Raw genomic sequence first — 144,179 nt, 5'->3', positions numbered from 1 at the left:
GACTCTCCGGGAAAACCTGCCGGGCATGCTGGAACCACCTCTCAGACGTGCCTGAACCACGTGGCGGACACTCCGCAAACGCATGTCGGGCCGGCCGGAACCACCTCTCAGACGTGCCAGAACCTCATGCCGGACACCCCAGAACCACCTGCTGGACAGACCGGAAACACCTGCCGGACACGCCGGAACCACATGTTCGACTCGCTGGAACCACATTCTGGACATGGCAAAATCACCTGCCGCCTATGCCAGAACCGCTTGGCGAACACTCCGGAATCACCTGTCAGGCATGCCGGAACCACCTCTCAGACCTGCCAGAACCACATGCCAATGACACCGGAAGCACCTGCCGAGCATGCCGGAAGCACCTGCTCGACTCGCCAGAACCACCTGTCGGACACGCCAAAATCACCTGCCGGCTACGCCACAGCCAGTTGGTGAACACTCCGGAAACACCTGCCGGGCTGGCTGGAACCACCTGCCAGCTACGCCAGAACCACTTGGCGGAGACTCCAGAAACACCTGTTGGGCCAGCCGGAACCACCTCTCAGACGTGCCAGAACCATGTGCCTGAGATGCTGGAACCACACCCCGAACAGACCGAAACCACCTGCCAGACCCAACTGAACCACCTGCCGAGCACGCAGGAACAACCTGCTCGCCTCGCCGGAACCACCTGCCGGGCCCAGCGGAAGCACCTGCCGAGCGCGCCGGAGCCACCTGCTCGCCTCGCCGGAACCACGTGCCGGGCCCTAACCCTAACCCTAACCCTAACCCTATCCCCAAACCCTAACCCTAACCCTAACCCCTAACCCTAAGCCTAACCCTAAACCCTAACCCAACCGTAACCCTAACCCTAACCCTACCCCTAACCCTAACCCCTAACCCCAAACCCTAAACCCTAACCCTAACCGTAACCCTAACCCTATCCCTAACCCTAACCTGACGGACAGGCTGGAACCAGCTGCTCAACTCGCCGGAACCACCTGCCAGACTTGCCAGAACCACCTGCCTGACAGGCCAAAATCAACAGCTGGCTATGAGAGAACCACCTGGCAGACAATCCGCAATAACCTGCCAGGCATGCAGGAACCACCTCTCAGACGTAAGAGAACCACGTGCCGGACACGCTGGAACCACGTCCTGGACAGACTGGAACCACCTGCCGGACATGCCTGGACCACCTGCCGAGCACGCCGGAACCACCTGCTCGACTCGCAGGACCCATGTGCCAGACACGCCAAAATGAACTGCCGGCTACACCAGAACCACTTACCGGACACTCCGGAATAACCTGCCCGGCATGCCAGAACCACCTCTCAGAAGTGCCAGAAGCACGTGCTGGACATGCCGGAACAACCTATCGGACAGAACGGAACAACCTGCCGGACACACCAAAATCACCTGCGGGCTACGCCAGAACCACTTGGAGGACTCTCCGGGAAAACCTGCCGGGCATGCTGGAACCACCTCTCAGACGTGCCTGAACCACGTGGCGGACACTCCGGAAACGCATGTCGGGCCGGCCGGAACCACCTCTCAGACGTGCCAGAACCTCATGCCGGACACCCCAGAACCACCTGCTGGACAGACCGGAAACACCTGCCGGACACGCCGGAACCACATGTTCGACTCGCTGGAACCACATTCTGGACATGGCAAAATCACCTGCCGCCTATGCCAGAACCGCTTGGCGAACACTCCGGAATCACCTGTCAGGCATGCCGGAACCACCTCTCAGACCTGCCAGAACCACATGCCAATGACACCGGAAGCACCTGCCGAGCATGCCGGAAGCACCTGCTCGACTCGCCAGAACCACCTGTCGGACACGCCAAAATCACCTGCCGGCTACGCCACAGCCAGTTGGTGAACACTCCGGAAACACCTGCCGGGCTGGCTGGAACCACCTGCCAGTCACGCCAACATCACCTGCCAGCTACGCCAGAACCACTTGGCGGAGACTCCAGAAACACCTGTTGGGCCAGCCGGAACCACCTCTCAGACGTGCCAGAACCATGTGCCTGAGATGCTGGAACCACACCCCGAACAGACCGAAACCACCTGCCAGACCCAACTGAACAACCTGCCAAGCACGCAGGAACAACCTGCTCGCCTCGCCGGAACCACCTGCCGGGCGCAGCGGAAGCACCTGCCGAGCGCGCCGGAGCCACCTGCTCGCCTCGCCGGAAACACCAGCCGGGCCCAGCGGAAGCACCTGCCGAGCGCGCCGGAGCCACCTGCTCGCCTCGCCGGAACCACCTGCCCGGCGCGCCGGAGCCACCTGCTCGCCTCGCCGGAACCACCTGCCGGGCGCAGCGGAAGCACCTGCCGGGCGCGCCGGAGCCACCTGCTCGGCTCGCCGGAACCACCTGCCGGGCCCTAACCCTAACCCTAACCCTAACCCTATCCCCAAACCCTAACCCTAACCCTAACCCCTAACCCTAAGCCTAACCCTAAACCCTAACCCAACCGTAACCCTAACCCTAACCCTACCCCTAACCCTAACCCCTAACCCCAAACCCTAAACCCTAACCCTAACCGTAACCCTAACCCTATCCCTAACACTAACCTGACGGACAGGCTGGAACCAGCTGCTCAACTCGCCGGAACCACCTGCCAGACATGCCAGAACCACCTGCCGAGCACGCCGGAGCCACCTGCTGGACTCACCAGAACCACCCGCCTGACAGGCCAAAATCAACAGCTGGCTATGAGAGAACCACCTGGCAGACAATCCGCAATAACCTGCCAGGCATGCAGGAACCACCTCTCAGACGTAAGAGAACCACGTGCCGGACACGCTGGAACCACGTCCTGGACAGACTGGAACCACCTGCCGGACATGCCTGGACCACCTGCCGAGCACGCCGGAACCACCTGCTCGACTCGCAGGACCCATGTGCCAGACACGCCAAAATGAACTGCCGGCTACACCAGAACCACTTACCGGACACTCCGGAATAACCTGCCCGGCATGCCAGAACCACCTCTCAGAAGTGCCAGAAGCACGTGCTGGACATGCCGGAACAACCTATCGGACAGAACGGAACAACCTGCCGGACACACCAAAATCACCTGCGGGCTATGCCAGAACCACTTGGAGGACTCTCCGGGAAAACCTGCCGGGCATGCTGGAACCACCTCTCAGACGTGCCTGAACCACGTGGCGGACACTCCGCAAACGCATGTCGGGCCGGCCGGAACCACCTCTCAGACGTGCCAGAACCTCATGCCGGACACCCCAGAACCACCTGCTGGACAGACCGGAAACACCTGCCGGACACGCCGGAACCACATGTTCGACTCGCTGGAACCACATTCTGGACATGGCAAAATCACCTGCCGCCTATGCCAGAACCGCTTGGCGAACACTCCGGAATCACCTGTCAGGCATGCCGGAACCACCTCTCAGACCTGCCAGAACCACATGCCAATGACACCGGAAGCACCTGCCGAGCATGCCGGAAGCACCTGCTCGACTCGCCAGAACCACCTGTCGGACACGCCAAAATCACCTGCCGGCTACGCCACAGCCAGTTGGTGAACACTCCGGAAACACCTGCCGGGCTGGCTGGAACCACCTGCCAGCTACGCCAGAACCACTTGGCGGAGACTCCAGAAACACCTGTTGGGCCAGCCGGAACCACCTCTCAGACGTGCCAGAACCATGTGCCTGAGATGCTGGAACCACACCCCGAACAGACCGAAACCACCTGCCAGACCCAACTGAACCACCTGCCGAGCACGCAGGAACAACCTGCTCGCCTCGCCGGAACCACCTGCCGGGCCCAGCGGAAGCACCTGCCGAGCGCGCCGGAGCCACCTGCTCGCCTCGCCGGAACCACGTGCCGGGCCCTAACCCTAACCCTAACCCTAACCCTATCCCCAAACCCTAACCCTAACCCTAACCCCTAACCCTAAGCCTAACCCTAAACCCTAACCCAACCGTAACCCTAACCCTAACCCTACCCCTAACCCTAACCCCTAACCCCAAACCCTAAACCCTAACCCTAACCGTAACCCTAACCCTATCCCTAACCCTAACCTGACGGACAGGCTGGAACCAGCTGCTCAACTCGCCGGAACCACCTGCCAGACTTGCCAGAACCACCTGCCTGACAGGCCAAAATCAACAGCTGGCTATGAGAGAACCACCTGGCAGACAATCCGCAATAACCTGCCAGGCATGCAGGAACCACCTCTCAGACGTAAGAGAACCACGTGCCGGACACGCTGGAACCACGTCCTGGACAGACTGGAACCACCTGCCGGACATGCCTGGACCACCTGCCGAGCACGCCGGAACCACCTGCTCGACTCGCAGGACCCATGTGCCAGACACGCCAAAATGAACTGCCGGCTACACCAGAACCACTTACCGGACACTCCGGAATAACCTGCCCGGCATGCCAGAACCACCTCTCAGAAGTGCCAGAAGCACGTGCTGGACATGCCGGAACAACCTATCGGACAGAACGGAACAACCTGCCGGACACACCAAAATCACCTGCGGGCTACGCCAGAACCACTTGGAGGACTCTCCGGGAAAACCTGCCGGGCATGCTGGAACCACCTCTCAGACGTGCCTGAACCACGTGGCGGACACTCCGGAAACGCATGTCGGGCCGGCCGGAACCACCTCTCAGACGTGCCAGAACCTCATGCCGGACACCCCAGAACCACCTGCTGGACAGACCGGAAACACCTGCCGGACACGCCGGAACCACATGTTCGACTCGCTGGAACCACATTCTGGACATGGCAAAATCACCTGCCGCCTATGCCAGAACCGCTTGGCGAACACTCCGGAATCACCTGTCAGGCATGCCGGAACCACCTCTCAGACCTGCCAGAACCACATGCCAATGACACCGGAAGCACCTGCCGAGCATGCCGGAAGCACCTGCTCGACTCGCCAGAACCACCTGTCGGACACGCCAAAATCACCTGCCGGCTACGCCACAGCCAGTTGGTGAACACTCCGGAAACACCTGCCGGGCTGGCTGGAACCACCTGCCAGTCACGCCAACATCACCTGCCAGCTACGCCAGAACCACTTGGCGGAGACTCCAGAAACACCTGTTGGGCCAGCCGGAACCACCTCTCAGACGTGCCAGAACCATGTGCCTGAGATGCTGGAACCACACCCCGAACAGACCGAAACCACCTGCCAGACCCAACTGAACAACCTGCCAAGCACGCAGGAACAACCTGCTCGCCTCGCCGGAACCACCTGCCGGGCGCAGCGGAAGCACCTGCCGAGCGCGCCGGAGCCACCTGCTCGCCTCGCCGGAAACACCAGCCGGGCCCAGCGGAAGCACCTGCCGAGCGCGCCGGAGCCACCTGCTCGCCTCGCCGGAACCACCTGCCCGGCGCGCCTGAGCCACCTGCTCGCCTCGCCGGAACCACCTGGCGGGCGCAGCGGAAGCACCTGCCGGGCGCGCCGGAGCCACCTGCTCGGCTCGCCGGAACCACCTGCCGGGCCCTAACCCTAACCCTAACCCTAACCCTATCCCCAAACCCTAACCCTAACCCTAACCCCTAACCCTAAGCCTAACCCTAAACCCTAACCCAACCGTAACCCTAACCCTAACCCTACCCCTAACCCTAACCCCTAACCCCAAACCCTAAACCCTAACCCTAACCGTAACCCTAACCCTATCCCTAACACTAACCTGACGGACAGGCTGGAACCAGCTGCTCAACTCGCCGGAACCACCTGCCAGACATGCCAGAACCACCTGCCGAGCACGCCGGAGCCACCTGCTGGACTCACCAGAACCACCCGCCTGACAGGCCAAAATCAACAGCTGGCTATGAGAGAACCACCTGGCAGACAATCCGCAATAACCTGCCAGGCATGCAGGAACCACCTCTCAGACGTAAGAGAACCACGTGCCGGACACGCTGGAACCACGTCCTGGACAGACTGGAACCACCTGCCGGACATGCCTGGACCACCTGCCGAGCACGCCGGAACCACCTGCTCGACTCGCAGGACCCATGTGCCAGACACGCCAAAATGAACTGCCGGCTACACCAGAACCACTTACCGGACACTCCGGAATAACCTGCCCGGCATGCCAGAACCACCTCTCAGAAGTGCCAGAAGCACGTGCTGGACATGCCGGAACAACCTATCGGACAGAACGGAACAACCTGCCGGACACACCAAAATCACCTGCGGGCTATGCCAGAACCACTTGGAGGACTCTCCGGGAAAACCTGCCGGGCATGCTGGAACCACCTCTCAGACGTGCCTGAACCACGTGGCGGACACTCCGCAAACGCATGTCGGGCCGGCCGGAACCACCTCTCAGACGTGCCAGAACCTCATGCCGGACACCCCAGAACCACCTGCTGGACAGACCGGAAACACCTGCCGGACACGCCGGAACCACATGTTCGACTCGCTGGAACCACATTCTGGACATGGCAAAATCACCTGCCGCCTATGCCAGAACCGCTTGGCGAACACTCCGGAATCACCTGTCAGGCATGCCGGAACCACCTCTCAGACCTGCCAGAACCACATGCCAATGACACCGGAAGCACCTGCCGAGCATGCCGGAAGCACCTGCTCGACTCGCCAGAACCACCTGTCGGACACGCCAAAATCACCTGCCGGCTACGCCACAGCCAGTTGGTGAACACTCCGGAAACACCTGCCGGGCTGGCTGGAACCACCTGCCAGCTACGCCAGAACCACTTGGCGGAGACTCCAGAAACACCTGTTGGGCCAGCCGGAACCACCTCTCAGACGTGCCAGAACCATGTGCCTGAGATGCTGGAACCACACCCCGAACAGACCGAAACCACCTGCCAGACCCAACTGAACCACGTGCCGAGCACGCAGGAACAACCTGCTCGCCTCGCCGGAACCACCTGCCGGGCGCAGCGGAAGCACCTGCCGAGCGCGCCGGAGCCACCTGCTCGCCTCGCCGGAACCACCTGCCGGGCCCAGCGGAAGCACGTGCTGAGCGCGCCGGAGCCACCTGCTCGCCTCGCCGGAACCACCTGCCGGGCCCAGCGGAAGCACCTGCCGAGCGCGCCGGAGCCACCTGCTCGCCTCGCCGGAACCACGTGCCGGGCCCTAACCCTAACCCTAACCCTAACCCTATCCCCAAACCCTAACCCTAACCCTAACCCCTAACCCTAAGCCTAACCCTAAACCCTAACCCAAGCGTAACCCTAACCCTAACCCTACCCCTAACCCTAACCCCTAACCCCAATCCCTAAACCCTAACCCTAACCGTAACCCTAACCCTATCCCTAACCCTAACCTGACGGACAGGCTGGAACCAGCTGCTCAACTCGCCGGAACCACCTGCCAGACATGCCAGAACCACCTGCCGAGCACGCCGGAGCCACCTGCTGGACTCACCAGAACCACCCGCCTGACAGGAAAAAATCAACAGCTGGCTATGAGAGAACCACCTGGCAGATAATCCGCAATAACCTGCCAGGCATGCAGGAACCACCTCTCAGACGTAAGAGAACCACGTGCCGGACACGCTGGAACCACGTCCTGGACAGACTGGAACCACCTGCCGGACATGCCTGGACCACCTGCCGAGCACGCCGGAACCACCTGCTCGACTCGCAGGACCCATGTGCCAGACATGCCAAAATGAACTGCCGGCTACACCAGAACCACTTACCGGACACTCCGGAATAACCTGCCCGGCATGCCAGAACCACCTCTCAGAAGTGCCAGAAGCACGTGCTGGACATGCCGGAACAACCTATCGGACAGAAAGGAACAACCTGCCGGACACACCAAAATCACCTGCGGGCTACGCCAGAACCACTTGGAGGACTCTCCGGGAAAACCTGCCGGGCATGCTGGAACCACCTCTCAGACGTGCCTGAACCACGTGGCGGACACTCCGCAAACGCATGTCGGGCCGGCCGGAACCACCTCTCAGACGTGCCAGAACCTCATGCCGGACACCCCAGAACCACCTGCTGGACAGACCGGAAACACCTGCCGGACACGCCGGAACCACATGTTCGACTCGCTGGAACCACATTCTGGACATGGCAAAATCACCTGCCGCCTATGCCAGAACCGCTTGGCGAACACTCCGGAATCACCTGTCAGGCATGCCGGAACCACCTCTCAGACCTGCCAGAACCACATGCCAATGACACCAGAAGCACCTGCCGAGCATGCCGGAAGCACCTGCTCGACTCGCCAGAACCACCTGTCGGACACGCCAAAATCACCTGCCGGCTACGCCACAGCCAGTTGGTGAACACTCCGGAAACACCTGCCGGGCTGGCTGGAACCACCTGCCAGCTACGCCAGAACCACTTGGCGGAGACTCCAGAAACACCTGTTGGGCCAGCCGGAACCACCTCTCAGACGTGCCAGAACCATGTGCCTGAGATGCTGGAACCACACCCCGAACAGACCGAAACCACCTGCCAGACCCAACTGAACCACCTGCCGAGCACGCAGGAACAACCTGCTCGCCTCGCCGGAACCACCTGCCGGGCGCAGCGGAAGAACCTGCCGAGCGCGCCGGAGCCACCTGCTCGCCTCGCCGGAACCACCTGCCGGGCCCAGCGGAAGCACGTGCCGAGCGCGCCGGAGCCACCTGCTCGCCTCGCCGGAACCACCTGCCGGGCCCAGCGGAAGCACCTGCCGAGCGCGCCGGAGCCACCTGCTCGCCTCGCCGGAACCACGTGCCGGGCCCTAACCCTAACCCTAACCCTAACCCTATCCCCAAACCCTAACCCTAACCCTAACCCCTAACCCTAAGCCTAACCCTAAACCCTAACCCAACCGTAACCCTAACCCTAACCCTACCCCTAACCCTAACCCCTAACCCCAAACCCTAAACCCTAACCCTAACCGTACCCCTAACCCTATCCCTAACCCTAACCTGACGGACAGGCTGGAACCAGCTGCTCAACTCGCCGGAACCACCTGCCAAACATGCCAGAACCACCTGCCGAGCACGCCGGAGCCACCTGCTGGACTCACCGGAACCACCCGCCTGACAGGCCAAAATCAACAGCTGGCTATGAGAGAACCACCTGGCAGACAATCCGCAATAACCTGCCAGGCATGCAGGAACCACCTCTCAGACGTAAGAGAACCACGTGCCGGACATGCTGGAACCACGTCCTGGACAGACTGGAACCACCTGCCGGACATGCCTGGACCACCTGCCGAGCACGCCGGAACCACCTGCTCGACTCGCAGGACCCATGTGCCAGACACGCCAAAATGAACTGCCGGCTACACCAGAACCACTTACCGGACACTCCGGAATAACCTGCCCGGCATGCCAGAACCACCTCTCAGAAGTGCCAGAAGCACGTGCTGGACATGCCGGAACAACCTATCGGACAGAACGGAACAACCTGCCGGACACACCAAAATCACCTGCGGGCTACGCCAGAACCACTTGGAGGACTCTCCGGGAAAACCTGCCGGGCATGCTGGAACCACCTCTCAGACGTGCCTGAACCACGTGGCGGACACTCCGCAAACGCATGTCGGGCCGGCCGGAACCACCTCTCAGACGTGCCAGAACCTCATGCCGGACACCCCAGAACCACCTGCTGGACAGACCGGAAACACCTGCCGGACACGCCGGAACCACATGTTCGACTCGCTGGAACCACATTCTGGACATGGCAAAATCACCTGCCGCCTATGCCAGAACCGCTTGGCGAACACTCCGGAATCACCTGTCAGGCATGCCGGAACCACCTCTCAGACCTGCCAGAACCACATGCCAATGACACCGGAAGCACCTGCCGAGCATGCCGGAAGCACCTGCTCGACTCGCCAGAACCACCTGTCGGACACGCCAAAATCACCTGCCGGCTACGCCACAGCCAGTTGGTGAACACTCCGGAAACACCTGCCGGGCTGGCTGGAACCACCTGCCAGCTACGCCAGAACCACTTGGCGGAGACTCCAGAAACACCTGTTGGGCCAGCCGGAACCACCTCTCAGACGTGCCAGAACCATGTGCCTGAGATGCTGGAACCACACCCCGAACAGACCGAAACCACCTGCCAGACCCAACTGAACCACGTGCCGAGCACGCAGGAACAACCTGCTCGCCTCGCCGGAACCACCTGCCGGGCGCAGCGGAAGCACCTGCCGAGCGCGCCGGAGCCACCTGCTCGCCTCGCCGGAACCACCTGCCGGGCCCAGCGGAAGCACGTGCTGAGCGCGCCGGAGCCACCTGCTCGCCTCGCCGGAACCACCTGCCGGGCCCAGCGGAAGCACCTGCCGAGCGCGCCGGAGCCACCTGCTCGCCTCGCCGGAACCACGTGCCGGGCCCTAACCCTAACCCTAACCCTAACCCTATCCCCAAACCCTAACCCTAACCCTAACCCCTAACCCTAAGCCTAACCCTAAACCCTAACCCAACCGTAACCCTAACCCTAACCCTACCCCTAACCCTAACCCCTAACCCCAAACCCTAAACCCTAACCCTAACCGTAACCCTAACCCTATCCCTAACCCTAACCTGACGGACAGGCTGGAACCAGCTGCTCAACTCGCCGGAACCACCTGCCAGACATGCCAGAACCACCTGCCGAGCACGCCGGAGCCACCTGCTGGACTCACCAGAACCACCCGCCTGACAGGCCAAAATCAACAGCTGGCTATGAGAGAACCACCTGGCAGACAATCCGCAATAACCTGCCAGGCATGCAGGAACCACCTCTCAGACGTAAGAGAACCACGTGCCGGACACGCTGGAACCACGTCCTGGACAGACTGGAACCACCTGCCGGACATGCCTGGACCACCTGCCGAGCACGCCGGAACCACCTGCTCGACTCGCAGGACCCATGTGCCAGACACGCCAAAATGAACTGCCGGCTACACCAGAACCACTTACCGGACACTCCGGAATAACCTGCCCGGCATGCCAGAACCACCTCTCAGAAGTGCCAGAAGCACGTGCTGGACATGCCGGAACAACCTATCGGACAGAACGGAACAACCTGCCGGACACACCAAAATCACCTGCGGGCTACGCCAGAACCACTTGGAGGACTCTCCGGGAAAACCTGCCGGGCATGCTGGAACCACCTCTCAGACGTGCCTGAACCACGTGGCGGACACTCCGCAAACGCATGTCGGGCCGGCCGGAACCACCTCTCAGACGTGCCAGAACCTCATGCCGGACACCCCAGAACCACCTGCTGGACAGACCGGAAACACCTGCCGGACACGCCGGAACCACATGTTCGACTCGCTGGAACCACATTCTGGACATGGCAAAATCACCTGCCGCCTATGCCAGAACCGCTTGGCGAACACTCCGGAATCACCTGTCAGGCATGCCGGAACCACCTCTCAGACCTGCCAGAACCACATGCCAATGACACCGGAAGCACCTGCCGAGCATGCCGGAAGCACCTGCTCGACTCGCCAGAACCACCTGTCGGACACGCCAAAATCACCTGCCGGCTACGCCACAGCCAGTTGGTGAACACTCCGGAAACACCTGCCAGGCTGGCTGGAACCACCTGCCAGCTACGCCAGAACCACTTGGCGGAGACTCCAGAAACACCTGTTGGGCCAGCCGGAACCACCTCTCAGACGTGCCAGAACCATGTGCCTGAGATGCTGGAACCACACCCCGAACAGACCGAAACCACCTGCCAGACCCAACTGAACCACCTGCCGAGCACGCAGGAACAACCTGCTCGCCTCGCCGGAACCACCTGCCGGGCGCAGCGGAAGCACCTGCCGAGCGCGCCGGAGCCACCTGCTCGCCTCGCCGGAACCACCTGCCGGGCCCAGCGGAAGCACGTGCTGAGCGCGCCGGAGCCACCTGCTCGCCTCGCCGGAACCACCTGCCGGGCCCAGCGGAAGCACCTGCCGAGCGCGCCGGAGCCACCTGCTCGCCTCGCCGGAACCACGTGCCGGGCCCTAACCCTAACCCTAACCCTAACCCTATCCCCAAACCCTAACCCTAACCCTAACCCCTAACCCTAAGCCTAACCCTAAACCCTAACCCAACCGTAACCCTAACCCTAACCCTACCCCTAACCCTAACCCCTAACCCCAAACCCTAAACCCTAACCCTAACCGTAACCCTAACCCTATCCCTAACCCTAACCTGACGGACAGGCTGGAACCAGCTGCTCAACTCGCCGGAACCACCTGCCAGACATGCCAGAACCACCTGCCGAGCACGCCGGAGCCACCTGCTGGACTCACCAGAACCACCCGCCTGACAGGCCAAAATCAACAGCTGGCTATGAGAGAACCACCTGGCAGACAATCCGCAATAACCTGCCAGGCATGCAGGAACCACCTCTCAGACGTAAGAGAACCACGTGCCGGACATGCTGGAACCACGTCCTGGACAGACTGGAACCACCTGCCGGACATGCCTGGACCACCTGCCGAGCACGCCGGAACCACCTGCTCGACTCGCAGGACCCATGTGCCAGACACGCCAAAATGAACTGCCGGCTACACCAGAACCACTTACCGGACACTCCGGAATAACCTGCCCGGCATGCCAGAACCACCTCTCAGAAGTGCCAGAAGCACGTGCTGGACATGCCGGAACAACCTATCGGACAGAACGGAACAACCTGCCGGACACACCAAAATCACCTGCGGGCTACGCCAGAACCACTTGGAGGACTCTCCGGGAAAACCTGCCGGGCATGCTGGAACCACCTCTCAGACGTGCCTGAACCACGTGGCGGACACTCCGCAAACGCATGTCGGGCCGGCCGGAACCACCTCTCAGACGTGCCAGAACCTCATGCAGGACACCCCAGAACCACCTGCTGGACAGACCGGAAACACCTGCCGGACACGCCGGAACCACATGTTCGACTCGCTGGAACCACATTCTGGACATGGCAAAATCACCTGCCGCCTATGCCAGAACCGCTTGGCGAACACTCCGGAATCACCTGTCAGGCATGCCGGAACCACCTCTCAGACCTGCCAGAACCACATGCCAATGACACCGGAAGCACCTGCCGAGCATGCCGGAAGCACCTGCTCGACTCGCCAGAACCACCTGTCGGACACGCCAAAATCACCTGCCGGCTACGCCACAGCCAGTTGGTGAACACTCCGGAAACACCTGCCGGGCTGGCTGGAACCACCTGCCAGCTACGCCAGAACCACTTGGCGGAGACTCCAGAAACACCTGTTGGGCCAGCTGGAACCACCTCTCAGACGTGCCAGAACCATGTGCCTGAGATGCTGGAACCACACCCCGAACAGACCGAAACCACCTGCCAGACCCAACTGAACCACGTGCCGAGCACGCAGGAACAACCTGCTCGCCTCGCCGGAACCACCTGCCGGGCGCAGCGGAAGCACCTGCCGAGCGCGCCGGAGCCACCTGCTCGCCTCGCCGGAACCACCTGCCGGGCGCAGCGGAAGCACCTGCCGAGCGCGCCGGAGCCACCTGCTCGCCTCGCCGGAACCACCTGCCGGGCGCAGCGGAAGCACCTGCCGAGCGCGCCGGAGCCACCTGCTCGCCTCGCCGGAACCACCTGCCGGGCTCAGCGGAAGCACGTGCCGAGCGCGCCGGAGCCACCTGCTCGCCTCGCCGGAACCACCTGCAGGGCCCAGCGGAAGCACCTGCCGAGCGCGCCGGAGCCACCTGCTCGCCTCGCCGGAACCACGTGCCGGGCCCTATCCCTAACCCTAACCCTAACCCTATCCCCAAACCCTAACCTAACCCTAACCCCTAACCCTAAGCCTAACCCTAAACCCTAACCCAACCGTAACCCTAACCCTAACCCTACCCCTAACCCTAACCCCTAACCCCAAACCCTAAACCCTAACCCTAACCGTAACCCTAACCCTATCCCTAACCCTAACCTGACGGACAGGCTGGAACCAGCTGCTCAACTCGCCGGAACCACCTGCCAGACATGCCAGAACCACCTGCCGAGCACGCCGGAGCCACCTGCTGGACTCACCAGAACCACCCGCCTGACAGGCCAAAATCAACAGCTGGCTATGAGAGAACCACCTGGCAGACAATCCGCAATAACCTGCCAGGCATGCAGGAACCACCTCTCAGACGTAAGAGAACCACGTGCCGGACACGCTGGAACCACGTCCTGGACAGACTGGAACCACCTGCCGGACATGCCTGGACCACCTGCCGAGCACGCCGGAACCACCTGCTCGACTCGCAGGACCCATGTGCCAGACACGCCAAAATGAACTGCCGGCTACACCAGAACCACTTACCGGACACTCCGGAATAACCTGCCAGGCATGCCAGAACCACCTCTCAGAAGTGCCAGAAGCACGTGCTGGACATGCCGGAACAACCTATCGGACAGAACGGAACAACCTGCCGGACACACCAAAATCACCTGTGGGCTACGCCAGAACCACTTGGAGGACTCTCCGGGAAAACCTGCCGGGCATGCTGGAACCACCTCTCAGACGTGCCTGAACCACGTGGCGGACACTCCGCAAACGCATGTCGGGCCGGCCGGAACCACCTCTCAGACGTGCCAGAACCTCATGCCGGACACCCCAGAACCACCTGCTGGACAGACCGGAAACACCTGCCGGACACGCCGGAACCACATGTTCGACTCGCTGGAACCACATTCTGGACATGGCAAAATCACCTGCCGCCTATGCCAGAACCGCTTGGCGAACACTCCGGAATCACCTGTCAGGCATGCCGGAACCACCTCTCAGACCTGCCAGAACCACATGCCAATGACACCGGAAGCACCTGCCGAGCATGCCGGAAGCACCTGCTCGACTCGCCAGAACCACCTGTCGGACACGCCAAAATCACCTGCCGGCTACGCCACAGCCAGTTGGTGAACACTCCGGAAACACCTGCCGGGCTGGCTGGAACCACCTGCCAGCTACGCCAGAACCACTTGGCGGAGACTCCAGAAACACCTGTTGGGCCAGCCGGAACCACCTCTCAGACGTGCCAGAACCATGTGCCTGAGATGCTGGAACCACACCCCGAACAGACCGAAACCACCTGCCAGACCCAACTGAACCACGTGCCGAGCACGCAGGAACAACCTGCTCGCCTCGCCGGAACCACCTGCCGGGCGCAGCGGAAGCACCTGCCGAGCGCGCCGGAGCCACCTGCTCGCCTCGCCGGAACCACCTGCCGGGCCCAGCGGAAGCACGTGCTGAGCGCGCCGGAGCCACCTGCTCGCCTCGCCAGAACCACCTGCCGGGCCCAGCGGAAGCACCTGCTGAGCGCGCCGGAGCCACCTGCTCGCCTCGCCGGAACCACGTGCCGGGCCCTAACCCTAACCCTAACCCTAACCCTATCCCCAAACCCTAACCCTAACCCTAACCCCTAACCCTAAGCCTAACCCTAAACCCTAACCCAACCGTAACCCTAACCCTAACCCTACCCCTAACCCTAAGCCCTAACCCCAAACCCTAAACCCTAACCCTAACCGTAACCCTAACCCTATCCCTAACCCTAACCTGACGGACAGGCTGGAACCAGCTGCTCAACTCGCCGGAACCACCTGCCAGACATGCCAGAACCACCTGCCGAGCACGCCGGAGCCACCTGCTGGACTCACCAGAACCACCCGCCTGACAGGCCAAAATCAACAGCTGGCTATGAGAGAACCACCTGGCAGACAATCCGCAATAACCTGCCAGGCATGCAGGAACCACCTCTCAGACGTAAGAGAACCACGTGCCGGACACGCTGGAACCACGTCCTGGACAGACTGGAACCACCTGCCGGACATGCCTGGACCACCTGCCGAGCACGCCGGAACCACCTGCTCGACTCGCAGGACCCATGTGCCAGACACGCCAAAATGAACTGCCGGCTACACCAGAACCACTTACCGGACACTCCGGAATAACCTGCCCGGCATGCCAGAACCACCTCTCAGAAGTGCCAGAAGCACGTGCTGGACATGCCGGAACAACCTATCGGACAGAACGGAACAACCTGCCGGACACACCAAAATCACCTGCGGGCTACGCCAGAACCACTTGGAGGACTCTCCGGGAAAACCTGCAGGGCATGCTGGAACCACCTCTCAGACGTGCCTGAACCACGTGGCGGACACTCCGGAAACGCATGTCGGGCCGGCCGGAACCACCTCTCAGACGTGCCAGAACCTCATGCCGGACACCCCAGAACCACCTGCTGGACAGACCGGAAACACCTGCCGGACACGCCGGAACCACATGTTCGACTCGCTGGAACCACATTCTGGACATGGCAAAATCACCTGCCGCCTATGCCAGAACCGCTTGGCGAACACTCCGGAATCACCTGTCAGGCATGCCGGAACCACCTCTCAGACCTGCCAGAACCACATGCCAATGACACCGGAAGCACCTGCCGAGCATGCCGGAAGCACCTGCTCGACTCGCCAGAACCACCTGTCGGACACGCCAAAATCACCTGCCGGCTACGCCACAGCCAGTTGGTGAACACTCCGGAAACACCTGCCGGGCTGGCTGGAACCACCTGCCAGCTACGCCAGAACCACTTGGCGGAGACTCCAGAAACACCTGTTGGGCCAGCCGGAACCACCTCTCAGACGTGCCAGAACCATGTGCCTGAGATGCTGGAACCACACCCCGAACAGACCGAAACCACCTGCCAGACCCAACTGAACCACGTGCCGAGCACGCAGGAACAACCTGCTCGCCTCGCCGGAACCACCTGCCGGGCGCAGCGGAAGCACCTGCCGAGCGCGCCGGAGCCACCTGCTCGCCTCGCCGGAACCACCTGCCGGGCGCAGCGGAAGCACCTGCCGAGCGCGCCGGAGCCACCTGCTCGCCTCGCCGGAACCACCTGCCGGGCCCAGCGGAAGCACGTGCCGAGCACGCCGGAGCCACCTGCTCGCCTCGCCGGAACCACCTGCAGGGCCCAGCGGAAGCACCTGCCGAGCGCGCCGGAGCCACCTGCTCGCCTCGCCGGAACCACGTGCCGGGCCCTATCCCTAACCCTAACCCTAACCCTATCCCCAAACCCTAACCTAACCCTAACCCCTAACCCTAAGCCTAACCCTAAACCCTAACCCAACCGTAACCCTAACCCTAACCCTACCCCTAACCCTAACCCCTAACCCCAAACCCTAAACCCTAACCCTAACCGTAACCCTAACCCTATCCCTAACCCTAACCTGACGGACAGGCTGGAACCAGCTGCTCAACTCGCCGGAACCACCTGCCAGACATGCCAGAACCACCTGCCGAGCACGCCGGAGCCACCTGCTGGACTCACCAGAACCACCCGCCTGACAGGCCAAAATCAACAGCTGGCTATGAGAGAACCACCTGGCAGACAATCCGCAATAACCTGCCAGGCATGCAGGAACCACCTCTCAGACGTAAGAGAACCACGTGCCGGACACGCTGGAACCACGTCCTGGACAGACTGGAACCACCTGCCGGACATGCCTGGACCACCTGCCGAGCACGCCGGAACCACCTGCTCGACTCGCAGGACCCATGTGCCAGACACGCCAAAATGAACTGCCGGCTACACCAGAACCACTTACCGGACACTCCGGAATAACCTGCCCGGCATGCCAGAACCACCTCTCAGAAGTGCCAGAAGCACGTGCTGGACATGCCGGAACAACCTATCGGACAGAACGGAACAACCTGCCGGACACACCAAAATCACCTGCGGGCTACGCCAGAACCACTTGGAGGACTCTCCGGGAAAACCTGCCGGGCATGCTGGAACCACCTCTCAGACGTGCCTGAACCACGTGGCGGACACTCCGCAAACGCATGTCGGGCCGGCCGGAACCACCTCTCAGACGTGCCAGAACCTCATGCCGGACACCCCAGAACCACCTGCTGGACAGACCGGAAACACCTGCCGGACACGCCGGAACCACATGTTCGACTCGCTGGAACCACATTCTGGACATGGCAAAATCACCTGCCGCCTATGCCAGAACCGCTTGGCGAACACTCCGGAATCACCTGTCAGGCATGCCGGAACCACCTCTCAGACCTGCCAGAACCACATGCCAATGACACCGGAAGCACCTGCCGAGCATGCCGGAAGCACCTGCTCGACTCGCCAGAACCACCTGTCGGACACGCCAAAATCACCTGCCGGCTACGCCACAGCCAGTTGGTGAACACTCCGGAAACACCTGCCGGGCTGGCTGGAACCACCTGCCAGCTACGCCAGAACCACTTGGCGGAGACTCCAGAAACACCTGTTGGGCCAGCCGGAACCACCTCTCAGACGTGCCAGAACCATGTGCCTGAGATGCTGGAACCACACCCCGAACAGACCGAAACCACCTGCCAGACCCAACTGAACCACGTGCCGAGCACGCAGGAACAACCTGCTCGCCTCGCCGGAACCACCTGCCGGGCGCAGCGGAAGCACCTGCCGAGCGCGCCGGAGCCACCTGCTCGCCTCGCCGGAACCACCTGCCGGGCCCAGCGGAAGCACGTGCCGAGCGCGCCGGAGCCACCTGCTCGCCTCGCCGGAACCACCTGCAGGGCCCAGCGGAAGCACCTGCCGAGCGCGCCGGAGCCACCTGCTCGCCTCGCCGGAACCACGTGCCGGGCCCTATCCCTAACCCTAACCCTAACCCTATCCCCAAACCCTAACCTAACCCTAACCCCTAACCCTAAGCCTAACCCTAAACCCTAACCCAACCGTAACCCTAACCCTAACCCTACCCCTAACCCTAAGCCCTAACCCCAAACCCTAAACCCTAACCCTAACCGTAACCCTAACCCTATCCCTAACCCTAACCTGACGGACAGGCTGGAACCAGCTGCTCAACTCGCCGGAACCACCTGCCAGACATGCCAGAACCACCTGCCGAGCACGCCGGAGCCACCTGCTGGACTCACCAGAACCACCCGCCTGACAGGCCAAAATCAACAGCTGGCTATGAGAGAACCACCTGGCAGACAATCCGCAATAACCTGCCAGGCATGCAGGAACCACCTCTCAGACGTAAGAGAACCACGTGCCGGACACGCTGGAACCACGTCCTGGACAGACTGGAACCACCTGCCGGACATGCCTGGACCACCTGCCGAGCACGCCGGAACCACCTGCTCGACTCGCAGGACCCATGTGCCAGACACGCCAAAATGAACTGCCGGCTACACCAGAACCACTTACCGGACACTCCGGAATAACCTGCCAGGCATGCCAGAACCACCTCTCAGAAGTGCCAGAAGCACGTGCTGGACATGCCGGAACAACCTATCGGACAGAACGGAACAACCTGCCGGACACACCAAAATCACCTGTGGGCTACGCCAGAACCACTTGGAGGACTCTCCGGGAAAACCTGCCGGGCATGCTGGAACCACCTCTCAGACGTGCCTGAACCACGTGGCGGACACTCCGCAAACGCATGTCGGGCCGGCCGGAACCACCTCTCAGACGTGCCAGAACCTCATGCCGGACACCCCAGAACCACCTGCTGGACAGACCGGAAACACCTGCCGGACACGCCGGAACCACATGTTCGACTCGCTGGAACCACATTCTGGACATGGCAAAATCACCTGCCGCCTATGCCAGAACCGCTTGGCGAACACTCCGGAATCACCTGTCAGGCATGCCGGAACCACCTCTCAGACCTGCCAGAACCACATGCCAATGACACCGGAAGCACCTGCCGAGCATGCCGGAAGCACCTGCTCGACTCGCCAGAACCACCTGTCGGACACGCCAAAATCACCTGCCGGCTACGCCACAGCCAGTTGGTGAACACTCCGGAAACACCTGCCGGGCTGGCTGGAACCACCTGCCAGCTACGCCAGAACCACTTGGCGGAGACTCCAGAAACACCTGTTGGGCCAGCCGGAACCACCTCTCAGACGTGCCAGAACCATGTGCCTGAGATGCTGGAACCACACCCCGAACAGACCGAAACCACCTGCCAGACCCAACTGAACCACGTGCCGAGCACGCAGGAACAACCTGCTCGCCTCGCCGGAACCACCTGCCGGGCGCAGCGGAAGCACCTGCCGAGCGCGCCGGAGCCACCTGCTCGCCTCGCCGGAACCACCTGCCGGGCCCAGCGGAAGCACGTGCTGAGCGCGCCGGAGCCACCTGCTCGCCTCGCCAGAACCACCTGCCGGGCCCAGCGGAAGCACCTGCTGAGCGCGCCGGAGCCACCTGCTCGCCTCGCCGGAACCACGTGCCGGGCCCTAACCCTAACCCTAACCCTAACCCTATCCCCAAACCCTAACCCTAACCCTAACCCCTAACCCTAAGCCTAACCCTAAACCCTAACCCAACCGTAACCCTAACCCTAACCCTACCCCTAACCCTAAGCCCTAACCCCAAACCCTAAACCCTAACCCTAACCGTAACCCTAACCCTATCCCTAACCCTAACCTGACGGACAGGCTGGAACCAGCTGCTCAACTCGCCGGAACCACCTGCCAGACATGCCAGAACCACCTGCCGAGCACGCCGGAGCCACCTGCTGGACTCACCAGAACCACCCGCCTGACAGGCCAAAATCAACAGCTGGCTATGAGAGAACCACCTGGCAGACAATCCGCAATAACCTGCCAGGCATGCAGGAACCACCTCTCAGACGTAAGAGAACCACGTGCCGGACACGCTGGAACCACGTCCTGGACAGACTGGAACCACCTGCCGGACATGCCTGGACCACCTGCCGAGCACGCCGGAACCACCTGCTCGACTCGCAGGACCCATGTGCCAGACACGCCAAAATGAACTGCCGGCTACACCAGAACCACTTACCGGACACTCCGGAATAACCTGCCCGGCATGCCAGAACCACCTCTCAGAAGTGCCAGAAGCACGTGCTGGACATGCCGGAACAACCTATCGGACAGAACGGAACAACCTGCCGGACACACCAAAATCACCTGCGGGCTACGCCAGAACCACTTGGAGGACTCTCCGGGAAAACCTGCAGGGCATGCTGGAACCACCTCTCAGACGTGCCTGAACCACGTGGCGGACACTCCGGAAACGCATGTCGGGCCGGCCGGAACCACCTCTCAGACGTGCCAGAACCTCATGCCGGACACCCCAGAACCACCTGCTGGACAGACCGGAAACACCTGCCGGACACGCCGGAACCACATGTTCGACTCGCTGGAACCACATTCTGGACATGGCAAAATCACCTGCCGCCTATGCCAGAACCGCTTGGCGAACACTCCGGAATCACCTGTCAGGCATGCCGGAACCACCTCTCAGACCTGCCAGAACCACATGCCAATGACACCGGAAGCACCTGCCGAGCATGCCGGAAGCACCTGCTCGACTCGCCAGAACCACCTGTCGGACACGCCAAAATCACCTGCCGGCTACGCCACAGCCAGTTGGTGAACACTCCGGAAACACCAGCCGGGCTGGCTGGAACCACCTGCCAGCTACGCCAGAACCACTTGGCGGAGACTCCAGAAACACCTGTTGGGCCAGCCGGAACCACCTCTCAGACGTGCCAGAACCATGTGCCTGAGATGCTGGAACCACACCCCGAACAGACCGAAACCACCTGCCAGACCCAACTGAACCACGTGCCGAGCACGCAGGAACAACCTGCTCGCCTCGCCGGAACCACCTGCCGGGCGCAGCGGAAGCACCTGCCGAGCGCGCCGGAGCCACCTGCTCGCCTCGCCGGAACCACCTGCCGGGCGCAGCGGAAGCACCTGCCGAGCGCGCCGGAGCCACCTGCTCGCCTCGCCGGAACCACCTGCCGGGCCCAGCGGAAGCACGTGCCGAGCACGCCGGAGCCACCTGCTCGCCTCGCCGGAACCACCTGCAGGGCCCAGCGGAAGCACCTGCCGAGCGCGCCGGAGCCACCTGCTCGCCTCGCCGGAACCACGTGCCGGGCCCTATCCCTAACCCTAACCCTAACCCTATCCCCAAACCCTAACCTAACCCTAACCCCTAACCCTAAGCCTAACCCTAAACCCTAACCCAACCGTAACCCTAACCCTAACCCTACCCCTAACCCTAACCCCTAACCCCAAACCCTAAACCCTAACCCTAACCGTAACCCTAACCCTATCCCTAACCCTAACCTGACGGACAGGCTGGAACCAGCTGCTCAACTCGCCGGAACCACCTGCCAGACATGCCAGAACCACCTGCCGAGCACGCCGGAGCCACCTGCTGGACTCACCAGAACCACCCGCCTGACAGGCCAAAATCAACAGCTGGCTATGAGAGAACCACCTGGCAGACAATCCGCAATAACCTGCCAGGCATGCAGGAACCACCTCTCAGACGTAAGAGAACCACGTGCCGGACACGCTGGAACCACCTCCTGGACAGACTGGAACCACCTGCCGGACATGCCTGGACCACCTGCCGAGCACGCCGGAACCACCTGCTCGACTCGCAGGACCCATGTGCCAGACACGCCAAAATGAACTGCCGGCTACACCAGAACCACTTACCGGACACTCCGGAATAACCTGCCCGGCATGCCAGAACCACCTCTCAGAAGTGCCAGAAGCACGTGCTGGACATGCCGGAACAACCTATCGGACAGAACGGAACAACCTGCCGGACACACCAAAATCACCTGCGGGCTACGCCAGAACCACTTGGAGGACTCTCCGGGAAAACCTGCCGGGCATGCTGGAACCACCTCTCAGACGTGCCTGAACCACGTGGCGGACACTCCGCAAACGCATGTCGGGCCGGCCGGAACCACCTCTCAGACGTGCCAGAACCTCATGCCGGACACCCCAGAACCACCTGCTGGACAGACCGGAAACACCTGCCGGACACGCCGGAACCACATGTTCGACTCGCTGGAACCACATTCTGGACATGGCAAAATCACCTGCCGCCTATGCCAGAACCGCTTGGCGAACACTCCGGAATCACCTGTCAGGCATGCCGGAACCACCTCTCAGACCTGCCAGAACCACATGCCAATGACACCGGAAGCACCTGCCGAGCATGCCGGAAGCACCTGCTCGACTCGCCAGAACCACCTGTCGGACACGCCAAAATCACCTGCCGGCTACGCCACAGCCAGTTGGTGAACACTCCGGAAACACCTGCCGGGCTGGCTGGAACCACCTGCCAGCTACGCCAGAACCACTTGGCGGAGACTCCAGAAACACCTGTTGGGCCAGCCGGAACCACCTCTCAGACGTGCCAGAACCATGTGCCTGAGATGCTGGAACCACACCCCGAACAGACCGAAACCACCTGCCAGACCCAACTGAACCACGTGCCGAGCACGCAGGAACAACCTGCTCGCCTCGCCGGAACCACCTGCCGGGCGCAGCGGAAGCACCTGCCGAGCGCGCCGGAGCCACCTGCTCGCCTCGCCGGAACCACCTGCCGGGCCCAGCGGAAGCACGTGCCGAGCGCGCCGGAGCCACCTGCTCGCCTCGCCGGAACCACCTGCAGGGCCCAGCGGAAGCACCTGCCGAGCGCGCCGGAGCCACCTGCTCGCCTCGCCGGAACCACGTGCCGGGCCCTAACCCTAACCCTAACCCTAACCCTATCCCCAAACCCTAACCCTAACCCTAACCCCTAACCCTAAGCCTAACCCTAAACCCTAACCCAACCGTAACCCTAACCCTAACCCTACCCCTAACCCTAAGCCCTAACCCCAAACCCTAAACCCTAACCCTAACCGTAACCCTAACCCTATCCCTAACCCTAACCTGACGGACAGGCTGGAACCAGCTGCTCAACTCGCCGGAACCACCTGCCAGACATGCCAGAACCACCTGCCGAGCACGCCGGAGCCACCTGCTGGACTCACCAGAACCACCCGCCTGACAGGCCAAAATCAACAGCTGGCTATGAGAGAACCACCTGGCAGACAATCCGCAATAACCTGCCAGGCATGCAGGAACCACCTCTCAGACGTAAGAGAACCACGTGCCGGACACGCTGGAACCACGTCCTGGACAGACTGGAACCACCTGCCGGACATGCCTGGACCACCTGCCGAGCACGCCGGAACCACCTGCTCGACTCGCAGGACCCATGTGCCAGACACGCCAAAATGAACTGCCGGCTACACCAGAACCACTTACCGGACACTCCGGAATAACCTGCCCGGCATGCCAGAACCACCTCTCAGAAGTGCCAGAAGCACGTGCTGGACATGCCGGAACAACCTATCGGACAGAACGGAACAACCTGCCGGACACACCAAAATCACCTGTGGGCTACGCCAGAACCACTTGGAGGACTCTCCGGGAAAACCTGCCGGGCATGCTGGAACCACCTCTCAGACGTGCCTGAACCACGTGGCGGACACTCGGCAAACGCATGTCGGGCCGGCCGGAACCACCTCTCAGACGTGCCAGAACCTCATGCCGGACACCCCAGAACCACCTGCTGGACAGACCGGAAACACCTGCCGGACACGCCGGAACCACATGTTCGACTCGCTGGAACCACATTCTGGACATGGCAAAATCACCTGCCGCCTATGCCAGAACCGCTTGGCGAACACTCCGGAATCACCTGTCAGGCATGCCGGAACCACCTCTCAGACCTGCCAGAACCACATGCCAATGACACCGGAAGCACCTGCCGAGCATGCCGGAAGCACCTGCTCGACTCGCCAGAACCACCTGTCGGACACGCCAAAATCACCTGCCGGCTACGCCACAGCCAGTTGGTGAACACTCCGGAAACACCTGCCGGGCTGGCTGGAACCACCTGCCAGCTACGCCAGAACCACTTGGCGGAGACTCCAGAAACACCTGTTGGGCCAGCCGGAACCACCTCTCAGACGTGCCAGAACCATGTGCCTGAGATGCTGGAACCACACCCCGAACAGACCGAAACCACCTGCCAGACCCAACTGAACCACGTGCCGAGCACGCAGGAACAACCTGCTCGCCTCGCCGGAACCACCTGCCGGGCGCAGCGGAAGCACCTGCCGAGCACGCCGGAGACACCTGCTCGCCTCGCCGGAACCACCTGCCGGGCGCAGCGGAAGCACCTGCCGAGCGCGCCGGAGCCACCTGCTCGCCTCGCCGGAACCACCTGCCGGGCCCAGCGGAAGCACGTGCCGAGCGCGCCGGAGCCACCTGCTCGCCTCGCCGGAACCACCTGCAGGGCCCAGCGGAAGCACCTGCCGAGCGCGCCGGAGCCACCTGCTCGCCTCGCCGGAACCACGTGCCGGGCCCTATCCCTAACCCTAACCCTAACCCTATCCCCAAACCCTAACCTAACCCTAACCCCTAACCCTAAGCCTAACCCTAAACCCTAACCCAACCGTAACCCTAACCCTAACCCTACCCCTAACCCTAACCCCTAACCCCAAACCCTAAACCCTAACCCTAACCGTAACCCTAACCCTATCCCTAACCCTAACCTGACGGACAGGCTGGAACCAGCTGCTCAACTCGCCGGAACCACCTGCCAGACATGCCAGAACCACCTGCCGAGCACGCCGGAGCCACCTGCTGGACTCACCAGAACCACCCGCCTGACAGGCCAAAATCAACAGCTGGCTATGAGAGAACCACCTGGCAGACAATCCGCAATAACCTGCCAGGCATGCAGGAACCACCTCTCAGACGTAAGAGAACCACGTGCCGGACACGCTGGAACCACGTCCTGGACAGACTGGAACCACCTGCCGGACATGCCTGGACCACCTGCCGAGCACGCCGGAACCACCTGCTCGACTCGCAGGACCCATGTGCCAGACACGCCAAAATGAACTGCCGGCTACACCAGAACCACTTACCGGACACTCCGGAATAACCTGCCAGGCATGCCAGAACCACCTCTCAGAAGTGCCAGAAGCACGTGCTGGACATGCCGGAACAACCTATCGGACAGAACGGAACAACCTGCCGGACACACCAAAATCACCTGTGGGCTACGCCAGAACCACTTGGAGGACTCTCCGGGAAAACCTGCCGGGCATGCTGGAACCACCTCTCAGACGTGCCTGAACCACGTGGCGGACACTCCGCAAACGCATGTCGGGCCGGCCGGAACCACCTCTCAGACGTGCCAGAACCTCATGCCGGACACCCCAGAACCACCTGCTGGACAGACCGGAAACACCTGCCGGACACGCCGGAACCACATGTTCGACTCGCTGGAACCACATTCTGGACATGGCAAAATCACCTGCCGCCTATGCCAGAACCGCTTGGCGAACACTCCGGAATCACCTGTCAGGCATGCCGGAACCACCTCTCAGACCTGCCAGAACCACATGCCAATGACACCGGAAGCACCTGCCGAGCATGCCGGAAGCACCTGCTCGACTCGCCAGAACCACCTGTCGGACACGCCAAAATCACCTGCCGGCTACGCCACAGCCAGTTGGTGAACACTCCGGAAACACCTGCCGGGCTGGCTGGAACCACCTGCCAGCTACGCCAGAACCACTTGGCGGAGACTCCAGAAACACCTGTTGGGCCAGCCGGAACCACCTCTCAGACGTGCCAGAACCATGTGCCTGAGATGCTGGAACCACACCCCGAACAGACCGAAACCACCTGCCAGACCCAACTGAACCACGTGCCGAGCACGCAGGAACAACCTGCTCGCCTCGCCGGAACCACCTGCCGGGCGCAGCGGAAGCACCTGCCGAGCGCGCCGGAGCCACCTGCTCGCCTCGCCGGAACCACCTGCCGGGCCCAGCGGAAGCACGTGCTGAGCGCGCCGGAGCCACCTGCTCGCCTCGCCGGAACCACCTGCCGGGCCAAGCGGAAGCACCTGCCGAGCGCGCCGGAGCCACCTGCTCGCCTCGCCGGAACCACGTGCCGGGCCCTAACCCTAACCCTAACCCTAACCCTATCCCCAAACCCTAACCCTAACCCTAACCCCTAACCCTAAGCCTAACCCTAAACCCTAACCCAACCGTAACCCTAACCCTAACCCTACCCCTAACCCTAAGCCCTAACCCCAAACCCTAAACCCTAACCCTAACCGTAATCCTAACCCTATCCCTAACCCTAACCTGATGGACAGGCTGGAACCAGCTGCTCAACTCGCCGGAACCACCTGCCAGACATGCCAGAACCACCTGCCGAGCACGCCGGAGCCACCTGCTGGACTCACCAGAACCACCCGCCTGACAGGCCAAAATCAACAGCTGGCTATGAGAGAACCACCTGGCAGACAATCCGCAATAATCTGCCAGGCATGCAGGAACCACCTCTCAGACGTAAGAGAACCACGTGCCGGACACGCTGGAACCACGTCCTGGACAGACTGGAACCACCTGCCGGACATGCCTGGACCACCTGCCGAGCACGCCGGAACCACCTGCTCGACTCGCAGGACCCATGTGCCAGACACGCCAAAATGAACTGCCGGCTACACCAGAACCACTTACCGGACACTCCGGAATAACCTGCCAGGCATGCCAGAACCACCTCTCAGAAGTGCCAGAAGCACGTGCTGGACATGCCGGAACAACCTATCGGACAGAACGGAACAACCTGCCGGACACACCAAAATCACCTGTGGGCTACGCCAGAACCACTTGGAGGACTCTCCGGGAAAACCTGCCGGGCATGCTGGAACCACCTCTCAGACGTGCCTGAACCACGTGGCGGACACTCCGCAAACGCATGTCGGGCCGGCCGGAACCACCTCTCAGACGTGCCAGAACCTCATGCCGGACACCCCAGAACCACCTGCTGGACAGACCGGAAACACCTGCCGGACACGCCGGAACCACATGTTCGACTCGCTGGAACCACATTCTGGACATGGCAAAATCACCTGCCGCCTATGCCAGAACCGCTTGGCGAACACTCCGGAATCACCTGTCAGGCATGCCGGAACCACCTCTCAGACCTGCCAGAACCACATGCCAATGACACCGGAAGCACCTGCCGAGCATGCCGGAAGCACCTGCTCGACTCGCCAGAACCACCTGTCGGACACGCCAAAATCACCTGCCGGCTACGCCACAGCCAGTTGGTGAACACTCCGGAAACACCTGCCGGGCTGGCTGGAACCACCTGCCAGCTACGCCAGAACCACTTGGCGGAGACTCCAGAAACACCTGTTGGGCCAGCCGGAACCACCTCTCAGACGTGCCAGAACCATGTGCCTGAGATGCTGGAACCACACCCCGAACAGACCGAAACCACCTGCCAGACCCAACTGAACCACGTGCCGAGCACGCAGGAACAACCTGCTCGCCTCGCCGGAACCACCTGCCGGGCGCAGCGGAAGCACCTGCCGAGCGCGCCGGAGCCACCTGCTCGCCTCGCCGGAACCACCTGCCGGGCCCAGCGGAAGCACGTGCTGAGCGCGCCGGAGCCACCTGCTCGCCTCGCCGGAACCACCTGCCGGGCCCAGCGGAAGCACCTGCCGAGCGCGCCGGAGCCACCTGCTCGCCTCGCCGGAACCACGTGCCGGGCCCTAACCCTAACCCTAACCCTAACCCTATCCCCAAACCCTAACCCTAACCCTAACCCCTAACCCTAAGCCTAACCCTAAACCCTAACCCAACCGTAACCCTAACCCTAACCCTACCCCTAACCCTAAGCCCTAACCCCAAACCCTAAACCCTAACCCTAACCGTAACCCTAACCCTATCCCTAACCCTAACCTGACGGACAGGCTGGAACCAGCTGCTCAACTCGCCGGAACCACCTGCCAGACATGCCAGAACCACCTGCCGAGCACGCCGGAGCCACCTGCTGGACTCACCAGAACCACCCGCCTGACAGGCCAAAATCAACAGCTGGCTATGAGAGAACCACCTGGCAGACAATCCGCAATAACCTGCCAGGCATGCAGGAACCACCTCTCAGACGTAAGAGAACCACGTGCCGGACACGCTGGAACCACGTCCTGGACAGACTGGAACCACCTGCCGGACATGCCTGGACCACCTGCCGAGCACGCCGGAACCACCTGCTCGACTCGCAGGACCCATGTGCCAGACACGCCAAAATGAACTGCCGGCTACACCAGAACCACTTACCGGACACTCCGGAATAACCTGCCAGGCATGCCAGAACCACCTCTCAGAAGTGCCAGAAGCACGTGCTGGACATGCCGGAACAACCTATCGGACAGAACGGAACAACCTGCCGGACACACCAAAATCACCTGTGGGCTACGCCAGAACCACTTGGAGGACTCTCCGGGAAAACCTGCCGGGCATGCTGGAACCACCTCTCAGACGTGCCTGAACCACGTGGCGGACACTCCGCAAACGCATGTCGGGCCGGCCGGAACCACCTCTCAGACGTGCCAGAACCTCATGCCGGACACCCCAGAACCACCTGCTGGACAGACCGGAAACACCTGCCGGACACGCCGGAACCACATGTTCGACTCGCTGGAACCACATTCTGGACATGGCAAAATCACCTGCCGCCTATGCCAGAACCGCTTGGCGAACACTCCGGAATCACCTGTCAGGCATGCCGGAACCACCTCTCAGACCTGCCAGAACCACATGCCAATGACACCGGAAGCACCTGCCGAGCATGCCGGAAGCACCTGCTCGACTCGCCAGAACCACCTGTCGGACACGCCAAAATCACCTGCCGGCTACGCCACAGCCAGTTGGTGAACACTCCGGAAACACCTGCCGGGCTGGCTGGAACCACCTGCCAGCTACGCCAGAACCACTTGGCGGAGACTCCAGAAACACCTGTTGGGCCAGCCGGAACCACCTCTCAGACGTGCCAGAACCATGTGCCTGAGATGCTGGAACCACACCCCGAACAGACCGAAACCACCTGCCAGACCCAACTGAAGCACGTGCCGAGCACGCAGGAACAACCTGCTCGCCTCGCCGGAACCACCTGCCGGGCGCAGCGGAAGCACCTGCCGAGCGCGCCGGAGCCACCTGCTCGCCTCGCCGGAACCACCTGCCGGGCCCAGCGGAAGCACGTGCTGAGCGCGCCGGAGCCACCTGCTCGCATCGCCGGAACCACCTGCCGGGCCCAGCGGAAGCACCTGCCGAGAGCGCCGGAGCCACCTGCTCGCCTCGCCGGAACCACGTGCCGGGCCCTAACCCTAACCCTAACCCTAACCCTATCCCCAAACCCTAACCCTAACCCTAACCCCTAACCCTAAGCCTAACCCTAAACCCTAACCCAACCGTAACCCTAACCCTAACCCTACCCCTAACCCTAACCCCTAACCCCAAACCCTAAACCCTAACCCTAACCGTAACCCTAACCCTATCCCTAACCCTAACCTGACGGACAGGCTGGAACCAGCTGCTCAACTCGCCGGAACCACCTGCCAGACATGCCAGAACCACCTGCCGAGCACGCCGGAGCCACCTGCTGGACTCACCAGAACCACCCGCCTGACAGGCCAAAATCAACAGCTGGCTATGAGAGAACCACCTGGCAGACAATCCGCAATAACCTGCCAGGCATGCAGGAACCACCTCTCAGAAGTGCCAGAAGCACGTGCTGGACATGCCGGAACAACCTATCGGACAGAACGGAACAACCTGCCGGACACACCAAAATCACCTGCGGGCTACGCCAGAACCACTTGGAGGACTCTCCGGGAAAACCTGCCGGGCATGCTGGAACCACCTCTCAGACGTGCCTGAACCACGTGGCGGACACTCCGCAAACGCATGTCGGGCCGGCCGGAACCACCTCTCAGACGTGCCAGAACCTCATGCCGGACACCCCAGAACCACCTGCTGGACAGACCGGAAACACCTGCCGGACACGCCGGAACCACATGTTCGACTCGCTGGAACCACATTCTGGACATGGCAAAATCACCTGCCGCCTATGCCAGAACCGCTTGGCGAACACTCCGGAATCACCTGTCAGGCATGCCGGAACCACCTCTCAGACCTGCCAGAACCACATGCCAATGACACCGGAAGCACCTGCCGAGCATGCCGGAAGCACCTGCTCGACTCGCCAGAACCACCTGTCGGACACGCCAAAATCACCTGCCGGCTACGCCACAGCCAGTTGGTGAACACTCCGGAAACACCTGCCGGGCTGGCTGGAACCACCTGCCAGCTACGCCAGAACCACTTGGCGGAGACTCCAGAAACACCTGTTGGGCCAGCCGGAACCACCTCTCAGACGTGCCAGAACCATGTGCCTGAGATGCTGGAACCACACCCCGAACAGACCGAAACCACCTGCCAGACCCAACTGAAGCACGTGCCGAGCACGCAGGAACAACCTGCTCGCCTCGCCGGAACCACCTGCCGGGCGCAGCGGAAGCACCTGCCGAGCGCGCCGGAGCCACCTGCTCGCCTCGCCGGAACCACCTGCCGGGCCCAGCGGAAGCACGTGCTGAGCGCGCCGGAGCCACCTGCTCGCCTCGCCGGAACCACCTGCCGGGCCCAGCGGAAGCACCTGCCGAGAGCGCCGGAGCCACCTGCTCGCCTCGCCGGAACCACGTGCCGGGCCCTAACCCTAACCCTAACCCTAACCCTATCCCCAAACCCTAACCCTAACCCTAACCCCTAACCCTAAGCCTAACCCTAAACCCTAACCCAACCGTAACCCTAACCCTAACCCTACCCCTAACCCTAACCCCTAACCCCAAACCCTAAACCCTAACCCTAACCGTAACCCTAACCCTATCCCTAACCCTAACCTGACGGACAGGCTGGAACCAGCTGCTCAACTCGCCGGAACCACCTGCCAGACATGCCAGAACCACCTGCCGAGCACGCCGGAGCCACCTGCTGGACTCACCAGAACCACCCGCCTGACAGGCCAAAATCAACAGCTGGCTATGAGAGAACCACCTGGCAGACAATCCGCAATAACCTGCCAGGCATGCAGGAACCACCTCTCAGACGTAAGAGAACCACGTGCCGGACACGCTGGAACCACGTCCTGGACAGACTGGAACCACCTGCCGGACATGCCTGGACCACCTGCCGAGCACGCCGGAACCACCTGCTCGACTCGCAGGACCCATGTGCCAGACACGCCAAAATGAACTGCCGGCTACACCAGAACCACTTACCGGACACTCCGGAATAACCTGCCCGGCATGCCAGAACCACCTCTCAGAAGTGCCAGAAGCACGTGCTGGACATGCCGGAACAACCTATCGGACAGAACGGAACAACCTGCCGGACACACCAAAATCACCTGCGGGCTACGCCAGAACCACTTGGAGGACTCTCCGGGAAAACCTGCCGGGCATGCTGGAACCACCTCTCAGACGTGCCTGAACCACGTGGCGGACACTCCGCAAACGCATGTCGGGCCGGCCGGAACCACCTCTCAGACGTGCCAGAACCTCATGCCGGACACCCCAGAACCACCTGCTGGACAGACCGGAAACACCTGCCGGACACGCCGGAACCACATGTTCGACTCGCTGGAACCACATTCTGGACATGGCAAAATCACCTGCCGCCTATGCCAGAACCGCTTGGCGAACACTCCGGAATCACCTGTCAGGCATGCCGGAACCACCTCTCAGACCTGCCAGAACCACATGCCAATGACACCGGAAGCACCTGCCGAGCATGCCGGAAGCACCTGCTCGACTCGCCAGAACCACCTGTCGGACACGCCAAAATCACCTGCCGGCTACGCCACAGCCAGTTGGTGAACACTCCGGAAACACCTGCCGGGCTGGCTGGAACCACCTGCCAGCTACGCCAGAACCACTTGGCGGAGACTCCAGAAACACCTGTTGGGCCAGCCGGAACCACCTCTCAGACGTGCCAGAACCATGTGCCTGAGATGCTGGAACCACACCCCGAACAGACCGAAACCACCTGCCAGACCCAACTGAACCACGTGCCGAGCACGCAGGAACAACCTGCTCGCCTCGCCGGAACCACCTGCCGGGCGCAGCGGAAGCACCTGCCGAGCGCGCCGGAGCCACCTGCTCGCCTCGCCGGAACCACCTGCCGGGCGCAGCGGAAGCACCTGCCGAGCGCGCCGGAGCCACCTGCTCGCCTCGCCGGAACCACCTGCCGGGCCCAGCGGAAGCACGTGCCGAGCGCGCCGGAGCCACCTGCTCGCCTCGCCGGAACCACCTGCCGGGCCCAGCGGAAGCACCTGCCGAGCGCGCCGGAGCCACCTGCTCGCCTCGCCGGACCCACGTGCCGGGCCCTATCCCTAACCCTAACCTAACCCTATCCCCAAACCCTAACCCTAACCCTAACCCCTAACCCTAAGCCTAACCCTAAACCCTAACCCAACCGTAACCCTAATCCTAACCCTACCCCTAACCCTAACCCCTAACCCCAAACCCTAAACCCTAACCCTAACCGTAACCCTAACCCTATCCCTAACCCTAACCTGACGGACAGGCTGGAACCAGCTGCTCAACTCGCCGGAACCACCTGCCAGACATGCCAGAACCACCTGCCGAGCACGCCGGAGCCACCTGCTGGACTCACCAGAACCACCCGCCTGACAGGCCAAAATCAACAGCTGGCTATGAGAGAACCACCTGGCAGACAATCCGCAATAACCTGCCAGGCATGCAGGAACCACCTCTCAGACGTAAGAGAACCATGTGCCGGACACGCTGGAACCACGTCCTGGACAGACTGGAACCACCTGCCGGACATGCCTGGACCACCTGCCGAGCACGCCGGAACCACCTGCTCGACTCGCAGGACCCATGTGCCAGACACGCCAAAATGAACTGCCGGCTACACCAGAACCACTTACCGGACACTCCGGAATAACCTGCCCGGCATGCCAGAACCACCTCTCAGAAGTGCCAGAAGCACGTGCTGGACATGCCGGAACAACCTATCGGACAGAACGGAACAACCTGCCGGACACACCAAAATCACCTGCGGGCTACGCCAGAACCACTTGGAGGACTCTCCGGGAAAACCTGCCGGGCATGCTGGAACCACCTCTCAGACGTGCCTGAACCACGTGGCGGACACTCCGGAAACGCATGTCGGGCCGGCCGGAACCACCTCTCAGACGTGCCAGAACCTCATGCCGGACACCCCAGAACCACCTGCTGGACAGACCGGAAACACCTGCCGGACACGCCGGAACCACATGTTCGACTCGCTGGAACCACATTCTGGACATGGCAAAATCACCTGCCGCCTATGCCAGAACCGCTTGGCGAACACTCCGGAATCACCTGTCAGGCATGCCGGAACCACCTCTCAGACCTGCCAGAACCACATGCCAATGACACCGGAAGCACCTGCCGAGCATGCCGGAAGCACCTGCTCGACTCGCCAGAACCACCTGTCGGACACGCCAAAATCACCTGCCGGCTACGCCACAGCCAGTTGGTGAACACTCCGGAAACACCTGCCGGGCTGGCTGGAACCACCTGCCAGCTACGCCAGAACCACTTGGCGGAGACTCCAGAAACACCTGTTGGGCCAGCCGGAACCACCTCTCAGACGTGCCAGAACCATGTGCCTGAGATGCTGGAACCACACCCCGAACAGACCGAAACCACCTGCCAGACCCAACTGAACCACGTGCCGAGCACGCAGGAACAACCTGCTCGCCTCGCCGGAACCACCTGCCGGGCGCAGCGGAAGCACCTGCCGAGCGCGCCGGAGCCACCTGCTCGCCTCGCCGGAACCACCTGCCGGGCGCAGCGGAAGCACCTGCCGAGCGCGCCGGAGCCACCTGCTCGCCTCGCCGGAACCACCTGCCGGGCCCAGCGGAAGCACGTGCCGAGCGCGCCGGAGCCACCTGCTCGCCTCGCCGGAACCACCTGCCGGGCCCAGCGGAAGCACCTGCCGAGCGCGCCGGAGCCACCTGCTCGCCTCGCCGGAACCACGTGCCGGGCCCTATCCCTAACCCTAACCCTAACCCTATCCCCAAACCCTAACCCTAACCCTAACCCCTAACCCTAAGCCTAACCCTAAACCCTAACCCAACCGTAACCCTAACCCTAACCCTACCCCTAACCCTAACCCCTAACCCCAAACCCTAAACCCTAACCCTAACCGTAACCCTAACCCTATCCCTAACCCTAACCTGACGGACAGGCTGGAACCAGCTGCTCAACTCGCCGGAACCACCTGCCAGACATGCCAGAACCACCTGCCGAGCACGCCGGAGCCACCTGCTGGACTCACCAGAACCACCCGCCTGACAGGCCAAAATCAACAGCTGGCTATGAGAGAACCACCTGGCAGACAATCCGCAATAACCTGCCAGGCATGCAGGAACCACCTCTCAGACGTAAGAGAACCACGTGCCGGACACGCTGGAACCACGTCCTGGACAGACTGGAACCACCTGCCGGACATGCCTGGACCACCTGCCGAGCACGCCGGAACCACCTGCTCGACTCGCAGGACCCATGTGCCAGACACGCCAAAATGAACTGCCGGCTACACCAGAACCACTTACCGGACACTCCGGAATAACCTGCCCGGCATGCCAGAACCACCTCTCAGAAGTGCCAGAAGCACGTGCTGGACATGCCGGAACAACCTATCGGACAGAACGGAACAACCTGCCGGACACACCAAAATCACCTGCGGGCTACGCCAGAACCACTTGGAGGACTCTCCGGGAAAACCTGCCGGGCATGCTGGAACCACCTCTCAGACGTGCCTGAACCACGTGGCGGACACTCCGCAAACGCATGTCGGGCCGGCCGGAACCACCTCTCAGACGTGCCAGAACCTCATGCCGGACACCCCAGAACCACCTGCTGGACAGACCGGAAACACCTGCCGGACACGCCGGAACCACATGTTCGACTCGCTGGAACCACATTCTGGACATGGCAAAATCACCTGCCGCCTATGCCAGAACCGCTTGGCGAACACTCCGGAATCACCTGTCAGGCATGCCGGAACCACCTCTCAGACCTGCCAGAACCACATGCCAATGACACCGGAAGCACCTGCCGAGCATGCCGGAAGCACCTGCTCGACTCGCCAGAACCACCTGTCGGACACGCCAAAATCACCTGCCGGCTACGCCACAGCCAGTTGGTGAACACTCCGGAAACACCTGCCGGGCTGGCTGGAACCACCTGCCAGCTACGCCAGAACCACTTGGCGGAGACTCCAGAAACACCTGTTGGGCCAGCCGGAACCACCTCTCAGACGTGCCAGAACCATGTGCCTGAGATGCTGGAACCACACCCCGAACAGACCGAAACCACCTGCCAGACCCAACTGAACCACGTGCCGAGCACGCAGGAACAACCTGCTCGCCTCGCCGGAACCACCTGCCGGGCGCAGCGGAAGCACCTGCCGAGCGCGCCGGAGCCACCTGCTCGCCTCGCCGGAACCACCTGCCGGGCCCAGCGGAAGCACGTGCTGAGCGCGCCGGAGCCACCTGCTCGCCTCGCCGGAACCACCTGCCGGGCCCAGCGGAAGCACCTGCCGAGCGCGCCGGAGCCACCTGCTCGCCTCGCCGGAACCACGTGCCGGGCCCTAACCCTAACCCTAACCCTAACCCTATCGCCAAACCCTAACCCTAACCCTAACCCCTAACCCTAAGCCTAACCCTAAACCCTAACCCAACCGTAACCCTAACCCTAACCCTACCCCTAACCCTAACCCCTAACCCCAAACCCTAAACCCTAACCCTAACCGTAACCCTAACCCTATCCCTAACCCTAACCTGACGGACAGGCTGGAACCAGCTGCTCAACTCGCCGGAACCACCTGCCAGACATGCCAGAACCACCTGCCGAGCACGCCGGAGCCACCTGCTGGACTCACCAGAACCACCCGCCTGACAGGCCAAAATCAACAGCTGGCTATGAGAGAACCACCTGGCAGACAATCCGCAATAACCTGCCAGGCATGCAGGAACCACCTCTCAGACGTAAGAGAACCACGTGCCGGACACGCTGGAACCACGTCCTGGACAGACTGGAACCACCTGCCGGACATGCCTGGACCACCTGCCGAGCACGCCGGAACCACCTGCTCGACTCGCAGGACCCATGTGCCAGACACGCCAAAATGAACTGCCGGCTACACCAGAACCACTTACCGGACACTCCGGAATAACCTGCCCGGCATGCCAGAACCACCTCTCAGAAGTGCCAGAAGCACGTGCTGGACATGCCGGAACAACCTATCGGACAGAACGGAACAACCTGCCGGACACACCAAAATCACCTGCGGGCTACGCCAGAACCACTTGGAGGACTCTCCGGGAAAACCTGCCGGGCATGCTGGAACCACCTCTCAGACGTGCCTGAACCACGTGGCGGACACTCCGCAAACGCATGTCGGGCCGGCCGGAACCACCTCTCAGACGTGCCAGAACCTCATGCCGGACACCCCAGAACCACCTGCTGGACAGACCGGAAACACCTGCCGGACACGCCGGAACCACATGTTCGACTCGCTGGAACCACATTCTGGACATGGCAAAATCACCTGCCGCCTATGCCAGAACCGCTTGGCGAACATTCCGGAATCACCTGTCAGGCATGCCGGAACCACCTCTCAGACCTGCCAGAACCACATGCCAATGACACCGGAAGCACCTGCCGAGCATGCCGGAAGCACCTGCTCGACTCGCCAGAACCACCTGTCGGACACGCCAAAATCACCTGCCGGCTACGCCACAGCCAGTTGGTGAACACTCCGGAAACACCTGCCGGGCTGGCTGGAACCACCTGCCAGCTACGCCAGAACCACTTGGCGGAGACTCCAGAAACACCTGTTGGGCCAGCCGGAACCACCTCTCAGACGTGCCAGAACCATGTGCCTGAGATGCTGGAACCACACCCCGAACAGACCGAAACCACCTGCCAGACCCAACTGAACCACGTGCCGAGCACGCAGGAACAACCTGCTCGCCTCGCCGGAACCACCTGCCGGGCCCAGCGGAAGCACGTGCTGAGCGCGCCGGAGCCACCTGCTCGCCTCGCCGGAACCACCTGCCGGGCCCAGCGGAAGCACCTGCCGAGCGCGCCGGAGCCACCTGCTCGCCTCGCCGGAACCACGTGCCGGGCCCTAACCCTAACCCTAACCCTAACCCTATCCCCAAACCCTAACCCTAACCCTAACCCCTAACCCTAAGCCTAACCCTAAACCCTAACCCAACCGTAACCCTAACCCTAACCCTACCCCTAACCCTAACCCCTAACCCCAAACCCTAAACCCTAACCCTAACCGTAACCCTAACCCTATCCCTAACCCTAACCTGACGGACAGGCTGGAACCAGCTGCTCAACTCGCCGGAACCACCTGCCAGACATGCCAGAACCACCTGCCGAGCACGCCGGAGCCACCTGCTGGACTCACCAGAACCACCCGCCTGACAGGCCAAAATCAACAGCTGGCTATGAGAGAACCACCTGGCAGACAATCCGCAATAACCTGCCAGGCATGCAGGAACCACCTCTCAGACGTAAGAGAACCACGTGCCGGACACGCTGGAACCACGTCCTGGACAGACTGGAACCACCTGCCGGACATGCCTGGACCACCTGCCGAGCACGCCGGAACCACCTGCTCGACTCGCAGGACCCATGTGCCAGACACGCCAAAATGAACTGCCGGCTACACCAGAACCACTTACCGGACACTCCGGAATAACCTGCCCGGCATGCCAGAACCACCTCTCAGAAGTGCCAGAAGCACGTGCTGGACATGCCGGAACAACCTATCGGACAGAACAGAACAACCTGCCGGACACACCAAAATCACCTGCGGGCTACGCCAGAACCACTTGGAGGACTCTCCGGGAAAACCTGCCGGGCATGCTGGAACCACCTCTCAGACGTGCCTGAACCACGTGGCGGACACTCCGCAAACGCATGTCGGGCCGGCCGGAACCACCTCTCAGACGTGCCAGAACCTCATGCCGGACACCCCAGAACCACCTGCTGGACAGACCGGAAACACCTGCCGGACACGCCGGAACCACATGTTCGACTCGCTGGAACCACATTCTGGACATGGCAAAATCACCTGCCGCCTATGCCAGAACCGCTTGGCGAACACTCCGGAATCACCTGTCAGGCATGCCGGAACCACCTCTCAGACCTGCCAGAACCACATGCCAATGACACCGGAAGCACCTGCCGAGCATGCCGGAAGCACCTGCTCGACTCGCCAGAACCACCTGTCGGACACGCCAAAATCACCTGCCGGCTACGCCACAGCCAGTTGGTGAACACTCCGGAAACACCTGCCGGGCTGGCTGGAACCACCTGCCAGCTACGCCAGAACCACTTGGCGGAGACTCCAGAAACACCTGTTGGGCCAGCCGGAACCACCTCTCAGACGTGCCAGAACCATGTGCCTGAGATGCTGGAACCACACCCCGAACAGACCGAAACCACCTGCCAGACCCAACTGAACCACGTGCCGAGCACGCAGGAACAACCTGCTCGCCTCGCCGGAACCACCTGCCGGGCGCAGCGGAAGCACCTGCCGAGCGCGCCGGAGCCACCTGCTCGCCTCGCCGGAACCACCTGCCGGGCCCAGCGGAAGCACGTGCTGAGCGCGCCGGAGCCACCTGCTCGCCTCGCCGGAACCACCTGCCGGGCCCAGCGGAAGCACCTGCCGAGCGCGCCGGAGCCACCTGCTCGCCTCGCCGGAACCACGTGCCGGGCCCTAACCCTAACCCTAACCCTAACCCTATCCCCAAACCCTAACCCTAACCCTAACCCCTAACCCTAAGCCTAACCCTAAACCCTAACCCAACCGTAACCCTAACCCTAACCCTACCCCTAACCCTAAGCCCTAACCCCAAACCCTAAACCCTAACCCTAACCGTAACCCTAACCCTATCCCTAACCCTAACCTGACGGACAGGCTGGAACCAGCTGCTCAACTCGCCGGAACCACCTGCCAGACATGCCAGAACCACCTGCCGAGCACGCCGGAGCCACCTGCTGGACTCACCAGAACCACCCGCCTGACAGGCCAAAATCAACAGCTGGCTATGAGAGAACCACCTGGCAGACAATCCGCAATAACCTGCCAGGCATGCAGGAACCACCTCTCAGACGTAAGAGAACCACGTGCCGGACACGCTGGAACCACGTCCTGGACAGACTGGAACCACCTGCCGGACATGCCTGGACCACCTGCCGAGCACGCCGGAACCACCTGCTCGACTCGCAGGACCCATGTGCCAGACACGCCAAAATGAACTGCCGGCTACACCAGAACCACTTACCGGACACTCCGGAATAACCTGCCCGGCATGCCAGAACCACCTCTCAGAAGTGCCAGAAGCACGTGCTGGACATGCCGGAACAACCTATCGGACAGAACGGAACAACCTGCCGGACACACCAAAATCACCTGCGGGCTACGCCAGAACCACTTGGAGGACTCTCCGGGAAAACCTGCCGGGCATGCTGGAACCACCTCTCAGACGTGCCTGAACCACGTGGCGGACACTCCGCAAACGCATGTCGGGCCGGCCGGAACCACCTCTCAGACGTGCCAGAACCTCATGCCGGACACCCCAGAACCACCTGCTGGACAGACCGGAAACACCTGCCGGACACGCCGGAACCACATGTTCGACTCGCTGGAACCACATTCTGGACATGGCAAAATCACCTGCCGCCTATGCCAGAACCGCTTGGCGAACATTCCGGAATCACCTGTCAGGCATGCCGGAACCACCTCTCAGACCTGCCAGAACCACATGCCAATGACACCGGAAGCACCTGCCGAGCATGCCGGAAGCACCTGCTCGACTCGCCAGAACCACCTGTCGGACACGCCAAAATCACCTGCCGGCTACGCCACAGCCAGTTGGTGAACACTCCGGAAACACCTGCCGGGCTGGCTGGAACCACCTGCCAGCTACGCCAGAACCACTTGGCGGAGACTCCAGAAACACCTGTTGGGCCAGCCGGAACCACCTCTCAGACGTGCCAGAACCATGTGCCTGAGATGCTGGAACCACACCCCGAACAGACCGAAACCACCTGCCAGACCCAACTGAACCACGTGCCGAGCACGCAGGAACAACCTGCTCGCCTCGCCGGAACCACCTGCCGGGCCCAGCGGAAGCACGTGCTGAGCGCGCCGGAGCCACCTGCTCGCCTCGCCGGAACCACCTGCCGGGCCCAGCGGAAGCACCTGCCGAGCGCGCCGGAGCCACCTGCTCGCCTCGCCGGAACCACGTGCCGGGCCCTAACCCTAACCCTAACCCTAACCCTATCCCCAAACCCTAACCCTAACCCTAACCCCTAACCCTAAGCCTAACCCTAAACCCTAACCCAACCGTAACCCTAACCCTAACCCTACCCCTAACCCTAACCCCTAACCCCAAACCCTAAACCCTAACCCTAACCGTAACCCTAACCCTATCCCTAACCCTAACCTGACGGACAGGCTGGAACCAGCTGCTCAACTCGCCGGAACCACCTGCCAGACATGCCAGAACCACCTGCCGAGCACGCCGGAGCCACCTGCTGGACTCACCAGAACCACCCGCCTGACAGGCCAAAATCAACAGCTGGCTATGAGAGAACCACCTGGCAGACAATCCGCAATAACCTGCCAGGCATGCAGGAACCACCTCTCAGACGTAAGAGAACCACGTGCCGGACACGCTGGAACCACGTCCTGGACAGACTGGAACCACCTGCCGGACATGCCTGGACCACCTGCCGAGCACGCCGGAACCACCTGCTCGACTCGCAGGACCCATGTGCCAGACACGCCAAAATGAACTGCCGGCTACACCAGAACCACTTACCGGACACTCCGGAATAACCTGCCCGGCATGCCAGAACCACCTCTCAGAAGTGCCAGAAGCACGTGCTGGACATGCCGGAACAACCTATCGGACAGAACAGAACAACCTGCCGGACACACCAAAATCACCTGCGGGCTACGCCAGAACCACTTGGAGGACTCTCCGGGAAAACCTGCCGGGCATGCTGGAACCACCTCTCAGACGTGCCTGAACCACGTGGCGGACACTCCGCAAACGCATGTCGGGCCGGCCGGAACCACCTCTCAGACGTGCCAGAACCTCATGCCGGACACCCCAGAACCACCTGCTGGACAGACCGGAAACACCTGCCGGACACGCCGGAACCACATGTTCGACTCGCTGGAACCACATTCTGGACATGGCAAAATCACCTGCCGCCTATGCCAGAACCGCTTGGCGAACACTCCGGAATCACCTGTCAGGCATGCCGGAACCACCTCTCAGACCTGCCAGAACCACATGCCAATGACACCGGAAGCACCTGCCGAGCATGCCGGAAGCACCTGCTCGACTCGCCAGAACCACCTGTCGGACACGCCAAAATCACCTGCCGGCTACGCCACAGCCAGTTGGTGAACACTCCGGAAACACCTGCCGGGCTGGCTGGAACCACCTGCCAGCTACGCCAGAACCACTTGGCGGAGACTCCAGAAACACCTGTTGGGCCAGCCGGAACCACCTCTCAGACGTGCCAGAACCATGTGCCTGAGATGCTGGAACCACACCCCGAACAGACCGAAACCACCTGCCAGACCCAACTGAACCACGTGCCGAGCACGCAGGAACAACCTGCTCGCCTCGCCGGAACCACCTGCCGGGCGCAGCGGAAGCACCTGCCGAGCGCGCCGGAGCCACCTGCTCGCCTCGCCGGAACCACCTGCCGGGCCCAGCGGAAGCACGTGCTGAGCGCGCCGGAGCCACCTGCTCGCCTCGCCGGAACCACCTGCCGGGCCCAGCGGAAGCACCTGCCGAGCGCGCCGGAGCCACCTGCTCGCCTCGCCGGAACCACGTGCCGGGCCCTAACCCTAACCCTAACCCTAACCCTATCCCCAAACCCTAACCCTAACCCTAACCCCTAACCCTAAGCCTAACCCTAAACCCTAACCCAACCGTAACCCTAACCCTAACCCTACCCCTAACCCTAAGCCCTAACCCCAAACCCTAAACCCTAACCCTAACCGTAACCCTAACCCTATCCCTAACCCTAACCTGACGGACAGGCTGGAACCAGCTGCTCAACTCGCCGGAACCACCTGCCAGACATGCCAGAACCACCTGCCTGAGAGGCCAAAATCAACAGCTGGCTATGAGAGAACCACCTGGCAGACAATCCGCAATAACCTGCCAGGCATGCAGGAACCACCTCTCAGACGTAAGAGAACCACGTGCCGGACACGCTGGAACCACGTCCTGGACAGACTGGAACCACCTGCCGGACATGCCTGGACCACCTGCCGAGCACGCCGGAACCACCTGCTCGACTCGCAGGACCCATGTGCCAGACACGCCAAAATGAACTGCCGGCTACACCAGAACCACTTACCGGACACTCCGGAATAACCTGCCCGGCATGCCAGAACCACCTCTCAGAAGTGCCAGAAGCACGTGCTGGACATGCCGGAACAACCTATCGGACAGAACGGAACAACCTGCCGGACACACCAAAATCACCTGTGGGCTACGCCAGAACCACTTGGAGGACTCTCCGGGAAAACCTGCCGGGCATGCTGGAACCACCTCTCAGACGTGCCTGAACCACGTGGCGGACACTCCGGAAACGCATGTCGGGCCGGCCGGAACCACCTCTCAGACGTGCCAGAACCTCATGCCGGACACCCCAGAACCACCTGCTGGACAGACCGGAAACACCTGCCGGACACGCCGGAACCACATGTTCGACTCGCTGGAACCACATTCTGGACATGGCAAAATCACCTGCCGCCTATGCCAGAACCGCTTGGCGAACACTCCGGAATCACCTGTCAGGCATGCCGGAACCACCTCTCAGACCTGCCAGAACCACATGCCAATGACACCGGAAGCACCTGCCGAGCATGCCGGAAGCACCTGCTCGACTCGCCAGAACCACCTGTCGGACACGCCAAAATCACCTGCCGGCTACGCCACAGCCAGTTGGTGAACACTCCGGAAACACCTGCCGGGCTGGCTGGAACCACCTGCCAGTCACGCCAACATCACCTGCCAGCTACGCCAGAACCACTTGGCGGAGACTCCAGAAACACCTGTTGGGCCAGCCGGAACCACCTCTCAGACGTGCCAGAACCATGTGCCTGAGATGCTGGAACCACACCCCGAACAGACCGAAACCACCTGCCAGACCCAACTGAACAACCTGCCAAGCACGCAGGAACAACCTGCTCGCCTCGCCGGAACCACCTGCCGGGCGCAGCGGAAGCACCTGCCGAGCGCGCCGGAGCCACCTGCTCGCCTCGCCGGAAACACCAGCCGGGCCCAGCGGAAGCACCTGCCGAGCGCGCCGGAGCCACCTGCTCGCCTCGCCGGAACCACCTGCCCGGCGCGCCGGAGCCACCTGCTCGCCTCGCCGGAACCACCTGCCGGGCGCAGCGGAAGCACCTGCCGGGCGCGCCGGAGCCACCTGCTCGGCTCGCCGGAACCACCTGCCGGGCCCTAACCCTAACCCTAACCCTAACCCTATCCCCAAACCCTAACCCTAACCCTAACCCCTAACCCTAAGCCTAACCCTAAACCCTAACCCAACCGTAACCCTAACCCTAACCCTACCCCTAACCCTAACCCCTAACCCCAAACCCTAAACCCTAACCCTAACCGTAACCCTAACCCTATCCCTAACACTAACCTGACGGACAGGCTGGAACCAGCTGCTCAACTCGCCGGAACCACCTGCCAGACATGCCAGAACCACCTGCCGAGCACGCCGGAGCCACCTGCTGGACTCACCAGAACCTCCCGCCTGACAGGCCAAAATCAACAGCTGGCTATGAGAGAACCACCTGGCAGACAATCCGCAATAACCTGCCAGGCATGCAGGAACCACCTCTCAGACGTAAGAGAACCACGTGCCGGACACGCTGGAACCACGTCCTGGACAGACTGGAACCACCTGCCGGACATGCCTGGACCACCTGCCGAGCACGCCGGAACCACCTGCTCGACTCGCAGGACCCATGTGCCAGACACGCCAAAATGAACTGCCGGCTACACCAGAACCACTTACCGGACACTCCGGAATAACCTGCCCGGCATGCCAGAACCACCTCTCAGAAGTGCCAGAAGCACGTGCTGGACATGCCGGAACAACCTATCGGACAGAACGGAACAACCTGCCGGACACACCAAAATCACCTGCGGGCTACGCCAGAACCACTTGGAGGACTCTCCGGGAAAACCTGCCGGGCATGCTGGAACCACCTCTCAGACGTGCCTGAACCACGTGGCGGACACTCCGGAAACGCATGTCGGGCCGGCCGGAACCACCTCTCAGACGTGCCAGAACCTCATGCCGGACACCCCAGAACCACCTGCTGGACAGACCGGAAACACCTGCCGGACACGCCGGAACCACATGTTCGACTCGCTGGAACCACATTCTGGACATGGCAAAATCACCTGCCGCCTATGCCAGAACCGCTTGGCGAACACTCCGGAATCACCTGTCAGGCATGCCGGAACCACCTCTCAGACCTGCCAGAACCACATGCCAATGACACCGGAAGCACCTGCCGAGCATGCCGGAAGCACCTGCTCGACTCGCCAGAACCACCTGTCGGACACGCCAAAATCACCTGCCGGCTACGCCACAGCCAGTTGGTGAACACTCCGGAAACACCTGCCGGGCTGGCTGGAACCACCTGCCAGCTACGCCAGAACCACTTGGCGGAGACTCCAGAAACACCTGTTGGGCCAGCCGGAACCACCTCTCAGATGTGCCAGAACCATGTGCCTGAGATGCTGGAACCACACCCCGAACAGACCGAAACCACCTGCCAGACCCAACTGAACCACGTGCCGAGCACGCAGGAACAACCTGCTCGCCTCGCCGGAACCACCTGCCGGGCGCAGCGGAAGCACCTGCCGAGCGCGCCGGAGCCACCTGCTCGCCTCGCCGGAACCACCTGCCGGGCGCAGCGGAAGCACCTGCCGAGCGCGCCGGAGCCACCTGCTCGCCTCGCCGGAACCACCTGCCGGGCCCAGCGGAAGCACGTGCCGAGCGCCGGAGCCACCTGCTCGCCTCGCCGGAACCACCTGCCGGGCCCAGCGGAAGCACCTGCCGAGCGCGCCGGAGCCACCTGCTCGCCTCGCCGGAACCACGTGCCGGGCCCTATCCCTAACCCTAACCCTAACCCTATCCCCAAACCCTAACCCTAACCCTAACCCCTAACCCTAAGCCTAACCCTAACCCTAACCCTACCCCTAACCCTAACCCCTAACCCCAAACCCTAAACCCTAACCCTAACCGTAACCCTAACCCTATCCCTAACCCTAACCTGACGGACAGGCTGGAACCAGCTGCTCAACTCGCCGGAACCACCTGCCAGACATGCCAGAACCACCTGCCGAGCACGCCGGAGCCACCTGCTGGACTCACCAGAACCACCCGCCTGACAGGCCAAAATCAACAGCTGGCTATGAGAGAACCACCTGGCAGACAATCCGCAATAACCTGCCAGGCATGCAGGAACCACCTCTCAGACGTAAGAGAACCACGTGCCGGACACGCTGGAACCACGTCCTGGACAGACTGGAACCACCTGCCGGACATGCCTGGACCACCTGCCGAGCACGCCGGAACCACCTGCTCGACTCGCAGGACCCATGTGCCAGACACGCCAAAATGAACTGCCGGCTACACCAGAACCACTTACCGGACACTCCGGAATAACCTGCCCGGCATGCCAGAACCACCTCTCAGAAGTGCCAGAAGCACGTGCTGAACATGCCGGAACAACCTATCGGACAGAAAGGAACAACCTGCCGGACACACCAAAATCACCTGCGGGCTACGCCAGAACCACTTGGAGGACTCTCCGGGAAAACCTGCCGGGCATGCTGGAACCACCTCTCAGACGTGCCTGAACCACGTGGCGGACACTCCGCAAACGCATGTCGGGCCGGCCGGAACCACCTCTCAGACGTGCCAGAACCTCATGCCGGACACCCCAGAACCACCTGCTGGACAGACCGGAAACACCTGCCGGACACGCCGGAACCACATGTTCGACTCGCTGGAACCACATTCTGGACATGGCAAAATCACCTGCCGCCTATGCCAGAACCGCTTGGCGAACACTCCGGAATCACCTGTCAGGCATGCCGGAACCACCTCTCAGACCTGCCAGAACCACATGCCAATGACACCGGAAGCACCTGCCGAGCATGCCGGAAGCACCTGCTCGACTCGCCAGAACCACCTGTCGGACACGCCAAAATCACCTGCCGGCTACGCCACAGCCAGTTGGTGAACACTCCGGAAACACCTGCCGGGCTGGCTGGAACCACCTGCCAGCTACGCCAGAACCACTTGGCGGAGACTCCAGAAACACCTGTTGGGCCAGCCGGAACCACCTCTCAGACGTGCCAGAACCATGTGCCTGAGATGCTGGAACCACACCCCGAACAGACCGAAACCACCTGCCAGACCCAACTGAACCACCTGCCGAGCACGCAGGAACAACCTGCTCGCCTCGCCGGAACCACCTGCCGGGCCCAGCGGAAGCACCTGCCGAGCGCGCCGGAGCCACCTGCTCGCCTCGCCGGAACCACGTGCCGGGCCCTAACCCTAACCCTAACCCTAACCCTATCCCCAAACCCTAACCCTAACCCTAACCCCTAACCCTAAGCCTAACCCTAAACCCTAACCCAACCGTAACCCTAACCCTAACCCTACCCCTAACCCTAACCCCTAACCCCAAACCCTAAACCCTAACCCTAACCGTAACCCTAACCCTATCCCTAACCCTAACCTGACGGACAGGCTGGAACCAGCTGCTCAACTCGCCGGAACCACCTGCAAGACATGCCAGAACCACCTGCCGAGCACGCCGGAGCCACCTGCTGGACTCACCAGAACCACCCGCCTGACAGGCCAAAATCAACAGCTGGCTATGAGAGAACCACCTGGCAGACAATCCGCAATAACCTGCCAGGCATGCAGGAACCACCTCTCAGACGTAAGAGAACCACGTGCCGGACACGCTGGAACCACGTCCTGGACAGACTGGAACCACCTGCCGGACATGCCTGGACCACCTGCCGAGCACGCCGGAACCACCTGCTCGACTCGCAGGACCCATGTGCCAGACACGCCAAAATGAACTGCCGGCTACACCAGAACCACTTACCGGACACTCCGGAATAACCTGCCCGGCATGCCAGAACCACCTCTCAGAAGTGCCAGAAGCACGTGCTGGACATGCCGGAACAACCTATCGGACAGAACGGAACAACCTGCCGGACACACCAAAATCACCTGCGGGCTACGCCAGAACCACTTGGAGGACTCTCCGGGAAAACCTGCCGGGCATGCTGGAACCACCTCTCAGACGTGCCTGAACCACGTGGCGGACACTCCGGAAACGCATGTCGGGCCGGCCGGAACCACCTCTCAGACGTGCCAGAACCTCATGCCGGACACCCCAGAACCACCTGCTGGACAGACCGGAAACACCTGCCGGACACGCCGGAACCACATGTTCGACTTGCTGGAACCACATTCTGGACATGGCAAAATCACCTGCCGCCTATGCCAGAACCGCTTGGCGAACACTCCGGAATCACCTGTCAGGCATGCCGGAACCACCTCTCAGACCTGCCAGAACCACATGCCAATGACACCGGAAGCACCTGCCGAGCATGCCGGAAGCACCTGCTCGACTCGCCAGAACCACCTGTCGGACACGCCAAAATCACCTGCCGGCTACGCCACAGCCAGTTGGTGAACACTCCGGAAACACCTGCCGGGCTGGCTGGAACCACCTGCCAGCTACGCCAGAACCACTTGGCGGAGACTCCAGAAACACCTGTTGGGCCAGCCGGAACCACCTCTCAGACGTGCCAGAACGATGTGCCTGAGATGCTGGAACCACACCCCGAACAGACCGAAACCACCTGCCAGACCCAACTGAACCACGTGCCGAGCACGCAGGAACAACCTGCTCGCCTCGCCGGAACCACCTGCCGGGTGCAGCGGAAGCACCTGCCGAGCGCGCCGGAGCCACCTGCTCGCCTCGCCGGAACCACCTGCCGGGCCCAGCGGAAGCACGTGCTGAGCGCGCCGGAGCCACCTGCTCGCCTCGCCGGAACCACCTGCCGGGCCCAGCGGAAGCACCTGCCGAGCGCGCCGGAGCCACCTGCTCGCCTCGCCGGAACCACGTGCCGGGCCCTAACCCTAACCCTAACCCTAACCCTATCCCCAAACCCTAACCCTAACCCTAACCCCTAACCCTAAGCCTAACCCTAAACCCTAACCCAACCGTAACCCTAACCCTAACCCTACCCCTAACCCTAACCCCTAACCCCAAACCCTAAACCCTAACCCTAACCGTAACCCTAACCCTATCCCTAACCCTAACCTGACGGACAGGCTGGAACCAGCTGCTCCACTCGCCGGAACCACCTGCCAGACATGCCAGAACCACCTGCCGAGCACGCCGGAGCCACCTGCTGGACTCACCAGAACCACCCGCCTGACAGGCCAAAATCAACAGCTGGCTATGAGAGAACCACCTGGCAGACAATCCGCAATAACCTGCCAGGCATGCAGGAACCACCTCTCAGACGTAAGAGAACCACGTGCCGGACACGCTGGAACCACGTCCTGGACAGACTGGAACCACCTGCCGGACATGCCTGGACCACCTGCCGAGCACGCCGGAACCACCTGCTCGACTCGCAGGACCCATGTGCCAGACACGCCAAAATGAACTGCCGGCTACACCAGAACCACTTACTGGACACTCCGGAATAACCTGCCCGGCATGCCAGAACCACCTCTCAGAAGTGCCAGAAGCACGTGCTGGACATGCCGGAACAACCTATCGGACAGAACGGAACAACCTGCCGGACACACCAAAATCACCTGCGGGCTACGCCAGAACCACTTGGAGGACTCTCCGGGAAAACCTGCCGGGCATGCTGGAACCACCTCTCAGACGTGCCTGAACCACGTGGCGGACACTCCGCAAACGCATGTCGGGCCGGCCGGAACCACCTCTCAGACGTGCCAGAACCTCATGCCGGACACCCCAGAACCACCTGCTGGACAGACCGGAAACACCTGCCGGACACGCCGGAACCACATGTTCGACTCGCTGGAACCACATTCTGGACATGGCAAAATCACCTGCCGCCTATGCCAGAACCGCTTGGCGAACACTCCGGAATCACCTGTCAGGCATGCCGGAACCACCTCTCAGACCTGCCAGAACCACATGCCAATGACACCGGAAGCACCTGCCGAGCATGCCGGAAGCACCTGCTCGACTCGCCAGAACCACCTGTCGGACACGCCAAAATCACCTGCCGGCTACGCCACAGCCAGTTGGTGAACACTCCGGAAACACCTGCCGGGCTGGCTGGAACCACCTGCCAGCTACGCCAGAACCACTTGGCGGAGACTCCAGAAACACCTGTTGGGCCAGCCGGAACCACCTCTCAGACGTGCCAGAACCATGTGCCTGAGATGCTGGAACCACACCCCGAACAGACCGAAACCACCTGCCAGACCCAACTGAACCACGTGCCGAGCACGCAGGAACAACCTGCTCGCCTCGCCGGAACCACCTGCCGGGCGCAGCGGAAGCACCTGCCGAGCGCGCCGGAGCCACCTGCTCGCCTCGCCGGAACCACCTGCCGGGCCCAGCGGAAGCACGTGCTGAGCGCGCCGGAGCCACCTGCTCGCCTCGCCGGAACCACGTGCCGGGCCCTAACCCTAACCCTAACCCTAACCCTATCCCCAAACCCTAACCCTAACCCTAACCCCTAACCCTAAGCCTAACCCTAAACCCTAACCCAACCGTAACCCTAACCCTAACCCTACCCCTAACCCTAACCCCTAACCCCAAACCCTAAACCCTAACCCTAACCGTAACCCTAACCTTATCCCTCACCCTAACCTGACGGACAGGCTGGAACCAGCTGCTCAACTCGCCGGAACCACCTGCCAGACATGCCAGAACCACCTGCTGAGCACGCCGGAGCCACCTGCTGGACTCACCAGAACCACCCGCCTGACAGGCCAAAATCAACAGCTGGCTATGAGAGAACCACCTGGCAGACAATCCGCAATAACCTGCCAGGCATGCAGGAACCACCTCTCAGACGTAAGAGAACCACGTGCCGGACACGCTGGAACCACGTCCTGGACAGACTGGAACCACCTGCCGGACATGCCTGGACCACCTGCCGAGCACGCCGGAACCACCTGCTCGACTCGCAGGACCCATGTGCCAGACACGCCAAAATGAACTGCCGGCTACACCAGAACCACTTACCGGACACTCCGGAATAACCTGCCCGGCATGCCAGAACCACCTCTCAGAAGTGCCAGAAGCACGTGCTGGACATGCCGGAACAACCTATCGGACAGAAAGGAACAACCTGCCGGACACACCAAAATCACCTGCGGGCTACGCCAGAACCACTTGGAGGACTCTCCGGGAAAACCTGCCGGGCATGCTGGAACCACCTCTCAGACGTGCCTGAACCACGTGGCGGACACTCCGGAAACGCATGTCGGGCCGGCCGGAACCACCTCTCAGACGTGCCAGAACCATGTGCCTGAGATGCTGGAACCACACCCCGAACAGACCGAAACCACCTGCCAGACCCAACTGAACCACCTGCCGAGCACGCAGGAACAACCTGCTCGCCTCGCCGGAACCACCTGCCGGGCCCAGCGGAAGCACCTGCCGAGCGCGCCGGAGCCACCTGCTCGCCTCGCCGGAACCACGTGCCGGGCCCTAACCCTAACCCTAACCCTAACCCTATCCCCAAACCCTTACCCTAACCCTAACCCCTAACCCTAAGCCTAACCCTAAACCCTAACCCAACCGTAACCCTAACCCTAACCCTACCCCTAACCCTAACCCCTAACCCCAAACCCTAAACCCTAACCCTAACCGTAACCCTAACCCTATCCCTAACCCTAACCTGACGGACAGGCTGGAACCAGCTGCTCAACTCGCCGGAACCACCTGCAAGACATGCCAGAACCACCTGCCGAGCACGCCGGAGCCACCTGCTGGACTCACCAGAACCACCCGCCTGACAGGCCAAAATCAACAGCTGGCTATGAGAGAACCACCTGGCAGACAATCCGCAATAACCTGCCAGGCATGCAGGAACCACCTCTCAGACGTAAGAGAACCACGTGCCGGACACGCTGGAACCACGTCCTGGACAGACTGGAACCACCTGCCGGACATGCCTGGACCACCTGCCGAGCACGCCGGAACCACCTGCTCGACTCGCAGGACCCATGTGCCAGACACGCCAAAATGAACTGCCGGCTACACCAGAACCACTTACCGGACACTCCGGAATAACCTGCCCGGCATGCCAGAACCACCTCTCAGAAGTGCCAGAAGCACGTGCTGGACATGCCGGAACAACCTATCGGACAGAACGGAACAACCTGCCGGACACACCAAAATCACCTGCGGGCTACGCCAGAACCACTTGGAGGACTCTCCGGGAAAACCTGCCGGGCATGCTGGAACCACCTCTCAGACGTGCCTGAACCACGTGGCGGACACTCCGGAAACGCATGTCGGGCCGGCCGGAACCACCTCTCAGACGTGCCAGAACCTCATGCCGGACACCCCAGAACCACCTGCTGGACAGACCAGAAACACCTGCCGGACACGCCGGAACCACATGTTCGACTCGCTGGAACCACATTCTGGACATGGCAAAATCACCTGCCGCCTATGCCAGAACCGCTTGGCGAACACTCCGGAATCACCTGTCAGGCATGCCGGAACCACCTCTCAGACCTGCCAGAACTACATGCCAATGACACCGGAAGCACCTGCCGAGCATGCCGGAAGCACCTGCTCGACTCGCCAGAACCACCTGTCGGACACGCCAAAATCACCTGCCGGCTACGCCACAGCCAGTTGGTGAACACTCCGGAAACACCTGCCGGGCTGGCTGGAACCACCTGCCAGTCACGCCAACATCACCTGCCAGCTACGCCAGAACCACTTGGCGGAGACTCCAGAAACACCTGTTGGGCCAGCCGGAACCACCTCTCAGACGTGCCAGAACCATGTGCCTGAGATGCTGGAACCACACCCCGAACAGACCGAAACCACCTGCCAGACCCAACTGAACAACCTGCCAAGCACGCAGGAACAACCTGCTCGTCTCGCCGGAAACACCAGCCAGGCCCAGCGGAAGCACCTGCCGAGCGCGCCGGAGCCACCTGCTCGCCTCGCCGGAACCACCTGCCCGGCGCGCCGGAGCCACCTGCTCGCCTCGCCGGAACCACCTGCCGGGCGCAGCGGAAGCACCTGCCGGGCGCGCCGGAGCCACCTGCTCGGCTCGCCGGAACCACCTGCCGGGCCCTAACCCTAACCCTAACCCTACCCTATCCCCAAACCCTAACCCTAACCCTAACCCCTAACCCTAAGCCTAACCCTAAACCCTAACCCAACCGTAACCCTAACCCTAACCCTACCCCTAACCCTAACCCCTAACCCCAAACCCTAAACCCTAACCCTAACCGTAACCCTAACCCTATCCCTAACCCTAACCTGACGGACAGGCTGGAACCAGCTGCTCAACTCGCCGGAACCACCTGCCAGACATGCCAGAACCACCTGCCGAGCACGCCGGAGCCACCTGCTGGACTCACCAGAACCACCTGCCTGACAGGCCAAAATCAACAGCTGGCTATGAGAGAACCACCTGGCAGACAATCCGCAATAACCTGCCAGGCATGCAGGAACCACCTCTCAGACGTAAGAGAACCACGTGCCGGACACGCTGGAACCACGTCCTGGACAGACTGGAACCACCTGCCGGACATGCCTGGACCACCTGCCGAGCACGCCGGAACCACCTGCTCGACTCGCAGGACCCATGTGCCAGACACGCCAAAATGAACTGCCGGCTACACCAGAACCACTTACCGGACACTCCGGAATAACCTGCCCGGCATGCCAGAACCACCTCTCAGAAGTGCCAGAAGCACGTGCTGGACATGCCGGAACAACCTATCGGACAGAACGGAACAACCTGCCGGACACACCAAAATCACCTGCGGGCTACGCCAGAACCACTTGGAGGACTCTCCGGGAAAACCTGCCGGGCATGCTGGAACCACCTCTCAGACGTGCCTGAACCACGTGGCGGACACTCCGCAAACGCATGTCGGGCCGGCCGGAACCACCTCTCAGACGTGCCAGAACCTCATGCCGGACACCCCAGAACCACCTGCTGGACAGACCGGAAACACCTGCCGGACACGCCGGAACCACATGTTCGACTCGCTGGAACCACATTCTGGACATGGCAAAATCACCTGCCGCCTATGCCAGAACCGCTTGGCGAACACTCCGGAATCACCTGTCAGGCATGCCGGAACCACCTCTCAGACCTGCCAGAACCACATGCCAATGACACCGGAAGCACCTGCCGAGCATGCCGGAAGCACCTGCTCGACTCGCCAGAACCACCTGTCGGACACGCCAAAATCACCTGCCGGCTACGCCACAGCCAGTTGGTGAACACTCCGGAAACACCTGCCGGGCTGGCTGGAACCACCTGCCAGCTACGCCAGAACCACTTGGCGGAGACTCCAGAAACACCTGTTGGGACAGCCGGAACCACCTCTCAGACGTGCCAGAACCATGTGCCTGAGATGCTGGAACCACACCCCGAACAGACCGAAACCACCTGCCAGACCCAACTGAACCACCTGCCAAGCACGCAGGAACAACCTGCTCGCCTCGCCGGAACCACCTGCCGGGCGCAGCGGAAGCACCTGCCGAGCGCGCCGGAGCCACCTGCTCGCCTCGCCGGAACCACCTGCCCGGCGCGCCGGAGCCACCTGCTCGCCTCGCTGGAACCACCTGCCGGGCGCAGCGGAAGCACCTGCCGGGCGCGCCGGAGCCACCTGCTCGGCTCGCCGGAACCACCTGCCGGGCCCTAACCCTAACCCTAACCCTAACCCTATCCCCAAACCCTAACCCTAACCCTAACCCCTAACCCTAAGCCTAACCCTAAACCCTAACCCAACCGTAACCCTAACCCTAACCCTACCCCTAACCCTAACCCCTAACCCCAAACCCTAAACCCTAACCCTAACCGTAACCCTAACCCTATCCCTAACCCTAACCTGACGGACAGACTGGAACCAGCTGCTCAACTCGCCGGAACCACCTGCCAGACATGCCAGAACCACCTGCCGAGCACGCCGGAGCCACCTGCTGGACTCACCAGAACCACCTGCCTGACAGGCCAAAATCAACAGCTGGCTATGAGAGAACCACCTGGCAGACAATCCGCAATAACCTGCCAGGCATGCAGGAACCACCTCTCAGACGTAAGAGAACCACGTGCCGGACACGCTGGAACCACGTCCTGGACAGACTGGAACCACCTGCCGGACATGCCTGGACCACCTGCCGAGCACGCCGGAACCACCTGCTCGACTCGCAGGACCCATGTGCCAGACACGCCAAAATGAACTGCCGGCTACACCAGAACCACTTACCGGACACTCCGGAATAACCTGCCCGGCATGCCAGAACCACCTCTCAGAAGTGCCAGAAGCACGTGCTGGACATGCCGGAACAACCTATCGGACAGAACGGAACAACCTGCCGGACACACCAAAATCACCTGCGGGCTACGCCAGAACCACTTGGAGGACTCTCCGGGAAAACCTGCCGGGCATGCTGGAACCACCTCTCAGACGTGCCTGAACCACGTGGCGGACACTCCGCAAACGCATGTCGGGCCGGCCGGAACCACCTCTCAGACGTGCCAGAACCTCATGCCGGACACCCCAGAACCACCTGCTGGACAGACCGGAAACACCTGCCGGACACGCCGGAACCACATGTTCGACTCGCTGGAACCACATTCTGGACATGGCAAAATCACCTGCCGCCTTGCCAGAACCTCTTGGCGAACACTCCGGAATCACCTGTCAGGCATGCCGGAACCACCTCTCAGACCTGCCAGAACCACATGCCAATGACACCGGAAGCACCTGCCGAGCATGCCAGAACCACCTCTCAGACCTGCCAGAACCACATGCCAATGACACCGGAAGCACCTGCCGAGCATGCCGGAAGCACCTGCTCGACTCGCCAGAACCACCTGTCGGACACGCCAAAATCACCTGCCGGCTACGCCACAGCCAGTTGGTGAACACTCCGGAAACACCTGCCGGGCTGGCTGGAACCACCTGCCAGCTACGCCAGAACCACTTGGCGGAGACTCCAGAAACACCTGTTGGGCCAGCCGGAACCACCTCTCAGACGTGCCAGAACCATGTGCCTGAGATGCTGGAACCACACCCCGAACAGACCGAAACCACCTGCCAGACCCAACTGAACCACCTGCCGAGCACGCAGGAACAACCTGCTCGCCTCGCCGGAACCACCTGTCGGGCGCAGCGGAAGCACCTGCGGAGCGCGCCGGAGCCACCTGCTCGCCTCGCCGGAACCACCTGCCGGGCCCAGCGGAAGCACCTGCCGGGCGCGCCGGAGCCACCTGCTCGGCTCACCGGAACCACGTGCCGGGCCCTAACCCTAACCCTAACCCTAACCCTATCCCCAAACCCTAACCCTAACCCTAACCCCTAACCCTAAGCCTAACCCTAAACCCTAACCCAACCGTAACCCTAACCCTACCCCTACCCCAACCCTAACCCCTAACCCCAAACCCTAAACCCTAACCCTAACCGTAACCCTAACCCTTTCCCTAACCCTAACCTGACGGACAGGCTGGAACCAGCTGCTCAACTCGCCGGAACCACCTGCCAGACATGCCAGAACCACCTGCCGAGCACGCCGGAGCCACCTGCTGGACTCACCAGAACCACCTGCCTGACAGGCCAAAATCAACAGCTGGCTATGAGAGAACCACCTGGCAGACAATCCGCAATAACCTGCCAGGCATGCAGGAACCACCTCTCAGACGTAAGAGAACCACGTGCCGGACACGCTGGAACCACGTCCTGGACAGACTGGAACCACCTGCCGGACATGCCTGGACCACCTGCCGAGCACGCCGGAACCACCTGCTCGACTCGCAGGACCCATGTGCCAGACACGCCAAAATGAACTGCCGGCTACACCAGAACCACTTACCGGACACTCCGGAATAACCTGCCCGGCATGCCAGAACCACCTCTCAGAAGTGCCAGAAGCACGTGCTGGACATGCTGGAACAACCTATCGGACAGAACGGAACAACCTGCCGGACACACCAAAATCACCTGCGGGCTACGCCAGAACCACTTGGAGGACTCTCCGGGAAAACCTGCCGGGCATGCTGGAACCACCTCTCAGACGTGCCTGAACCACGTGGCGGACACTCCGCAAACGCATGTCGGGCCGGCCGGAACCACCTCTCAGACGTGCCAGAACCTCATGCCGGACACCCCAGAACCACCTGCTGGACAGACCGGAAACACCTGCCGGACACGCCGGAACCACATGTTCGACTCGCTGGAACCACATTCTGGACATGGCAAAATCACCTGCCGCCTTGCCAGAACCTCTTGGCGAACACTCCGGAATCACCTGTCAGGCATGCCGGAACCACCTCTCAGACCTGCCAGAACCACATGCCAATGACACCGGAAGCACCTGCCGAGCATGCCGGAAGCACCTGCTCGACTCGCCAGAACCACCTGTCGGACACGCCAAAATCACCTGCCGGCTACGCCACAGCCAGTTGGTGAACACTCCGGAAACACCTGCCGGGCTGGCTGGAACCACCTGCCAGTCACGCCAACATCACCTGCCAGCTACGCCAGAACCACTTGGCGGAGACTCCAGAAACACCTGTTGGGCCAGCCGGAACCACCTCTTAGACGTGCCAGAAACATGTGCCTGAGATGCTGGAACCACACCCCGAACAGACCGAAACCACCTGCCAGACCCAACTGAACCACCTGCCGAGCACGCAGGAACAACCTGCTCGCCTCGCCGGAACCACCTGCCGGGTGCAGCGGAAGCACCTGCCGAGCGCGCCGGAGCCACCTGCTCGCCTCGCCGGAACCACCTGCCCGGCGCGCCGGAGCCACCTGCTCGCCTCGCCGGAACCACCTGCCAGGCCCAGCAGAAGCACCTGCCGGGCGCGCCGGAGCCACCTGCTCGCATCGCCGGAACCACCTGCCGGGAGCAGCGGAAGCACCTGCCGAGCGCGCCGGAGCCACCTGCTCGCCTCGCCGGAACCACGTGCCGGGCCCTAACCCTAACCCTAACCCTATCCCCAAACCCTAACCCTAACCCTAACCCCTAACCCTAAGCCTAACCCTAAACCCTAACCCAACCGTAACCCTAACCCTAACCCTACCCCTAACCCTAACCCCTAACCCCAAACCCTAAACCCTAACCCTAACTGTAACCCTAACAGTATCCCTAACCCTAACCTGACGGACAGGCTGGAACCAGCTGCTCAACTCGCCGGAACCACCTGCCAGACATGCCAGAACCACCTGCCGAGCACGCCGGAGCCACCTGCTGGACTCACCAGAACCACCTGCCTGACAGGCCAAAATCAACAGCTGGCTATGAGAGAACCACCTGGCAGACAATCCGCAATAACCTGCCAGGCATGCAGGAACCACCTCTCAGACGTAAGAGAACCACGTGCCTGACACGCTGGAACCACGTCCTGGACAGACTGGAACCACCTGCCGGACATGCCTGGACCACCTGCCGAGCACGCCGGAACCACCTGCTCGACTCGCAGGACCCATTTGCCAGACACGCCAAAATGAACTGCCGGCTACACCAGAACCACTTACCGGACACTCCGGAATAACCTGCCCGGCATGCCAGAACCACCTCTCAGAAGTGCCAGAAGCACGTGCTGGACATGCCGGAACAACCTATCGGACAGAACGGAACAACCTGCCGGACACACCAAAATCACCTGCGGGCTACGCCAGAACCACTTGGAGGACTCTCCGGGAAAACCTGCCGGGCATGCTGGAACCACCTCTCAGACGTGCCTGAACCACGTGGCGGACACTCCGGAAACGCATGTCGGGCCGGCCGGAACCACCTCTCAGACGTGCCAGAACCTCATGCCGGACACCCCAGAACCACCTGCTGGACAGACCGGAAACACCTGCCGGACACGCCGGAACCACATGTTCGACTCGCTGGAACCACATTCTGGACATGGCAAAATCACCTGCCGCCTATGCCAGAACCGCTTGGCGAACACTCCGGAATCACCTGTCAGGCATGCCAGAACCACCTCTCAGACCTGCCAGAACCACATGCCAATGACACCGGAAGCACCTGCCGAGCATGCCAGAACCACCTCTCAGACCTGCCAGAACCACATGCCAATGACACCGGAAGCACCTGCCGAGCATGCCGGAAGCACCTGCTCGACTCGCCAGAACCACCTGTCGGACACGCCAAAATCACCTGCCGGCTACGCCACAGCCAGTTGGTGAACACTCCGGAAACACCTGCCGGGCTGGCTGGAACCACCTGCCAGCTACGCCAGAACCACTTGGCGGAGACTCCAGAAACACCTGTTGGGCCAGCCGGAACCACCTCTCAGACGTGCCAGAACCATGTGCCTGAGATGCTGGAACCACACCCCGAACAGACCGAAACCACCTGCCAGACCCAACTGAACCACCTGCCGAGCACGCAGGAACAACCTGCTCGCCTCGCCGGAACCACCTGTCGGGCGCAGCGGAAGCACCTGCGGAGCGCGCCGGAGCCACCTGCTCGCCTCGCCGGAACCACCTGCCGGGCCCAGCGGAAGCACCTGCCGGGCGCGCCGGAGCCACCTGCTCGGCTCGCCGGAACCACGTGCCGGGCCCTAACCCTAACCCTAACCCTAACCCTATCCCCAAACCCTAACCCTAACCCTAACCCCTAACCCTAAGCCTAACCCTAAACCCTAACCCAACCGTAACCCTAACCCTAACCCTACCCCTAACCCTAACCCCTAACCCCAAACCCTAAACCCTAACCCTAACCGTAACCCTAACCCTTTCCCTAACCCTAACCTGACGGACAGGCTGGAACCAGCTGCTCAACTCGCCGGAACCACCTGCCAGACATGCCAGAACCACCTGCCGAGCACGCCGGAGCCACCTGCTGGACTCACCAGAACCACCTGCCTGACAGGCCAAAATCAACAGCTGGCTATGAGAGAACCACCTGGCAGACAATCCGCAATAACCTGCCAGGCATGCAGGAACCACCTCTCAGACGTAAGAGAACCACGTGCCGGACACGCTGGAACCACGTCCTGGACAGACTGGAACCACCTGCCGGACATGCCTGGACCACCTGCCGAGCACGCCGGAACCACCTGCTCGACTCGCAGGACCCATGTGCCAGACACGCCAAAATGAACTGCCGGCTACACCAGAACCACTTACCGGACACTCCGGAATAACCTGCCCGGCATGCCAGAACCACCTCTCAGAAGTGCCAGAAGCACGTGCTGGACATGCCGGAACAACCTATCGGACAGAACGGAACAACCTGCCGGACACACCAAAATCACCTGCGGGCTACGCCAGAACCACTTGGAGGACTCTCCGGGAAAACCTGCCGGGCATGCTGGAACCACCTCTCAGACGTGCCTGAACCACGTGGCGGACACTCCGCAAACGCATGTCGGGCCGGCCGGAACCACCTCTCACACGTGCCAGAACCTCATGCCGGACACCCCAGAACCACCTGCTGGACAGACCGGAAACACCTGCCGGACACGCCGGAACCACATGTTCGACTCGCTGGAACCACATTCTGGACATGGCAAAATCACCTGCCGCCTATGCCAGAACCGCTTGGCGAACACTCCGGAATCACCTGTCAGGCATGCCGGAACCACCTCTCAGACCTGCCAGAACCACATGCCAATGACACCGGAAGCACCTGCCGAGCATGCCGGAAGCACCTGCTCGACTCGCCAGAACCACCTGTCGGACACGCCAAAATCACCTGCCGGCTACGCCACAGCCAGTTGGTGAACACTCCGGAAACACCTGCCGGGCTGGCTGGAACCACCTGCCAGTCACGCCAACATCACCTGCCAGCTACGCCAGAACCACTTGGCGGAGACTCCAGAAACACCTGTTGGGCCAGCCGGAACCACCTCTCAGACGTGCCAGAACCATGTGCCTGAGATGCTGGAACCACACCCCGAACAGACCGAAACCACCTGCCAGACCCAACTGAACCACGTGCCGAGCACGCAGGAACAACCTGCTCGCCTCGCCGGAACCACCTGCCGGGCGCAGCGGTAGCACCTGCCGAGCGCGCCGGAGCCACCCGCTCGCCTCGCCGGAACCACCTGCGGGGCCCAGCGGAAGCACGTGCCCAGCGCGCCGGAGCCACCTGCTCGCCTCGCCGGAACCACCTGCCGGGCCCAGCGGAAGCACCTGCCGAGCGCGCCGGAGCCACCTGCTCGCCTCGCCGGAACCACGTGCCGGGCCCTAACCCTAACCCTAACCCTAACCCTATCCCCAAACCCTAACCCTAACCCTAACCCCTAACCCTAAGCCTAACCCTAAACCCTAACCCAACCGTAACCCTAACCCTAACCCTACCCCTAACCCTAACCCCTAACCCCAAACCCTAAACCCTAACCCTAACCGTAACCCTAACCCTATCCCTAACCCTAACCTGACGGACAGGCTGGAACCAGCTGCTCAACTCGCCGGAACCACCTGCCAGACATGCCAGAACCACCTGCCGAGCACGCCGGAGCCACCTGCTGGACTCACCAGAACCACCCGCCTGACAGGCCAAAATCAACAGCTGGCTATGAGAGAACCACCTGGCAGACAATCCGCAATAACCTGCCAGGCATGCAGGAACCACCTCTCAGACGTAAGAGAACCACGTGCCGGACACGCTGGAACCACGTCCTGGACAGACTGGAACCACCTGCCGGACATGCCTGGACCACCTGCCGAGCACGCCGGAACCACCTGCTCGACTCGCAGGACCCATGTGCCAGACACGCCAAAATGAACTGCCGGCTACACCAGAACCACTTACCGGACACTCCGGAATAACCTGCCCGGCATGCCAGAACCACCTCTCAGAAGTGCCAGAAGCACGTGCTGGACATGCCGGAACAACCTATCGGACAGAACGGAACAACCTGCCGGACACACCAAAATCACCTGCGGGCTACGCCAGAACCACTTGGAGGACTCTCCGGGAAAACCTGCCGGGCATGCTGGAACCACCTCTCAGACGTGCCTGAACCACGTGGCGGACACTCCGGAAACGCATGTCGGGCCGGCCGGAACCACCTCTCAGACGTGCCAGAACCTCATGCCGGACACCCCAGAACCACCTGCTGGACAGACCGGAAACACCTGCCGGACACGCCGGAACCACATGTTCGACTCGCGGGAACCACATTCTGGACATGGCAAAATCACCTGCCGCCTATGCCAGAACCGCTTGGCGAACACTCCGGAATCACCTGTCAGGCATGCCGGAACCACCTCTCAGACCTGCCAGAACCACATGCCAATGACACCGGAAGCACCTGCCGAGCATGCCGGAAGCACCTGCTCGACTCGCCAGAACCACCTGTCGGACACGCCAAAATCACCTGCCGGCTACGCCACAGCCAGTTGGTGAACACTCCGGAAACACCTGCCGGGCTGGCTGGAACCACCTGCCAGCTACGCCAGAACCACTTGGCGGAGACTCCAGAAACACCTGTTGGGCCAGCCGGAACCACCTCTCAGACGTGCCAGAACCATGTGCCTGAGATGCTGGAACCACACCCCGAACAGACCGAAACCACCTGCCAGACCCAACTGAACCACCTGCCGAGCACGCAGGAACAACCTGCTCGCCTCGCCGGAACCACCTGCCAGACATGCCAGAACCACCTGCCGAGCACGCCGGAGCCACCTGCTGGACTCACCAGAACCACCTGCCTGACAGGCCAAAATCAACAGCTGGCTATGAGAGAACCACCTGGCAGACAATCCGCAATAACCTGCCAGGCATGCAGGAACCACCTCTCAGACGTAAGAGAACCACGTGCCGGACACGCTGGAACCACGTCCTGGACAGACTGGAACCACCTGCCGGACATGCCTGGACCACCTGCCGAGCACGCCGGAACCACCTGCTCGACTCGCAGGACCCATGTGCCAGACACGCCAAAATGAACTGCCGGCTACACCAGAACCACTTACCGGACACTCCGGAATAACCTGCCCGGCATGCCAGAACCACCTCTCAGAAGTGCCAGAAGCACGTGCTGGACATGCTGGAACAACCTATCGGACAGAACGGAACAACCTGCCGGACACACCAAAATCACCTGCGGGCTACGCCAGAACCACTTGGAGGACTCTCCGGGAAAACCTGCCGGGCATGCTGGAACCACCTCTCAGACGTGCCTGAACCACGTGGCGGACACTCCGCAAACGCATGTCGGGCCGGCCGGAACCACCTCTCAGACGTGCCAGAACCTCATGCCGGACACCCCAGAACCACCTGCTGGACAGACCGGAAACACCTGCCGGACACGCCGGAACCACATGTTCGACTCGCTGGAACCACATTCTGGACATGGCAAAATCACCTGCCGCCTTGCCAGAACCTCTTGGCGAACACTCCGGAATCACCTGTCAGGCATGCCGGAACCACCTCTCAGACCTGCCAGAACCACATGCCAATGACACCGGAAGCACCTGCCGAGCATGCCGGAAGCACCTGCTCGACTCGCCAGAACCACCTGTCGGACACGCCAAAATCACCTGCCGGCTACGCCACAGCCAGTTGGTGAACACTCCGGAAACACCTGCCGGGCTGGCTGGAACCACCTGCCAGTCACGCCAACATCACCTGCCAGCTACGCCAGAACCACTTGGCGGAGACTCCAGAAACACCTGTTGGGCCAGCCGGAACCACCTCTTAGACGTGCCAGAAACATGTGCCTGAGATGCTGGAACCACACCCCGAACAGACCGAAACCACCTGCCAGACCCAACTGAACCACCTGCCGAGCACGCAGGAACAACCTGCTCGCCTCGCCGGAACCACCTGCCGGGTGCAGCGGAAGCACCTGCCGAGCGCGCCGGAGCCACCTGCTCGCCTCGCCGGAACCACCTGCCCGGCGCGCCGGAGCCACCTGCTCGCCTCGCCGGAACCACCTGCCAGGCCCAGCAGAAGCACCTGCCGGGCGCGCCGGAGCCACCTGCTCGCATCGCCGGAACCACCTGCCGGGAGCAGCGGAAGCACCTGCCGAGCGCGCCGGAGCCACCTGCTCGCCTCGCCGGAACCACGTGCCGGGCCCTAACCCTAACCCTAACCCTATCCCCAAACCCTAACCCTAACCCTAACCCCTAACCCTAAGCCTAACCCTAAACCCTAACCCAACCGTAACCCTAACCCTAACCCTACCCCTAACCCTAACCCCTAACCCCAAACCCTAAACCCTAACCCTAACTGTAACCCTAACAGTATCCCTAACCCTAACCTGACGGACAGGCTGGAACCAGCTGCTCAACTCGCCGGAACCACCTGCCAGACATGCCAGAACCACCTGCCGAGCACGCCGGAGCCACCTGCTGGACTCACCAGAACCACCTGCCTGACAGGCCAAAATCAACAGCTGGCTATGAGAGAACCACCTGGCAGACAATCCGCAATAACCTGCCAGGCATGCAGGAACCACCTCTCAGACGTAAGAGAACCACGTGCCTGACACGCTGGAACCACGTCCTGGACAGACTGGAACCACCTGCCGGACATGCCTGGACCACCTGCCGAGCACGCCGGAACCACCTGCTCGACTCGCAGGACCCATTTGCCAGACACGCCAAAATGAACTGCCGGCTACACCAGAACCACTTACCGGACACTCCGGAATAACCTGCCCGGCATGCCAGAACCACCTCTCAGAAGTGCCAGAAGCACGTGCTGGACATGCCGGAACAACCTATCGGACAGAACGGAACAACCTGCCCGACACACCAAAATCACCTGCGGGCTACGCCAGAACCACTTGGAGGACTCTCCGGGAAAACCTGCCGGGCATGCTGGAACCACCTCTCAGACGTGCCTGAACCACGTGGCGGACACTCCGGAAACGCATGTCGGGCCGGCCGGAACCACCTCTCAGACGTGCCAGAACCTCATGCCGGACACCCCAGAACCACCTGCTGGACAGACCGGAAACACCTGCCGGACACGCCGGAACCACATGTTCGACTCGCTGGAACCACATTCTGGACATGGCAAAATCACCTGCCGCCTATGCCAGAACCGCTTGGCGAACACTCCGGAATCACCTGTCAGGCATGCCAGAACCACCTCTCAGACCTGCCAGAACCACATGCCAATGACACCGGAAGCACCTGCCGAGCATGCCAGAACCACCTCTCAGACCTGCCAGAACCACATGCCAATGACACCGGAAGCACCTGCCGAGCATGCCGGAAGCACCTGCTCGACTCGCCAGAACCACCTGTCGGACACGCCAAAATCACCTGCCGGCTACGCCACAGCCAGTTGGTGAACACTCCGGAAACACCTGCCGGGCTGGCTGGAACCACCTGCCAGCTACGCCAGAACCACTTGGCGGAGACTCCAGAAACACCTGTTGGGCCAGCCGGAACCACCTCTCAGACGTGCCAGAACCATGTGCCTGAGATGCTGGAACCACACCCCGAACAGACCGAAACCACCTGCCAGACCCAACTGAACCACGTGCCGAGCACGCAGGAACAACCTGCTCGCCTCGCCGGAACCACCTGCCGGGCGCAGCGGAAGCACCTGCGGAGCGCGCCGGAGCCACCTGCTCGCCTCGCCGGAACCACCTGCCGGGCCCAGCGGAAGCACCTGCCGGGCGCGCCGGAGCCACCTGCTCGGCTCGCCGGAACCACGTGCCGGGCCCTAACCCTAACCCTAACCCTAACCCTATCCCCAAACCCTAACCCTAACCCTAACCCCTAACCCTAAGCCTAACCCTAAACCCTAACCCAACCGTAACCCTAACCCTAACCCTATCCCTAACCCTAACCTGACGGACAGGCTGGAACCAGCTGCTCAACTCGCCGGAACCACCTGCCAGACATGCCAGAACCACCTGCCGAGCACGCCGGAGCCACCTGCTGGACTCACCAGAACCACCTGCCTGACAGGCCAAAATCAACAGCTGGCTATGAGAGAACCACCTGGCAGACAATCCGCAATAACCTGCCAGGCATGCAGGAACCACCTCTCAGACGTAAGAGAACCACGTGCCGGACACGCTGGAACCACGTCCTGGACAGACTGGAACCACCTGCCGGACATGCCTGGACCACCTGCCGAGCACGCCGGAACCACCTGCTCGACTCGCAGGACCCATGTGCCAGACACGCCAAAATGAACTGCCGGCTACACCAGAACCACTTACCGGACACTCCGGAATAACCTGCCCGGCATGCCAGAACCACCTCTCAGAAGTGCCAGAAGCACGTGCTGGACATGCCGGAACAACCTATCGGACAGAACGGAACAACCTGCCGGACACACCAAAATCACCTGCGGGCTACGCCAGAACCACTTGGAGGACTCTCCGGGAAAACCTGCCGGGCATGCTGGAACCACCTCTCAGACGTGCCTGAACCACGTGGCGGACACTCCGCAAACGCATGTCGGGCCGGCCGGAACCACCTCTCAGACGTGCCAGAACCTCATGCCGGACACCCCAGAACCACCTGCTGGACAGACCGGAAACACCTGCCGGACACGCCGGAACCACATGTTCGACTCGCTGGAACCACATTCTGGACATGGCAAAATCACCTGCCGCCTATGCCAGAACCGCTTGGCGAACACTCCGGAATCACCTGTCAGGCATGCCGGAACCACCTCTCAGACCTGCCAGAACCACATGCCAATGACACCGGAAGCACCTGCCGAGCATGCCGGAAGCACCTGCTCGACTCGCCAGAACCACCTGTCGGACACGCCAAAATCACCTGCCGGCTACGCCACAGCCAGTTGGTGAACACTCCGGAAACACCTGCCGGGCTGGCTGGAACCACCTGCCAGTCACGCCAACATCACCTGCCAGCTACGCCAGAACCACTTGGCGGAGACTCCAGAAACACCTGTTGGGCCAGCCGGAACCACCTCTCAGACGTGCCAGAACCATGTGCCTGAGATGCTGGAACCACACCCCGAACAGACCGAAACCACCTGCCAGACCCAACTGAACCACGTGCCGAGCACGCAGGAACAACCTGCTCGCCTCGCCGGAACCACCTGCCGGGCGCAGCGGTAGCACCTGCCGAGCGCGCCGGAGCCACCCGCTCGCCTCGCCGGAACCACCTGCGGGGCCCAGCGGAAGCACGTGCCCAGCGCGCCGGAGCCACCTGCTCGCCTCGCCGGAACCACCTGCCGGGCCCAGCGGAAGCACCTGCCGAGCGCGCCGGAGCCACCTGCTCGCCTCGCCGGAACCACGTGCCGGGCCCTAACCCTAACCCTAACCCTAACCCTATCCCCAAACCCTAACCCTAACCCTAACCCCTAACCCTAAGCCTAACCCTAAACCCTAACCCAACCGTAACCCTAACCCTAACCCTACCCCTAACCCTAACCCCTAACCCCAAACCCTAAACCCTAACCCTAACCGTAACCCTAACCCTATCCCTAACCCTAACCTGACGGACAGGCTGGAACCAGCTGCTCAACTCGCCGGAACCACCTGCCAGACATGCCAGAACCACCTGCCGAGCACGCCGGAGCCACCTGCTGGACTCACCAGAACCACCTGCCTGACAGGCCAAAATCAACAGCTGGCTATGAGAGAACCACCTGGCAGACAATCCGCAATAACCTGCCAGGCATGCAGGAACCACCTCTCAGACGTAAGAGAACCACGTGCCGGACACGCTGGAACCACGTCCTGGACAGACTGGAACCACCTGCCGGACATGCCTGGACCACCTGCCGAGCACGCCGGAACCACCTGCTCGACTCGCAGGACCCATTTGCCAGACACGCCAAAATGAACTGCCGGCTACACCAGAACCACTTACCGGACACTCCGGAATAACCTGCCCGGCATGCCAGAACCACCTCTCAGAAGTGCCAGAAGCACGTGCTGGACATGCCGGAACAACCTATCGGACAGAACGGAACAACCTGCCGGACACACCAAAATCACCTGCGGGCTACGCCAGAACCACTTGGAGGACTCTCCGGGAAAACCTGCCGGGCATGCTGGAACCACCTCTCAGACGTGCCTGAACCACGTGGCGGACACTCCGGAAACGCATGTCGGGCCGGCCGGAACCACCTCTCAGACGTGCCAGAACCTCATGCCGGACACCCCAGAACCACCTGCTGGACAGACCGGAAACACCTGCCGGACACGCCGGAACCACATGTTCGACTCGCGGGAACCACATTCTGGACATGGCAAAATCACCTGCCGCCTATGCCAGAACCGCTTGGCGAACACTCCGGAATCACCTGTCAGGCATGCCGGAACCACCTCTCAGACCTGCCAGAACCACATGCCAATGACACCGGAAGCACCTGCCGAGCATGCCGGAAGCACCTGCTCGACTCGCCAGAACCACCTGTCGGACACGCCAAAATCACCTGCCGGCTACGCCACAGCCAGTTGGTGAACACTCCGGAAACACCTGCCGGGCTGGCTGGAACCACCTGCCAGCTACGCCAGAACCACTTGGCGGAGACTCCAGAAACACCTGTTGGGCCAGCCGGAACCACCTCTCAGACGTGCCAGAACCATGTGCCTGAGATGCTGGAACCACACCCCGAACAGACCGAAACCACCTGCCAGACCCAACTGAACCACCTGCCGAGCACGCAGGAACAACCTGCTCGCCTCGCCGGAACCACCTGCCGGGCGCAGCGGTAGCACCTGCCGAGCGCGCCGGAGCCACCCGCTCGCCTCGCCGGAACCACCTGCGGGGCCCAGCGGAAGCACGTGCCCAGCGCGCCGGAGCCACCTGCTCGCCTCGCCGGAACCACCTGCCGGGCCCAGCGGAAGCACCTGCCGAGCGCGCCGGAGCCACCTGCTCGCCTCGCCGGAACCACGTGCCGGGCCCTAACCCTAACCCTAACCCTAACCCTATCCCCAAACCCTAACCCTAACCCTAACCCCTAACCCTAAGCCTAACCCTAAACCCTAACCCAACCGTAACCCTAACCCTAACCCTACCCCTAACCCTAACCCCTAACCCCAAACCCTAAACCCTAACCCTAACCGTAACCCTAACCCTATCCCTAACCCTAACCTGACGGACAGGCTGGAACCAGCTGCTCAACTCGCCGGAACCACCTGCCAGACATGCCAGAACCACCTGCCGAGCACGCCGGAGCCACCTGCTGGACTCACCAGAACCACCCGCCTGACAGGCCAAAATCAACAGCTGGCTATGAGAGAACCACCTGGCAGACAATCCGCAATAACCTGCCAGGCATGCAGGAACCACCTCTCAGACGTAAGAGAACCACGTGCCGGACACGCTGGAACCACGTCCTGGACAGACTGGAACCACCTGCCGGACATGCCTGGACCACCTGCCGAGCACGCCGGAACCACCTGCTCGACTCGCAGGACCCATTTGCCAGACACGCCAAAATGAACTGCCGGCTACACCAGAACCACTTACCGGACACTCCGGAATAACCTGCCCGGCATGCCAGAACCACCTCTCAGAAGTGCCAGAAGCACGTGCTGGACATGCCGGAACAACCTATCGGACAGAACGGAACAACCTGCCCGACACACCAAAATCACCTGCGGGCTACGCCAGAACCACTTGGAGGACTCTCCGGGAAAACCTGCCGGGCATGCTGGAACCACCTCTCAGACGTGCCTGAACCACGTGGCGGACACTCCGGAAACGCATGTCGGGCCGGCCGGAACCACCTCTCAGACGTGCCAGAACCTCATGCCGGACACCCCAGAACCACCTGCTGGACAGACCGGAAACACCTGCCGGACACGCCGGAACCACATGTTCGACTCGCTGGAACCACATTCTGGACATGGCAAAATCACCTGCCGCCTATGCCAGAACCGCTTGGCGAACACTCCGGAATCACCTGTCAGGCATGCCAGAACCACCTCTCAGACCTGCCAGAACCACATGCCAATGACACCGGAAGCACCTGCCGAGCATGCCAGAACCACCTCTCAGACCTGCCAGAACCACATGCCAATGACACCGGAAGCACCTGCCGAGCATGCCGGAAGCACCTGCTCGACTCGCCAGAACCACCTGTCGGACACGCCAAAATCACCTGCCGGCTACGCCACAGCCAGTTGGTGAACACTCCGGAAACACCTGCCGGGCTGGCTGGAACCACCTGCCAGCTACGCCAGAACCACTTGGCGGAGACTCCAGAAACACCTGTTGGGCCAGCCGGAACCACCTCTCAGACGTGCCAGAACCATGTGCCTGAGATGCTGGAACCACACCCCGAACAGACCGAAACCACCTGCCAGACCCAACTGAACCACGTGCCGAGCACGCAGGAACAACCTGCTCGCCTCGCCGGAACCACCTGCCGGGCGCAGCGGAAGCACCTGCGGAGCGCGCCGGAGCCACCTGCTCGCCTCGCCGGAACCACCTGCCGGGCCCAGCGGAAGCACCTGCCGGGCGCGCCGGAGCCACCTGCTCGGCTCGCCGGAACCACGTGCCGGGCCCTAACCCTAACCCTAACCCTAACCCTATCCCCAAACCCTAACCCTAACCCTAACCCCTAACCCTAAGCCTAACCCTAAACCCTAACCCAACCGTAACCCTAACCCTAACCCTTTCCCTAACCCTAACCTGACGGACAGGCTGGAACCAGCTGCTCAACTCGCCGGAACCACCTGCCAGACATGCCAGAACCACCTGCCGAGCACGCCGGAGCCACCTGCTGGACTCACCAGAACCACCTGCCTGACAGGCCAAAATCAACAGCTGGCTATGAGAGAACCACCTGGCAGACAATCCGCAATAACCTGCCAGGCATGCAGGAACCACCTCTCAGACGTAAGAGAACCACGTGCCGGACACGCTGGAACCACGTCCTGGACAGACTGGAACCACCTGCCGGACATGCCTGGACCACCTGCCGAGCACGCCGGAACCACCTGCTCGACTCGCAGGACCCATGTGCCAGACACGCCAAAATGAACTGCCGGCTACACCAGAACCACTTACCGGACACTCCGGAATAACCTGCCCGGCATGCCAGAACCACCTCTCAGAAGTGCCAGAAGCACGTGCTGGACATGCCGGAACAACCTATCGGACAGAACGGAACAACCTGCCGGACACACCAAAATCACCTGCGGGCTACGCCAGAACCACTTGGAGGACTCTCCGGGAAAACCTGCCGGGCATGCTGGAACCACCTCTCAGACGTGCCTGAACCACGTGGCGGACACTCCGCAAACGCATGTCGGGCCGGCCGGAACCACCTCTCAGACGTGCCAGAACCTCATGCCGGACACCCCAGAACCACCTGCTGGACAGACCGGAAACACCTGCCGGACACGCCGGAACCACATGTTCGACTCGCTGGAACCACATTCTGGACATGGCAAAATCACCTGCCGCCTATGCCAGAACCGCTTGGCGAACACTCCGGAATCACCTGTCAGGCATGCCGGAACCACCTCTCAGACCTGCCAGAACCACATGCCAATGACACCGGAAGCACCTGCCGAGCATGCCGGAAGCACCTGCTCGACTCGCCAGAACCACCTGTCGGACACGCCAAAATCACCTGCCGGCTACGCCACAGCCAGTTGGTGAACACTCCGGAAACACCTGCCGGGCTGGCTGGAACCACCTGCCAGTCACGCCAACATCACCTGCCAGCTACGCCAGAACCACTTGGCGGAGACTCCAGAAACACCTGTTGGGCCAGCCGGAACCACCTCTCAGACGTGCCAGAACCATGTGCCTGAGATGCTGGAACCACACCCCGAACAGACCGAAACCACCTGCCAGACCCAACTGAACCACGTGCCGAGCACGCAGGAACAACCTGCTCGCCTCGCCGGAACCACCTGCCGGGCGCAGCGGTAGCACCTGCCGAGCGCGCCGGAGCCACCCGCTCGCCTCGCCGGAACCACCTGCGGGGCCCAGCGGAAGCACGTGCCCAGCGCGCCGGAGCCACCTGCTCGCCTCGCCGGAACCACCTGCCGGGCCCAGCGGAAGCACCTGCCGAGCGCGCCGGAGCCACCTGCTCGCCTCGCCGGAACCACGTGCCGGGCCCTAACCCTAACCCTAACCCTAACCCTATCCCCAAACCCTAACCCTAACCCTAACCCCTAACCCTAAGCCTAACCCTAAACCCTAACCCAACCGTAACCCTAACCCTAACCCTACCCCTAACCCTAACCCCTAACCCCAAACCCTAAACCCTAACCCTAACCGTAACCCTAACCCTATCCCTAACCCTAACCTGACGGACAGGCTGGAACCAGCTGCTCAACTCGCCGGAACCACCTGCCAGACATGCCAGAACCACCTGCCGAGCACGCCGGAGCCACCTGCTGGACTCACCAGAACCACCCGCCTGACAGGCCAAAATCAACAGCTGGCTATGAGAGAACCACCTGGCAGACAATCCGCAATAACCTGCCAGGCATGCAGGAACCACCTCTCAGACGTAAGAGAACCACGTGCCGGACACGCTGGAACCACGTCCTGGACAGACTGGAACCACCTGCCGGACATGCCTGGACCACCTGCCGAGCACGCCGGAACCACCTGCTCGACTCGCAGGACCCATGTGCCAGACACGCCAAAATGAACTGCCGGCTACACCAGAACCACTTACCGGACACTCCGGAATAACCTGCCCGGCATGCCAGAACCACCTCTCAGAAGTGCCAGAAGCACGTGCTGGACATGCCGGAACAACCTATCGGACAGAACGGAACAACCTGCCGGACACACCAAAATCACCTGCGGGCTACGCCAGAACCACTTGGAGGACTCTCCGGGAAAACCTGCCGGGCATGCTGGAACCACCTCTCAGACGTGCCTGAACCACGTGGCGGACACTCCGGAAACGCATGTCGGGCCGGCCGGAACCACCTCTCAGACGTGCCAGAACCTCATGCCGGACACCCCAGAACCACCTGCTGGACAGACCGGAAACACCTGCCGGACACGCCGGAACCACATGTTCGACTCGCGGGAACCACATTCTGGACATGGCAAAATCACCTGCCGCCTATGCCAGAACCGCTTGGCGAACACTCCGGAATCACCTGTCAGGCATGCCGGAACCACCTCTCAGACCTGCCAGAACCACATGCCAATGACACCGGAAGCACCTGCCGAGCATGCCGGAAGCACCTGCTCGACTCGCCAGAACCACCTGTCGGACACGCCAAAATCACCTGCCGGCTACGCCACAGCCAGTTGGTGAACACTCCGGAAACACCTGCCGGGCTGGCTGGAACCACCTGCCAGCTACGCCAGAACCACTTGGCGGAGACTCCAGAAACACCTGTTGGGCCAGCCGGAACCACCTCTCAGACGTGCCAGAACCATGTGCCTGAGATGCTGGAACCACACCCCGAACAGACCGAAACCACCTGCCAGACCCAACTGAACCACCTGCCGAGCACGCAGGAACAACCTGCTCGCCTCGCCGGAACCACCTGCCGGGCGCAGCGGTAGCACCTGCCGAGCGCGCCGGAGCCACCCGCTCGCCTCGCCGGAACCACCTGCGGGGCCCAGCGGAAGCACGTGCCCAGCGCGCCGGAGCCACCTGCTCGCCTCGCCGGAACCACCTGCCGGGCCCAGCGGAAGCACCTGCCGAGCGCGCCGGAGCCACCTGCTCGCCTCGCCGGAACCACGTGCCGGGCCCTAACCCTAACCCTAACCCTAACCCTATCCCCAAACCCTAACCCTAACCCTAACCCCTAACCCTAAGCCTAACCCTAAACCCTAACCCAACCGTAACCCTAACCCTAACCCTACCCCTAACCCTAACCCCTAACCCCAAACCCTAAACCCTAACCCTAACCGTAACCCTAACCCTATCCCTAACCCTAACCTGACGGACAGGCTGGAACCAGCTGCTCAACTCGCCGGAACCACCTGCCAGACATGCCAGAACCACCTGCCGAGCACGCCGGAGCCACCTGCTGGACTCACCAGAACCACCCGCCTGACAGGCCAAAATCAACAGCTGGCTATGAGAGAACCACCTGGCAGACAATCCGCAATAACCTGCCAGGCATGCAGGAACCACCTCTCAGACGTAAGAGAACCACGTGCCGGACACGCTGGAACCACGTCCTGGACAGACTGGAACCACCTGCCGGACATGCCTGGACCACCTGCCGAGCACGCCGGAACCACCTGCTCGACTCGCAGGACCCATGTGCCAGACACGCCAAAATGAACTGCCGGCTACACCAGAACCACTTACCGGACACTCCGGAATAACCTGCCCGGCATGCCAGAACCACCTCTCAGAAGTGCCAGAAGCACGTGCTGGACATGCCGGAACAACCTATCGGACAGAACGGAACAACCTGCCGGACACACCAAAATCACCTGCGGGCTACGCCAGAACCACTTGGAGGACTCTCCGGGAAAACCTGCCGGGCATGCTGGAACCACCTCTCAGACGTGCCTGAACCACGTGGCGGACACTCCGGAAACGCATGTCGGGCCGGCCGGAACCACCTCTCAGACGTGCCAGAACCTCATGCCGGACACCCCAGAACCACCTGCTGGACAGACCGGAAACACCTGCCGGACACGCCGGAACCACATGTTCGACTCGCGGGAACCACATTCTGGACATGGCAAAATCACCTGCCGCCTATGCCAGAACCGCTTGGCGAACACTCCGGAATCACCTGTCAGGCATGCCGGAACCACCTCTCAGACCTGCCAGAACCACATGCCAATGACACCGGAAGCACCTGCCGAGCATGCCGGAAGCACCTGCTCGACTCGCCAGAACCACCTGTCGGACACGCCAAAATCACCTGCCGGCTACGCCACAGCCAGTTGGTGAACACTCCGGAAACACCTGCCGGGCTGGCTGGAACCACCTGCCAGCTACGCCAGAACCACTTGGCGGAGACTCCAGAAACACCTGTTGGGCCAGCCGGAACCACCTCTCAGACGTGCCAGAACCATGTGCCTGAGATGCTGGAACCACACCCCGAACAGACCGAAACCACCTGCCAGACCCAACTGAACCACCTGCCGAGCACGCAGGAACAACCTGCTCGCCTCGCCGGAACCACCTGCCGGGCGCAGCGGTAGCACCTGCCGAGCGCGCCGGAGCCACCCGCTCGCCTCGCCGGAACCACCTGCGGGGCCCAGCGGAAGCACGTGCCCAGCGCGCCGGAGCCACCTGCTCGCCTCGCCGGAACCACCTGCCGGGCCCAGCGGAAGCACCTGCCGAGCGCGCCGGAGCCACCTGCTCGCCTCGCCGGAACCACGTGCCGGGCCCTAACCCTAACCCTAACCCTAACCCTATCCCCAAACCCTAACCCTAACCCTAACCCCTAACCCTAAGCCTAACCCTAAACCCTAACCCAACCGTAACCCTAACCCTAACCCTACCCCTAACCCTAACCCCTAACCCCAAACCCTAAACCCTAACCCTAACCGTAACCCTAACCCTATCCCTAACCCTAACCTGACGGACAGGCTGGAACCAGCTGCTCAACTCGCCGGAACCACCTGCCAGACATGCCAGAACCACCTGCCGAGCACGCCGGAGCCACCTGCTGGACTCACCAGAACCACCCGCCTGACAGGCCAAAATCAACAGCTGGCTATGAGAGAACCACCTGGCAGACAATCCGCAATAACCTGCCAGGCATGCAGGAACCACCTCTCAGACGTAAGAGAACCACGTGCCGGACACGCTGGAACCACGTCCTGGACAGACTGGAACCACCTGCCGGACATGCCTGGACCACCTGCCGAGCACGCCGGAACCACCTGCTCGACTCGCAGGACCCATGTGCCAGACACGCCAAAATGAACTGCCGGCTACACCAGAACCACTTACCGGACACTCCGGAATAACCTGCCCGGCATGCCAGAACCACCTCTCAGAAGTGCCAGAAGCACGTGCTGGACATGCCGGAACAACCTATCGGACAGAACGGAACAACCTGCCGGACACACCAAAATCACCTGCGGGCTACGCCAGAACCACTTGGAGGACTCTCCGGGAAAACCTGCCGGGCATGCTGGAACCACCTCTCAGACGTGCCTGAACCACGTGGCGGACACTCCGGAAACGCATGTCGGGCCGGCCGGAACCACCTCTCAGACGTGCCAGAACCTCATGCCGGACACCCCAGAACCACCTGCTGGACAGACCGGAAACACCTGCCGGACACGCCGGAACCACATGTTCGACTCGCGGGAACCACATTCTGGACATGGCAAAATCACCTGCCGCCTATGCCAGAACCGCTTGGCGAACACTCCGGAATCACCTGTCAGGCATGCCGGAACCACCTCTCAGACCTGCCAGAACCACATGCCAATGACACCGGAAGCACCTGCCGAGCATGCCGGAAGCACCTGCTCGACTCGCCAGAACCACCTGTCGGACACGCCAAAATCACCTGCCGGCTACGCCACAGCCAGTTGGTGAACACTCCGGAAACACCTGCCGGGCTGGCTGGAACCACCTGCCAGCTACGCCAGAACCACTTGGCGGAGACTCCAGAAACACCTGTTGGGCCAGCCGGAACCACCTCTCAGACGTGCCAGAACCATGTGCCTGAGATGCTGGAACCACACCCCGAACAGACCGAAACCACCTGCCAGACCCAACTGAACCACCTGCCGAGCACGCAGGAACAACCTGCTCGCCTCGCCGGAACCACCTGTCGGGCGCAGCGGAAGCACCTGCGGAGCGCGCCGGAGCCACCTGCTCGCCTCGCCGGAACCACCTGCCGGGCCCAGCGGAAGCACCTGCCGGGCGCGCCGGAGCCACCTGCTCGGCTCGCCGGAACCACGTGCCGGGCCCTAACCCTAACCCTAACCCTAACCCTATCATCAAACCCTAATCCTAACCCTAACCCCTAACCCTAAGCCTAACCCTAAACCCTAACCCAACCGTAACCCTAACCCTAACCCTACCCCTAACCCTAACCCCTAACCCCAAACCCTAAACCCTAACCCTAACCGTAACCCTAACCCTTTCCCTAACCCTAACCTGACGGACAGGCTGGAACCAGCTGCTCAACTCGCCGGAACCACCTGCCAGACATGCCAGAACCACCTGCCGAGCACGCCGGAGCCACCTGCTGGACTCACCAGAACCACCTGCCTGACAGGCCAAAATCAACAGCTGGCTATGAGAGAACCACCTGGCAGACAATCCGCAATAACCTGCCAGGCATGCAGGAACCACCTCTCAGACGTAAGAGAACCACGTGCCGGACACGCTGGAACCACGTCCTGGACAGACTGGAACCACCTGCCGGACATGCCTGGACCACCTGCCGAGCACGCCGGAACCACCTGCTCGACTCGCAGGACCCATGTGCCAGACACGCCAAAATGAACTGCCGGCTACACCAGAACCACTTACCGGACACTCCGGAATAACCTGCCCGGCATGCCAGAACCACCTCTCAGAAGTGCCAGAAGCACGTGCTGGACATGCCGGAACAACCTATCGGACAGAACGGAACAACCTGCCGGACACACCAAAATCACCTGCGGGCTACGCCAGAACCACTTGGAGGACTCTCCGGGAAAACCTGCCGGGCATGCTGGAACCACCTCTCAGACGTGCCTGAACCACGTGGCGGACACTCCGCAAACGCATGTCGGGCCGGCCGGAACCACCTCTCAGACGTGCCAGAACCTCATGCCGGACACCCCAGAACCACCTGCTGGACAGACCGGAAACACCTGCCGGACACGCCGGAACCACATGTTCGACTCGCTGGAACCACATTCTGGACATGGCAAAATCACCTGCCGCCTATGCCAGAACCGCTTGGCGAACACTCCGGAATCACCTGTCAGGCATGCCGGAACCACCTCTCAGACCTGCCAGAACCACATGCCAATGACACCGGAAGCACCTGCCGAGCATGCCGGAAGCACCTGCTCGACTCGCCAGAACCACCTGTCGGACACGCCAAAATCACCTGCCGGCTACGCCACAGCCAGTTGGTGAACACTCCGGAAACACCTGCCGGGCTGGCTGGAACCACCTGCCAGTCACGCCAACATCACCTGCCAGCTACGCCAGAACCACTTGGCGGAGACTCCAGAAACACCTGTTGGGCCAGCCGGAACCACCTCTCAGACGTGCCAGAACCATGTGCCTGAGATGCTGGAACCACACCCCGAACAGACCGAAACCACCTGCCAGACCCAACTGAACCACGTGCCGAGCACGCAGGAACAACCTGCTCGCCTCGCCGGAACCACCTGCCGGGCGCAGCGGTAGCACCTGCCGAGCGCGCCGGAGCCACCCGCTCGCCTCGCCGGAACCACCTGCGGGGCCCAGCGGAAGCACGTGCCGAGCGCGCCGGAGCCACCTGCTCGCCTCGCCGGAACCACCTGCCGGGCCCAGCGGAAGCACCTGCCGAGCGCGCCGGAGCCACCTGCTCGCCTCGCCGGAACCACGTGCCGGGCCCTAACCCTAACCCTAACCCTAACCCTATCCCCAAACCCTAACCCTAACCCTAACCCCTAACCCTAAGCCTAACCCTAAACCCTAACCCAACCGTAACCCTAACCCTAACCCTACCCCTAACCCTAACCCCTAACCCCAAACCCTAAACCCTAACCCTAACCGTAACCCTAACCCTATCCCTAACCCTAACCTGACGGACAGGCTGGAACCAGCTGCTCAACTCGCCGGAACCACCTGCCAGACATGCCAGAACCACCTGCCGAGCACGCCGGAGCCACCTGCTGGACTCACCAGAACCACCCGCCTGACAGGCCAAAATCAACAGCTGGCTATGAGAGAACCACCTGGCAGACAATCCGCAATAACCTGCCAGGCATGCAGGAACCACCTCTCAGACGTAAGAGAACCACGTGCCGGACACGCTGGAACCACGTCCTGGACAGACTGGAACCACCTGCCGGACATGCCTGGACCACCTGCCGAGCACGCCGGAACCACCTGCTCGACTCGCAGGACCCATGTGCCAGACACGCCAAAATGAACTGCCGGCTACACCAGAACCACTTACCGGACACTCCGGAATAACCTGCCCGGCATGCCAGAACCACCTCTCAGAAGTGCCAGAAGCACGTGCTGGACATGCCGGAACAACCTATCGGACAGAACGGAACAACCTGCCGGACACACCAAAATCACCTGCGGGCTACGCCAGAACCACTTGGAGGACTCTCCGGGAAAACCTGCCGGGCATGCTGGAACCACCTCTCAGACGTGCCTGAACCACGTGGCGGACACTCCGGAAACGCATGTCGGGCCGGCCGGAACCACCTCTCAGACGTGCCAGAACCTCATGCCGGACACCCCAGAACCACCTGCTGGACAGACCGGAAACACCTGCCGGACACGCCGGAACCACATGTTCGACTCGCGGGAACCACATTCTGGACATGGCAAAATCACCTGCCGCCTATGCCAGAACCGCTTGGCGAACACTCCGGAATCACCTGTCAGGCATGCCGGAACCACCTCTCAGACCTGCCAGAACCACATGCCAATGACACCGGAAGCACCTGCCGAGCATGCCGGAAGCACCTGCTCGACTCGCCAGAACCACCTGTCGGACACGCCAAAATCACCTGCCGGCTACGCCACAGCCAGTTGGTGAACACTCCGGAAACACCTGCCGGGCTGGCTGGAACCACCTGCCAGCTACGCCAGAACCACTTGGCGGAGACTCCAGAAACACCTGTTGGGCCAGCCGGAACCACCTCTCAGACGTGCCAGAACCATGTGCCTGAGATGCTGGAACCACACCCCGAACAGACCGAAACCACCTGCCAGACCCAACTGAACCACCTGCCGAGCACGCAGGAACAACCTGCTCGCCTCGCCGGAACCACCTGCCGGGCGCAGCGGTAGCACCTGCCGAGCGCGCCGGAGCCACCCGCTCGCCTCGCCGGAACCACCTGCGGGGCCCAGCGGAAGCACGTGCCCAGCGCGCCGGAGCCACCTGCTCGCCTCGCCGGAACCACCTGCCGGGCCCAGCGGAAGCACCTGCCGAGCGCGCCGGAGCCACCTGCTCGCCTCGCCGGAACCACGTGCCGGGCCCTAACCCTAACCCTAACCCTAACCCTATCCCCAAACCCTAACCCTAACCCTAACCCCTAACCCTAAGCCTAACCCTAAACCCTAACCCAACCGTAACCCTAACCCTAACCCTACCCCTAACCCTAACCCCTAACCCCAAACCCTAAACCCTAACCCTAACCGTAACCCTAACCCTATCCCTAACCCTAACCTGACGGACAGGCTGGAACCAGCTGCTCAACTCGCCGGAACCACCTGCCAGACATGCCAGAACCACCTGCCGAGCACGCCGGAGCCACCTGCTGGACTCACCAGAACCACCCGCCTGACAGGCCAAAATCAACAGCTGGCTATGAGAGAACCACCTGGCAGACAATCCGCAATAACCTGCCAGGCATGCAGGAACCACCTCTCAGACGTAAGAGAACCACGTGCCGGACACGCTGGAACCACGTCCTGGACAGACTGGAACCACCTGCCGGACATGCCTGGACCACCTGCCGAGCACGCCGGAACCACCTGCTCGACTCGCAGGACCCATGTGCCAGACACGCCAAAATGAACTGCCGGCTACACCAGAACCACTTACCGGACACTCCGGAATAACCTGCCCGGCATGCCAGAACCACCTCTCAGAAGTGCCAGAAGCACGTGCTGGACATGCCGGAACAACCTATCGGACAGAACGGAACAACCTGCCGGACACACCAAAATCACCTGCGGGCTACGCCAGAACCACTTGGAGGACTCTCCGGGAAAACCTGCCGGGCATGCTGGAACCACCTCTCAGACGTGCCTGAACCACGTGGCGGACACTCCGGAAACGCATGTCGGGCCGGCCGGAACCACCTCTCAGACGTGCCAGAACCTCATGCCGGACACCCCAGAACCACCTGCTGGACAGACCGGAAACACCTGCCGGACACGCCGGAACCACATGTTCGACTCGCGGGAACCACATTCTGGACATGGCAAAATCACCTGCCGCCTATGCCAGAACCGCTTGGCGAACACTCCGGAATCACCTGTCAGGCATGCCGGAACCACCTCTCAGACCTGCCAGAACCACATGCCAATGACACCGGAAGCACCTGCCGAGCATGCCGGAAGCACCTGCTCGACTCGCCAGAACCACCTGTCGGACACGCCAAAATCACCTGCCGGCTACGCCACAGCCAGTTGGTGAACACTCCGGAAACACCTGCCGGGCTGGCTGGAACCACCTGCCAGCTACGCCAGAACCACTTGGCGGAGACTCCAGAAACACCTGTTGGGCCAGCCGGAACCACCTCTCAGACGTGCCAGAACCATGTGCCTGAGATGCTGGAACCACACCCCGAACAGACCGAAACCACCTGCCAGACCCAACTGAACCACGTGCCGAGCACGCAGGAACAACCTGCTCGCCTCGCCGGAACCACCTGCCGGGCGCAGCGGTAGCACCTGCCGAGCGCGCCGGAGCCACCCGCTCGCCTCGCCGGAACCACCTGCGGGGCCCAGCGGAAGCACGTGCCCAGCGCGCCGGAGCCACCTGCTCGCCTCGCCGGAACCACCTGCCGGGCCCAGCGGAAGCACCTGCCGAGCGCGCCGGAGCCACCTGCTCGCCTCGCCGGAACCACGTGCCGGGCCCTAACCCTAACCCTAACCCTAACCCTATCCCCAAACCCTAACCCTAACCCTAACCCCTAACCCTAAGCCTAACCCTAAACCCTAACCCAACCGTAACCCTAACCCTAACCCTACCCCTAACCCTAACCCCTAACCCCAAACCCTAAACCCTAACCCTAACCGTAACCCTAACCCTATCCCTAACCCTAACCTGACGGACAGGCTGGAACCAGCTGCTCAACTCGCCGGAACCACCTGCCAGACATGCCAGAACCACCTGCCGAGCACGCCGGAGCCACCTGCTGGACTCACCAGAACCACCCGCCTGACAGGCCAAAATCAACAGCTGGCTATGAGAGAACCACCTGGCAGACAATCCGCAATAACCTGCCAGGCATGCAGGAACCACCTCTCAGACGTAAGAGAACCACGTGCCGGACACGCTGGAACCACGTCCTGGACAGACTGGAACCACCTGCCGGACATGCCTGGACCACCTGCCGAGCACGCCGGAACCACCTGCTCGACTCGCAGGACCCATGTGCCAGACACGCCAAAATGAACTGCCGGCTACACCAGAACCACTTACCGGACACTCCGGAATAACCTGCCCGGCATGCCAGAACCACCTCTCAGAAGTGCCAGAAGCACGTGCTGGACATGCCGGAACAACCTATCGGACAGAACGGAACAACCTGCCGGACACACCAAAATCACCTGCGGGCTACGCCAGAACCACTTGGAGGACTCTCCGGGAAAACCTGCCGGGCATGCTGGAACCACCTCTCAGACGTGCCTGAACCACGTGGCGGACACTCCGGAAACGCATGTCGGGCCGGCCGGAACCACCTCTCAGACGTGCCAGAACCTCATGCCGGACACCCCAGAACCACCTGCTGGACAGACCGGAAACACCTGCCGGACACGCCGGAACCACATGTTCGACTCGCGGGAACCACATTCTGGACATGGCAAAATCACCTGCCGCCTATGCCAGAACCGCTTGGCGAACACTCCGGAATCACCTGTCAGGCATGCCGGAACCACCTCTCAGACCTGCCAGAACCACATGCCAATGACACCGGAAGCACCTGCCGAGCATGCCGGAAGCACCTGCTCGACTCGCCAGAACCACCTGTCGGACACGCCAAAATCACCTGCCGGCTACGCCACAGCCAGTTGGTGAACACTCCGGAAACACCTGCCGGGCTGGCTGGAACCACCTGCCAGCTACGCCAGAACCACTTGGCGGAGACTCCAGAAACACCTGTTGGGCCAGCCGGAACCACCTCTCAGACGTGCCAGAACCATGTGCCTGAGATGCTGGAACCACACCCCGAACAGACCGAAACCACCTGCCAGACCCAACTGAACCACGTGCCGAGCACGCAGGAACAACCTGCTCGCCTCGCCGGAACCACCTGCCGGGCGCAGCGGTAGCACCTGCCGAGCGCGCCGGAGCCACCCGCTCGCCTCGCCGGAACCACCTGCGGGGCCCAGCGGAAGCACGTGCCCAGCGCGCCGGAGCCACCTGCTCGCCTCGCCGGAACCACCTGCCGGGCCCAGCGGAAGCACCTGCCGAGCGCGCCGGAGCCACCTGCTCGCCTCGCCGGAACCACGTGCCGGGCCCTAACCCTAACCCTAACCCTAACCCTATCCCCAAACCCTAACCCTAACCCTAACCCCTAACCCTAAGCCTAACCCTAAACCCTAACCCAACCGTAACCCTAACCCTAACCCTACCCCTAACCCTAACCCCTAACCCCAAACCCTAAACCCTAACCCTAACCGTAACCCTAACCCTATCCCTAACCCTAACCTGACGGACAGGCTGGAACCAGCTGCTCAACTCGCCGGAACCACCTGCCAGACATGCCAGAACCACCTGCCGAGCACGCCGGAGCCACCTGCTGGACTCACCAGAACCACCCGCCTGACAGGCCAAAATCAACAGCTGGCTATGAGAGAACCACCTGGCAGACAATCCGCAATAACCTGCCAGGCATGCAGGAACCACCTCTCAGACGTAAGAGAACCACGTGCCGGACACGCTGGAACCACGTCCTGGACAGACTGGAACCACCTGCCGGACATGCCTGGACCACCTGCCGAGCACGCCGGAACCACCTGCTCGACTCGCAGGACCCATGTGCCAGACACGCCAAAATGAACTGCCGGCTACACCAGAACCACTTACCGGACACTCCGGAATAACCTGCCCGGCATGCCAGAACCACCTCTCAGAAGTGCCAGAAGCACGTGCTGGACATGCCGGAACAACCTATCGGACAGAACGGAACAACCTGCCGGACACACCAAAATCACCTGCGGGCTACGCCAGAACCACTTGGAGGACTCTCCGGGAAAACCTGCCGGGCATGCTGGAACCACCTCTCAGACGTGCCTGAACCACGTGGCGGACACTCCGGAAACGCATGTCGGGCCGGCCGGAACCACCTCTCAGACGTGCCAGAACCTCATGCCGGACACCCCAGAACCACCTGCTGGACAGACCGGAAACACCTGCCGGACACGCCGGAACCACATGTTCGACTCGCGGGAACCACATTCTGGACATGGCAAAATCACCTGCCGCCTATGCCAGAACCGCTTGGCGAACACTCCGGAATCACCTGTCAGGCATGCCGGAACCACCTCTCAGACCTGCCAGAACCACATGCCAATGACACCGGAAGCACCTGCCGAGCATGCCGGAAGCACCTGCTCGACTCGCCAGAACCACCTGTCGGACACGCCAAAATCACCTGCCGGCTACGCCACAGCCAGTTGGTGAACACTCCGGAAACACCTGCCGGGCTGGCTGGAACCACCTGCCAGCTACGCCAGAACCACTTGGCGGAGACTCCAGAAACACCTGTTGGGCCAGCCGGAACCACCTCTCAGACGTGCCAGAACCATGTGCCTGAGATGCTGGAACCACACCCCGAACAGACCGAAACCACCTGCCAGACCCAACTGAACCACCTGCCGAGCACGCAGGAACAACCTGCTCGCCTCGCCGGAACCACCTGCCGGGCGCAGCGGTAGCACCTGCCGAGCGCGCCGGAGCCACCCGCTCGCCTCGCCGGAACCACCTGCGGGGCCCAGCGGAAGCACGTGCCCAGCGCGCCGGAGCCACCTGCTCGCCTCGCCGGAACCACCTGCCGGGCCCAGCGGAAGCACCTGCCGAGCGCGCCGGAGCCACCTGCTCGCCTCGCCGGAACCACGTGCCGGGCCCTAACCCTAACCCTAACCCTAACCCTATCCCCAAACCCTAACCCTAACCCTAACCCCTAACCCTAAGCCTAACCCTAAACCCTAACCCAACCGTAACCCTAACCCTAACCCTACCCCTAACCCTAACCCCTAACCCCAAACCCTAAACCCTAACCCTAACCGTAACCCTAACCCTATCCCTAACCCTAACCTGACGGACAGGCTGGAACCAGCTGCTCAACTCGCCGGAACCACCTGCCAGACATGCCAGAACCACCTGCCGAGCACGCCGGAGCCACCTGCTGGACTCACCAGAACCACCCGCCTGACAGGCCAAAATCAACAGCTGGCTATGAGAGAACCACCTGGCAGACAATCCGCAATAACCTGCCAGGCATGCAGGAACCACCTCTCAGACGTAAGAGAACCACGTGCCGGACACGCTGGAACCACGTCCTGGACAGACTGGAACCACCTGCCGGACATGCCTGGACCACCTGCCGAGCACGCCGGAACCACCTGCTCGACTCGCAGGACCCATGTGCCAGACACGCCAAAATGAACTGCCGGCTACACCAGAACCACTTACCGGACACTCCGGAATAACCTGCCCGGCATGCCAGAACCACCTCTCAGAAGTGCCAGAAGCACGTGCTGGACATGCCGGAACAACCTATCGGACAGAACGGAACAACCTGCCGGACACACCAAAATCACCTGCGGGCTACGCCAGAACCACTTGGAGGACTCTCCGGGAAAACCTGCCGGGCATGCTGGAACCACCTCTCAGACGTGCCTGAACCACGTGGCGGACACTCCGGAAACGCATGTCGGGCCGGCCGGAACCACCTCTCAGACGTGCCAGAACCTCATGCCGGACACCCCAGAACCACCTGCTGGACAGACCGGAAACACCTGCCGGACACGCCGGAACCACATGTTCGACTCGCGGGAACCACATTCTGGACATGGCAAAATCACCTGCCGCCTATGCCAGAACCGCTTGGCGAACACTCCGGAATCACCTGTCAGGCATGCCGGAACCACCTCTCAGACCTGCCAGAACCACATGCCAATGACACCGGAAGCACCTGCCGAGCATGCCGGAAGCACCTGCTCGACTCGCCAGAACCACCTGTCGGACACGCCAAAATCACCTGCCGGCTACGCCACAGCCAGTTGGTGAACACTCCGGAAACACCTGCCGGGCTGGCTGGAACCACCTGCCAGCTACGCCAGAACCACTTGGCGGAGACTCCAGAAACACCTGTTGGGCCAGCCGGAACCACCTCTCAGACGTGCCAGAACCATGTGCCTGAGATGCTGGAACCACACCCCGAACAGACCGAAACCACCTGCCAGACCCAACTGAACCACGTGCCGAGCACGCAGGAACAACCTGCTCGCCTCGCCGGAACCACCTGCCGGGCGCAGCGGTAGCACCTGCCGAGCGCGCCGGAGCCACCCGCTCGCCTCGCCGGAACCACCTGCGGGGCCCAGCGGAAGCACGTGCCCAGCGCGCCGGAGCCACCTGCTCGCCTCGCCGGAACCACCTGCCGGGCCCAGCGGAAGCACCTGCCGAGCGCGCCGGAGCCACCTGCTCGCCTCGCCGGAACCACGTGCCGGGCCCTAACCCTAACCCTAACCCTAACCCTATCCCCAAACCCTAACCCTAACCCTAACCCCTAACCCTAAGCCTAACCCTAAACCCTAACCCAACCGTAACCCTAACCCTAACCCTACCCCTAACCCTAACCCCTAACCCCAAACCCTAAACCCTAACCCTAACCGTAACCCTAACCCTATCCCTAACCCTAACCTGACGGACAGGCTGGAACCAGCTGCTCAACTCGCCGGAACCACCTGCCAGACATGCCAGAACCACCTGCCGAGCACGCCGGAGCCACCTGCTGGACTCACCAGAACCACCCGCCTGACAGGCCAAAATCAACAGCTGGCTATGAGAGAACCACCTGGCAGACAATCCGCAATAACCTGCCAGGCATGCAGGAACCACCTCTCAGACGTAAGAGAACCACGTGCCGGACACGCTGGAACCACGTCCTGGACAGACTGGAACCACCTGCCGGACATGCCTGGACCACCTGCCGAGCACGCCGGAACCACCTGCTCGACTCGCAGGACCCATGTGCCAGACACGCCAAAATGAACTGCCGGCTACACCAGAACCACTTACCGGACACTCCGGAATAACCTGCCCGGCATGCCAGAACCACCTCTCAGAAGTGCCAGAAGCACGTGCTGGACATGCCGGAACAACCTATCGGACAGAACGGAACAACCTGCCGGACACACCAAAATCACCTGCGGGCTACGCCAGAACCACTTGGAGGACTCTCCGGGAAAACCTGCCGGGCATGCTGGAACCACCTCTCAGACGTGCCTGAACCACGTGGCGGACACTCCGGAAACGCATGTCGGGCCGGCCGGAACCACCTCTCAGACGTGCCAGAACCTCATGCCGGACACCCCAGAACCACCTGCTGGACAGACCGGAAACACCTGCCGGACACGCCGGAACCACATGTTCGACTCGCGGGAACCACATTCTGGACATGGCAAAATCACCTGCCGCCTATGCCAGAACCGCTTGGCGAACACTCCGGAATCACCTGTCAGGCATGCCGGAACCACCTCTCAGACCTGCCAGAACCACATGCCAATGACACCGGAAGCACCTGCCGAGCATGCCGGAAGCACCTGCTCGACTCGCCAGAACCACCTGTCGGACACGCCAAAATCACCTGCCGGCTACGCCACAGCCAGTTGGTGAACACTCCGGAAACACCTGCCGGGCTGGCTGGAACCACCTGCCAGCTACGCCAGAACCACTTGGCGGAGACTCCAGAAACACCTGTTGGGCCAGCCGGAACCACCTCTCAGACGTGCCAGAACCATGTGCCTGAGATGCTGGAACCACACCCCGAACAGACCGAAACCACCTGCCAGACCCAACTGAACCACCTGCCGAGCACGCAGGAACAACCTGCTCGCCTCGCCGGAACCACCTGCCGGGCGCAGCGGTAGCACCTGCCGAGCGCGCCGGAGCCACCCGCTCGCCTCGCCGGAACCACCTGCGGGGCCCAGCGGAAGCACGTGCCCAGCGCGCCGGAGCCACCTGCTCGCCTCGCCGGAACCACCTGCCGGGCCCAGCGGAAGCACCTGCCGAGCGCGCCGGAGCCACCTGCTCGCCTCGCCGGAACCACGTGCCGGGCCCTAACCCTAACCCTAACCCTAACCCTATCCCCAAACCCTAACCCTAACCCTAACCCCTAACCCTAAGCCTAACCCTAAACCCTAACCCAACCGTAACCCTAACCCTAACCCTACCCCTAACCCTAACCCCTAACCCCAAACCCTAAACCCTAACCCTAACCGTAACCCTAACCCTATCCCTAACCCTAACCTGACGGACAGGCTGGAACCAGCTGCTCAACTCGCCGGAACCACCTGCCAGACATGCCAGAACCACCTGCCGAGCACGCCGGAGCCACCTGCTGGACTCACCAGAACCACCCGCCTGACAGGCCAAAATCAACAGCTGGCTATGAGAGAACCACCTGGCAGACAATCCGCAATAACCTGCCAGGCATGCAGGAACCACCTCTCAGACGTAAGAGAACCACGTGCCGGACACGCTGGAACCACGTCCTGGACAGACTGGAACCACCTGCCGGACATGCCTGGACCACCTGCCGAGCACGCCGGAACCACCTGCTCGACTCGCAGGACCCATGTGCCAGACACGCCAAAATGAACTGCCGGCTACACCAGAACCACTTACCGGACACTCCGGAATAACCTGCCCGGCATGCCAGAACCACCTCTCAGAAGTGCCAGAAGCACGTGCTGGACATGCCGGAACAACCTATCGGACAGAACGGAACAACCTGCCGGACACACCAAAATCACCTGCGGGCTACGCCAGAACCACTTGGAGGACTCTCCGGGAAAACCTGCCGGGCATGCTGGAACCACCTCTCAGACGTGCCTGAACCACGTGGCGGACACTCCGGAAACGCATGTCGGGCCGGCCGGAACCACCTCTCAGACGTGCCAGAACCTCATGCCGGACACCCCAGAACCACCTGCTGGACAGACCGGAAACACCTGCCGGACACGCCGGAACCACATGTTCGACTCGCGGGAACCACATTCTGGACATGGCAAAATCACCTGCCGCCTATGCCAGAACCGCTTGGCGAACACTCCGGAATCACCTGTCAGGCATGCCGGAACCACCTCTCAGACCTGCCAGAACCACATGCCAATGACACCGGAAGCACCTGCCGAGCATGCCGGAAGCACCTGCTCGACTCGCCAGAACCACCTGTCGGACACGCCAAAATCACCTGCCGGCTACGCCACAGCCAGTTGGTGAACACTCCGGAAACACCTGCCGGGCTGGCTGGAACCACCTGCCAGCTACGCCAGAACCACTTGGCGGAGACTCCAGAAACACCTGTTGGGCCAGCCGGAACCACCTCTCAGACGTGCCAGAACCATGTGCCTGAGATGCTGGAACCACACCCCGAACAGACCGAAACCACCTGCCAGACCCAACTGAACCACGTGCCGAGCACGCAGGAACAACCTGCTCGCCTCGCCGGAACCACCTGCCGGGCGCAGCGGTAGCACCTGCCGAGCGCGCCGGAGCCACCCGCTCGCCTCGCCGGAACCACCTGCGGGGCCCAGCGGAAGCACGTGCCCAGCGCGCCGGAGCCACCTGCTCGCCTCGCCGGAACCACCTGCCGGGCCCAGCGGAAGCACCTGCCGAGCGCGCCGGAGCCACCTGCTCGCCTCGCCGGAACCACGTGCCGGGCCCTAACCCTAACCCTAACCCTAACCCTATCCCCAAACCCTAACCCTAACCCTAACCCCTAACCCTAAGCCTAACCCTAAACCCTAACCCAACCGTAACCCTAACCCTAACCCTACCCCTAACCCTAACCCCTAACCCCAAACCCTAAACCCTAACCCTAACCGTAACCCTAACCCTATCCCTAACCCTAACCTGACGGACAGGCTGGAACCAGCTGCTCAACTCGCCGGAACCACCTGCCAGACATGCCAGAACCACCTGCCGAGCACGCCGGAGCCACCTGCTGGACTCACCAGAACCACCCGCCTGACAGGCCAAAATCAACAGCTGGCTATGAGAGAACCACCTGGCAGACAATCCGCAATAACCTGCCAGGCATGCAGGAACCACCTCTCAGACGTAAGAGAACCACGTGCCGGACACGCTGGAACCACGTCCTGGACAGACTGGAACCACCTGCCGGACATGCCTGGACCACCTGCCGAGCACGCCGGAACCACCTGCTCGACTCGCAGGACCCATGTGCCAGACACGCCAAAATGAACTGCCGGCTACACCAGAACCACTTACCGGACACTCCGGAATAACCTGCCCGGCATGCCAGAACCACCTCTCAGAAGTGCCAGAAGCACGTGCTGGACATGCCGGAACAACCTATCGGACAGAACGGAACAACCTGCCGGACACACCAAAATCACCTGCGGGCTACGCCAGAACCACTTGGAGGACTCTCCGGGAAAACCTGCCGGGCATGCTGGAACCACCTCTCAGACGTGCCTGAACCACGTGGCGGACACTCCGGAAACGCATGTCGGGCCGGCCGGAACCACCTCTCAGACGTGCCAGAACCTCATGCCGGACACCCCAGAACCACCTGCTGGACAGACCGGAAACACCTGCCGGACACGCCGGAACCACATGTTCGACTCGCGGGAACCACATTCTGGACATGGCAAAATCACCTGCCGCCTATGCCAGAACCGCTTGGCGAACACTCCGGAATCACCTGTCAGGCATGCCGGAACCACCTCTCAGACCTGCCAGAACCACATGCCAATGACACCGGAAGCACCTGCCGAGCATGCCGGAAGCACCTGCTCGACTCGCCAGAACCACCTGTCGGACACGCCAAAATCACCTGCCGGCTACGCCACAGCCAGTTGGTGAACACTCCGGAAACACCTGCCGGGCTGGCTGGAACCACCTGCCAGCTACGCCAGAACCACTTGGCGGAGACTCCAGAAACACCTGTTGGGCCAGCCGGAACCACCTCTCAGACGTGCCAGAACCATGTGCCTGAGATGCTGGAACCACACCCCGAACAGACCGAAACCACCTGCCAGACCCAACTGAACCACCTGCCGAGCACGCAGGAACAACCTGCTCGCCTCGCCGGAACCACCTGCCGGGCGCAGCGGTAGCACCTGCCGAGCGCGCCGGAGCCACCCGCTCGCCTCGCCGGAACCACCTGCGGGGCCCAGCGGAAGCACGTGCCCAGCGCGCCGGAGCCACCTGCTCGCCTCGCCGGAACCACCTGCCGGGCCCAGCGGAAGCACCTGCCGAGCGCGCCGGAGCCACCTGCTCGCCTCGCCGGAACCACGTGCCGGGCCCTAACCCTAACCCTAACCCTAACCCTATCCCCAAACCCTAACCCTAACCCTAACCCCTAACCCTAAGCCTAACCCTAAACCCTAACCCAACCGTAACCCTAACCCTAACCCTACCCCTAACCCTAACCCCTAACCCCAAACCCTAAACCCTAACCCTAACCGTAACCCTAACCCTATCCCTAACCCTAACCTGACGGACAGGCTGGAACCAGCTGCTCAACTCGCCGGAACCACCTGCCAGACATGCCAGAACCACCTGCCGAGCACGCCGGAGCCACCTGCTGGACTCACCAGAACCACCCGCCTGACAGGCCAAAATCAACAGCTGGCTATGAGAGAACCACCTGGCAGACAATCCGCAATAACCTGCCAGGCATGCAGGAACCACCTCTCAGACGTAAGAGAACCACGTGCCGGACACGCTGGAACCACGTCCTGGACAGACTGGAACCACCTGCCGGACATGCCTGGACCACCTGCCGAGCACGCCGGAACCACCTGCTCGACTCGCAGGACCCATGTGCCAGACACGCCAAAATGAACTGCCGGCTACACCAGAACCACTTACCGGACACTCCGGAATAACCTGCCCGGCATGCCAGAACCACCTCTCAGAAGTGCCAGAAGCACGTGCTGGACATGCCGGAACAACCTATCGGACAGAACGGAACAACCTGCCGGACACACCAAAATCACCTGCGGGCTACGCCAGAACCACTTGGAGGACTCTCCGGGAAAACCTGCCGGGCATGCTGGAACCACCTCTCAGACGTGCCTGAACCACGTGGCGGACACTCCGGAAACGCATGTCGGGCCGGCCGGAACCACCTCTCAGACGTGCCAGAACCTCATGCCGGACACCCCAGAACCACCTGCTGGACAGACCGGAAACACCTGCCGGACACGCCGGAACCACATGTTCGACTCGCGGGAACCACATTCTGGACATGGCAAAATCACCTGCCGCCTATGCCAGAACCGCTTGGCGAACACTCCGGAATCACCTGTCAGGCATGCCGGAACCACCTCTCAGACCTGCCAGAACCACATGCCAATGACACCGGAAGCACCTGCCGAGCATGCCGGAAGCACCTGCTCGACTCGCCAGAACCACCTGTCGGACACGCCAAAATCACCTGCCGGCTACGCCACAGCCAGTTGGTGAACACTCCGGAAACACCTGCCGGGCTGGCTGGAACCACCTGCCAGCTACGCCAGAACCACTTGGCGGAGACTCCAGAAACACCTGTTGGGCCAGCCGGAACCACCTCTCAGACGTGCCAGAACCATGTGCCTGAGATGCTGGAACCACACCCCGAACAGACCGAAACCACCTGCCAGACCCAACTGAACCACGTGCCGAGCACGCAGGAACAACCTGCTCGCCTCGCCGGAACCACCTGCCGGGCGCAGCGGTAGCACCTGCCGAGCGCGCCGGAGCCACCCGCTCGCCTCGCCGGAACCACCTGCGGGGCCCAGCGGAAGCACGTGCCCAGCGCGCCGGAGCCACCTGCTCGCCTCGCCGGAACCACCTGCCGGGCCCAGCGGAAGCACCTGCCGAGCGCGCCGGAGCCACCTGCTCGCCTCGCCGGAACCACGTGCCGGGCCCTAACCCTAACCCTAACCCTAACCCTATCCCCAAACCCTAACCCTAACCCTAACCCCTAACCCTAAGCCTAACCCTAAACCCTAACCCAACCGTAACCCTAACCCTAACCCTACCCCTAACCCTAACCCCTAACCCCAAACCCTAAACCCTAACCCTAACCGTAACCCTAACCCTATCCCTAACCCTAACCTGACGGACAGGCTGGAACCAGCTGCTCAACTCGCCGGAACCACCTGCCAGACATGCCAGAACCACCTGCCGAGCACGCCGGAGCCACCTGCTGGACTCACCAGAACCACCCGCCTGACAGGCCAAAATCAACAGCTGGCTATGAGAGAACCACCTGGCAGACAATCCGCAATAACCTGCCAGGCATGCAGGAACCACCTCTCAGACGTAAGAGAACCACGTGCCGGACACGCTGGAACCACGTCCTGGACAGACTGGAACCACCTGCCGGACATGCCTGGACCACCTGCCGAGCACGCCGGAACCACCTGCTCGACTCGCAGGACCCATGTGCCAGACACGCCAAAATGAACTGCCGGCTACACCAGAACCACTTACCGGACACTCCGGAATAACCTGCCCGGCATGCCAGAACCACCTCTCAGAAGTGCCAGAAGCACGTGCTGGACATGCCGGAACAACCTATCGGACAGAACGGAACAACCTGCCGGACACACCAAAATCACCTGCGGGCTACGCCAGAACCACTTGGAGGACTCTCCGGGAAAACCTGCCGGGCATGCTGGAACCACCTCTCAGACGTGCCTGAACCACGTGGCGGACACTCCGGAAACGCATGTCGGGCCGGCCGGAACCACCTCTCAGACGTGCCAGAACCTCATGCCGGACACCCCAGAACCACCTGCTGGACAGACCGGAAACACCTGCCGGACACGCCGGAACCACATGTTCGACTCGCGGGAACCACATTCTGGACATGGCAAAATCACCTGCCGCCTATGCCAGAACCGCTTGGCGAACACTCCGGAATCACCTGTCAGGCATGCCGGAACCACCTCTCAGACCTGCCAGAACCACATGCCAATGACACCGGAAGCACCTGCCGAGCATGCCGGAAGCACCTGCTCGACTCGCCAGAACCACCTGTCGGACACGCCAAAATCACCTGCCGGCTACGCCACAGCCAGTTGGTGAACACTCCGGAAACACCTGCCGGGCTGGCTGGAACCACCTGCCAGCTACGCCAGAACCACTTGGCGGAGACTCCAGAAACACCTGTTGGGCCAGCCGGAACCACCTCTCAGACGTGCCAGAACCATGTGCCTGAGATGCTGGAACCACACCCCGAACAGACCGAAACCACCTGCCAGACCCAACTGAACCACCTGCCGAGCACGCAGGAACAACCTGCTCGCCTCGCCGGAACCACCTGCCGGGCGCAGCGGTAGCACCTGCCGAGCGCGCCGGAGCCACCCGCTCGCCTCGCCGGAACCACCTGCGGGGCCCAGCGGAAGCACGTGCCCAGCGCGCCGGAGCCACCTGCTCGCCTCGCCGGAACCACCTGCCGGGCCCAGCGGAAGCACCTGCCGAGCGCGCCGGAGCCACCTGCTCGCCTCGCCGGAACCACGTGCCGGGCCCTAACCCTAACCCTAACCCTAACCCTATCCCCAAACCCTAACCCTAACCCTAACCCCTAACCCTAAGCCTAACCCTAAACCCTAACCCAACCGTAACCCTAACCCTAACCCTACCCCTAACCCTAACCCCTAACCCCAAACCCTAAACCCTAACCCTAACCGTAACCCTAACCCTATCCCTAACCCTAACCTGACGGACAGGCTGGAACCAGCTGCTCAACTCGCCGGAACCACCTGCCAGACATGCCAGAACCACCTGCCGAGCACGCCGGAGCCACCTGCTGGACTCACCAGAACCACCCGCCTGACAGGCCAAAATCAACAGCTGGCTATGAGAGAACCACCTGGCAGACAATCCGCAATAACCTGCCAGGCATGCAGGAACCACCTCTCAGACGTAAGAGAACCACGTGCCGGACACGCTGGAACCACGTCCTGGACAGACTGGAACCACCTGCCGGACATGCCTGGACCACCTGCCGAGCACGCCGGAACCACCTGCTCGACTCGCAGGACCCATGTGCCAGACACGCCAAAATGAACTGCCGGCTACACCAGAACCACTTACCGGACACTCCGGAATAACCTGCCCGGCATGCCAGAACCACCTCTCAGAAGTGCCAGAAGCACGTGCTGGACATGCCGGAACAACCTATCGGACAGAACGGAACAACCTGCCGGACACACCAAAATCACCTGCGGGCTACGCCAGAACCACTTGGAGGACTCTCCGGGAAAACCTGCCGGGCATGCTGGAACCACCTCTCAGACGTGCCTGAACCACGTGGCGGACACTCCGGAAACGCATGTCGGGCCGGCCGGAACCACCTCTCAGACGTGCCAGAACCTCATGCCGGACACCCCAGAACCACCTGCTGGACAGACCGGAAACACCTGCCGGACACGCCGGAACCACATGTTCGACTCGCGGGAACCACATTCTGGACATGGCAAAATCACCTGCCGCCTATGCCAGAACCGCTTGGCGAACACTCCGGAATCACCTGTCAGGCATGCCGGAACCACCTCTCAGACCTGCCAGAACCACATGCCAATGACACCGGAAGCACCTGCCGAGCATGCCGGAAGCACCTGCTCGACTCGCCAGAACCACCTGTCGGACACGCCAAAATCACCTGCCGGCTACGCCACAGCCAGTTGGTGAACACTCCGGAAACACCTGCCGGGCTGGCTGGAACCACCTGCCAGCTACGCCAGAACCACTTGGCGGAGACTCCAGAAACACCTGTTGGGCCAGCCGGAACCACCTCTCAGACGTGCCAGAACCATGTGCCTGAGATGCTGGAACCACACCCCGAACAGACCGAAACCACCTGCCAGACCCAACTGAACCACCTGCCGAGCACGCAGGAACAACCTGCTCGCCTCGCCGGAACCACCTGCCGGGCGCAGCGGTAGCACCTGCCGAGCGCGCCGGAGCCACCCGCTCGCCTCGCCGGAACCACCTGCGGGGCCCAGCGGAAGCACGTGCCCAGCGCGCCGGAGCCACCTGCTCGCCTCGCCGGAACCACCTGCCGGGCCCAGCGGAAGCACCTGCCGAGCGCGCCGGAGCCACCTGCTCGCCTCGCCGGAACCACGTGCCGGGCCCTAACCCTAACCCTAACCCTAACCCTATCCCCAAACCCTAACCCTAACCCTAACCCCTAACCCTAAGCCTAACCCTAAACCCTAACCCAACCGTAACCCTAACCCTAACCCTACCCCTAACCCTAACCCCTAACCCCAAACCCTAAACCCTAACCCTAACCGTAACCCTAACCCTATCCCTAACCCTAACCTGACGGACAGGCTGGAACCAGCTGCTCAACTCGCCGGAACCACCTGCCAGACATGCCAGAACCACCTGCCGAGCACGCCGGAGCCACCTGCTGGACTCACCAGAACCACCCGCCTGACAGGCCAAAATCAACAGCTGGCTATGAGAGAACCACCTGGCAGACAATCCGCAATAACCTGCCAGGCATGCAGGAACCACCTCTCAGACGTAAGAGAACCACGTGCCGGACACGCTGGAACCACGTCCTGGACAGACTGGAACCACCTGCCGGACATGCCTGGACCACCTGCCGAGCACGCCGGAACCACCTGCTCGACTCGCAGGACCCATGTGCCAGACACGCCAAAATGAACTGCCGGCTACACCAGAACCACTTACCGGACACTCCGGAATAACCTGCCCGGCATGCCAGAACCACCTCTCAGAAGTGCCAGAAGCACGTGCTGGACATGCCGGAACAACCTATCGGACAGAACGGAACAACCTGCCGGACACACCAAAATCACCTGCGGGCTACGCCAGAACCACTTGGAGGACTCTCCGGGAAAACCTGCCGGGCATGCTGGAACCACCTCTCAGACGTGCCTGAACCACGTGGCGGACACTCCGGAAACGCATGTCGGGCCGGCCGGAACCACCTCTCAGACGTGCCAGAACCTCATGCCGGACACCCCAGAACCACCTGCTGGACAGACCGGAAACACCTGCCGGACACGCCGGAACCACATGTTCGACTCGCGGGAACCACATTCTGGACATGGCAAAATCACCTGCCGCCTATGCCAGAACCGCTTGGCGAACACTCCGGAATCACCTGTCAGGCATGCCGGAACCACCTCTCAGACCTGCCAGAACCACATGCCAATGACACCGGAAGCACCTGCCGAGCATGCCGGAAGCACCTGCTCGACTCGCCAGAACCACCTGTCGGACACGCCAAAATCACCTGCCGGCTACGCCACAGCCAGTTGGTGAACACTCCGGAAACACCTGCCGGGCTGGCTGGAACCACCTGCCAGCTACGCCAGAACCACTTGGCGGAGACTCCAGAAACACCTGTTGGGCCAGCCGGAACCACCTCTCAGACGTGCCAGAACCATGTGCCTGAGATGCTGGAACCACACCCCGAACAGACCGAAACCACCTGCCAGACCCAACTGAACCACCTGCCGAGCACGCAGGAACAACCTGCTCGCCTCGCCGGAACCACCTGCCGGGCGCAGCGGTAGCACCTGCCGAGCGCGCCGGAGCCACCCGCTCGCCTCGCCGGAACCACCTGCGGGGCCCAGCGGAAGCACGTGCCCAGCGCGCCGGAGCCACCTGCTCGCCTCGCCGGAACCACCTGCCGGGCCCAGCGGAAGCACCTGCCGAGCGCGCCGGAGCCACCTGCTCGCCTCGCCGGAACCACGTGCCGGGCCCTAACCCTAACCCTAACCCTAACCCTATCCCCAAACCCTAACCCTAACCCTAACCCCTAACCCTAAGCCTAACCCTAAACCCTAACCCAACCGTAACCCTAACCCTAACCCTACCCCTAACCCTAACCCCTAACCCCAAACCCTAAACCCTAACCCTAACCGTAACCCTAACCCTATCCCTAACCCTAACCTGACGGACAGGCTGGAACCAGCTGCTCAACTCGCCGGAACCACCTGCCAGACATGCCAGAACCACCTGCCGAGCACGCCGGAGCCACCTGCTGGACTCACCAGAACCACCCGCCTGACAGGCCAAAATCAACAGCTGGCTATGAGAGAACCACCTGGCAGACAATCCGCAATAACCTGCCAGGCATGCAGGAACCACCTCTCAGACGTAAGAGAACCACGTGCCGGACACGCTGGAACCACGTCCTGGACAGACTGGAACCACCTGCCGGACATGCCTGGACCACCTGCCGAGCACGCCGGAACCACCTGCTCGACTCGCAGGACCCATGTGCCAGACACGCCAAAATGAACTGCCGGCTACACCAGAACCACTTACCGGACACTCCGGAATAACCTGCCCGGCATGCCAGAACCACCTCTCAGAAGTGCCAGAAGCACGTGCTGGACATGCCGGAACAACCTATCGGACAGAACGGAACAACCTGCCGGACACACCAAAATCACCTGCGGGCTACGCCAGAACCACTTGGAGGACTCTCCGGGAAAACCTGCCGGGCATGCTGGAACCACCTCTCAGACGTGCCTGAACCACGTGGCGGACACTCCGGAAACGCATGTCGGGCCGGCCGGAACCACCTCTCAGACGTGCCAGAACCTCATGCCGGACACCCCAGAACCACCTGCTGGACAGACCGGAAACACCTGCCGGACACGCCGGAACCACATGTTCGACTCGCGGGAACCACATTCTGGACATGGCAAAATCACCTGCCGCCTATGCCAGAACCGCTTGGCGAACACTCCGGAATCACCTGTCAGGCATGCCGGAACCACCTCTCAGACCTGCCAGAACCACATGCCAATGACACCGGAAGCACCTGCCGAGCATGCCGGAAGCACCTGCTCGACTCGCCAGAACCACATGTCGGACACGCCAAAATCACCTGCCGGCTACGCCACAGCCAGTTGGTGAACACTCCGGAAACACCTGCCGGGCTGGCTGGAACCACCTGCCAGTCACGCCAACATCACCTGCCAGCTACGGCAGAACCACTTGGCGGAGACTCCAGAAACACCTGTTGGGCCAGCCGGAACCACCTCTCAGACGTGCCAGAACCATGTGCCTGAGATGCTGGAACCACACCCCGAACAGACCGAAACCACCTGCCAGACCCAACTGAACCACCTGCCAAGCACGCAGGAACAACCTGCTCGCCTCGCCGGAACCACCTGCCGGGCGCAGCGGAAGCACCTGCCGAGCGCGCCGGAGCCACCTGCTCGCCTCGCCGGAACCACGTGCCGGGCCCTAACCCTAACCCTAACCCTAACCCTATCCCCAAACCCTAACCCTAACCCTAACCCCTAACCCTAAGCCTAACCCTAAACCCTAACCCAACCGTAACCCTAACCCTAACCCTACCCCTAACCCTAACCCCTAACCCCAAACCCTAAACCCTAACCCTAACCGTAACCCTAACCCTATCCCTAACCCTAACCTGACGGACAGGCTGGAACCAGCTGCTCAACTCGCCGGAACCACCTGCCAGACATGCCAGAACCACCTGCCGAGCACGCCGGAGCCACCTGCTGGACTCACCAGAACCACCTGCCTGACAGGCCAAAATCAACAGCTGGCTATGAGAGAACCACCTGGCAGACAATCCGCAATAACCTGCCAGGCATGCAGGAACCACCTCTCAGACGTAAGAGAACCACGTGCCGGACACGCTGGAACCACGTCCTGGACAGACTGGAACCACCTGCCGGACATGCCTGGACCACCTGCCGAGCACGCCGGAACCACCTGCTCGACTCGCAGGACCCATGTGCCAGACACGCCAAAATGAACTGCCGGCTACACCAGAACCACTTACCGGACACTCCGGAATAACCTGCCCGGCATGCCAGAGCCACCTCTCAGAAGTGCCAGAAGCACGTGCTGGACATGCCGGAACAACCTATCGGACAGAATGGAACAACCTGCCGGACACACCAAAATCACCTGCGGGCTACGCCAGAACCACTTGGAGGACTCTCCGGGAAAACCTGCCGGGCATGCTGGAACCACCTCTCAGACGTGCCTGAACCACGTGGCGGACACTCCGCAAACGCATGTCGGGCCGGCCGGAACCACCTCTCAGACGTGCCAGAACCTCATGCCGGACACCCCAGAACCACCTGCTGGACAGACCGGAAACACCTGCCGGACACGCCGGAACCACATGTTCGACTCGCTGGAACCACATTCTGGACATGGCAAAATCACCTGCCGCCTATACCAGAACCGCTTGGCGAACACTCCGGAATCACCTGTCAGGCATGCCGGAACCACCTCTCAGACCTGCCAGAACCACATGCCAATGACACCGGAAGCACCTGCCGAGCATGCCGGAAGAACCTGCTCGACTCGCCAGAACCACCTGTCGGACACGCCAAAATCACCTGCCGGCTACGCCACAGCGAGTTGGTGAACACTCCGGAAACACCTGCCGGGCTGGCTGGAACCACCTGCCAGCTACGCCAGAACCACTTGGCGGAGACTCCAGAAACACCTGTTGGGCCAGCCGGAACCACCTCTCAGACGTGCCAGAACCATGTGCCTGAGATGCTGGAACCACACCCCGAACAGACCGAAACCACCTGCCAGACCCAACTGAACCACCTGCCAAGCACGCAGGAACAACCTGCTCGCCTCGCCGGAACCACCTGCCGGGCGCAGCGGAAGCACCTGCCGAGCGCGCCGGAGCCACCTGCTCGCCTCGCCGGAACCACCTGCCCGGCGCGCTGGAGCCACCTGCTCGCCTCGCCGGAACCACCTGCCAGGCCCAGCGGAAGCACCTGTCGGGCGCGCCGGAGCCACCTGCTCGCCTCGCCGGAACCACCTGCCGGGCCCAGCGGAAGCACGTGCCAAGCACGCCGGAGCCACCTGCTCGCCTTGCCGGAACCACCTGCCGGGCCCAGCGGAAGCACCTGCCGAGCGCGCCGGAGCCACCTGCTCGCCTCGCCGGAACCACGTGCCGGGCCCTAACCCTAACCCTAACCCTAACCCTAACCCTATCCCCAAACCCTAACCCTAACCCTAACCCCTAACCCTAAGCCTAACCCTAAACCCTAACCCAACCGTAACCCTAACCCTAACCCTACCCCTAACCCTAACCCCTAACCCCAAACCCTAAACCCTAACCCTAACCGTAACCCTAACCCTATCCCTAACCCTAACCTGACGGACAGGCTGGAACCAGCTGCTCAACACGCCGGAACCACCTGCCAGACATGCCAGAACCACCTGCCGAGCACGCCGGAGCCACCTGCTGGACTCACCAGAACCACCTGCCTGACAGGCCAAAATCAACAGCTGGCTATGAGAGAACCACCTGGCAGACAATCCGCAATAACCTGCCAGGCATGCAGGGACCACCTCTCAGACGTAAGAGAACCACGTGCCGGACACGCTGGAACCACGTCCTGGACAGACTGGAACCACCTGCCGGACATGCCTGGACCACCTGCCGAGCACGCCGGAACCACCTGCTCGACTCGCAGGACCCATGTGCCAGACACGCCAAAATGAACTGCCGGCTACACCAGAACCACTTACCGGACACTCCGGAATAAGCTGCCCGGCATGCCAGAGCCACCTCTCAGAAGTGCCAGAAGCACGTGCTGGACATGCCGGAACAACCTATCGGACAGAACGGAACAACCTGCCGGACACACCAAAATCACCTGCGGGCTACGCCAGAACCACTTGGAGGACTCTCCGGGAAAACCTGCCGGGCATGCTGGAACCACCTCTCAGACGTGCCTGAACCACGTGGCGGACACTCCGCAAACGCATGTCGGGCCGGCCGGAACCACCTCTCAGACGTGCCAGAACCTCATGCCGGACACCCCAGAACCACCTGCTGGACAGACCGGAAACACCTGCCGGACACGCCGGAACCACATGTTCGACTCGCTGGAACCACATTCTGGACATGGCAAAATCACCTGCCGCCTATGCCAGAACCGCTTGGCGAACACTCCGGAATCACCTGTCAGGCATGCCGGAACCACCTCTCAGACCTGCCAGAACCACATGCCAATGACACCGGAAGCACCTGCCGAGCATGCCGGAAGCACCTGCTCGACTCGCCAGAACCACCTGTCGGACACGCCAAAATCACCTGCCGGCTACGCCACAGCCAGTTGGTGAACACTCCGGAAACACCTGCCGGGCTGGCTGGAACCACCTGCCAGCTACGCCAGAACCACTTGGCGGAGACTCCAGAAACACCTGTTGGGCCAGCCGGAACCACCTCTCAGACGTGCCAGAACCATGTGCCTGAGATGCTGGAACCACACCCCGAACAGACCGAAACCACCTGCCAGACCCAACTGAACCACCTGCCGAGCACGCAGGAACAACCTGCTCGCCTCGCCGGAACCACCTGCCGGGCGCAGCGGTAGCACCTGCCGAGCGCGCCGGAGCCACCCGCTCGCCTCGCCGGAACCACCTGCGGGGCCCAGCGGAAGCACGTGCCCAGCGCGCCGGAGCCACCTGCTCGCCTCGCCGGAACCACCTGCCGGGCCCAGCGGAAGCACCTGCCGAGCGCGCCGGAGCCACCTGCTCGCCTCGCCGGAACCACGTGCCGGGCCCTAACCCTAACCCTAACCCTAACCCTATCCCCAAACCCTAACCCTAACCCTAACCCCTAACCCTAAGCCTAACCCTAAACCCTAACCCAACCGTAACCCTAACCCTAACCCTACCCCTAACCCTAACCCCTAACCCCAAACCCTAAACCCTAACCCTAACCGTAACCCTAACCCTATCCCTAACCCTAACCTGACGGACAGGCTGGAACCAGCTGCTCAACTCGCCGGAACCACCTGCCAGACATGCCAGAACCACCTGCCGAGCACGCCGGAGCCACCTGCTGGACTCACCAGAACCACCCGCCTGACAGGCCAAAATCAACAGCTGGCTATGAGAGAACCACCTGGCAGACAATCCGCAATAACCTGCCAGGCATGCAGGGACCACCTCTCAGACGTAAGAGAACCACGTGCCGGACACGCTGGAACCACGTCCTGGACAGACTGGAACCACCTGCCGGACATGCCTGGACCACCTGCCGAGCACGCCGGAACCACCTGCTCGACTCGCAGGACCCATGTGCCAGACACGCCAAAATGAACTGCCGGCTACACCAGAACCACTTACCGGACACTCCGGAATAAGCTGCCCGGCATGCCAGAGCCACCTCTCAGAAGTGCCAGAAGCACGTGCTGGACATGCCGGAACAACCTATCGGACAGAACGGAACAACCTGCCGGACACACCAAAATCACCTGCGGGCTACGCCAGAACCACTTGGAGGACTCTCCGGGAAAACCTGCCGGGCATGCTGGAACCACCTCTCAGACGTGCCTGAACCACGTGGCGGACACTCCGCAAACGCATGTCGGGCCGGCCGGAACCACCTCTCAGACGTGCCAGAACCTCATGCCGGACACCCCAGAACCACCTGCTGGACAGACCGGAAACACCTGCCGGACACGCCGGAACCACATGTTCGACTCGCTGGAACCACATTCTGGACATGGCAAAATCACCTGCCGCCTATGCCAGAACCGCTTGGCGAACACTCCGGAATCACCTGTCAGGCATGCCGGAACCACCTCTCAGACCTGCCAGAACCACATGCCAATGACACCGGAAGCACCTGCCGAGCATGCCGGAAGCACCTGCTCGACTCGCCAGAACCACCTGTCGGACACGCCAAAATCACCTGCCGGCTACGCCACAGCCAGTTGGTGAACACTCCGGAAACACCTGCCGGGCTGGCTGGAACCACCTGCCAGCTACGCCAGAACCACTTGGCGGAGACTCCAGAAACACCTGTTGGGCCAGCCGGAACCACCTCTCAGACGTGCCAGAACCATGTGCCTGAGATGCTGGAACCACACCCCGAACAGACCGAAACCACCTGCCAGACCCAACTGAACCACCTGCCGAGCACGCAGGAACAACCTGCTCGCCTCGCCGGAACCACCTGCCGGGCGCAGCGGTAGCACCTGCCGAGCGCGCCGGAGCCACCCGCTCGCCTCGCCGGAACCACCTGCGGGGCCCAGCGGAAGCACGTGCCCAGCGCGCCGGAGCCACCTGCTCGCCTCGCCGGAACCACCTGCCGGGCCCAGCGGAAGCACCTGCCGAGCGCGCCGGAGCCACCTGCTCGCCTCGCCGGAACCACGTGCCGGGCCCTAACCCTAACCCTAACCCTAACCCTATCCCCAAACCCTAACCCTAACCCTAACCCCTAACCCTAAGCCTAACCCTAAACCCTAACCCAACCGTAACCCTAACCCTAACCCTACCCCTAACCCTAACCCCTAACCCCAAACCCTAAACCCTAACCCTAACCGTAACCCTAACCCTATCCCTAACCCTAACCTGACGGACAGGCTGGAACCAGCTGCTCAACTCGCCGGAACCACCTGCCAGACATGCCAGAACCACCTGCCGAGCACGCCGGAGCCACCTGCTGGACTCACCAGAACCACCCGCCTGACAGGCCAAAATCAACAGCTGGCTATGAGAGAACCACCTGGCAGACAATCCGCAATAACCTGCCAGGCATGCAGGAACCACCTCTCAGACGTAAGAGAACCACGTGCTGGACACGCTGGAACCACGTCCTGGACAGACTGGAACCACCTGCCGGACATGCCTGGACCACCTGCCGAGCACGCCGGAACCACCTGCTCGACTCGCAGGACCCATGTGCCAGACACGCCAAAATGAACTGCCGGCTACACCAGAACCACTTACCGGACACTCCGGAATAACCTGCCCGGCATGCCAGAACCACCTCTCAGAAGTGCCAGAAGCACGTGCTGGACATGCCGGAACAACCTATCGGACAGAATGGAACAACCTGCCGGACACACCAAAATCACCTGCGGGCTACGCCAGAACCACTTGGAGGACTCTCCGGGAAAACCTGCCGGGCATGCTGGAACCACCTCTCAGACGTGCCTGAACCACGTGGCGGACACTCCGGAAACGCATGTCGGGCCGGCCGGAACCACCTCTCAGACGTGCCAGAACCTCATGCCGGACACCCCAGAACCACCTGCTGGACAGACCGGAAACACCTGCCGGACACGCCGGAACCACATGTTCGACTCGCTGGAACCACATTCTGGACATGGCAAAATCACCTGCCGCCTATGCCAGAACCGCTTGGCGAACACTCCGGAATCACCTGTCAGGCATGCCGGAACCACCTCTCAGACCTGCCAGAACCACATGCCAATGACACCGGAAGCACCTGCCGAGCATGCCAGAAGCACCTGCTCGACTCGCCAGAACCACCTGTCGGACACGCCAAAATCACCTGCCGGCTACGCCACAGCCAGTTGGTGAACACTCCGGAAACACCTGCCGGGCTGGCTGGAACCACCTGCCAGTCACGCCAACATCACCTGCCAGCTACGCCAGAACCACTTGGTGGAGACTCCAGAAACACCTGTTGGGCCAGCCGGAACCACCTCTCAGACGTGCCAGAACCATGTGCCTGAGATGCTGGAACCACACCCCGAACAGACCGAAACCTCCTGCCAGACCCAACTGAACCACCTGCCGAGCGCGCCGGAGCCTCCTGCTCACCTCGCCGGAAACACCTGCCCGGCGCGCCGGAGCCACCTGCTCGCCACGCCGGAACCACTTGCCAGGCCCTGCGGAAGAACCTGCCGGTCGCGCCGGAGCCACCTGCTCGCCTCGCCGGAACCACCTGCCGGGCCCAGCGGAAGCACGTGCCGAGCGCGCCGGAGCCACCTGCTCGCCTCGCCGGAACCACCTGCCGGGCCCAGCGGAAGCACCTGCCGAGCGCGCCGGAGCCACCTGCTCGCCTCACCGGAACCACGTGCCGGGCCCTAACCCTAACCCTAACCCTAACCCTATCCCCAAACCCTAACCCTAACCCTAACCCCTAACCCTAAGCCTAACCCTAAACCCTAACCCAACCGTAACCCTAACCCTAACCCTACCCCTAACCCTAACCCCTAACCCCAAACCCTAAACCCTAACCCTAACCGTAACCCTAACCCTATCCCTAACCCTAACCTGACGGACAGGCTGGAACCAGCTGCTCAACTCGCCGGAACCACCTGCCAGACATGCCAGAACCACCTGCCGAGCACGCCGGAGCCACCTGCTGGACTCACCAGAACCACCCGCCTGACAGGCCAAAATCAACAGCTGGCTATGAGAGAACCACCTGGCAGACAATCCGCAATAACCTGCCAGGCATGCAGGAACCACCTCTCAGACGTAAGAGAACCACGTGCCGGACACGCTGGAACCACGTCCTGGACAGACTGGAACCACCTGCCGGACATGCCTGGACCACCTGCCGAGCACGCCGGAACCACCTGCTCGACTCGCAGGACCCATGTGCCAGACACGCCAAAATGAACTGCCGGCTACACCAGAACCACTTACCGGACACTCCGGAATAACCTGCCCGGCATGCCAGAACCACCTCTCAGAAGTGCCAGAAGCACGTGCTGGACATGCCGGAACAACCTATCGGACAGAACGGAACAACCTGCCGGACACACCAAAATCACCTGCGGGCTACGCCAGAACCACTTGGAGGACTCTCCGGGAAAACCTGCCGGGCATGCTGGAACCACCTCTCAGACGTGCCTGAACCACGTGGCGGACACTCCGCAAACGCATGTCGGGCCGGCCGGAACCACCTCTCAGACGTGCCAGAACCTCATGCCGGACACCCCAGAACCACCTGCTGGACAGACCGGAAACACCTGCCGGACACGCCGGAACCACATGTTCGACTCGCTGGAACCACATTCTGGACATGGCAAAATCACCTGCCGCCTATGCCAGAACCGCTTGGCGAACACTCCGGAATCACCTGTCAGGCATGCCGGAACCACCTCTCAGACCTGCCAGAACCACATGCCAATGACACCGGAAGCACCTGCCGAGCATGCCGGAAGCACCTGCTCGACTCGCCAGAACCACCTGTCGGACACGCCAAAATCACCTGCCGGCTACGCCACAGCCAGTTGGTGAACACTCCGGAAACACCTGCCGGGCTGGCTGGAACCACCTGCCAGCTACGCCAGAACCACTTGGCGGAGACTCCAGAAACACCTGTTGGGCCAGCCGGAACCACCTCTCAGACGTGCCAGAACCATGTGCCTGAGATGCTGGAACCACACCCCGAACAGACCGAAACCACCTGCCAGACCCAACTGAACCACCTGCCGAGCACGCAGGAACAACCTGCTCGCCTCGCCGGAACCACCTGCTGGGCGCAGCGGAAGCACCTGCCGAGCGCGCCGGAGCCACATGCTCGCCTCGCCGGAACCACCTGCCGGGCCCAGCGGAAGCACGTGCCGAGCGCGCCGGAGCCACCTGCTCGCCTCGCCGGAACCACCTGCCGGGCCCAGCGGAAGCACCTGCTGAGCGTGCCGGAGCCACCTGCTCGCCTCGCCGGAACCACGTGCCGGGCCCTAACCCTAACCCTAACCCTAACCCTATCCCCAAACCCTAACCCTAACCCTAACCCCTAACCCTAAGCCTAACCCTAAACCCTAACCCAACCGTAACCCTAACCCTAACCCTACCCCTAACCCTAACCCCTAACCCCAAACCCTAAACCCTAACCCTAACCGTAACCCTAACCCTATCCCTAACCCTAACCTGACGTACAGGCTGGAACCAGCTGCTCAACTCGCCGGAACCACCTGCCAGACATGCCAGAACCAACTGCCGAGCACGCCGGAGCCACCTGCTGGACTCACCAGAACCACCTGCCTGACAGGCCAAAATCAACAGCTGGCTATGAGAGAACCACCTGGCAGACAATCCGCAATAACCTGCCAGGCATGCAGGAACCACCTCTCAGACGTAAGAGAACCACGTGCCGGACACGCTGGAACCACGTCCTGGACAGACTGGAACCACCTGCCGGACATGCCTGGACCACCTGCCGAGCACGCCGGAACCACCTGCTCGACTCGCAGGACCCATGTGCCAGACACGCCAAAATGAACTGCCGGCTACACCAGAACCACTTACCGGACACTCCGGAATAACCTGCCCGGCATGCCAGAACCACCTCTCAGAAGTGCCAGAAGCACGTGCTGGACATGCCGGAACAACCTATCGGACAGAACGGAACAACCTGCCGGACACACCAAAATCACCTGCGGGCTACGCCAGAACCACTTGGAGGACTCTCCGGGAAAACCTGCCGGGCATGCTGGAACCACCTCTCAGACGTGCCTGAACCACGTGGCGGACACTCCGCAAACGCATGTCGGGCCGGCCGGAACCACCTCTCAGACGTGCCAGAACCTCATGCCGGACACCCCAGAACCACCTGCTGGACAGACCGGAAACACCTGCCGGACACGCCGGAACCACATGTTCGACTCGCTGGAACCACATTCTGGACATGGCAAAATCACCTGCCGCCTATGCCAGAACCGCTTGGCGAACACTCCGGAATCACCTGTCAGGCATGCCGGAACCACCTCTCAGACCTGCCAGAACCACATGCCAATGACACCGGAAGCACCTGCCGAGCATGCCGGAAGCACCTGCTCGACTCGCCAGAACCACCTGTCGGACACGCCAAAATCACTTGCCGGCTACGCCACAGCCAGTTGGTGAACACTCCGGAAACACCTGCCGGGCTGGCTGGAACCACCTGCCAGCTACGCCAGAACCACTTGGCGGAGACTCCAGAAACACCTGTTGGGCCAGCCGGAACCACCTCTCAGACGTGCCAGAACCATGTGCCTGAGATGCTGGAACCACACCCCGAACAGACCGAAACCACCTGCCAGACCCAACTGAACCACCTGCCGAGCACGCAGGAACAACCTGCTCGCCTCGCCGGAACCACCTGCTGGGCGCAGCGGAAGCACCTGCCGAGCGCGCCGGAGCCACATGCTCGCCTCGCCGGAACCACCTGCCGGGCCCAGCGGAAGCACGTGCCGAGCGCGCCGGAGCCACCTGCTCGCCTCGCCGGAACCACCTGCCGGGCCCAGCGGAAGCACCTGCTGAGCGTGCCGGAGCCACCTGCTCGCCTCGCCGGAACCACGTGCCGGGCCCTAACCCTAACCCTAACCCTAACCCTATCCCCAAACCCTAACCCTAACCCTAACCCCTAACCCTAAGCCTAACCCTAAACCCTAACCCAACCGTAACCCTAACCCTAACCCTACCCCTAACCCTAACCCCTAACCCCAAACCCTAAACCCTAACCCTAACCGTAACCCTAACCCTATCCCTAACCCTAACCTGACGGACAGGCTGGAACCAGCTGCTCAACTCGCCGGAACCACCTGCCAGACATGCCAGAACCAACTGCCGAGCACGCCGGAGCCACCTGCTGGACTCACCAGAACCACCTGCCTGACAGGCCAAAATCAACAGCTGGCTATGAGAGAACCACCTGGCAGACAATCCGCAATAACCTGCCAGGCATGCAGGAACCACCTCTCAGACGTAAGAGAACCACGTGCCGGACACGCTGGAACCACGTCCTGGACAGACTGGAACCACCTGCCGGACATGCCTGGACCACCTGCCGAGCACGCCGGAACCACCTGCTCGACTCGCAGGACCCATGTGCCAGACACGCCAAAATGAACTGCCGGCTACACCAGAACCACTTACCGGACACTCCGGAATAACCTGCCCGGCATGCCAGAACCACCTCTCAGAAGTGCCAGAAGCACGTGCTGGACATGCCGGAACAACCTATCGGACAGAACGGAACAACCTGCCGGACACACCAAAATCACCTGCGGGCTACGCCAGAACCACTTGGAGGACTCTCCGGGAAAACCTGCCGGGCATGCTGGAACCACCTCTCAGACGTGCCTGAACCACGTGGCGGACACTCCGGAAACGCATGTCGGGCCGGCCGGAACCACCTCTCAGACGTGCCAGAACCTCATGCCGGACACCCCAGAACCACCTGCTGGACAGACCGGAAACACCTGCCGGACACGCCGGAACCACATGTTCGACTCGCTGGAACCACATTCTGGACATGGCAAAATCACCTGCCGCCTATACCAGAACCGCTTGGCGAACACTCCGGAATCACCTGTCAGGCATGCCGGAACCACCTCTCAGACCTGCCAGAACCACATGCCAATGACACCGGAAGCACCTGCCGAGCATGCCGGAAGAACCTGCTCGACTCGCCAGAACCACCTGTCGGACACGCCAAAATCACCTGCCGGCTACGCCACAGCCAGTTGGTGAACACTCCGGAAACACCTGCCGGGCTGGCTGGAACCACCTGCCAGCTACGCCAGAACCACTTGGCGGAGACTCCAGAAACACCTGTTGGGCCAGCCGGAACCACCTCTCAGACGTGCCAGAACCATGTGCCTGAGATGCTGGAACCACACCCCGAACAGACCGAAACCACCTGCCAGACCCAACTGAACCACGTGCCGAGCGCGCCGGAGCCACCTGCTCACCTCGCCGGAACCACCTGCCCGGCGCGCCGGAGCCACCTGCTCGCCTCGCCGGAACCACCTGCCAGGCCCAGCGGAAGCACCTGCCGGGCGCGCCGGAGCCACCTGCTCGCCTCGCCAGAACCACCTGCCGGGCCCAGCGGAAGCACGTGCCGAGCGCGCCGGAGCCACCTGCTCGCCTCGCCGGAACCACCTGCCGGGCCCAGCGGAAGCACCTGACGAGCGTGCCGGAGCCACCTGCTCGCCTCGCCGGAACCATGTGCCGGGCCCTAACCCTAACCCTAACCCTAACCCTATCCCCAAACCCTAACCCTAACCCTAACCCCTAACCCTAAGCCTAACCCTAAACCCTAACCCAACCGTAACCCTAACCCTAACCCTACCCCTAACCCTAACCCCTAACCCCAAACCCTAAACCCTAACCCTAACCGTAACCCTAACCCTATCCCTAACCCTAACCTGACGGACAGGCTGGAACCAGCTGCTCAACTCGCCGGAACCACCTGCCAGACATGCCAGAACCACCTGCCGAGCACGCCGGAGCCACCTGCTGGACTCACCAGAACCACCTGCCTGACAGGCCAAAATCAACAGCTGGCTATGAGAGAACCACCTGGCAGACAATCCGCAATAACCTGCCAGGCATGCAGGAACCACCTCTCAGACGTAAGAGAACCACGTGCCGGACACGCTGGAACCACGTCCTGGACAGACTGGAACCACCTGCCGGACATGCCTGGACCACCTGCCGAGCACGCCGGAACCACCTGCTCGACTCACAGGACCCATGTGCCAGACACGCCAAAATGAACTGCCGGCTACACCAGAACCACTTACCGGACACTCCGGAATAACCTGCCCGGCATGCCAGAACCACCTCTCAGAAGTGCCAGAAGCACGTGCTGGACATGCCGGAACAACCTATCGGACAGAACGGAACAACCTGCCGGACACACCAAAATCACCTGCGGGCTACGCCAGAACCACTTGGAGGACTCTCCGGGAAAACCTGCCGGGCATGCTGGAACCACCTCTCAGACGTGCCTGAACCACGTGGCGGACACTCCGGAAACGCATGTCGGGCCGGCCGGAACCACCTCTCAGACGTGCCAGAACCTCATGCCGGACACCCCAGAACCACCTGCTGGACAGACCGGAAACACCTGCCGGACACGCCGGAACCACATGTTCGACTCGCTGGAACCACATTCTGGACATGGCAAAATCACCTGCCGCCTATGCCAGAACCGCTTGGCGAACACTCCGGAATCACCTGTCAGGCATGCCGGAACCACCTCTCAGACCTGCCAGAACCACATGCCAATGACACCGGAAGCACCTGCCGAGCATGCCGGAAGCACCTGCTCGACTCGCCAGAACCACCTGTCGGACACGCCAAAATCACTTGCCGGCTACGCCACAGCCAGTTGGTGAACACTCCGGAAACACCTGCCGGGCTGGCTGGAACCACCTGCCAGTCACGCCAACATCAGCTGCCAGCTACGCCAGAACCACTTGGCGGAGACTCCAGAAACACCTGTTGGGCCAGCCGGAACCACCTCTCAGACGTGCCAGAACCATGTGCCTGAGATGCTGGAACCACACCCCGAACAGACCGAAACCACCTGCCAGACCCAACTGAACCACCTGCCAAGCACGCAGGAACAACCTGCTCGCCTCGCCGGAACCACCTGCCGGGCGCAGCGGAAGCACCTGCCGAGCGCGCCGGAGCCACCTGCTCGCCTCGCCGGAACCACCTGCCCGGCGCGCTGGAGCCACCTGCTCGCCTCGCCGGAACCACCTGCCAGGCCCAGCGGAAGCACCTGTCGGGCGCGCCGGAGCCACCTGCTCGCCTCGCCGGAACCACCTGCCGGGCCCAGCGGAAGCACGTGCCAAGCACGCCGGAGCCACCTGCTCGCCTCGCCGGAACCACCTGCCGGGCCCAGCGGAAGCACCTGCCGAGCGCGCCGGAGCCACCTGCTCGCCTCGCCGGAACCACGTGCCGGGCCCTAACCCTAACCCTAACCCTAACCCTAACCCTATCCCCAAACCCTAACCCTAACCCTAACCCCTAACCCTAAGCCTAACCCTAAACCCTAACCCAACCGTAACCCTAACCCTAACCCTACCCCTAACCCTAACCCCTAACCCCAAACCCTAAACCCTAACCCTAACCGTAACCCTAACCCTATCCCTAACCCTAACCTGACGGACAGGCTGGAACCAGCTGCTCAACACGCCGGAACCACCTGCCAGACATGCCAGAACCACCTGCCGAGCACGCCGGAGCCACATGCTGGACTCACCAGAACCACCTGCCTGACAGGCCAAAATCAACAGCTGGCTATGAGAGAACCACCTGGCAGACAATCCGCAATAACCTGCCAGGCATGCAGGGACCACCTCTCAGACGTAAGAGAACCACGTGCCGGACACGCTGGAACCACGTCCTGGACAGACTGGAACCACCTGCCGGACATGCCTGGACCACCTGCCGAGCACGCCGGAACCACCTGCTCGACTCGCAGGACCCATGTGCCAGACACGCCAAAATGAACTGCCGGCTACACCAGAACCACTTACCGGACACTCCGGAATAACCTGCCCGGCATGCCAGAGCCACCTCTCAGAAGTGCCAGAAGCACGTGCTGGACATGCCGGAACAACCTATCGGACAGAACGGAACAACCTGCCGGACACACCAAAATCACCTGCGGGCTACGCCAGAACCACTTGGAGGACTCTCCGGGAAAACCTGCCGGGCATGCTGGAACCACCTCTCAGACGTGCCTGAACCACGTGGCGGACACTCCGGAAACGCATGTCGGGCCGGCCGGAACCACCTCTCAGACGTGCCAGAACCTCATGCCGGACACCCCAGAACCACCTGCTGGACAGACCGGAAACACCTGCCGGACACGCCGGAACCACATGTTCGACTCGCTGGAACCACATTCTGGACATGGCAAAATCACCTGCCGCCTATGCCAGAACCGCTTGGCGAACACTCCGGAATCACCTGTCAGGCATGCCGGAACCACCTCTCAGACCTGCCAGAACCACATGCCAATGACACCGGAAGCACCTGCCGAGCATGCCGGAAGAACCTGCTCGACTCGCCAGAACCACCTGTCGGACACGCCAAAATCACTTGCCGGCTACGCCACAGCCAGTTGGTGAACACTCCGGAAACACCTGCCGGGCTGGCTGGAACCACCTGCCAGTCACGCCAACATCACCTGCCAGCTACGCCAGAACCACTTGGCGGAGACTCCAGAAACACCTGTTGGGCCAGCCGGAACCACCTCTCAGACGTGCCAGAACCATGTGCCTGAGATGCTGGAACCACACCCCGAACAGACCGAAACCACCTGCCAGACCCAACTGAACCACCTGCCAAGCACGCAGGAACAACCTGCTCGCCTCGCCGGAACCACCTGCCGGGCGCAGCGGAAGCACCTGCCGAGCGCGCCGGAGCCACCTGCTCGCCTCGCCGGAACCACCTGCCCGGCGCGCTGGAGCCACCTGCTCGCCTCGCCGGAACCACCTGCCAGGCCCAGCGGAAGCACCTGTCGGGCGCGCCGGAGCCACCTGCTCGCCTCGCCGGAACCACCTGCCGGGCCCAGCGGAAGCACGTGCCAAGCACGCCGGAGCCACCTGCTCGCCTCGCCGGAACCACCTGCCGGGCCCAGCGGAAGCACCTGCCGAGCGCGCCGGAGCCACCTGCTCGCCTCGCCGGAACCACGTGCCGGGCCCTAACCCTAACCCTAACCCTAACCCTAACCCTATCCCCAAACCCTAACCCTAACCCTAACCCCTAACCCTAAGCCTAACCCTAAACCCTAACCCAACCGTAACCCTAACCCTAACCCTACCCCTAACCCTAACCCCTAACCCCAAACCCTAAACCCTAACCCTAACCGTAACCCTAACCCTATCCCTAACCCTAACCTGACGGACAGGCTGGAACCAGCTGCTCAACACGCCGGAACCACCTGCCAGACATGCCAGAACCACCTGCCGAGCACGCCGGAGCCACATGCTGGACTCACCAGAACCACCTGCCTGACAGGCCAAAATCAACAGCTGGCTATGAGAGAACCACCTGGCAGACAATCCGCAATAACCTGCCAGGCATGCAGGGACCACCTCTCAGACGTAAGAGAACCACGTGCCGGACACGCTGGAACCACGTCCTGGACAGACTGGAACCACCTGCCGGACATGCCTGGACCACCTGCCGAGCACGCCGGAACCACCTGCTCGACTCGCAGGACCCATGTGCCAGACACGCCAAAATGAACTGCCGGCTACACCAGAACCACTTACCGGACACTCCGGAATAACCTGCCCGGCATGCCAGAGCCACCTCTCAGAAGTGCCAGAAGCACGTGCTGGACATGCCGGAACAACCTATCGGACAGAACGGAACAACCTGCCGGACACACCAAAATCACCTGCGGGCTACGCCAGAACCACTTGGAGGACTCTCCGGGAAAACCTGCCGGGCATGCTGGAACCACCTCTCAGACGTGCCTGAACCACGTGGCGGACACTCCGCAAACGCATGTCGGGCCGGCCGGAACCACCTCTCAGACGTGCCAGAACCTCATGCCGGACACCCCAGAACCACCTGCTGGACAGACCGGAAACACCTGCCGGACACGCCGGAACCACATGTTCGACTCGCTGGAACCACATTCTGGACATGGCAAAATCACCTGCCGCCTATGCCAGAACCGCTTGGCGAACACTCCGGAATCACCTGTCAGGCATGCCGGAACCACCTCTCAGACCTGCCAGAACCACATGCCAATGACACCGGAAGCACCTGCCGAGCATGCCGGAAGAACCTGCTCGACTCGCCAGAACCACCTGTCGGACACGCCAAAATCACCTGCCGGCTACGCCACAGCCAGTTGGTGAACACTCCGGAAACACCTGCCGGGCTGGCTGGAACCACCTGCCAGCTACGCCAGAACCACTTGGCGGAGACTCCAGAAACACCTGTTGGGCCAGCCGGAACCACCTCTCAGACGTGCCAGAACCATGTGCCTGAGATGCTGGAACCACACCCCGAACAGACCGAAACCACCTGCCAGACCCAACTGAACCACCTGCCGAGCACGCAGGAACAACCTGCTCGCCTCGCCGGAACCACCTGCCGGGCGCAGCGGTAGCACCTGCCGAGCGCGCCGGAGCCACCCGCTCGCCTCGCCGGAACCACCTGCGGGGCCCAGCGGAAGCACGTGCCCAGCGCGCCGGAGCCACCTGCTCGCCTCGCCGGAACCACCTGCCGGGCCCAGCGGAAGCACCTGCCGAGCGCGCCGGAGCCACCTGCTCGCCTCGCCGGAACCACGTGCCGGGCCCTAACCCTAACCCTAACCCTAACCCTATCCCCAAACCCTAACCCTAACCCTAACCCCTAACCCTAAGCCTAACCCTAAACCCTAACCCAACCGTAACCCTAACCCTAACCCTACCCCTAACCCTAACCCCTAACCCCAAACCCTAAACCCTAACCCTAACCGTAACCCTAACCCTATCCCTAACCCTAACCTGACGGACAGGCTGGAACCAGCTGCTCAACTCGCCGGAACCACCTGCCAGACATGCCAGAACCACCTGCCGAGCACGCCGGAGCCACCTGCTGGACTCACCAGAACCACCCGCCTGACAGGCCAAAATCAACAGCTGGCTATGAGAGAACCACCTGGCAGACAATCCGCAATAACCTGCCAGGCATGCAGGAACCACCTCTCAGACGTAAGAGAACCACGTGCCGGACACGCTGGAACCACGTCCTGGACAGACTGGAACCACCTGCCGGACATGCCTGGACCACCTGCCGAGCACGCCGGAACCACCTGCTCGACTCGCAGGACCCATGTGCCAGACACGCCAAAATGAACTGCCGGCTACACCAGAACCACTTACCGGACACTCCGGAATAACCTGCCCGGCATGCCAGAACCACCTCTCAGAAGTGCCAGAAGCACGTGCTGGACATGCCGGAACAACCTATCGGACAGAACGGAACAACCTGCCGGACACACCAAAATCACCTGCGGGCTACGCCAGAACCACTTGGAGGACTCTCCGGGAAAACCTGCCGGGCATGCTGGAACCACCTCTCAGACGTGCCTGAACCACGTGGCGGACACTCCGGAAACGCATGTCGGGCCGGCCGGAACCACCTCTCAGACGTGCCAGAACCTCATGCCGGACACCCCAGAACCACCTGCTGGACAGACCGGAAACACCTGCCGGACACGCCGGAACCACATGTTCGACTCGCTGGAACCACATTCTGGACATGGCAAAATCACCTGCCGCCTATGCCAGAACCGCTTGGCGAACACTCCGGAATCACCTGTCAGGCATGCCGGAACCACCTCTCAGACCTGCCAGAACCACATGCCAATGACACCGGAAGCACCTGCCGAGCATGCCAGAAGCACCTGCTCGACTCGCCAGAACCACCTGTCGGACACGCCAAAATCACCTGCCGGCTACGCCACAGCCAGTTGGTGAACACTCCGGAAACACCTGCCGGGCTGGCTGGAACCACCTGCCAGTCACGCCAACATCACCTGCCAGCTACGCCAGAACCACTTGGCGGAGACTACAGAAACACCTGTTGGGCCAGCCGGAACCACCTCTCAGACGTGCCAGAACCATGTGCCTGAGATGCTGGAACCACACCCCGAACAGACCGAAACCTCCTGCCAGACCCAACTGAACCACCTGCCGAGCGCGCCGGAGCCTCCTGCTCACCTCGCCGGAAACACCTGCCCGGCGCGCCGGACCCACCTGATCGCCACGCCGGAACCACTTGCCAGGCCCTGCGGAAGAACCTGCCGGTCGCGCCGGAGCCACCTGCTCGCCTCGCCGGAACCACCTGCCGGGCCCAGCGGAAGCACGTGCCGAGCGCGCCGGAGCCACCTGCTCGCCTCGCCGGAACCACCTGCCGGGCCCAGCGGAAGCACCTGCCGAGCGCGCCGGAGCCACCTGCTCGCCTCACCGGAACCACGTGCCGGGCCCTAACCCTAACCCTAACCCTAACCCTATCCCCAAACCCTAACCCTAACCCTAACCCCTAACCCTAAGCCTAACCCTAAACCCTAACCCAACCGTAACCCTAACCCTAACCCTACCCCTAACCCTAACCCCTAACCCCAAACCCTAAACCCTAACCCTAACCGTAACCCTAACCCTATCCCTAACCCTAACCTGACGGACAGGCTGGAACCAGCTGCTCAACTCGCCGGAACCACCTGCAAGACATGCCAGAACCACCTGCCGAGCACGCCGGAGCCACCTGCTGGACTCACCAGAACCACCCGCCTGACAGGCCAAAATCAACAGCTGGCTATGAGAGAACCACCTGGCAGACAATCCGCAATAACCTGCCAGGCATGCAGGAACCACCTCTCAGACGTAAGAGAACCACGTGCCGGACACGCTGGAACCACGTCCTGGACAGACTGGAACCACCTGCCGGACATGCCTGGACCACCTGCCGAGCACGCCGGAACCACCTGCTCGACTCGCAGGACCCATGTGCCAGACACGCCAAAATGAACTGCCGGCTACACCAGAACCACTTACCGGACACTCCGGAATAACCTGCCCGGCATGCCAGAACCACCTCTCAGAAGTGCCAGAAGCACGTGCTGGACATGCCGGAACAACCTATCGGACAGAACGGAACAACCTGCCGGACACACCAAAATCACCTGCGGGCTACGCCAGAACCACTTGGAGGACTCTCCGGGAAAACCTGCCGGGCATGCTGGAACCACCTCTCAGACGTGCCTGAACCACGTGGCGGACACTCCGGAAACGCATGTCGGGCCGGCCGGAACCACCTCTCAGACGTGCCAGAACCTCATGCCGGACACCCCAGAACCACCTGCTGGACAGACCGGAAACACCTGCCGGACACGCCGGAACCACATGTTCGACTCGCTGGAACCACATTCTGGACATGGCAAAATCACCTGCCGCCTATGCCAGAACCGCTTGGCGAACACTCCGGAATCACCTGTCAGGCATGCCGGAACCACCTCTCAGACCTGCCAGAACCACATGCCAATGACACCGGAAGCACCTGCCGAGCATGCCGGAAGCACCTGCTCGACACGCCAGAACCACCTGTCGGACACGCCAAAATCACCTGCCGGCTACGCCACAGCCAGTTGGTGAACACTCCGGAAACACCTGCCGGGCTGGCTGGAACCACCTGCCAGCTACGCCAGAACCACTTGGCGGAGACTCCAGAAACACCTGTTGGGCCAGCCGGAACCACCTCTCAGACGTGCCAGAAACATGTGCCTGAGATGCTGGAACCACACCCCGAACAGACCGAAACCACCTGCCAGACCCAACTGAACCACCTGCCGAGCACGCAGGAACAACCTGCTCGCCTCGCCGGAACCACCTGCTGGGCGCAGCGGAAGCACCTGCCGAGCGCGCCGGAGCCACCTGCTCGCCTCGCCGGAACCACCTGCCGGGCCCAGCGGAAGCACGTGCCGAGCGCGCCGGAGCCACCTGCTCGCCTCGCCGGAACCACCTGCCGGGCCCAGCGGAAGCACCTGCTGAGCGTGCCGGAGCCACCTGCTCGCCTCGCCGGAACCACGTGCCGGGCCCTAACCCTAACCCTAACCCTAACCCTATCCCCAAACCCTAACCCTAACCCTAACCCCTAACCCTAAGCCTAACCCTAAACCCTAACCCAACCGTAACCCTAACCCTAACCCTACCCCTAACCCTAACCCCTAACCCCAAACCCTAAACCCTAACCCTAACCGTAACCCTAACCCTATCCCTAACCCTAACCTGACGGACAGGCTGGAACCAGCTGCTCAACTCGCCGGAACCACCTGCCAGACATGCCAGAACCACCTGCCGAGCACGCCGGAGCCACCTGCTGGACTCACCAGAACCACCCGCCTGACAGGCCAAAATCAACAGCTGGCTATGAGAGAACCACCTGGCAGACAATCCGCAATAACCTGCCAGGCATGCAGGAACCACCTCTCAGACGTAAGAGAACCACGTGCCGGACACGCTGGAACCACGTCCTGGACAGACTGGAACCACCTGCCGGACATGCCTGGACCACCTGCCGAGCACGCCGGAACCACCTGCTCGACTCGCAGGACCCATGTGCCAGACACGCCAAAATGAACTGCCGGCTACACCAGAACCACTTACCGGACACTCCGGAATAACCTGCCCGGCATGCCAGAACCACCTCTCAGAAGTGCCAGAAGCACGTGCTGGACATGCCGGAACAACCTATCGGACAGAACGGAACAACCTGCCGGACACACCAAAATCACCTGCGGGCTACGCCAGAACCACTTGGAGGACTCTCCGGGAAAACCTGCCGGGCATGCTGGAACCACCTCTCAGACGTGCCTGAACCACGTGGCGGACACTCCGCAAACGCATGTCGGGCCGGCCGGAACCACCTCTCAGACGTGCCAGAACCTCATGCCGGACACCCCAGAACCACCTGCTGGACAGACCGGAAACACCTGCCGGACACGCCGGAACCACATGTTCGACTCGCTGGAACCACATTCTGGACATGGCAAAATCACCTGCCGCCTATGCCAGAACCGCTTGGCGAACACTCCGGAATCACCTGTCAGGCATGCCGGAACCACCTCTCAGACCTGCCAGAACCACATGCCAATGACACCGGAAGCACCTGCCGAGCATGCCGGAAGCACCTGCTCGACTCGCCAGAACCACCTGTCGGACACGCCAAAATCACTTGCCGGCTACGCCACAGCCAGTTGGTGAACACTCCGGAAACACCTGCCGGGCTGGCTGGAACCACCTGCCAGCTACGCCAGAACCACTTGGCGGAGACTCCAGAAACACCTGTTGGGCCAGCCGGAACCACCTCTCAGACGTGCCAGAACCATGTGCCTGAGATGCTGGAACCACACCCCGAACAGACCGAAACCACCTGCCAGACCCAACTGAACCACCTGCCGAGCACGCAGGAACAACCTGCTCGCCTCGCCGGAACCACCTGCCAGGCGCAGCGGAAGCACCTGCCGAGCGCGCCGGAGCCACCTGCTCGCCTCGCCGGAACCACCTGCCGGGCCCAGCCGAAGCACGTGCCGAGCGCGCCGGAGCCACCTGCTCGCCTCGCCGGAACCACCTGCCGGGCCCAGCGGAAGCACGTGCCGACCGCGACGGAGCCTCCTGCTCACCTCGCCGGAAACAGCTGCCCGGCGCGCCGGAGCCACCTGCTCGCCTCGCCGGAACCACTTGCCAGGCCCTGCGGAAGAACCTGCCGGTCGCGCCGGAGCCACCTGCTCGCCTCGCCGGAACCACCTGCCGGGCCCAGCGGAAGCACGTGCCGAGCGCGCCGGAGCCACCTGCTCGCCTCGCCGGAACCACCTGCCGGGCCCAGCGGAAGCACCTGCCGAGTGCGCCGGAGCCACCTGCTCGCCTCGCCGAAACCACGTGCCGGGCCCTAACCCTAACCCTAACCCTAACCCTGTCCCCAAACCCTAACCCTAACCCTAACCCCTAACCCTAAGCCTAACCCTAAACCCTAACCCAACCGTAACCCTAACCCTAACCCTACCCCTAACCCTAACCCCTAACCCCAAACCCTAAACCCTAACCCTAACCGTAACCCTAACCCTATCCCTAACCCTAACCTGACGGACAGGCTGGAACCAGCTGCTCAACTCGCCGGAACCACCTGCCAGACATGCCAGAACCACCTGCCGAGCACGCCGGAGCCACCTGCTGGACTCACCAGAACCACCCGCCTGACAGGCCAAAATCAACAGCTGGCTATGAGAGAACCACCTGGCAGACAATCCGCAATAACCTGCCAGGCATGCAGGAACCACCTCTCAGACGTAAGAGAACCACGTGCCGGACACGCTGGAACCACGTCCTGGACAGACTGGAACCACCTGCCGGACATGCCTGGACCACCTGCCGAGCACGCCGGAACCACCTGCTCGACTCGCAGGACCCATGTGCCAGACACGCCAAAATGAACTGCCGGCTACACCAGAACCACTTACCGGACACTCCGGAATAACCTGCCCGGCATGCCAGAACCACCTCTCAGAAGTGCCAGAAGCACGTGCTGGACATGCCGGAACAACCTATCGGACAGAAAGGAACAACCTGCCGGACACACCAAAATCACCTGCGGGCTACGCCAGAACCACTTGGAGGACTCTCTGGGAAAACCTGCCGGGCATGCTGGAACCACCTCTCAGACGTGCCTGAACCACGTGGCGGACACTCCGGAAACGCATGTCGGGCCGGCCGGAACCACCTCTCAGACGTGCCAGAACCTCATGCCGGACACCCCAGAACCACCTGCTGGACAGACCGGAAACACCTGCCGGACACGCCGGAACCACATGTTCGACTCGCTGGAACCACATTCTGGACATGGCAAAATCACCTGCCGCCTATGCCAGAACCGCTTGGCGAACACTCCGGAATCACCTGTCAGGCATGCCGGAACCACCTCTCAGACCTGCCAGAACCACATGCCAATGACACCGGAAGCACCTGCCGAGCATGCCGGAAGCACCTGCTCGACTCGCCAGAACCACCTGTCGGACACGCCAAAATCACCTGCCGGCTACGCCACAGCCAGTTGGTGAACACTCCGGAAACACCTGCCGGGCTGGCTGGAACCACCTGCCAGCTACGCCAGAACCACTTGGCGGAGACTCCAGAAACACCTGTTGGGCCAGCCGGAACCACCTCTCAGACGTGCCAGAACCATGTGCCTGAGATGCTGGAACCACACCCCGAACAGACCGAAACCACCTGCCAGACCCAACTGAACCACGTGCCGAGCACGCAGGAACAACCTGCTCGCCTCGCCGGAACCACCTGCCGGGCGCAGCGGAAGCACCTGCCGAGCGCGCCGGAGCCACCTGCTCGCCTCGCCGGAACCACCTGCCGGGCCCAGCGGAAGCACGTGCCGAGCGCGCCGGAGCCACCTGCTCGCCTCGCCGGAACCACCTGCCGGGCCCAGCGGAAGCACCTGCCGAGCGCGCCGGAGCCACCTGCTCGCCTCGCCGGAACCACGTGCCGGGCCCTAACCCTAACCCTAACCCTAACCCTATCCCCAAACCCTAACCCTAACCCTAACCCCTAACCCTAAGCCTAACCCTAAACCCTAACCCAACCGTAACCCTAACCCTAACCCTACCCCTAACCCTAACCCCTAACCCCAAACCCTAAACCCTAACCCTAACCGTAACCCTAACCCTATCCCTAACCCTAACCTGACGGACAGGCTGGAACCAGCTGCTCAACTCGCCGGAACCACCTGCCAGACATGCCAGAACCACCTGCCGAGCACGCCGGAGCCACCTGCTGGACTCACCAGAACCACCCGCCTGACAGGCCAAAATCAACAGCTGGCTATGAGAGAACCACCTGGCAGACAATCCGCAATAACCTGCCAGGCATGCAGGAACCACCTCTCAGACGTAAGAGAACCACGTGCCGGACACGCTGGAACCACGTCCTGGACAGACTGGAACCACCTGCCGGACATGCCTGGACCACCTGCCGAGCACGCCGGAACCACCTGCTCGACTCGCAGGACCCATGTGCCAGACACGCCAAAATGAACTGCCGGCTACACCAGAACCACTTACCGGACACTCCGGAATAACCTGCCCGGCATGCCAGAACCACCTCTCAGAAGTGCCAGAAGCACGTGCTGGACATGCCGGAACAACCTATCGGACAGAACGGAACAACCTGCCGGACACACCAAAATCACCTGCGGGCTACGCCAGAACCACTTGGAGGACTCTCCGGGAAAACCTGCCGGGCATGCTGGAACCACCTCTCAGACGTGCCTGAACCACGTGGCGGACACTCCGGAAACGCATGTCGGGCCGGCCGGAACCACCTCTCAGACGTGCCAGAACCTCATGCCGGACACCCCAGAACCACCTGCTGGACAGACCGGAAACACCTGCCGGACATGCCGGAACCACATGTTCGACTCGCTGGAACCACATTCTGGACATGGCAAAATCACCTGCCGCCTATGCCAGAACCGCTTGGCGAACACTCCGGAATCACCTGTCAGGCATGCCGGAACCACCTCTCAGACCTGCCAGAACCACATGCCAATGACACCGGAAGCACCTGCCGAGCATGCCGGAAGCACCTGCTCGACACGCCAGAACCACCTGTCGGACACGCCAAAATCACCTGCCGGCTACGCCACAGCCAGTTGGTGAACACTCCGGAAACACCTGCCGGGCTGGCTGGAACCACCTGCCAGCTACGCCAGAACCACTTGGCGGAGACTCCAGAAACACCTGTTGGGCCAGCCGGAACCACCTCTCAGACGTGCCAGAAACATGTGCCTGAGATGCTGGAACCACACCCCGAACAGACCGAAACCACCTGCCAGACCCAACTGAACCACCTGCCGAGCACGCAGGAACAACCTGCTCGCCTCGCCGGAACCACCTGCCGGGCGCAGCGGAAGCACCTGCCGAGCGCGCCGGAGCCACCTGCTCGCCTCGCCGGAACCACCTGCCGGGCCCAGCGGAAGCACGTGCCGAGCGCGCCGGAGCCACCTGCTCGCCTCGCCGGAACCACCTGCCGGGCCCAGCGGAAGCACCTGCCGAGCGCGCCGGAGCCACCTGCTCGCCTCGCCGGAACCACGTGCCGGGCCCTAACCCTAACCCTAACCCTAACCCTATCCCCAAACCCTAACCCTAACCCTAACCCCTAACCCTAAGCCTAACCCTAAACCCTAACCCAACCGTAACCCTAACCCTAACCCTACCCCTAACCCTAACCCCTAACCCCAAACCCTAAACCCTAACCCTAACCGTAACCCTAACCCTATCCCTAACCCTAACCTGACGGACAGGCTGGAACCAGCTGCTCAACTCGCCGGAACCACCTGCCAGACATGCCAGAACCACCTGCCGAGCACGCCGGAGCCACCTGCTGGACTCACCAGAACCACCTGCCTGACAGGCCAAAATCAACAGCTGGCTATGAGAGAACCACCTGGCAGACAATCCGCAATAACCTGCCAGGCATGCAGGAACCACCTCTCAGACGTAAGAGAACCACGTGCCGGACACGCTGGAACCACGTCCTGGACAGACTGGAACCACCTGCCGGACATGCCTGGACCACCTGCCGAGCACGCCGGAACCACCTGCTCGACTCGCAGGACCCATGTGCCAGACACGCCAAAATGAACTGCCGGCTACACCAGAACCACTTACCGGACACTCCGGAATAACCTGCCCGGCATGCCAGAACCACCTCTCAGAAGTGCCAGAAGCACGTGCTGGACATGCCGGAACAACCTATCGGACAGAACGGAACAACCTGCCGGACACACCAAAATCACCTGCGGGCTACGCCAGAACCACTTGGAGGACTCTCCGGGAAAACCTGCCGGGCATGCTGGAACCACCTCTCAGACGTGCCTGAACCACGTGGCGGACACTCCGCAAACGCATGTCGGGCCGGCCGGAACCACCTCTCAGACGTGCCAGAACCTCATGCCGGACACCCCAGAACCACCTGCTGGACAGACCGGAAACACCTGCCGGACATGCCGGAACCACATGTTCGACTCGCTGGAACCACATTCTGGACATGGCAAAATCACCTGCCGCCTATGCCAGAACCGCTTGGCGAACACTCCGGAATCACCTGTCAGGCATGCCGGAACCACCTCTCAGACCTGCCAGAACCACATGCCAATGACACCGGAAGCACCTGCCGAGCATGCCGGAAGCACCTGCTCGACACGCCAGAACCACCTGTCGGACACGCCAAAATCACCTGCCGGCTACGCCACAGCCAGTTGGTGAACACTCCGGAAACACCTGCCGGGCTGGCTGGAACCACCTGCCAGCTACGCCAGAACCACTTGGCGGAGACTCCAGAAACACCTGTTGGGCCAGCCGGAACCACCTCTCAGACGTGCCAGAAACATGTGCCTGAGATGCTGGAACCACACCCCGAACAGACCGAAACCACCTGCCAGACCCAACTGAACCACCTGCCGAGCACGCAGGAACAACCTGCTCGCCTCGCCGGAACCACCTGCCGGGCGCAGCGGAAGCACCTGCCGAGCGCGCCGGAGCCACCTGCTCGCCTCGCCGGAACCACCTGCCGGGCCCAGCGGAAGCACGTGCCGAGCGCGCCGGAGCCACCTGCTCGCCTCGCCGGAACCACCTGCCGGGCCCAGCGGAAGCACCTGCTGAGCGTGCCGGAGCCACCTGCTCGCCTCGCCGGAACCACGTGCCGGGCCCTAACCCTAACCCTAACCCTAACCCTATCCCCAAACCCTAACCCTAACCCTAACCCCTAACCCTAAGCCTAACCCTAAACCCTAACCCAACCGTAACCCTAACCCTAACCCTACCCCTAACCCTAACCCCTAACCCCAAACCCTAAACCCTAACCCTAACCGTAACCCTAACCCTATCCCTAACCCTAACCTGACGGACAGGCTGGAACCAGCTGCTCAACTCGCCGGAACCACCTGCCAGACATGCCAGAACCACCTGCCGAGCACGCCGGAGCCACCTGCTGGACTCACCAGAACCACCTGCCTGACAGGCCAAAATCAACAGCTGGCTATGAGAGAACCACCTGGCAGACAATCCGCAATAACCTGCCAGGCATGCAGGAACCACCTCTCAGACGTAAGAGAACCACGTGCCGGACACGCTGGAACCACGTCCTGGACAGACTGGAACCACCTGCCGGACATGCCTGGACCACCTGCCGAGCACGCCGGAACCACCTGCTCGACTCGCAGGACCCATGTGCCAGACACGCCAAAATGAACTGCCGGCTACACCAGAACCACTTACCGGACACTCCGGAATAACCTGCCCGGCATGCCAGAACCACCTCTCAGAAGTGCCAGAAGCACGTGCTGGACATGCCGGAACAACCTATCGGACAGAACGGAACAACCTGCCGGACACACCAAAATCACCTGCGGGCTACGCCAGAACCACTTGGAGGACTCTCCGGGAAAACCTGCCGGGCATGCTGGAACCACCTCTCAGACGTGCCTGAACCACGTGGCGGACACTCCGCAAACGCATGTCGGGCCGGCCGGAACCACCTCTCAGACGTGCCAGAACCTCATGCCGGACACCCCAGAACCACCTGCTGGACAGACCGGAAACACCTGCCGGACATGCCGGAACCACATGTTCGACTCGCTGGAACCACATTCTGGACATGGCAAAATCACCTGCCGCCTATGCCAGAACCGCTTGGCGAACACTCCGGAATCACCTGTCAGGCATGCCGGAACCACCTCTCAGACCTGCCAGAACCACATGCCAATGACACCGGAAGCACCTGCCGAGCATGCCAGAAGCACCTGCTCGACTCGCCAGAACCACCTGTCGGACACGCCAAAATCACTTGCCGGCTACGCCACAGCCAGTTGGTGAACACTCCGGAAACACCTGCCGGGCTGGCTGGAACCACCTGCCAGCTACGCCAGAACCACTTGGCGGAGACTCCAGAAACACCTGTTGGGCCAGCCGGAACCACCTCTCAGACGTGCCAGAAACATGTGCCTGAGATGCTGGAACCACACCCCGAACAGACCGAAACCACCTGCCAGACCCAACTGAACCACCTGCCGAGCACGCAGGAACAACCTGCTCGCCTCGCCGGAACCACCTGCCGGGCGCAGCGGAAGCACCTGCCGAGCGCGCCGGAGCCACCTGCTCGCCTCGCCGGAACCACCTGCCGGGCCCAGCCGAAGCACGTGCCGAGCGCGCCGGAGCCACCTGCTCGCCTCGCCGGAACCACCTGCCGGGCCCAGCGGAAGCACGTGCCGACCGCGACGGAGCCTCCTGCTCACCTCGCCGGAAACAGCTGCCCGGCGCGCCGGAGCCACCTGCTCGCCTCGCCGGAACCACTTGCCAGGCCCTGCGGAAGAACCTGCCGGTCGCGCCGGAGCCACCTGCTCGCCTCGCCGGAACCACCTGCCGGGCCCAGCGGAAGCACGTGCCGAGCGCGCCGGAGCCACCTGCTCGCCTCGCCGGAACCACCTGCCGGGCCCAGCGGAAGCACCTGCCGAGCGCGCCGGAGCCACCTGCTCGCCTCGCCGGAACCACGTGCCGGGCCCTAACCCTAACCCTAACCCTAACCCTGTCCCCAAACCCTAACCCTAACCCTAACCCCTAACCCTAAGCCTAACCCTAAACCCTAACCCAACCGTAACCCTAACCCTAACCCTACCCCTAACCCTAACCCCTAACCCCAAACCCTAAACCCTAACCCTAACCGTAACCCTAACCCTATCCCTAACCCTAACCTGACGGACAGGCTGGAACCAGCTGCTCAACTCGCCGGAACCACCTGCCAGACATGCCAGAACCACCTGCCGAGCACGCCGGAGCCACCTGCTGGACTCACCAGAACCACCCGCCTGACAGGCCAAAATCAACAGCTGGCTATGAGAGAACCACCTGGCAGACAATCCGCAATAACCTGCCAGGCATGCAGGAACCACCTCTCAGACGTAAGAGAACCACGTGCCGGACACGCTGGAACCACGTCCTGGACAGACTGGAACCACCTGCCGGACATGCCTGGACCACCTGCCGAGCACGCCGGAACCACCTGCTCGACTCGCAGGACCCATGTGCCAGACACGCCAAAATGAACTGCCGGCTACACCAGAACCACTTACCGGACACTCCGGAATAACCTGCCCGGCATGCCAGAACCACCTCTCAGAAGTGCCAGAAGCACGTGCTGGACATGCCGGAACAACCTATCGGCCAGAACGGAACAACCTGCCGGACACACCAAAATCACCTGCGGGCTACGCCAGAACCACTTGGAGGACTCTCCGGGAAAACCTGCCGGGCATGCTGGAACCACCTCTCAGACGTGCCTGAACCACGTGGCGGACACTCCGCAAACGCATGTCGGGCCGGCCGGAACCACCTCTCAGACGTGCCAGAACCTCATGCCGGACACCCCAGAACCACCTGCTGGACAGACCGGAAACACCTGCCGGACACGCCGGAACCACATGTTCGACTCGCTGGAACCACATTCTGGACATGGCAAAATCACCTGCCGCCTATGCCAGAACCGCTTGGCGAACACTCCGGAATCACCTGTCAGGCATGCCGGAACCACCTCTCAGACCTGCCAGAACCACATGCCAATGACACCGGAAGCACCTGCCGAGCATGCCGGAAGCACCTGCTCGACTCGCCAGAACCACCTGTCGGACACGCCAAAATCACCTGCCGGCTACGCCACAGCCAGTTGGTGAACACTCCGGAAACACCTGCCGGGCTGGCTGGAACCACCTGCCAGTCACGCCAACATCACCTGCCAGCTACGCCAGAACCACTTGGCGGAGACTCCAGAAACACCTGTTGGGCCAGCCGGAACCACCTCTCAGACGTGCCAGAAACATGTGCCTGAGATGCTGGAACCACACCCCGAACAGACCGAAACCACCTGCCAGACCCAACTGAACCACCTGCCGAGCACGCAGGAACAACCTGCTCGCCTCGCCGGAACCACCTGCCGGGCGCAGCGGAAGCACCTGCCGAGCGCGCCGGAGCCACCTGCTCGCCTCGCCGGAACCACCTGCCGGGCCCAGCGGAAGCACCTGCCGAGCGCGCCGGAGCCACCTGCTCGCCTCGCCGGAACCACCTGCCGGGCCCAGCGGAAGCACCTGCTGAGCGTGCCGGAGCCACCTGCTCGCCTCGCCGGAACCACGTGCCGGGCCCTAACCCTAACCCTAACCCTAACCCTATCCCCAAACCCTAACCCTAACCCTAACCCCTAACCCTAAGCCTAACCCTAAACCCTAACCCAACCGTAACCCTAACCCTAACCCTACCCCTAACCCTAACCCCTAACCCCAAACCCTAAACCCTAACCCTAACCGTAACCCTAACCCTATCCCTAACCCTAACCTGACGGACAGGCTGGAACCAGCTGCTCAACTCGCCGGAACCACCTGCCAGACATGCCAGAACCACCTGCCGAGCACGCCGGAGCCACCTGCTGGACTCACCAGAACCACCTGCCTGACAGGCCAAAATCAACAGCTGGCTATGAGAGAACCACCTGGCAGACAATCCGCAATAACCTGCCAGGCATGCAGGAACCACCTCTCAGACGTAAGAGAACCACGTGCCGGACACGCTGGAACCACGTCCTGGACAGACTGGAACCACCTGCCGGACATGCCTGGACCACCTGCCGAGCACGCCGGAACCACCTGCTCGACTCGCAGGACCCATGTGCCAGACACGCCAAAATGAACTGCCGGCTACACCAGAACCACTTACCGGACACTCCGGAATAACCTGCCCGGCATGCCAGAACCACCTCTCAGAAGTGCCAGAAGCACGTGCTGGACATGCCGGAACAACCTATCGGACAGAACGGAACAACCTGCCGGACACACCAAAATCACCTGCGGGCTACGCCAGAACCACTTGGAGGACTCTCCGGGAAAACCTGCCGGGCATGCTGGAACCACCTCTCAGACGTGCCTGAACCACGTGGCGGACACTCCGCAAACGCATGTCGGGCCGGCCGGAACCACCTCTCAGACGTGCCAGAACCTCATGCCGGACACCCCAGAACCACCTGCTGGACAGACCGGAAACACCTGCCGGACATGCCGGAACCACATGTTCGACTCGCTGGAACCACATTCTGGACATGGCAAAATCACCTGCCGCCTATGCCAGAACCGCTTGGCGAACACTCCGGAATCACCTGTCAGGCATGCCGGAACCACCTCTCAGACCTGCCAGAACCACATGCCAATGACACCGGAAGCACCTGCCGAGCATGCCAGAAGCACCTGCTCGACTCGCCAGAACCACCTGTCGGACACGCCAAAATCACTTGCCGGCTACGCCACAGCCAGTTGGTGAACACTCCGGAAACACCTGCCGGGCTGGCTGGAACCACCTGCCAGCTACGCCAGAACCACTTGGCGGAGACTCCAGAAACACCTGTTGGGCCAGCCGGAACCACCTCTCAGACGTGCCAGAACCATGTGCCTGAGATGCTGGAACCACACCCCGAACAGACCGAAACCACCTGCCAGACCCAACTGAACCACCTGCCGAGCACGCAGGAACAACCTGCTCGCCTCGCCGGAACCACCTGCCGGGCGCAGCGGAAGCACCTGCCGAGCGCGCCGGAGCCACCTGCTCGCCTCGCCGGAACCACCTGCCGGGCCCAGCCGAAGCTCGTGCCGAGCGCGCCGGAGCCACCTGCTCGCCTCGCCGGAACCACCTGCCGGGCCCAGCGGAAGCACGTGCCGACCGCGACGGAGCCTCCTGCTCACCTCGCCGGAAACAGCTGCCCGGCGCGCCGGAGCCACCTGCTCGCCTCGCCGGAACCACTTGCCAGGCCCTGCGGAAGAACCTGCCGGTCGCGCCGGAGCCACCTGCTCGCCTCGCCAGAACCACCTGCCGGGCGCAGCGGAAGCACGTGCCGAGCGCGCCGGAGCCACCTGCTCGCCTCGCCGGAACCACCTGCCGGGCCCAGCGGAAGCACCTGCCGAGCGCGCCGGAGCCACCTGCTCGCCTCGCCGGAACCACGTGCCGGGCCCTAACCCTAACCCTAACCCTAACCCTGTCCCCAAACCCTAACCCTAACCCTAACCCCTAACCCTAAGCCTAACCCTAAACCCTAACCCAACCGTAACCCTAACCCTAACCCTACCCCTAACCCTAACCCCTAACCCCAAACCCTAAACCCTAACCCTAACCGTAACCCTAACCCTATCCCTAACCCTAACCTGACGGACAGGCTGGAACCAGCTGCTCAACTCGCCGGAACCACCTGCCAGACATGCCAGAACCACCTGCCGAGCACGCCGGAGCCACCTGCTGGACTCACCAGAACCACCCGCCTGACAGGCCAAAATCAACAGCTGGCTATGAGAGAACCACCTGGCAGACAATCCGCAATAACCTGCCAGGCATGCAGGAACCACCTCTCAGACGTAAGAGAACCACGTGCCGGACACGCTGGAACCACGTCCTGGACAGACTGGAACCACCTGCCGGACATGCCTGGACCACCTGCCGAGCACGCCGGAACCACCTGCTCGACTCGCAGGACCCATGTGCCAGACACGCCAAAATGAACTGCCGGCTACACCAGAACCACTTACCGGACACTCCGGAATAACCTGCCCGGCATGCCAGAACCACCTCTCAGAAGTGCCAGAAGCACGTGCTGGACATGCCGGAACAACCTATCGGACAGAACGGAACAACCTGCCGGACACACCAAAATCACCTGCGGGCTACGCCAGAACCACTTGGAGGACTCTCCGGGAAAACCTGCCGGGCATGCTGGAACCACCTCTCAGACGTGCCTGAACCACGTGGCGGACACTCCGGAAACGCATGTCGGGCCGGCCGGAACCACCTCTCAGACGTGCCAGAACCTCATGCCGGACACCCCAGAACCACCTGCTGGACAGACCGGAAACACCTGCCGGACACGCCGGAACCACATGTTCGACTCGCTGGAACCACATTCTGGACATGGCAAAATCACCTGCCGCCTATGCCAGAACCGCTTGGCGAACACTCCGGAATCACCTGTCAGGCATGCCGGAACCACCTCTCAGACCTGCCAGAACCACATGCCAATGACACCGGAAGCACCTGCCGAGCATGCCGGAAGCACCTGCTCGACTCGCCAGAACCACCTGTCGGACACGCCAAAATCACCTGCCGGCTACGCCACAGCCAGTTGGTGAACACTCCGGAAACACCTGCCGGGCTGGCTGGAACCACCTGCCAGCTACGCCAGAACCACTTGGCGGAGACTCCAGAAACACCTGTTGGGCCAGCCGGAACCACCTCTCAGACGTGCCAGAACCATGTGCCTGAGATGCTGGAACCACACCCCGAACAGACCGAAACCACCTGCCAGACCCAACTGAACCACCTGCCGAGCACGCAGGAACAACCTGCTCGCCTCGCCGGAACCACCTGCCGGGCGCAGCGGAAGCACCTGCCGAGCGCGCCGGAGCCACCTGCTCGCCTCGCCGGAACCACCTGCCGGGCCCAGCGGAAGCACGTGCCGAGCGCGCCGGAGCCACCTGCTCGCCTCGCCGGAACCACCTGCTGGGCCCAGCGGAAGCACCTGCCGAGCGCGCCGGAGCCACCTGCTTGCCTCGCCGGAACCACGTGCCGGGCCCTAACCCTAACCCTAACCCTAACCCTGTCCCCAAACCCTAACCCTAACCCTAACCCCTAACCCTAAGCCTAACCCTAAACCCTAACCCAACCGTAACCCTAACCCTAACCCTACCCCTAACCCTAACCCCTAACCCCAAACCCTAAACCCTAACCCTAACCGTAACCCTAACCCTATCCCTAACCCTAACCTGACGGACAGGCTGGAACCAGCTGCTCAACTCGCCGGAACCACCTGCCAGACATGCCAGAACCACCTGCCGAGCACGCCGGAGCCACCTGCTGGACTCACCAGAACCACCCGCCTGACAGGCCAAAATCAACAGCTGGCTATGAGAGAACCACCTGGCAGACAATCCGCAATAACCTGCCAGGCATGCAGGAACCACCTCTCAGACGTAAGAGAACCACGTGCCGGACACGCTGGAACCACGTCCTGGACAGACTGGAACCACCTGCCGGACATGCCTGGACCACCTGCCGAGCACGCCGGAACCACCTGCTCGACTCGCAGGACCCATGTGCCAGACACGCCAAAATGAACTGCCGGCTACACCAGAACCACTTACCGGACACTCCGGAATAACCTGCCCGGCATGCCAGAACCACCTCTCAGAAGTGCCAGAAGCACGTGCTGGACATGCCGGAACAACCTATCGGACAGAACGGAACAACCTGCCGGACACACCAAAATCACCTGCGGGCTACGCCAGAACCACTTGGAGGACTCTCCGGGAAAACCTGCCGGGCATGCTGGAACCACCTCTCAGACGTGCCTGAACCACGTGGCGGACACTCCGCAAACGCATGTCGGGCCGGCCGGAACCACCTCTCAGACGTGCCAGAACCTCATGCCGGACACCCCAGAACCACCTGCTGGACAGACCGGAAACACCTGCCGGACACGCCGGAACCACATGTTCGACTCGCTGGAACCACATTCTGGACATGGCAAAATCACCTGCCGCCTATGCCAGAACCGCTTGGCGAACACTCCGGAATCACCTGTCAGGCATGCCGGAACCACCTCTCAGACCTGCCAGAACCACATGCCAATGACACCGGAAGCACCTGCCGAGCATGCCGGAAGCACCTGCTCGACTCGCCAGAACCACCTGTCGGACACGCCAAAATCACCTGCCGGCTACGCCACAGCCAGTTGGTGAACACTCCGGAAACACCTGCCGGGCTGGCTGGAACCACCTGCCAGCTACGCCAGAACCACTTGGCGGAGACTCCAGAAACACCTGTTGGGCCAGCCGGAACCACCTCTCAGACGTGCCAGAACCATGTGCCTGAGATGCTGGAACCACACCCCGAACAGACCGAAACCACCTGCCAGACCCAACTGAACCACGTGCCGAGCACGCAGGAACAACCTGCTCGCCTCGCCGGAACCACCTGCCGGGCGCAGCGGAAGCACCTGCCGAGCGCGCCGGAGCCACCTGCTCGCCTCGCCGGAACCACCTGCCGGGCCCAGCGGAAGCACGTGCCGAGCGCGCCGGAGCCACCTGCTCGCCTCGCCGGAACCACCTGCCGGGCCCAGCGGAAGCACCTGCCGAGCGCGCCGGAGCCACCTGCTCGCCTCGCCGGAACCACGTGCCGGGCCCTAACCCTAACCCTAACCCTAACCCTGTCCCCAAACCCTAACCCTAACCCTAACCCCTAACCCTAAGCCTAACCCTAAACCCTAACCCAACCGTAACCCTAACCCTAACCCTACCCCTAACCCTAACCCCTTACCCCAAACCCTAAACCCTAACCCTAACCGTAACCCTAACCCTATCCCTAACCCTAACCTGACGGACAGGCTGGAACCAGCTGCTCAACTCGCCGGAACCACCTGCCAGACATGCCAGAACCACCTGCCGAGCACGCCGGAGCCACCTGCTGGACTCACCAGAACCACCCGCCTGACAGGCCAAAATCAACAGCTGGCTATGAGAGAACCACCTGGCAGACAATCCGCAATAACCTGCCAGGCATGCAGGAACCACCTCTCAGACGTAAGAGAACCACGTGCCGGACACGCTGGAACCACGTCCTGGACAGACTGGAACCACCTGCCGGACATGCCTGGACCACCTGCCGAGCACGCCGGAACCACCTGCTCGACTCGCAGGACCCATGTGCCAGACACGCCAAAATGAACTGCCGGCTACACCAGAACCACTTACCGGACACTCCGGAATAACCTGCCCGGCATGCCAGAACCACCTCTCAGAAGTGCCAGAAGCACGTGCTGGACATGCCGGAACAACCTATCGGACAGAACGGAACAACCTGCCGGACACACCAAAATCACCTGCGGGCTACGCCAGAACCACTTGGAGGACTCTCCGGGAAAACCTGCCGGGCATGCTGGAACCACCTCTCAGACGTGCCTGAACCACGTGGCGGACACTCCGCAAACGCATGTCGGGCCGGCCGGAACCACCTCTCAGACGTGCCAGAACCTCATGCCGGACACCCCAGAACCACCTGCTGGACAGACCGGAAACACCTGCCGGACACGCCGGAACCACATGTTCGACTCGCTGGAACCACATTCTGGACATGGCAAAATCACCTGCCGCCTATGCCAGAACCGCTTGGCGAACACTCCGGAATCACCTGTCAGGCATGCCGGAACCACCTCTCAGACCTGCCAGAACCACATGCCAATGACACCGGAAGCACCTGCCGAGCATGCCGGAAGCACCTGCTCGACTCGCCAGAACCACCTGTCGGACACGCCAAAATCACCTGCCGGCTACGCCACAGCCAGTTGGTGAACACTCCGGAAACACCTGCCGGGCTGGCTGGAACCACCTGCCAGCTACGCCAGAACCACTTGGCGGAGACTCCAGAAACACCTGTTGGGCCAGCCGGAACCACCTCTCAGACGTGCCAGAACCATGTGCCTGAGATGCTGGAACCACACCCCGAACAGACCGAAACCACCTGCCAGACCCAACTGAACCACCTGCCGAGCACGCAGGAACAACCTGCTCGCCTCGCCGGAACCACCTGCCGGGCGCAGCGGAAGCACCTGCCGAGCGCGCCGGAGCCACCTGCTCGCCTCGCCGGAACCACCTGCCGGGCCCAGCGGAAGCACGTGCCGAGCGCGCCGGAGCCACCTGCTCGCCTCGCCGGAACCACCTGCTGGGCCCAGCGGAAGCACCTGCCGAGCGCGCCGGAGCCACCTGCTTGCCTCGCCGGAACCACGTGCCGGGCCCTAACCCTAACCCTAACCCTAACCCTGTCCCCAAACCCTAACCCTAACCCTAACCCCTAACCCTAAGCCTAACCCTAAACCCTAACCCAACCGTAACCCTAACCCTAACCCTACCCCTAACCCTAACCCCTAACCCCAAACCCTAAACCCTAACCCTAACCGTAACCCTAACCCTATCCCTAACCCTAACCTGACGGACAGGCTGGAACCAGCTGCTCAACTCGCCGGAACCACCTGCCAGACATGCCAGAACCACCTGCCGAGCACGCCGGAGCCACCTGCTGGACTCACCAGAACCACCCGCCTGACAGGCCAAAATCAACAGCTGGCTATGAGAGAACCACCTGGCAGACAATCCGCAATAACCTGCCAGGCATGCAGGAACCACCTCTCAGACGTAAGAGAACCACGTGCCGGACACGCTGGAACCACGTCCTGGACAGACTGGAACCACCTGCCGGACATGCCTGGACCACCTGCCGAGCACGCCGGAACCACCTGCTCGACTCGCAGGACCCATGTGCCAGACACGCCAAAATGAACTGCCGGCTACACCAGAACCACTTACCGGACACTCCGGAATAACCTGCCCGGCATGCCAGAACCACCTCTCAGAAGTGCCAGAAGCACGTGCTGGACATGCCGGAACAACCTATCGGACAGAACGGAACAACCTGCCGGACACACCAAAATCACCTGCGGGCTACGCCAGAACCACTTGGAGGACTCTCCGGGAAAACCTGCCGGGCATGCTGGAACCACCTCTCAGACGTGCCTGAACCACGTGGCGGACACTCCGCAAACGCATGTCGGGCCGGCCGGAACCACCTCTCAGACGTGCCAGAACCTCATGCCGGACACCCCAGAACCACCTGCTGGACAGACCGGAAACACCTGCCGGACACGCCGGAACCACATGTTCGACTCGCTGGAACCACATTCTGGACATGGCAAAATCACCTGCCGCCTATGCCAGAACCGCTTGGCGAACACTCCGGAATCACCTGTCAGGCATGCCGGAACCACCTCTCAGACCTGCCAGAACCACATGCCAATGACACCGGAAGCACCTGCCGAGCATGCCGGAAGCACCTGCTCGACTCGCCAGAACCACCTGTCGGACACGCCAAAATCACCTGCCGGCTACGCCACAGCCAGTTGGTGAACACTCCGGAAACACCTGCCGGGCTGGCTGGAACCACCTGCCAGCTACGCCAGAACCACTTGGCGGAGACTCCAGAAACACCTGTTGGGCCAGCCGGAACCACCTCTCAGACGTGCCAGAACCATGTGCCTGAGATGCTGGAACCACACCCCGAACAGACCGAAACCACCTGCCAGACCCAACTGAACCACGTGCCGAGCACGCAGGAACAACCTGCTCGCCTCGCCGGAACCACCTGCCGGGCGCAGCGGAAGCACCTGCCGAGCGCGCCGGAGCCACCTGCTCGCCTCGCCGGAACCACCTGCCGGGCCCAGCGGAAGCACGTGCCGAGCGCGCCGGAGCCACCTGCTCGCCTCGCCGGAACCACCTGCCGGGCCCAGCGGAAGCACCTGCCGAGCGCGCCGGAGCCACCTGCTCGCCTCGCCGGAACCACGTGCCGGGCCCTAACCCTAACCCTAACCCTAACCCTGTCCCCAAACCCTAACCCTAACCCTAACCCCTAACCCTAAGCCTAACCCTAAACCCTAACCCAACCGTAACCCTAACCCTAACCCTACCCCTAACCCTAACCCCTAACCCCAAACCCTAAACCCTAACCCTAACCGTAACCCTAACCCTATCCCTAACCCTAACCTGACGGACAGGCTGGAACCAGCTGCTCAACTCGCCGGAACCACCTGCCAGACATGCCAGAACCACCTGCCGAGCACGCCGGAGCCACCTGCTGGACTCACCAGAACCACCCGCCTGACAGGCCAAAATCAACAGCTGGCTATGAGAGAACCACCTGGCAGACAATCCGCAATAACCTGCCAGGCATGCAGGAACCACCTCTCAGACGTAAGAGAACCACGTGCCGGACACGCTGGAACCACGTCCTGGACAGACTGGAACCACCTGCCGGACATGCCTGGACCACCTGCCGAGCACGCCGGAACCACCTGCTCGACTCGCAGGACCCATGTGCCAGACACGCCAAAATGAACTGCCGGCTACACCAGAACCACTTACCGGACACTCCGGAATAACCTGCCCGGCATGCCAGAACCACCTCTCAGAAGTGCCAGAAGCACGTGCTGGACATGCCGGAACAACCTATCGGACAGAACGGAACAACCTGCCGGACACACCAAAATCACCTGCGGGCTACGCCAGAACCACTTGGAGGACTCTCCGGGAAAACCTGCCGGGCATGCTGGAACCACCTCTCAGACGTGCCTGAACCACGTGGCGGACACTCCGCAAACGCATGTCGGGCCGGCCGGAACCACCTCTCAGACGTGCCAGAACCTCATGCCGGACACCCCAGAACCACCTGCTGGACAGACCGGAAACACCTGCCGGACACGCCGGAACCACATGTTCGACTCGCTGGAACCACATTCTGGACATGGCAAAATCACCTGCCGCCTATGCCAGAACCGCTTGGCGAACACTCCGGAATCACCTGTCAGGCATGCCGGAACCACCTCTCAGACCTGCCAGAACCACATGCCAATGACACCGGAAGCACCTGCCGAGCATGCCGGAAGCACCTGCTCGACTCGCCAGAACCACCTGTCGGACACGCCAAAATCACCTGCCGGCTACGCCACAGCCAGTTGGTGAAACTCCGGAAACACCTGCCGGGCTGGCTGGAACCACCTGCCAGCTACGCCAGAACCACTTGGCGGAGACTCCAGAAACACCTGTTGGGCCAGCCGGAACCACCTCTCAGACGTGCCAGAACCATGTGCCTGAGATGCTGGAACCACACCCCGAACAGACCGAAACCACCTGCCAGACCCAACTGAACCACCTGCCGAGCACGCAGGAACAACCTGCTCGCCTCGCCGGAACCACCTGCCGGGCGCAGCGGAAGCACCTGCCGAGCGCGCCGGAGCCACCTGCTCGCCTCGCCGGAACCACCTGCCGGGCCCAGCCGAAGCACGTGCCGAGCGCGCCGGAGCCACCTGCTCGCCTCGCCGGAACCACCTGCCGGGCCCAGCGGAAGCACGTGCCGAGCGCGCCGGAGCCACCTGCTCGCCTCGCCGGAACCACCTGCCGGGCCCAGCGGAAGCACCTGCCGAGCGCGCCGGAGCCACCTGCTCGCCTCGCCGGAACCACGTGCCGGGCCCTAACCCTAACCCTAACCCTAACCCTATCCCCAAACCCTAACCCTAACCCTAACCCCTAACCCTAAGCCTAACCCTAAACCCTAACCCAACCGTAACCCTAACCCTAACCCTACCCCTAACCCCAAACCCTAAACCCTAACCCTAACCGTAACCCTAACCCTATCCCTAACCCTAACCTGACGGACAGGCTGGAACCAGCTGCTCAACTCGCCGGAACCACCTGCCAGACATGCCAGAACCACCTGCCGAGCACGCCGGAGCCACCTGCTGGACTCACCAGAACCACCCGCCTGACAGGCCAAAATCAACAGCTGGCTATGAGAGAACCACCTGGCAGACAATCCGCAATAACCTGCCAGGCATGCAGGAACCACCTCTCAGACGTAAGAGAACCACGTGCCGGACACGCTGGAACCACGTCCTGGACAGACTGGAACCACCTGCCGGACATGCCTGGACCACCTGCCGAGCACGCCGGAACCACCTGCTCGACTCGCAGGACCCATGTGCCAGACACGCCAAAATGAACTGCCGGCTACACCAGAACCACTTACCGGACACTCCGGAATAACCTGCCCGGCATGCCAGAACCACCTCTCAGAAGTGCCAGAAGCACGTGCTGGACATGCCGGAACAACCTATCGGACAGAACGGAACAACCTGCCGGACACACCAAAATCACCTGCGGGCTACGCCAGAACCACTTGGAGGACTCTCCGGGAAAACCTGCCGGGCATGCTGGAACCACCTCTCAGACGTGCCTGAACCACGTGGCGGACACTCCGGAAACGCATGTCGGGCCGGCCGGAACCACCTCTCAGACGTGCCAGAACCTCATGCCGGACACCCCAGAACCACCTGCTGGACAGACCGGAAACACCTGCCGGACACGCCGGAACCACATGTTCGACTCGCTGGAACCACATTCTGGACATGGCAAAATCACCTGCCGCCTATGCCAGAACCGCTTGGCGAACACTCCGGAATCACCTGTCAGGCATGCCGGAACCACCTCTCAGACCTGCCAGAACCACATGCCAATGACACCGGAAGCACCTGCCGAGCATGCCGGAAGCACCTGCTCGACTCGCCAGAACCACCTGTCGGACACGCCAAAATCACCTGCCGGCTACGCCACAGCCAGTTGGTGAACACTCCGGAAACACCTGCCGGGCTGGCTGGAACCACCTGCCAGCTACGCCAGAACCACTTGGCGGAGACTCCAGAAACACCTGTTGGGCCAGCCGGAACCACCTCTCAGACGTGCCAGAACCATGTGCCTGAGATGCTGGAACCACACCCCGAACAGACCGAAACCACCTGCCAGACCCAACTGAACCACCTGCCGAGCACGCAGGAACAACCTGCTCGCCTCGCCGGAACCACCTGCCGGGCCCAGCGGAAGCACCTGCCGAGCGCGCCGGAGCCACCTGCTCGCCTCGCCGGAACCACGTGCCGGGCCCTAACCCTAACCCTAACCCTAACCCTATCCCCAAACCCTAACCCTAACCCTAACCCCTAACCCTAAGCCTAACCCTAAACCCTAACCCAACCGTAACCCTAACCCTAACCCTACCCCTAACCCTAACCCCTAACCCCAAACCCTAAACCCTAACCCTAACCGTAACCCTAACCCTATCCCTAACCCTAACCTGACGGACAGGCTGGAACCAGCTGCTCAACTCGCCGGAACCACCTGCCAGACATGCCAGAACCACCTGCCGAGCACGCCGGAGCCACCTGCTGGACTCACCAGAACCACCCGCCTGACAGGCCAAAATCAACAGCTGGCTATGAGAGAACCACCTGGCAGACAATCCGCAATAACCTGCCAGGCATGCAGGAACCACCTCTCAGACGTAAGAGAACCACGTGCCGGACACGCTGGAACCACGTCCTGGACAGACTGGAACCACCTGCCGGACATGCCTGGACCACCTGCCGAGCACGCCGGAACCACCTGCTCGACTCGCAGGACCCATGTGCCAGACACGCCAAAATGAACTGCCGGCTACACCAGAACCACTTACCGGACACTCCGGAATAACCTGCCCGGCATGCCAGAACCACCTCTCAGAAGTGCCAGAAGCACGTGCTGGACATGCCGGAACAACCTATCGGACAGAACGGAACAACCTGCCGGACACACCAAAATCACCTGCGGGCTACGCCAGAACCACTTGGAGGACTCTCCGGGAAAACCTGCCGGGCATGCTGGAACCACCTCTCAGACGTGCCTGAACCACGTGGCGGACACTCCGCAAACGCATGTCGGGCCGGCCGGAACCACCTCTCAGACGTGCCAGAACCTCATGCCGGACACCCCAGAACCACCTGCTGGACAGACCGGAAACACCTGCCGGACACGCCGGAACCACATGTTCGACTCGCTGGAACCACATTCTGGACATGGCAAAATCACCTGCCGCCTATGCCAGAACCGCTTGGCGAACACTCCGGAATCACCTGTCAGGCATGCCGGAACCACCTCTCAGACCTGCCAGAACCACATGCCAATGACACCGGAAGCACCTGCCGAGCATGCCGGAAGCACCTGCTCGACTCGCCAGAACCACCTGTCGGACACGCCAAAATCACCTGCCGGCTACGCCACAGCCAGTTGGTGAACACTCCGGAAACACCTGCCGGGCTGGCTGGAACCACCTGCCAGCTACGCCAGAACCACTTGGCGGAGACTCCAGAAACACCTGTTGGGCCAGCCGGAACCACCTCTCAGACGTGCCAGAACCATGTGCCTGAGATGCTGGAACCACACCCCGAACAGACCGAAACCACCTGCCAGACCCAACTGAACCACCTGCCGAGCACGCAGGAACAACCTGCTCGCCTCGCCGGAACCACCTGCCGGGCGCAGCGGAAGCACCTGCCGAGCGCGCCGGAGCCACCTGCTCGCCTCGCCGGAACCACCTGCCGGGCCCAGCGGAAGCACGTGCCGAGCGCGCCGGAGCCACCTGCTCGCCTCGCCGGAACCACCTGCCGGGCCCAGCGGAAGCACCTGCCGAGCGCGCCGGAGCCACCTGCTCGCCTCGCCGGAACCACGTGCCGGGCCCTAACCCTAACCCTAACCCTAACCCTATCCCCAAACCCTAACCCTAACCCTAACCCCTAACCCTAAGCCTAACCCTAAACCCTAACCCAACCGTAACCCTAACCCTAACCCTACCCCTAACCCTAACCCCTAACCCCAAACCCTAAACCCTAACCCTAACCGTAACCCTAACCCTATCCCTAACCCTAACCTGACGGACAGGCTGGAACCAGCTGCTCAACTCGCCGGAACCACCTGCCAGACATGCCAGAACCACCTGCCGAGCACGCCGGAGCCACCTGCTGGACTCACCAGAACCACCCGCCTGACAGGCCAAAATCAACAGCTGGCTATGAGAGAACCACCTGGCAGACAATCCGCAATAACCTGCCAGGCATGCAGGAACCACCTCTCAGACGTAAGAGAACCACGTGCCGGACACGCTGGAACCACGTCCTGGACAGACTGGAACCACCTGCCGGACATGCCTGGACCACCTGCCGAGCACGCCGGAACCACCTGCTCGACTCGCAGGACCCATGTGCCAGACACGCCAAAATGAACTGCCGGCTACACCAGAACCACTTACCGGACACTCCGGAATAACCTGCCCGGCATGCCAGAACCACCTCTCAGAAGTGCCAGAAGCACGTGCTGGACATGCCGGAACAACCTATCGGACAGAACGGAACAACCTGCCGGACACACCAAAATCACCTGCGGGCTACGCCAGAACCACTTGGAGGACTCTCCGGGAAAACCTGCCGGGCATGCTGGAACCACCTCTCAGACGTGCCTGAACCACGTGGCGGACACTCCGCAAACGCATGTCGGGCCGGCCGGAACCACCTCTCAGACGTGCCAGAACCTCATGCCGGACACCCCAGAACCACCTGCTGGACAGACCGGAAACACCTGCCGGACACGCCGGAACCACATGTTCGACTCGCTGGAACCACATTCTGGACATGGCAAAATCACCTGCCGCCTATGCCAGAACCGCTTGGCGAACACTCCGGAATCACCTGTCAGGCATGCCGGAACCACCTCTCAGACCTGCCAGAACCACATGCCAATGACACCGGAAGCACCTGCCGAGCATGCCGGAAGCACCTGCTCGACTCGCCAGAACCACCTGTCGGACACGCCAAAATCACCTGCCGGCTACGCCACAGCCAGTTGGTGAACACTCCGGAAACACCTGCCGGGCTGGCTGGAACCACCTGCCAGCTACGCCAGAACCACTTGGCGGAGACTCCAGAAACACCTGTTGGGCCAGCCGGAACCACCTCTCAGACGTGCCAGAACCATGTGCCTGAGATGCTGGAACCACACCCCGAACAGACCGAAACCACCTGCCAGACCCAACTGAACCACCTGCCGAGCACGCAGGAACAACCTGCTCGCCTCGCCGGAACCACCTGCCGGGCGCAGCGGAAGCACCTGCCGAGCGCGCCGGAGCCACCTGCTCGCCTCGCCGGAACCACCTGCCGGGCCCAGCGGAAGCACGTGCCGAGCGCGCCGGAGCCACCTGCTCGCCTCGCCGGAACCACCTGCCGGGCCCAGCGGAAGCACCTGCCGAGCGCGCCGGAGCCACCTGCTCGCCTCGCCGGAACCACGTGCCGGGCCCTAACCCTAACCCTAACCCTAACCCTATCCCCAAACCCTAACCCTAACCCTAACCCCTAACCCTAAGCCTAACCCTAAACCCTAACCCAACCGTAACCCTAACCCTAACCCTACCCCTAACCCTAACCCCTAACCCCAAACCCTAAACCCTAACCCTAACCGTAACCCTAACCCTATCCCTAACCCTAACCTGACGGACAGGCTGGAACCAGCTGCTCAACTCGCCGGAACCACCTGCCAGACATGCCAGAACCACCTGCCGAGCACGCCGGAGCCACCTGCTGGACTCACCAGAACCACCCGCCTGACAGGCCAAAATCAACAGCTGGCTATG

The sequence above is a fragment of the Equus asinus genome, chromosome 30 (assembly GCF_041296235.1).
Source record: "Equus asinus isolate D_3611 breed Donkey chromosome 30, EquAss-T2T_v2, whole genome shotgun sequence".
Taxonomy (NCBI): Eukaryota; Metazoa; Chordata; class Mammalia; order Perissodactyla; family Equidae; genus Equus; species Equus asinus.
This window is presented reverse-complemented; position numbering follows the sequence as displayed.